Raw genomic sequence first — 120860 nt, 5'->3', positions numbered from 1 at the left:
AACATCTTCTTTATCCATCATCTGTTTATGGACACTTAGGTTGCTTCCATACCTTGGCAATTGTGAATAACGCTGCTGTGAACATTGAGGTGCATGTATCTTTATGAATCAATGATTTGGGGTTTTTTTGGATATATACCCAGGAGTGGAATTGTTGGATCATGTGGTAGTTCTATTTTCAGTTTTCTGAGAAACCTTCATACACATTGGCTGCACCAGTTTACATTCCCACCAACAGTGTATAAGGTTTCCCTTTTCTCCACATCCTCGCTAACATTTATTTGTGTTTTTGATGACAACCATTCTGACAGGTGTGAGGTGATGTCTCATTGTGGTTTTGATTGGCATTTCCCTGATGATTAGCAATGTTGAGCATCTTTACATGTGCCTGTTGGCCATCTGCATTTCCTCTTTGGAAAAATATCTTTTCAAGACTTCTGCCCATTTTTTAATTGGGTTGTTTGTTCTTTTGATGTTGAGTTGTATGAGCTGTTTATGTATGTTGGACATTAATCCTTTATCATATCATTTGCAAATATTTTCTCCTGTTCAGTAGGTTGTCTTTTCATTTTGTTGGTTTCCTTTGCTGTGCAAAAGCTTTTAAGTTTAATTAGGTCCCATTTGTTTATTTTTGCTTTTGTTTCCTTTACTTGAGGAGACTGATTCAGATTCTTTGTCCATTTATCAATTGGAATATAAATTTTATCAATTTATTTGAGTTTGTTTTATATACACACATACTTCTTTCTAGTTTTTGTAATGTGATTTTTTTTTTTACACTTCCCACTTTGGTATTATTAAATAATCCCAGATCCTTCCTTTCCCTACCTTTTATGTTAAATTATTATATATACTAGGTCTGTGTATGGTCTTTATCCGATTCTCATTGACCTGCTGTTACACTGTTTTAAATAACGTAGCTTTGTATTACCATCAGGACAATACATTTTTTTTTATTTAATTTTTGTTTTATATTGGAATATAGTTGATAGGATAATACATTTTAATATCTGGCAACAGTAGATCCTCATTATTCCTTTTTTCAAAATGTATTTGCCAATTTTTCAGCTTTTATTATTATTAATGCCAACCAGTGCTGTTCCTATAACACAACTATAAATGGTTTATATTGTTACCTTATTATCCTACTGTTAGCTATCTAATTAAGTAGTAATATCTTTTCTTTTCACTAGAGATAAGTTTTATAACTGCTGACAAGGTAATGCACTTCCTTTGATATCATTGTGATGCTATTAATATAGTAATATTCCCAAAAGATATTAAAGATTATTACTATGTAATATTTCTAGAAAGAGAAAATAATTTTAAATGGCCTAAAATTCAGCATCAAAACCAAGAAGTTAATTCAGAGTGGCCTAAATGCCAGAATTCTGCATAGATCTGGCTACAGAATGTCACCACTCTGACAAAAAGGAAGCTATGAAAAAGGAAGCTATGAAATAGGTAACTAGCAATGACTTTGAATACTGCTGCCAAAGTCCCACCATAATAACTTTTTTATTGAAGTGAAGGAAATTATTTTTAAACTTTATATGGCAAATGAAAAATCCAGAAAAACACAAAACCAGATAAATGTATTCCAAAAATTAACAGTCACTCTTGTTGCTTGAGCCAAAGGTCCCTATAAGTCAATCTAAATAGTTAATTTTCTTCTCAAAATCACTATTTCTTTGTTTTTAAGATGTTGGCAAATACTGAAAATTTCAAAAATATAGTAATATAATTTATAAATATGTCAACACAGAATACTAATAAATGTCTTGTAGAGAACATTTATAAAGCTGCTTCCCCAAATTTAGAATACCCAGAAAACACAACTTCTGAAGATGTAGCAACATTTACATGGTCCTTTTTCACAGTCTCAATATAAACAGCTCTCAGTTCTAATTTCAACTGGTTTGTCTTCAGTACATGATATTTGACGGCAAAGAACAGGATCTTTTAAGAGTTCTTGTGTAGTATTGATCTGTTTGAAAGTGCTGAATTGAACAAATGCAGCCCACAGAATTAAAAATTTGAACACTTGAATGTACAGGATCACGTAAAACAGGGAATTCTGAAGTTTTCTGCCAGGGGTTTTTTAATGGAGAATTGTCTTTCATAGGATTTTTTTCTTTATTCTCTTTTGAGGTGGTGCCTCTGTCTTCCAAAGCCCGAGCAAGCATGTAACTAACTTTTCTTTGATGAGCCAAAGCTTCTTCTTTATCATTTAACTGCATGCACAGAAATTAAAAACATACCAGTTAGTATATCACAGAGTACAGAGCTATAGTCAGAAGTATTTCATGAAAATGTTCAACCTCCAGTCTAAGCCAGTCAGTATGAATAAATCAATTAGGTATCCACTGATTCCTAAGCATTATGCTACATGGTATTGAGGATTTTTTTTTTAAAAGGAAAAATAGAAAACAGCGTTCTTTCTATCGAAAAAATTTTTAAGTCATCTGAAGAGAAAGGAGAAAGAAGTATATATTTACATGGTATGTGTGTATATGTGTATATATGTATATATAATACCAACATGTACTTACCTCTGAAAGAATGTTGAAGTTATTTATATAAAAATTGTTTTTATATTTTTTATATGCAAATAAACTTTAATACTCTTCTACAGATAAGTATGTTCATATAACATGAGTTTCTTTGTATAGTCATCTATGAAATTGAGGATAACAGGACCGATTTCAGGGTTGTGGTAATGATTAAAGGATATAATGCATGAGGAAGTTCGTTGAACACTTTAAAAATTCCTGAATATATAAGTCTTGTCATGAACTGTATATGTAACTGCAGATGATGGAGATGCCTGGACTTAATTACAGGGAGCCTCCTCTTTTCAGAGGTGGAGCTTTAAAGCTGCACAGGAAGAACATGGATGGGAGAAGTGGGAAGCATGTGTGGGGTGTTTAAGGAGATGAAGATCATAATTCTGGAAAATGGTACCTGAAATGGGAACAGAGCATAAAAGTCAAGTATAGAGGGATAAAGAGTTGAATTAATAGGAAGGAAAAAGATAAGCTCATCCACGGCCTCTAACAAAAAGCAAAGATACTAACCAAATCTGTTAGCGTCTTAAAGACTTCCTGAGGATCATGCTGGTCACCAGTACTCTTAGAACTGTTTTCCAAAGGGAGCATACCCAACAGTTTCTGCCCTAAGGTCTTCTTACTCCTTTGTGATGGTAACCCTAAAATGGAACATGAAAATCCAGCTGAGACACAAAAAGACACTCACTGAAGTACTTCCAGACAAAGAGGTAAGTGTGAACCAAGGCTAATTCATTACTAAATCAGCCAGGACCTTGTCCTCTTCAGGTGACCTCTAGCACGAGTGAGTCAGGCAGCACAGTGCAGTGGGAAAAGCAGACTTTAGAGCCAGGATTGCAAACGCAGGTGAGAGGCCACAGTGTGAGAACCCAGAGCAGCGCCCTCCCACTCTCATTGCTCAGCAGCTGCCCATGGGAGAATGCAGCCTGTGCTACCTGATAATCTCAGTCTTCCAAAGGAGCCAGCAATCCACATTTGCATGTGAAATCTCCCAGTGTAAAGGTTAGCCACCCGCCCACAATATTTGAGAACACTATTCACTCCCAACAAAACATGTCTGCAGACAGGTGGCCTCTGAACCATGCAAGCTCTGCTTGAGAGCCAGAAGCCAGAAAGACCTGGACTTGAATCCCCATTTAACCACTTCCTAATGGTATCATGTTGGACAAGTTCTCTGAGCTACATATCCTCACTTCCAGAATGAGAATAATAGTACCTATGCTCTATTGTTGGGTTGCTGTGCCATTGAATAATAGAGCACGGGCTGGGGGAAGGGAGTGGGCAGTTAGTATTGAATGGGGATACAGAGTTTGTTTGGGAAGATGAAAAAGTTCTGGAGATGGATGGTGGTGATGATTATACAACAATGAGAATGGACTTCTTGTCACTTAAAAATGGTTAAAATGGGGCTTCCCTGGTAGCGCAGTGGTTGAGAGTCTGCCTGCCGATGCAGGGGACGCGGGTTCGTGCCCCGGTCCAGGAAGATCCCACATGCCGCGGAGCAGCTAGGCCCGTGAGCCGTGGCCGCTGAGCCTGCACGTCCGGAGCCTGTGCTCTGCAACGGGAGAGGCCACAACAGTGAGAGGCCCACGTACCGCAAAAAAAAAAAAAAAAAAAAAAAGGTTAAAATGGTAAGTTTTAAAAAAATGGTTCTAAAGAACCTAGGAGCAGGACAGGAATAAAGACGCAGACGTAGAGAAGGGACCTGAGGATATGGGGAGGGGGAAGGGTAAGATGGGACAAAGTGAAAGAGAAGCATGGACATACATACACTACCAAACGTAAAATAGATAGCTAGTGGGAAGCAGCTGCATAGCACAGGGAGATCAGCTTGGTGCTTTGTGACCGCCTGGAGGGGTGGGATAGGGAGGGTGGGAGGGAGGGAGACGCAAGACGGAGGAGATATGGGGACATATGTATATGTATAGCTGATTCACTTTGTTATAAAGCAGAAACTAACACACCATTGTATAGCAATTATACTCCAATAAAGATGTTAAAAAAAAATGTACCTGCTTAAAAAAGAACGGTAAGTTTTATGCATATTTTATCACAATTAAAAAAAAAAACAATTGTGAAAGCACCTAGCCCAGCTACTGACATAATGCTTAAAAGTCCACATCCTGGAATACGTACACTGATATTCTTCTTCATCCATAGAAAGGATGCGATTTGTAGCAGAAAATACAAAATTTATAGATTTATACAAAGAAAGTTTCAAGAATGTTTTTAGAATGCTGTGCAAATGGTCTAATGATCAGATAAAGTCTAAAGGGACAATTCCCTTTCCACCCAATCCTGGTAAACCACAGTGACTGGGCCTCACACCTGACCTTTTTCAATAGCAGCTGTGGCAAGGGGGAAAAGCCAGACAAGTTGACCAGCTCACCAGTTCTGAGAGTGGATGAATCTGTCTCTATTTTCAATCTAAAAAAAAGGAAACATGCTTATAAGCTATCTCTCAGAACTTGTCTAAGCAGCCTTATCAAGAAGAAAAGTTAACACAGTGTTAACCACAAATAAGAAAATGACCTCTAACAGTCATCTTGTACCAGATTACTGAAGTATATTAAAATGAATCAAAGTCTTGTCACTAAGAAACAAAGAGCTACTAAACCTTTTATGGACTTGTAAAGGCTTTTCAGAGATAAACTAATTATTTTAAATTCTGCTTCCAGTCTCTCTCAGTACCTTAACGGAAAGCAAAGATTGGGAGCTGTACCTCTCAAATCGTATTTTCTATGGAGAAGTTCCTGAATTCTGTAAAAAGCTAAGAAAGGCAGGAATTCTGGAATATAAAATGAGTACAAGTGCTGAACTGAATATGAATCTACCGCTTCTATTCTTTCTCCCTACTCTTCTCTCTACCTTCCATCAAAACAAAATCAGATTTTCAAAGGGATTTGACTTCAGTTAACAACACAAAAAACACCTAGGCTGCCCTCTGAGAGTATACCTTCGAAAATTTTGCAATCCAGCTCCTATCAAGGGCCTCACTGAAAGAAGAGGTACTTGAGGAAGATCACCTACACATTTGTTGTTCACGGTAGAACTAGATATTCTTAATGTTTTCCACCAATTCCTCAAAGGCTAAGTACATTGGACTATGTTAGCTTATTTCCCTGGCAAATCACTTACCGTGACATTAAGGTTATACCTTTACCTTTTATCAAGGGATTATTATAGAAAACAGCCACGTAAATACTAATTTTTTATTTATTATAAGTGACTGTTGAGGACTTAGCCATTATATTTGCTCACTGGCCTCTGTCAGTCTCATATCAGAAAACACCTTTAGAAGTTAATTTCAGTACAATGTGGAATGCCTGATTAAGAACGAACAAGAGTGGAGGAACATTATTTCCCTCCTTTTGCCCTGACTTCCACCTGACTAAATACATAGCTTTTATAATCTGCTTTCACCATTCTTGTTTACTACTACTATTTTTATTATCCCTATAAGCTGTTTCTTAACACTTCAGCAGAGATGGGTAAAGTTTAGTTAATGAGCTAAAATTCACAACACTTGACCCCTATACTAATGCTAATATGCACTGTCTGAAAAGAGATATTTCAAACAAAATTAGGTATCTACTATTAAAAGTTTCATTTTTAATACTATAAGATTCTTATTGGTCCTAAATTCATCTGAAAATGAGAGATACTGGAACTAGGATTATGGATTTTGTCAAAAATTTAGAAACGGTCATGTCAGAATCTGAATACTAAAAATTTACACTTCTTAACTTCACTTTAATCTTTCTTGACTGATAAATGGTTTCAAATTGGAATTTTAAATTGAAGCAATATGAAGCCTACTGAATAATACTTACAAATGAAAATTGAGATTGACCATTTAGAGAAACTAAAATTTCTAAAAAATTACAGCTACTTCGTTTATATTGGACAGTCTACATACTTCAATGGCAATTTATTCTCTCATGCCATTCTTGTATATTTTGTTTACACTAATACCATGACTCCAAAATGGCCATGAACTTTTGATAGGCTTGTGAACCAAAACCTAAACCTTAACTTCTGTTTCACTTTTTATAAGAATATTTATTTGTCCAATTTAAGATTATTTCTCTACTGTTCAATGTCTCCTTCCAAAGTCACACATTTCAATAAAGTTTAATTAGATAGATAGATTTAATGTTGGGTTCCACTGTTGGGTTCTAGTGCTCTTATTATAAATTTTTTCCACTAAAAATCTCTACCAAAAAAGAGATTCTCCTGTTACTTTATGGTTTCATCTGCGTAAGTAACATCCAGTGACTCCTTTTTTCCCATGGTTGTTATATTTTTAGATAAATCATAACTATATGTGAAAATTATATTCACCATATTAACTGCTTAATCAACTATGATTATAACCAAAAACAACTGAAATTACCTTATACCTGATTATTACCATTATAATTCATATTTACCATCATCTTTAAGGTGCTTCCAATTTGTCCCTTTTGTTGCTTTCTTACACATTTTATCCATTTGTGTCAATCTTAGTGCCTGGTCATTTTTCCTCATTAATTGTTGCTCAAATGCAATTCTGAATGCATCTGCCATTATGTAGGCTTCTTCTTTACTCTTCTGCAGAAGTTCCAACTGGTTTTGAAAGAAAGTTTGAGAGGTATTAGAGGCAAAACCAGAACAATTCTTTCCTGAATGCGGAGTCAGATTAGCAAATGCAGTCTCCCTGCCTAGTAGGAGTTTTCTGCCTGCCCTTGATCTATTGCATCCGCTTAATCTAATTACTACATGCCATTCTCTTCTGCAGTAGCTGCCCACTCTGAACTAGATTACCAGGAGTTTCTCTTGTGCCTATCAGTTCCCTGGTAATACTACTCTTAGACCTCATTATCCTAGACGGGCCTCGTGTATGTCCTGCCCAACGAGGAAGAAGGGAGGATGCCAATGGCTGCATTTCAGTTCTGCCTTGGGCCATGCCAGAAAATACCACTGAAAACAATTATGAATACCATCTTTCAGATACCTCCCACAGCTGACTCTGATCTTTGTAATCTTATGCTTTTCCTGATGAATTGCTAATGTTTAGCTGTTTGCTTTCATATATACTCTGAAGACTAAATTCCAAACCTTCAATAAAAACGTTTTAAAAATTACGGTCCATACTGTATTTGTTGTGAAAGCCTAATTATAATGGCAGCTATCATTTGATTAAATGCCAGGCATGGCCCGGTGCTAAACACTGTATGTCTACCGTGTTTATTTTTGACAACAACCCTCCAAACTAGTTATTAGCCTCCATTTAACATACGTGTCCAAAGCCACAAAGCTGGAAAATGATGGAGCTGAGATTCAAACCTAGGTCTGGCTGGCACAAAGGTTCCTTCAACTGTACCTTGCAGCTTTTCTAATAAGCTTCATGTTTATCTCTCGGCTAATCGGTGTTGCACATCCTGGTGATTTTAAGCATGTGTGCCTTTTCCTCTAATATCTAGTAATTTTAGGGCCATGTATAAACAAAAGAAATATGAACTTAGGAAATATTAACTAAAACACAGGCAAACAACTTTTCATGGCTGCAATATCGTGCCAAGTAATGTAAATAAAATCCAGTTTATATGTTAATGTTATCATTTAAAACTAAGAATAAGTTCCACAGCCAAAGACTACCAAATTAAGCTAATTATTACATATACTTCCATTTATTCTACTTTGTGTTAACGGAGAAGCAAAACCAAAGCTTTTACTGTTTTGATAACACAATACCTCCTGTTTGACCTGAAGGAGCATTTTCCGAGTAGATGCTGCCAGTCTGGCACAGGTACAGGGGCTCCCTCTGGGACCGTGACAAAGGCAGGCTCCCAGGACTGCAAGCTTTAAATCCAAAAGAATTATCCGTTACTAAGTGTCACGTTGCTCAGCCGTACACAAACACGGGGCGCACACACAAACCCATGCACATTTTATTCAAGCACCTAATTCAAAGAAACTGCAAAGGAAAACAAAAATAGGAAGCTGAGACCATGATTTCAGGACCCAAGGGGAAATTTATAAATGAGGAGAGACTGTTATTACTTGGAACAAAAATACACAGGAATTCTGCATTCCTTCTGCTCACGCTCCAAAACCTTTCACTTGGTACCAGTTTCCTGTACTTCTGAGTTCTTGGCAGGAACTTGACCTAATGAAGTAAATCTAAACATCCACAATATGGATTTCCTGTGACTGGGTTTGGCCTTGCTACCCAGCATTCATTACTGTCAGGTCCTGCCAGGAGAGATGCATGCTCAGAAATGATGAGTGAATTCTAAGGAAAACAATCATCCTGCCACTCCTAAAAAAATGTTCTATGATCATGTAATAAATTCTTAATATATTTCTTGGCTCATCCACTGTTCTGGAATTGCATATGGCCCTGATCCTTCAAAACCTGTCTTTGGATCACAATGAAGAAACTAATCCATGTGGGTCACTCCTGGTTGACCACTGTAGCCAGAAGAAAAGTAAGAACTGTTGTACTTTTTTTTTTTTTTTGCGGTACGCGGGCCTCTCACTGTTGTGGCCTCTCCCGTTGTGGAGCACAGGCTCCGGACGCGCAGGCTCAGCAGCCATGGCTCACGGGCCCAGCCGCTCCGCGGCAATGTAGGATTTTCCCGGACCGGGGCACGAACCCGCGTCCCCTGCATTGGCAGGCGGACTCTCAACCACTGCGCCACCAGGGAAGCCCTGTTGTACTTTTTTTAAAAAAACCATTTTGGCAACTAACCACAAGTTGCTTTCCCAAAATATTCCAACAGCTTCCAATTTAATGGAGGCGGTCTATGTAACATATTGTGCCATATCTTTTAAAGTTTCATGTGGAACATACTACAAAATTATTGTCTAAGCTTCCTGCTGCTATAAATTTCACATGGACTGGCTTAAAACAGAATCTTATTTTAGAGACTGTTTAGAGAGGAAGATTCCACGGTCTCTCTTAGTGTAAAGGCTATTTCAGAAAATTCCTTCTTGCATTAATGATAACTGTGAAGTACACAGTGAGCTTTCAGTTGACTCAAGTGTACAAGTGGCGGCTATGTGGCAGATTGGTATCTTCCCTTTTCAACTTCCCGCTCCTGATAATTGTCCCTGCGAAAGTTGCCAAAAGCAACTTAAGACCTGGGTAGGGCCAATATAAAAATGCAAGGTTTCTGCAAGGACCTCTGCATCCTAATTCTATGTCCTTAGCTCAGTGCTCCTTCATCAACTGGCTCAGGGCCCATGTCCTTGCCTGCCATAAAGTTACTTAGAGCCTACTCAAGATTATAATAAAGCACGCTTTTTCTGAACTTTCTCTCCGCTCAGTTTCTTTTATTTTTCTTTTTTTTTGCTATTACACTAGTTTTCCACCCAGGCAGTAGAGCATGGTGATCAAAAGCACAGACTCTAAACTCTACCTGGGTGTAAATCCCAGCTCCACCACTTAGTAGCTTTCTGACTTTGGGCAAATCACTTAAACCTTCTGTGCCAAAATTAACTCATTTGTAAAACAGGGATTTAATTGTACTCACCTTATTTGGTAGTTGTGAGAATTAAATGTGTTAATCTATGTGAATCACTTAGAACAGTGTCTGGCACTTACTAAGGACTATATATTTGCTATTATTAGTACTAGTTGCTTTATTTGAAATTCTATAATAAGTGAATGGCTACCCCTTCTCACTCCACTGGTACGCTTATTTCTCATGAGTCCCCAGGACATTTGTAAGACATTTCACACCTCAGCAAGCAATTAGCAATGCATCAGCAGATCTTTGTCCTGGACCTGGTTCAACCCCAGAGTGACTGCATCACTTTGGGAAAGTAACCAAAACTATCTGAGCCTGAGTTTCCTCCTCTGTAAAATGGGGATAATACCTGCTTTGCAGCCCTCAAAAGACCATTACGAAGATCAGATTAAAAAATGTGTGGCAAAGTACTCTGATGCTGTAAGCCTCTACCCAGGGAAGATACTACTAACATACTTTCTGCTAAAGCTGTAGAAAAAGGAAGTAAAAGGGACAGGAAGTGGCTAGCACATCCCCTAATGTCCAAGAATGCTGTGCCTGAAAGGTATGGTACCAGCACGGCTGAAGAGTGGACCTGGGCCTCTCTCACCCTCGGTCTCAAATTGCTAGGTATGGTTCTATCCTAGAAGTGGAGCTGATGGTGACAGCAGAAAGAAAATGGAAGTGGAAAATTTCCCTCCTACTAAACTTTCATACCTGCTTACCTACCTCAAGACCTGAAACCTCTGTAAAGCCACTTGTGTCCTGGCATGTGTTTTCCTGAGCCATCTTCTGCTGTTTGATATCAAGCATGGCGAGGGCCTCCAAATACTGTTGATTCAAAACTAGGAAGGGCCATGTAAGAAAGTGTTAGGAGGTCTAACCCCAGCCTCACCTAATCCAGTTAAACCAACACCGCATACTTCTTCTAAGCAAGGGATATACAACTACCCACAAAATCTGTCTCCAACCAGAAAATTTGATAGACTAGTGGGTATCAAGTGAGTTAAAACTAGATAAAATGTTATTTTTAATGTGGAAATTATTTTGCAACCGAAGTCTGGTCTTCATTTGCTCAAAGAAACTTTGTAGGATTTTCAAAAGGAGAACATACAAAGGCTAATTATCCACACTGTGAGACGATCAGATGATGAAATCTCATATATTGTATTAAAGTCAACTCTACCAGCTCTCCAAACTCTATCAGACTTTTCTTTTAGTTAGTTTTCACAAGAGGCTCTCAACGCAAATATTTAGAACAAGAGGGGTCCTGCTACTTACTGGAAAGCAGAATAACAGTAACTTTCCCTCTCCTCTTATAGGGTGGAAGGATAGGGAGGAAGGGACAGGAGTAGTGGTTATGAGCAACTTCTGTCCTGGCACCAACTTAACATGGGGGAAATCACTATCTGCTCAAATCACTGGTGTGGAGAAGCGTATCTGTGTGTGCAGTTCTCACCCAGGGGACTGCCACAGTTCACTTACTACACTATGTAAAGTGCCGCTCTCGGGCCCATGACCTGACTGAGCACTCATTTTATGCCTTTCAAGCCACCACTTTAAAAGAGTTTCTGCTGGGAATTCCCTGGCGGTCCAGTGGTTAGGGCTCTGGGCTCTCACTGCCAGGGGCCCAGGTTTGATCCCTGGTCAGGGAACTAAGATCCCACATGCCACATGGTGTGGCCAAAAAGAAGATTTCTAAAAAGTTGGTACCACATTAATACTCTTTCATTAACTTTTGTCATATAGTGACTCATTATATAAAAGATATGCTCTGTGTGTGTGTGTGTATATACACATACATCTATATAATTTCAAGTCCTTAATGAGTCAAATAATATTTTGAAAAATATTTGTATTTGTAACAAAGTCACAGAAGACACTTTTATGAGAAAAAATTATGAATAACTATACAATTTTATACTTTTCCTACTAGATTCCCAATAAACATACACCTACTCAGGATCCTCAAACATCAGGTACTCTACCATTTTGTTTACACTGAGTATAAAAACTAAAGGATAAAGGGAGAATCAGGAGAAATTGCTTAATGGGTATAAGGTTTTATTTTGTAGTCATGGAAACGTTTTAGAACTAGATGTTTATAAGCGTTATGAATTGTTCACTTTTAAATGGTTTAAGTTAGGTGAATTTCACCTCAAATTTTTTTTTAATTCGAAAACCTAACTGATCAAACCCACAGCCAACATCGTTCTCAATGGTGAAAAACTGAAACCATTTCCTCTAAGATCAGGAAAAAGACAAGGTTGACCACTCTCACCACTATCATTCAACATAGTTTTGGAAGTTTTAGCCACAGCAATCAGAGAAGAAAAAGAAATAAAAGGAATCCAAATCAGAAAAGAAGAAGTAAAGCTGTCACTGTTTGCAGATGACATGATACTATACATAGAGAATCCTAAAGGTGCTACCAGAAAACTACTAGAGCTAATCAATGAATTGGTAGAGTAGCAAGATACAAAATTAATGCACAGAAACCTCTTGCATTCCTATACACTAATGATGAAAAATCTGAAAGAGAAATTAAGGAATAACTCCCATTTACCACTGCAACAAAAAGAATAAAATACCCAGGAATAAACCTACCTAAGGAGACAAAAGACCTGTATGCAGAAAACTATAAGACACTGATGAAAGAAATTAAAGATGATACAAACAGATGCAGAGATATACCATGTTCTTGGATTGGAAGAATCAACATTGTGAAAATGACTATACTACCCAAAGCACTCTACAGATTCAATGCAATCCCTAACAAACTAACAATGGCATTTTTCACAGAACTAGAACAAAAAATTGCAGAATTTGTATGGAAATACAAAAGACCCCAAATAGCCAAAGCAATCTTGAGAAACAAAAACAGAGCTGGGGGAATTAGGCTCCCTGACTTCAGACTATACTACAAAGCTACAGTAATCAAGACAGTATGGTATTAGCACAAAAACAGAAATATAGATCAATGGAATAAGAGAGAAAGCCCAGAGATAAACCCATGCACCTATGGTCACCTTATCTTTGATAAGGAGGCAAGAGTATACAATGGAGAAAAGACAGCCTCTTCAATAAGTGGTGCTGGGAAAACTGGACAGGTACATGTAAAAGGACGAATTAGAACACTTCCTAAAACCATACATAAAAATAAACTCAAAATGGATTAAAGACCTAAATGTAAGGCCAGACACTATAAAACTCTTAGAGGAAAACAGGCAGAACGCTCTGACATAAATCACAGCAAGATCCTTTTTGACCCACCTCCTAGAAAAATGGAAATAAAAATAAACAAATGGGGGCTTCCCTGGTGGTGCAGTGGTTGAGAGTCCGCCTGCCGTTGCAGGGGACACGGGTTCACGCCGCGGTCCGGGAAGATCCCACATGCCGCAGAGTGGCTGGGCCCGTGAGCCATGGCCACTGAGCCTGCGCGTCCAGAGCCTGTGCTCTGCAACGGGAGAGGCCACAACAGTGAGAGGCCCGCGTACCACAAAAACAAAAACAAAATAAACAAATGGGACCTAATGAAACTTAAAAGCTTTTGCACAGCAAAGGAAACCACAAACAAGACAAAAAGGCAACCCTCAGAATGGCAGAAAATATGTAAAAACAAAGCAACTGACAAAGGATTAATCTCCAAAAAAATATAGAAGCAGCTCATGCAGCTCAATATCAAAAAAACAAACAACCTGGACTTCCCTGGTAACACAGTGGTTAAGAATCCGCCTGCCAATGCAGAGGACACGGGTTTGATCCCTGGGCCAGGAAGATCCCACATGCCATGGAGCAACTAAGCCCGTGCACCACAAATACTGAGCCTGTGCTCTAGAGCCCATGAGCCACAACTACTGAGCCCACACGCCACAACTACTGAAGCCCAGGCGCCTAGAGCCCGTGCTCCGCAACAGGAGAAGCCACTGCAAGTGAGAAGCCCGCGCACTGCAACGAAGACGCAATGCAGCCAAATTAATTAATTAATTAATTAATTAAATTAAAAAAAAAAAAGATTCCAAAAATGGGCAGAAGACCTAGATAGACATTTCTCCAAAGAAGATATACAGATTGCCAACAAACACATGAAAGGATGCTCAACATCACTAATCATTAGAGAAATGCAAGTCAAAACTACAATGAGGTATCACCTCACACCAGTCAGAATCATCAAAAAATCTACAAACAATAAATGCTGAAGAGGGTGTAGAGAAAAGGGAACCGTTTTGCACTGCTGGTGAGAATGTAAATTGATACAGCCACTATGGAGAACAGTATGGAGGTTCCTTAAAAAACTAAAAGTAGAACTACCAGATGACCCAGCAATCCCACTACTGGGCATATACCCTGAGAAAACCATAATTCAAAAAGAGTCATGTATCACAATGTTCATTGCAGCTCTATTTACAACAGCCAGGACATGGAAGCAACCTAAGTGTCCATCGACAGATGAATGGATAAAGATATGGCACATATATACAATGGAATATTACTCAGCCATAAAAAGAAATGAAACTGAGTTATTTGTAGTGAGGTGGATGGACCTAGAGTCTGTCATACAGAGTGAAGTCAGTCAGAAAGAGAAAAACATATACCGATGCTAACACATATATATGGAATCTAAAAAAAAAAAAAATAGTTCTGATGAACCTAGGGGCAGGACAGGACACAGACGTAAAGAAGGGACTAGAGGACACGGGGAGTAGGACTGGTAAGCTGGGACGATGTAGAGAGTAACACTGACATATATACACTACCAAATGTAAAACAGATAGCTAGTGGGAAGCAGCTGCATAGCACAGGGAGATCAGCTCGGTGCTTTGCAACCACCTAGAGAGGTGGGATAAGGAGGGTGGGAGGGAGATGCAAGAGGGAGAGGATATGGGGATATATGTATACATATAGATGATTCACTTTGTTATACAGCAGAAACGAACACAACATTGTAAAGCAATTATACTCCAATAAAGATGTTAAAAAAAAAACTAACTGATGCATTTCTTCTCTTTTATCCTTAAAATGTTACTTCAAAATATTAGCACTTTGTCTATTGATATTTTGTTCTTAACATAGGACATTCTATATAAAACTGATCTTTTAACATAGTATTTTTAAAGAATTATCAAAATACCACTCTACTTACTTGTATTTTCAGACTTGAGCATTTTAATTTCTTCTGTTTTCAGTTTCAAAGTTTCTTTGAGGACTGCATTTTCACAATTTAGCCTGGAAAAAAGTACCCTCCAAGTAACTAAAACATTAATACTTTGTAGGTGAATGAGAATATTTAATCCCATAATTAGAACATGAAAACTCTAATATAATTTTTCTTACATCAAAACAGTCTAGAATTTATATATGTAATAAAATAAAAATTTAAAGGAGTGTGGTTAGACTTTCAACTTACTCTTAACCCTTCTGTATACTTAGCTGAGAAAGTATGAGAACCAGAAATACCTCTAAGTCATCTATTTTGAACATTCATTCTCTTTACTAAAGTTTCAATCAAGTTAATAACCATTTGAACACCAACTACATGCTTAGGTCACCTTCCAAAATTTGCATAAAAAGATACATAGGGAGGTACAAACTTCCAGCTGTAAAATAAATAAGTCCTGGGGATGCAATGTACAGCATGAAGCCTGTAGCTAACAATTATTGTACAGTATTTGAAAGCTCCTAAGAGAGTAGACCTTAAAAGTTCTCAACATAAGAAAAAAACTGTAATGATGTACGTCAATGAATATTAACTAGATTTATTGTGATGATCATTTTGCAACATATACAAATATCAAATCATTATATTGTACATCTGAAACTAATACAATATTATATGTCAATCATACCTCAATTTAAGAAAAAGATACATAGGGAGCTTTATCTATTGAATGAAAATTGGAATTACTTACAAGAGTTCCTAAATTGCCCACCATCAGGACTTCCCTGGTGGTGCAGTGGTTAAGAATCCGCCTGCCAATGCAGGGGACATGGGTTCGAGCCCTGGTCTGGGAAGATCTCACATGCGGCAGAGCAACTAAGCCCACAAGCCACAGCTACTGAGTCCACGTGCCACAACTAGTGAGCCCACGTGCCACAACTAGTGAGCCCACGTGCCACAACTACTGAAGCCCGCACACCTAGAGCCCATGCTCCGCAACAAGAAAAGCCACTGCAGTGAGAAGCCCATGCACCACAACGAATAGTCCCCACTCTCAGCAACTAGAGAAGGCCTGCACGCAGCAATGAAGACCCAACACAGCCAAAAATAAGTAAATAAATAAATAAATTTATAAAGGGAAAAAAAAAGGTGCTTTATTCCTCAAGGGCTATAGACATTGCTTGAGAAACTGATTTCAGGTTTTATTAATTTGTAGGTAATTCATGGAAAGGGAATGTCTTAGATTTACATTTTTTGTTTTTTAGATATAACTGACATATTACATTAGTTCAGGTGTACAACACAATGACTCAACACCTGTACATATCACAAAATGTTCACCACAATACAGTCAACATGCGTCACATACATGGATACAGAATTTTTTTTTTATGATGTGAACCATATTTCACTTTTCATTGAGAAACTTTAACTTCGTGACCACCGTTTTAATGATACGAGGCCTGTCCCAAGCACAGCATGTAATATTCCCTAGGAATATCACGTCTTGATAGGTATTTTATTTAAAGTTATAAATTAGACCAGATGATCTGGTGACCGTTTTTAATTACAATTCAGGCTAAATTTAATTCAGGCTAAAAACAAAACTGTAAACAAATATGGAACTCTAGTTAATGGGTTTGATTTTACAATGGTATGTATTAGCAATTCTAAAGTTACTTTCTGTATAGTCTATGATGGAACAAATAAGTAAACATACAGGGTAACTGGAGCCAGGTGTCTCCTTGTGGGACTTACAAATGCAGAGGGGGGCAAGGCTAAGATGAACCCTGTGGTGGTGGTCTGCAACTGGAGATATGAGTATGATCTCATTGATATGTGACAGATACATACATACATAAATGATAAAGAGACAGGTAGATAGATGATAAATCGATGACACAGAAAGACAGATAGATAGATGTATATATATGTGTGTCTGCATCTGTGTATTTTCCAGCTCTGTCCTCTGAGAGGAACTTCACGCAGTGAATCCTCAGTAGTAATGAGCACACCCAGCACTCAGATCTTGATTTCTAAACACCATTCCCCATTAAAAGGAATTGCTGCTCCTTGAAGAGATACCTAATATTGTAGGCATACTGGCCTAGAATATCTTGTACCAGGAAGCAAGAAAGTGCTCAAAGAAAAATAAACGTCAAAAAGTCACAGGAACACCTGTGCTTGATGGGGCTGCCACTGACCGAAGTTGGAAAATTTTAAGCATCAAAAGAAATTATGGTAGTAATAGCTTTTAACCCACTGAATAATGCAAGAATCCTTGAATCCGTATTGGTATAAACAAACAAATGAGAAGGAAAAACTCTTTTTTACAGTAAAGTGCCAACATACAAATGTAGAAGGAAGAAGGGAATTAGAAAATTACCATTTGGCAACATTGTAGTAATAATTGCTTCAGGTAGAATATCAGTGGATGCAAAAACGAGTGGGTGAAAAGTCTGCTGAGTCGCAGTATAGTTACATAATCTTCAAGTATCTCTCCACAAGATGCTTATTAATTACAAGGGGAAAAACAGTGACTTAATAGTGGAGAATGAGGGCAGACACCATACCTTAACCAAGTGATCAAGATTCACATCCTAGGAATAGGACAAATCAGCACCACATGCCTCCTGATGTGATGGACTAAGAATACACTGCTTCAGTGGTAATATTGCCCAAAATGCACAACCCAATTCAAGCCAGAAGCATCAGATACCCTCATTGTAGGATATTCTATAAAATAATGGGCCTGTCCGCCTCAAAATAATGTAAAGGTTATAAAAGATAAACACTGAAGAACTGTTTCAGATTAAAGGGGACTAAAATTTAGACATGACAATCAAATGCAACATGTGGTTCTGGACTGGTCCTGAACAGGGGAAATTGTTTTTTCTCTTTTGTTCTAAGAACATTATTAAGATAGTTGGTAATATAAAAAATAATATAACATTATTAAGATAGTTGGTAATATAGTTGGCACATTAAATAATAGTATTGGGTTAAGGTCTTGATTTTTATAACTGTATTACGTTATAAACGAGAACGTCACTTTTTTAAAAAAAATACAAACTGAAGTATTTAGAGTAATGGGACCCTATATATGCACAATCGTTCAGAAAATATTACCTCTATATTTATGTATTTAACTACAAAGAGAGCGAAAGAAAGGAAAAAAGAATGATAAAGTAAATGTGATAAAGAGTTAAAATTTGGAGAATCTCGGTGAAAGATATATAGGAGTTGTTCTATTTTTACAACTGTTCTGTAAGTCTTCAATTATCTCAAATTAAGAGTTAAGAAGTAATAAATTTTAAAATTAGGTACTAAAGCCATCTATAACCCCAGATACCAAATCAATTTCTCGGTGATTAAATTATAGCATATTCATAAGGTCAAAGTTATTAAATAAATTCACACTAATACAAGAGTTGCTCAAAAGACTGAAAAAACAGTGCAAGGCTAAAATAACTTGGGAAACATGGCTCTTAAACTGTATTTTAATATACAGTTTATACTAGTTTTTTTTTTTTTTAATTTATTTATTTATTTATGGCTGTGTTGGCTCTTCATTTCTGTGCGAGGCTTTCTCCAGTTGCGGCAAGTGGGGGCCACTCCTCATCGCGGTGCGCGGGCCGCTCACTATCGCGGCCTCTCTTGTTGCGGAGCACAGGCTCCAGACGCGCAGGCTCAGTAATTATGGCTCACGGGGCTAGTTGCTCCACGGTATGTGGGATCTTCCCAGACCAGGGCTCGAACCCGTGTCCCCTGCATTGGCAGGCAGATTCTCAACCACTGCGCCACCAGGGAAGCCCTATACTAGTTTTTAAAGAAAGAAAATTAACAGTAACAGTAAAATATGGAACTGGTAAGTGGGTAAGCAATATGAATCTTATTTTATTTTTTTTTGGCTGTGCCACGTGGCTTGCAGTATCTTAGTTCCCTGACCAGGGATTGAACCCAGGCCATGGCAATGAAAGCACCAAGTCCTAACCACTGGACAACCAGGGAATTCCCTGAATTTTATACTTAGTGTGCTCAAAAAAGAAGAAAGCCTAAGCTACATTTGAATTATACACAGTTTAAAAATTTCCAAAGAAAAATTATGGAATAATAATATACAAACCTGTCATATCTTTGGATCCAAGATTCCTCTATATTTTTAAATCTATTGCGATCAAATTCTATTTCCCACTGCAAGGCATTTATTTCCTATAGAAAAAAATAGCACTTTCAAGGAAATTACTACAAATAAATCATTTCATGACTTTTGAATATCTGAAATAAATCATTTAGTCACTTCACAGAAATAGGTTAAAGACAAAAAACTAATTACTGCTCAAAAAGAGTCTATGATGTTTATAAACACATATGACATGCCTCTTTAGCACTCAAGAAGCTTTGCTGAAGCTTACTTATTACAGGGAACATTTCAAATTTGTTGGCCTGAACCTAGATTTCTCATTGTCCCCAACCCATGCAGACCCCAACATATACTCCTGGAAGCCTGAGCCCAGGACACTCCCACCAAGGGAGAGTAAAACAGGAATAGGAAGATGACCATCTAGGGTGATTCCTAACTACCTTTTTAGTGAAGATGAGATGATCAGAAAGAGGCAGGCTCTGCAGGGCAAGCAGAAGAAGAAAAATAGGAAAAGAAGAAAAACAGGAAGTGTCGATTTGGCAGGCTTAGCCCATGTGACAATCTGTTTTGGATTATAAGCTCCAAAAGGGAAGGGACTGTATGAAGTTGAAGTACACCTAGCAGAGGGTATGCACAAATGACATATCCACTGGTACGGTGATTTTTAAGGGAATTCTATTTGAAAGCTTATTGAATTGAACAAGTCTACACTATACGCTATATGTGGTCAAATACCTTCTCCAAGGATCTCTTTTGTTCCACAGTTTTTTGAAGCACTGCCTGGGTATGACTTGTGGCTTTGCCAAATATTGCCTAAGAAAAATAAAGATTGTAACAGTATAAATTAAATTTCCAATCACCCTTATATGCAAGGTGAAGTTCACATTTTTATTTTAAGACAGTAGAAAAGTACCTTGAGATGAGATTCCCACAGAGACCTTTTGTATAGAGTTTGATAGTTCAAAAGTCAGAAGATCTTGGTTTGGTTCTTTCCCAATGAACGTGAGAATGAATGAATGGATTTCGCACACAAGGACATGTACATGAACATTCATAGCAGCATTATTCATAATAGCCCAAAATACCTATCAACTGGTAAATGGATAAACAAAATGTGGCATATCTATATAATGGAATATTATCTGGCAATAAAAAAGGAAGAAAGCACTGACACATGCTACAACATGCCTGAACCTTCAAAATACGCTAACTATAAGAATCAAGAGGCAAAAGAATCTAGACATATACTGTATGGTTCTATTTATGAAATAGAAAAGGCAAAGCTATAAAGCAGAAAGTAGATTAGTGGTGGCTGGGGATGGGAATGGGAATAACTGCTAATGGGTAAGAGGTTCCTTTTTTGGGGTAATGGAAATGTTCTAAATTACGTTGTGATGATAGTTACACAATTCTAAGTTTAGTAAAAATAAATTGCTTAAAACAAGTGAAATTCATGACGTTAAGTTATATCTTAATAAAGCTGTTTTAAAAATCTATAGCTCAAAAAAAAAACTATATTAAACACTGATGCTTTTATTTTAAAAGCTATAACCAGGGAGTTCCCTGGTGGTCTAGTGTTCAGGATTCGGCACTTTGACTGCCATGGCCCGGGTTCAATCCCTGGTTGGGGAACTGAGATCCGGCAAGCTGTGCAGCATGGCCAAAAATATAAAAATAAAGTTAAATTAAAAAAATAAAAGATAAAACCATACTACCTATCATTGGAATGTGTGCCTGATGAAAGTGTAAAAGTAACTTCTTACATTGCTTTGAAGAATTCTCAATGCTTCCTCTTTACCTTCAAGATGTCTTTGAGATGCCTCAAGTTCAGTTTTCAAAATTTCTACCTCCTGAGGAGAAAAATACAATTAGTCTTCCTATCTGTGAGATATGCAACCCCAAATGATCAATTTAGACAGTCTACATTTAAGCTCAACATTCACTTTGACTCAAAGTGCTCTGACCTTACAAAATGAGGTTGGAAATTCCTCCAGGCTTTATAAGTGGACCAGAGAGGCTAAAACTGAGATGCTCGCTGTCAGGTGCCAGTTATGACTAAAAGCCCAAATCTTTTGCTTTTACCCATCTAGGCCACACACAGTTAATAATTTGGAGAAAAAGCTTTAGACCACATAAAATAAGAACATGATCGGCTGGCTACACAGGCTACAGTAGCTATTACAGGTAGAACCGTACCCCCCATCCCAAAAGATATGCTCAAGTCCTAACCCCTGGTACCATAAATTCGACCTTATTTGGAAATAGGGTCTTTGCAGATGTAATTAATGTCATACTAGATTACAGTAGGCCTCAATCCAATGACTGGTGTGACGCAGCTACAAGCCAAAGGTTGTTGGCGGCAACCGCCAGAAGCTAGGAGGTGGTAAAGGATTCTCCTCTAGACCCTTCAGAGGGAACATGGCCCACCCACATCTTGATTTCAGACCTCTAGCCGCCATAGCTGAGAGAGAATCGATCTGCTCTTTTTTTTTTTTTTTTTTTTTTTTTTTTTGCGGTACGAGGGCCTCTCACTGTTGTGGCCTCTCCCGTTGCAGAGCAGAGGCTCCGGTTGTGCAGGCTCAGTGGCCATGGCTCACAGGCCCAGCCGCTCCGCGGCATGTGGGATCTTCCCGGACCGGGGCACGAACCCGTGTCCCCTGCATCGGCAGGCAGACTCTCAACCACTGCGCCACCAGGGAAGCCGCGATCTGCTCTTTTAAGACACCAGTTTGTCAGGGCAGCCCTAGGAAACCAGTAGAGTAGCGGTCACCAGAAGAGATACAAAGGCACAGTAAGGGAGTTCCCTGGCGTTCCAGCAGTTAAGACCCCATATGTCCACTGCAGGGGGCCTGAGGTTCGACCTCTGGTCGGGAAACTAACATCCCACATGCTACGGCCAAAACAAAACCCAAAAAAACAAACAAAAAAAACAAATGCACACTAAGACGGGCTTTCTGTTCCTGAAAGGACAAGCACCCTCATAGAAACTCCAACTCCCAGCAAGATGGATGGTCTCCTCAGACCCGCTGGGGTACTTTCTAGTCCTCTGACTTCAAAGAGGTTCAATTAAGTCAGGTTATTTCAAGTCACACATACTGGGAAGACAGATGGAAGGGAGTGATTATTTTCTCCAGGAGGAGATTAGAGAAATAAGTTGGAAAGGAGAACAGGAGGGCATGTTTATACGAACAGCCTTTCGGAGAGATGAGGCGACGAAGCCACTGAGATGCGGAGGCCAGTTGGAAGCTATGAGCTTGACAGTGTGGCCCGAGAATCTCTGGAAAGCCAACAGTTGACTTCCATACCATGTTAGTAATACTTACACAAAATATCTATCAGTGGACTTTATTCACATGAGAATTTGTATGTTAGCCAGAGGACCTACCTCTAAAGTTTCCTGAAGACGTTGCCTTAATTCCACATTTGACAACTCTGAATCAGAATCTACTAGAGGGAAAAAAAAATTAAATATTTTCTTTAGCTAGTTAAATACGGGACATTTGTTTACAAAATATCAAATACAGCCTTTCCCTAAATTGAAACGAGAAAATAACTGTAATAAACCCAATGATGATAAAAACAGATAGCTTAGAACATTCCACAAATGAAAAGACACATACTTTTGAATCGAAAGACTCTTAAAAAAAAAGGACTCTAAAATAAAACTGTTGTTAATGAATTGGTTACTTACTATATCCAAACACAGTATTAATGAATGTTGGTGAGTAAAGTAAATAAATTTTGGTGTTTGGCTTAAGCCTGATCAATATCGTGATATGAATATCTAAGAAATAACCTGAATTTAATTTCTTTCCAAGGAGAATCACTAGAAGTCTCCAGTAACTTCAATTATTCTCTCCTTAATGGGATCGATCAACTGAGACATTAATCTGGGCTTCCCAGGAACTTCATTTACATTGCAGTTTCACTGGCAATAGAAAAACATTGAAGTGATAAATTATAGCAAGAGAACAGGAAGTAAAAAGAAGCAAAAAAATTTAGAAAGAATATTTTGAAGGACATTAAAAATTTCTCAAAACAATTCTTTTCTTTGCTATTCTGAACTTTCATCAACATGACAGTAACCAAGGGAAAACCTAAGTCATGTTTTTACTCTGATAATTCAGGGTTCCAATGAAGGACAAAAGTGACATTGGGGAACTTCCCTGGCGGTCCAGTGCAGGGGGCATGGGTTCAATCCCTGGTCGGGGAACTAAGATCCTGCATGCAGCATGGTGTGGCCAAAAATAAAAAAATAAATTTTTTAAAAAGTAACACTGGGTTGACAATGACAAGTTCTATTCTATTAACACCTGTGGTAGGCAGAATAATGGCCCCCAAAGATGTCCACATCTTAATCCCAGAACCTGTGAATACCTAGCAAAAAGGATTTTGCAGGTGTGATTAAATACTTGGAGATAGAAGATTATTCTGGATTACCCAGGTCCTTATAAATGAAAGAAGGAGGCAGGGGAGTCAGTATCAGCATGAGGCAGCGGGAGAAGTGGCTGTGAAGACGGAGGAAGGGTACCACGGCCAGGGAAGGCAGCCTCTAGAAGGTGGAAAAGACAAGGGAGCGGGTTCTCCCCTAGAGCCTCCAGAAGGGAGGCAGCCATGCCAACACCGTGATTTTAGTCCAGTGAAACCTGTTTTGGATTTTTGACCTACAGAACTGTAAGAGAATAAAATTTATGTTGTTTTAAACCATTAAATTTCTGGTAATTTGGAAACTGCCTATTTGCAAGAGGAAACTAACACAATATTCTCACCTAGGATCAAGTCAACTTTGATAAAAAGACAAAAGTTGATAACTCAAAAAATATAGGAGCTCATACCATTACTATTACTTCTTGTTTATATCCCAGTAGTTTCCTCACATTTTTGTAAAGGCATCTTAGCATAATGTTCAATTTTCAACATCTTGCTTGCAAAACAGTATCCATCCTCTATGCATGATAAGGACTTGGAAGAAGAATATATAAATAATCCCATCCTAATTTCACGAAGGATTTTGAAGGACAGAGATCGATCCCCAGCTGCACCATGTTTTCGTAAATCTGAAATGTTTCTTAAATTATTTTCATGTTGTTCTAATTGTGTTTGTTCCACTTTGGTGGGGAAGTTTTACAATGTGGATTACAAAAGATTCAGCCACACCAGAGCTGTACCTCAGTGCAGGCTGGGACTCATCCACCAGTTCCGGGTCACTTCGCAGTTGTAACATTCTATCACAATATGATTCTGAATTTTATTCTCTCCTTAGTGTACAGCACAATTTATTTTTACTTATGATAAATTAATTTTGTTTTGAGAATTTTATGACATCCCTAAAATAACCTGAAGCCTGTGTGTTCTGCCTGTAACACTCCTTCCCCAGGTGAGCATCAGGCTTGCAGTGCTCCAATGTGACCTCTCTTTTTGTGGTATGCGGGCCTCTCACTGTTGTGGCCTCTCCCATTGAGGAACACAGGCTCCAGGCGCGCAGGCTCAGCGGCCATGGCTCACGGGCCCAGCCGCTCCGTGGCATGTGGGAATCTTCCCGGACCGGAGCACGAATCCGCGTCCCCTGCATCGGCAGGGGGACTCTCAACCACCGCGCCACCAGGGAAGCCCAATGTCACCTCTCTTGACCTGTGCCTCAAACAGCAGCGCCCTAGACCCTCCACTCACTCACTGTCTTTTCACGTACCACTGCCTGATGTTACATAGCTGTTGATTTGCAGGTTTATTTTCTGTCTGCTCTACCAGAATGTGAACTCCATGACATTAGGGCCTTTGACTATTTTATTTACTGATGTTATTCCCAGAGTTTGGTACTGTGCTGGGCACCTAACAGGTACCCAATAAATGTTTGTTGAATAAGACAAAAAAAGAACAAATGAAGTATACCACTACTTCACAAGAAAAGCAAGGTAAGTAATTACTTATTGATATAACTAACATATATGTATTGATGCAGAATAATTACTGTACTTCACAATTTGTATAATACGTGCAGACAGAAACATCACTTTTACCATCACCAATCAACCTCTAGAGGTGAATAAAGATAAATTTCTAAAATCCACGATGGTGACCCATCTTCATGTGTTGGGAGGCGGAGAGCATTGGTAAAATCCACAGGGCAGAAAAGAGAAGGAGAAAGAGGATGCTGGGCATTCTTACCAGTGCTACTTTGTCGGCCGTGATAGGGAATCTGGGGTCCTTCCGGGTATGTATCATGCAAGCTCTTATGCTTGGAATACTGAAAAATGGCACTGTTTCTTTCTTCCCCATTTCTTGAAAACGGGGGAGGACTAAAGGCCTTTCCATCTGATCTTTTTCTAGATGTAAATACATGTGAAACTTGCACTTCATAAATGCCGCCGGGCCTTCTTCTGAGGCCATACCCTAAATCGCCTTCTGCCATGTCATCGTCCTCTGCTTCCCAGGCCTGCCCCTCTGCCTCACTCGGCGGCCTCGCCTCCCTGCTCATCAGCCACGTGCCGCCTTTACCGTAGGGATAAACACGTTATCTGCAGTTAAGAGAAAACAGGAGTTAAAAAGCCGTCAGTATAATCCAGGTTGGGTTTGCCAGGGAAGAAAAGTTCCTTCCTGTATTTTGCAGGCACAGCCAGCAATGCACAAGCACACAGATGCCCCTTGCAATCCAACTGAAGCGGTTTGACATTTCAGGACTTTTCGGGTAAGAAAAGATCTGACTCCTTATTTCCAAGGAAACAGGAAAGACTTTTACTGAATCCAATAATCTACTGATCAGGATAAAGCAGATCAGGCTTTGCCAAGGAAAAAGAACGCCCCTGACAAACAAGCTTACAAAGGAAAGGGATCAGTTTTCACAAGCCGAAGGGCTGTATAAAATTCAGAAGAGTCTCTGAAAACCCAGCTTCCAATGACTAAGACCATCTTGCCTCTGTTCCTCACAACGCTTTACCTACTTCAGGTGCTCAGGGCCCTTACGCTCTCTCCTACGGCTCTACTTGGTTCATTTTCTATTTCTGTGCAGATACGATTAGGAGAGGTTTTGTCGGGACGGTGACAGATGGAGGGAAGAAGGTCCCCCCCATCGTCCCTCTCTTTCTCTAACCATGCCACACCTGTGTTCAAAACCCTCCAGTGTTTCTCAGCACAGAGTAAAAGTCAAAGCCCTTCCAATGGCGAGGGGCCCCAAGCTCACCTCTGCCCCGTACCCTCACCCTGCCCTCCCCAGCCTCCCTGGTATTACTGACCGAGCCAGGCATTCCTGCCCCAGAGCTTCGAGTTCCCTCTGCCTGGAACATTCTTCCCCCAGCCAGATGCACAGCTGGTTCCTCACCTCCTTGGGTCTTTCCTGCAGCGTCACCTTCTCAGCGTGGCATTTCCTGACACCCCACCTAAAACTGCCAACTCCTCTTCACTATCCCACTTCTCTGCTTGACTTTTCTTCTTGGCATTTATGACCTTCTAACATACCCCTCTATATTTTACTCATTTTTCAAAGCACACCATTCAAAGGGGGAAAGCAGTACACTTGGGAGCCTAGGGAAGCAGAAGGTGGCTCTGGCCTGCCTGTTACGCTTCTCAAAAGGTAGTGCGACCTGGACATTTCCTCTACCAGAGCCCAAACCCGCTCCCGAGGGCCCGAAGTGGAATGCAAGCTCCACAGGGTAGAGATTTTGGTCTGTTTGGATCACAATGCATGCCCAGTGCCTACACAGTTATCTAAGACGTGATCAGTGCGCAACAGTACTTTTAAATAAGTGGAGAAAGGGAGAAAGGAATAAACAAACAAACTGAGGGACTTCCCTGGCGGTCCAGTGGTTAAGACTCTGTGCTTCCACTGCAAAGGGCGCAGGTTTGATTCCTGGTAGGGGAACTAAGATCCTGCATGCCTCGAAGTGCAGCCAAAATAAATAGATAGATAGGTAGATAAATCAATTAATTAAATAAATAAAACCAATAAACTGAAATACTTGCCTGGGGTGAAAAACAAAACAGCTACCTCTGTAAGGCTCCACACCGGATAACCTGGGGCTAACTCTGGATAAAAATGCCCTACAGAGGGCTTCCCTGGTGGCGCAGTGGTTGAGAGTCCCCCTGCCGATGCAGGGGACACAGGTTCGTGCCCCAGTCCGGGAAGATCCCACATGCCGCGGAACGGCTGGACTCGTGAGCCATGGCCGCTGAGCCTGCACGTCTGGAGGCTGTGCTCCGCACCGGGAGAGGCCACAACAGTGAGAGGCCCGCGTACCGCAAAAAAAAAAAAAAAAAAAAAAAAGCCCTACAGAGAAATGCCCATCACTGAGCAACCCCCCCACCCCGTGTGGAGCCCACTGTGGGCACCTACCTGGTGACAGTGTCCACCTGTTGGCTGGAGAGCACCGGAAATGCTCAGCCTTGTCCCTCCAGTACAAGGGCAGTGAAGAGGGACTTTCACCACCAGCCATTTCAAAACAGCTGCTTTGCTGAAGGTATTTAGAAATATTTCATCCTTTTCTCAAGACTCATTTTTTTTTAAAAAAAAAAAAAGAAAATAAACACATCTGAAATCCTTTCTAAATATCCTGCTGTTTAAGTAATTGCTTACCAGGACATTCAAAAATAATTAAATCTCAGTCTTGTATTTTTGCTTAAGTCTCTCTCTTAGTCTCCCACTTTTAAAACCACACAAAGATGCCAAATAAATCTATCATGTTTGAAGGGGTTTCTGTTATTTTTAGGGTCAAGGTACCATACACTTTCAATGTTTAAAAACAAAGGCCCTTAAAGAATTAAAAAACAGGGGCTTCCTTGGTGGCGCAGTGGTTGAGAGTCCGCCTGCCGATGCAGGGGACACCGGTTCGTGCCCCGGTCCGGGAGGATCCCACATGCCGCAGAGCGGCTGGGCCCGTGAGCCATGGCCACTGAGCCTGCGCGTCCGGAGCCTGTGCTCCGCAACAGGAGAGGCCACAGCAGTGAGAGGCCTGCATACCAGTAAAAAATATATATATATATATACCAAAAAAAAAAAAAATTAAAAAACAAAACAAAACAAACAAAGGCCCTTAAAAATTTTAGAGAGATACATTATAAAAGAAGATACTTGGAGAGTTCCCCAGTGGCCTAGTGGTTAGGATTCCAGACTTTCACTGCCGGTGCCCGGGTTCAATCCCTGGTCGGGGAACTGAGATCCAGCCATAAAGCGCAGCCAAAAAAAAAGGAAGAAGAAGATACATAGATGGAAAGAGGCTCGATATCATTCATCAAGGAATTATAGATTACAATTACAAAAAACTACAATGAGATTCCACCACGTACCACTGTCAATTCCAGGTGTTGCCAAGGATGTGGACACCCAAATACACTGATGGCAGGAGTATAAGATGGTACAACCACTGTGAAAAAGTTTGACAGTTTCTTTCAAACAAGTGACCCAACAACTGCATTCTTAAGCTTTACCCATGAGAAATGAAAACATGTGTTCATACAAAGATGTGTGCATGAATGTTCGGAGTATTATTCAAATTAGCCAAAAAACTGAAAACAATCCAAATGTCCATCAACAAGAAAATGGACAAATTGTGGTAGTCCACACACAGAATATATTCAGTAATAAATAATACATTTCTGATACATGCAATAATGTGGATGAATCTTACATTATGCTAACAGAAGAACCATGTATTGTATGAAATCCAGGCAAAACAACAGATCAATGGTTACCTGGGGTGGGAAGGTTGGCTTCAAAGGGCATGAGGGAACTTTTCTGGGGTGATGAAAAAGTCTTGTATGTTGACTGGAATGATGGTCTGTCAAAACTCATTAAACCATATACTTACAATGGTACATTTTATTATATGTAAATTATACCTCAATAATATATTAAAATGTATTTTTAAAAACAGAAAAAAAATGAGACCTTTTAACTAGATTAGGGGAAAAGACGACAAGTGTGTTAATCAGCTGTGTCCTCCTAGAAAAGAAAATGATTAAACTGGATGCCTTAAATTGGCAACAACTTGGGCTTCCCTGGCGGCGCAGTGGTTGGGAATCCGCTTGCCAATGCAGGGGACACAGGTTCAAGTCCTGGTCTGGGAAGATCCCACATGCTGCGGAGCAACTAAGCCCGGATGCCACAACTACTGAGCCTGTGTTCTAGAGCCCGCGAGCCACAACTACTGAGCCCACACGCCTAGAGCCCGTGCTCCGCAACAAGAGAAGCCACCGCAATGAGAAGCCCGTGCACTGCAACGAAGAGCAGCCCCACTCACCACAACTAGAGAAAGCCCAAGTGCAACAAGGAAGACCCAACATGGCCAAAAATAAATAATAGATTAATTAATTAATTTAAAAAATTGGCAACAACTTTTAAGCCATGATCTAATAACAGCTAGCACTTGTTGCTTGCTTTCTGTGTGCGAGGCACTATTCTAAGTGCTCTACTTAGATTATTCTATTTAATCTTCACAAACACTTTACAAGACAATACTATTGTTAAGTCTAGACAATTACACTGAAGTACAGAGAGGTTAAATAACATAGCTAAAAAGAGAGAGAGCCAGATTCTGAATCTAGACCCCTCACGTCAGAGATACTGTTAGACTCTTAGCCACTGCTTTCTATCTTTCAGAGAACTTCAATGAGATTAACATCAGAGTAAACCAAGTTCCTATTATTTATGATATCAAGTAAAACTGAGAGTAAAAGTCTAAAACAGCTAGTTTGGCAACACTCAACAAAGTATATTGGACCCATTTTTTCCCAAAATTTTTATGAAATCATCTTGGTTCCTCTACAAGTTTATTTCCTAAATAAGTTTGTCTAGGGACTTCCCTGGTGGTCCAGTGGGTAGGACTCTGTGCTCGCAATACAGGGGGCCTGGGTTCGATCCCTGGTCGGGGAACTAGATCCCGCACATATGCTGCAACTAAGAGTTCGCATGCTGCAACTAAGAAGTCTGCGTGCCGCAACTAAGAAGCCCTCATGCCACAAGAAGATCCCACATGTTGCAACTAAGACCCGGCGCAGCCAAAATAAATAAATAAATAAATAAATAAATTTTTAAAAATGTTTGTCTATTTTTATTTGTCAAGGTAGATAGGATATTACTTACTGAATCAAAGACTAATCCCTAAGAGGCTGTATTTTACCTCTAGTGCAGCCTCCTGCCTCTGTTAAGAAGGGCCTGGTCAGGGTCTGGTAGCCAACAGTGAAGAAAACAGAATTGGTCAACGCAAAGGAAAAAAGCAATAAGAGGAAAGAGTAAGCAATCACAGGATCAGCTAAGAATATTTTTCAATGTGCCACATATATTCAGGCATCACAGGTACACCTTCCTACTGTTCAGAGGTGAACAAAATGAGCTTTCACATGGTCTAATGCTCTAGTGTTTTTTAAAATGTAACTTTGGGAATTGTTGGCTGTGTACTCTCCCACTGTTATATACTAATTATATAGTAATATTAATACGTAATGCAGTCGGGACTTCCCTGGTGGTCCAGTGGTTAAGACGTGACTTTTGGAACACATTTTTTCTAAGAAAGGGGAAAAAAGTTGAAGTTACTAACATTCCATTCAACCAGTTTTGGGTTTTTTTGGATTTTTTGCGGTACACGGGTCCCTCACTGTTGTGGCCTCTCCTGTTGCGGAGCACAGGCTCCGGACACGCAGGCTCAGCGGCCATGGCTCACAGGCCCAGCCGCTCCGCAGCATATGGGATCTTCCCGGACCGGGGCGCGAACCCGTGTCCCCTGCATCGGCAGGCGGACTCTCAACCACTGTGCCACACGGAAGCCCCATTCAACCAGTTTTAAATGCATTCAAGGCTGACAACCAAGGAGGCAGCAGGATGTGTGACAGAGAAGGGCCCTGACCCAGAAGGCCTGGGTTCAAATCTCACACCACCACTTGCTGCTCTGTGATCCTGGGCAAGTCATTTAATCTCTCAGAGTCTATTTTAGGATTTCCAAAATGGCTTTAAGCATAACTACTTTATAGGAGTATTTTGGACACTATCAATATATTTGAAATCAATGTTCATTAATATGAATTTGAGTATTAGTTTCTTCATTTGTCAAGTCAGGGGACTGGATAAGTTTCTTCCGTTCTTTAGACCTCTAAAATTCTGGCTCTATAGCAGCATTTTCCAAAGTGTGCCCCATGGAACCCTGGCTCTATGGACTATTAGGTGTTGCTAGAAATAAAAAGGTCCTTTTGGTCTTATTATGGGTGTCTTCTTATGCCAGCCCAAGCATACATGACTTGCCCAAAATTACACAGGCAGTGGCAGGGCCAGAACTAGAATCCATATCCCTGGCTCCTGGCCCACTTGGGAATGGCGACTGAATGAACAGACTACAGACCGTGAGCACACAATCTTCTACTCTTCCATTAAAACAATTCTGAAAGTGATGTGTATCTTCCTAATTGCTAATTCTAAGATCTAGCCTCATTCCTCAGGCTCCTGCGCTTCTGCAGAAGCTGTGATGCTACTGACACCATGTCCAAGTCCTCTGGCCCACCTTCATTCCTCAACCCCACAGGGATCCCTGACTGGCTCCTACCTGCCCACTCAGACTCCTTTGCCTCTTCCTGTCCCTTCTGTATGTTTGGCTTCCACTCCTGAAAACTCTTAAAATACACATCCCCAGCTCGATATCCTGCCAGCATTTCAAACACAGCTTGTTCAAAAACAAATGCATTACCCTCCCCACTGCCACCCCAGGTCTCCTGCTGAGTCCTCTGTTTCTGCAAACCCATCAATCATGCTCCAAAATATCCAGGGCCAAAACTTTGGGATTTGGGGTTTTTTCCTTTTTCTTCTTTTCAGTGCCTTCAGTTGCCAAGTCCTCTAGGTCCACAAAATCTCCCCAAACCATGTCCTTCTTTGCATATCAACTTCACAGCCCCGGATGAACTTCTTTTACTTCTCCTGGGCTAAACCAATACTTCCCTAACTGATCTACTCCAAGCCATTGCTGCCAACTCAGTCATCTGCAAGCACAGATCCAATGATGCCCCTCTCCTGCCCAAAAACATTCCATAGCTCCCATGATATATATGATTAAAGTAGGTGTCACCTTGTTTTCCACAACGTAACCAGTTTTCACTTCCTGTGCCATCTGCCAGTATTCCCTGGGCATGCTCTGTGCTTCCGTGGAAAAGGGATTGTACCTGCTCCCAGGCCCCCTCAGCCTGGTCTCGTTAAAGCCTCTGCCGGAGCCATTCTCCACCCAGAATGCTTTCTCCTCTCAGGCCCTCCTCAGGGTGACAGCCACTCCCTCCAGTAGCCCTCCTGACTCCCCTGGGCCAGATGTGCTTTCTTCTACCTCTGAGCCCTCCTAGCTCTGCGTTGTATCCTTCTAATAGTCCGTATTTCCTACCTGACTTGCTTTTTTATCACACACGGCCCTACTGTAGGGAATGAGTGTCTCTCATTTACTTGCGCATAACAGGTGCTCCAGAGACACTTAATGGATGGAATTGAAAAAGAAAACAGATTCCTGCCCGGAAAACTTGAACTAGAAGCATCCACACCCACTAGCCAGACAACTACTTCCTTAGCAAACAAGTTGATCAAACAGACACGTAATTCCTGTCAGGCTTGGCAAAAAAGGAACTGACTTCAGCCCTTTCTGTAAACAGTGATCTGCAGCATACCGCTGTAGGATTTTGTTTAAATTTTAATGTTAAAATAATTTTAGATTTACAGTAAGTTGCAAAGATAGTACAGTGAGCTCCTGTATGCTCTCTACCCAAATTCCTCTAATGCAATATTAGAGTACATTTATCAAAAATAAGAAATTAACATTGATACACGCACTTACCAAATACTTTATCAGGACTTCCCCAGTTTCTCTACTGATGTCCTTTTTCTGTTCTAGGATCCAATCCAGGATACCACATTGCATTTACTGCGCTGTAGTTTTAAGGCTCATAATTAGCAGAAAAATATAGAAAAAGTAATAATAAAGGAGGAGATGAGAGAGGTAGAAAGAGTCTTTCAAAATCTATTCCTTATTTCTACAATATAAGATGAGGACATTCAACTAGCAAGAGCGGAAAAAGGAGCCAGTTTACCAGCTTGTACATAACTTGCCGAGCTTCTCGAATTTGCGCAGCCCCGCCCGGGGGTCTGGCCCCGGACCCTCTCCACTGTCCTTGGCGGGTGAGGAACCGAGAGCAGGTCTAAGTGAGCTGAACCCCGGCCGCCTCGCGCCGCCCCCGTCCCTCCGCCCCCTGAGCGCGCTCACCTGAGGCCGAGTCTCCACGCTGCGCTGGCCACCGTTCCTCCAGCCACGTGACCGCGCTGCGCGGCCCCAACCGGAAAGGCGGGCGTGGCGGCCGGGGGCCCGACACCGGCCCCTGGCTCTGCGCCAGAGCCGGAGCTCACATGGTTAGGGGACGGCGCAGGTAGCTCTGTCCGACTTAGACCCCGGTAACGTGACCAGCTGTGCGCAACCGAGTTTTAAATAATAGCTCGAGACCTAGAAAAACAGGGCGAGGCAGTGCGTGCGTCAGTGAAGGTAAAGTTAGCTGGTTCAAATATTAAGCGTCTAGGAATCGAGTAAGAGAAAGATGGAGCTGAGCTGGAGCGGCGGCTCTTGAAAAGCAGGCTTTCAGAGCTAAGGAATGAGGGGGCCTTGTAGGCCAGAGGAGCTGCTGGGGCACAGGCCAGGCAGTGGGAAGGAGCCAGAGGGCAGGGCCTGGTGGGCCTGGAAAGCTGCTATACGGGCCACCCATTCCTGTGAATATACGGCGAAGGGCCCTATCTCCCTTTAACCCCTCCCAAAACGTGCTGGGTCATTAGCTTCACCTGGTGCAATGATTTTGGTATTATTCCCTAATACCCAACATCCTTGAAATAACTGAAGGAATTTTGTAGTGGTCAAAAACTTGACCAGATTTAATGATTACTCTGGATTAGAAATAAACTAATGCCATAGAAAATTCAGTTAACAATGACATTAAGAAGAAAAAAAGGATGACTCTACTACCCAAAGCAATCTATAGGTTCAATGCAATCCCTATCAAACTACCACTGGCATTTTTCACAGAACTAGAACAAAAAATTTTGCAATTTGTATGGAAACACAAAAGACCCCGAATAGCCAAAGCAATCTTGAGAACGAAAGAAGGAACTGGAGGAATCAGGCTCCCAGACTTCAGACTATACTACAAAGCTACAGTTATCAAGACGGTATGGTACTGGCACAAAAACAGAAAGATAGATCAATGGAACAGGATAGAAAGCCCAGAGATAAACCCACGCACATATGGTCACCTTATCTTTGACAAAGGAGGCAGAAATGTACAGTGGAGAAAGGACAGCCTATTCAATAAGTGGTGCTGGGAAAACTGGACAGCTACATGTAAAAGTATGAGATCAGATCACTCCCTAACACCATACACAAAAATAAGCTCAAAATGGATTAAAGACCTAAATGTAAGGCCAGAAACTATCAAACTCTTAGAGGAAAACATAGGCAGAACACTCTATGACATAAATCACAGCAAGGTCGTTTTTGACCCACCTCCTAGAGAAATGGAAATAAAAACAAAAGTAAACAAATGGGACCTAATGAAACTTAAAAGCTTTTGCGCAGCAAAGGAAACCATAAAGAAGACCAAAAGACAACCCTCAGAATGGGAGAAAATATTTGCAAATGAAGCAACGGACAAAGGATTAATCTCCAAAATTTATAAGCAGCTCATGCAGCTTAATAACAAAAAAACAAACAACCCAATCCAAAAATGGGCAGAAGACCTAAATAGACATTTCTCCAAAGAAGATATACAGAGTGCCAACAAACACATGAAAGAATGCTCAACATCACTAATCATTAGAGAAATGCAAATCAAAACTACAATGAGATATCATCTCACACCAGTCAGAATGGCCATCATCAAAAAATCTAGAAACAATAAATGCTGGAGAGGGTGTGGAGAAAAGGGAACCCTCTTACACTGTTGGTGGGAATGTAAATTGATACAGCCACTGTGGAGAACAGTATGGAGGTTCCTTAAAAAGCTACAAATAGAACTACCATATGACCCAGCAATCCCACTACTGGGCATATACCCTGAGAAAACCATAATTCAAAAAGAGTCATGTACCAAAATGTTCATTGCAGCTCTATTTACAATAGCCCAGAGATGGAAACAACCTAAGTGTCCAACATCGGATGAATGGATAAAGAAGATGTGGCACATATATACAATGGAATATTACTCAGCCATAAAAAGAGACGAAATTGAGCTATTTGTAATGAGGTGGATAGACCTAGAGTCTGTCATACAGAGTGAAGTAAGTCAGAAAGAGAGAGACAAATACCGTATGCTAACACATATATATGGAATTTAAAAAAAAAATGTCATGAAAAACCTAGGGGTGAAACAGGAATAAAGACACAGACTTACTAGAGAATGGACTTGAGGCTATGGGGAGGGGGAAGGGTAAACTGTGACAAAGCGATAAAGAGGCATGGACATATATACACTACCAAAAGTAAGGTAGTTAGCTGGTGGGAAGCAGCCTCATAGCACAGGGAGATCAGCTCGGTGCTTTGTGACCGCCTGGAGGGGTGGGATAGGGAGGGTGGGAGGGAGGGAGACGCAAGCGGGAAGAGATATGGGAATGTATGTGTATATATAACTGATTCATTTTGTTGTGAAGCTGAAACTAACATACCATTGTAAAGCAATTATACTCCAATAAAGATGTTAAAAAAAAAAAAAAAAGAAAAAAAGGGAATTTTATTAGGGCCAAACTGAGGATTATAACCCAGAAGACAGACCCTCAGAAAGCCCTGAGAACTGTTCCACCTGTTAGAAGTCTAAGACACAGTTATATCCGTTTTCAAGACGGAGAATCTTACGTGGAAATGACATACTGATATTTTACATAAGGTTCACCAAAGATACATAGCCCAGGTAAGCACGTGGAAAGCGAGCAACAAGGCACCATGACCCCCTACAGAGCTACGCTTCTTTTAGGAAGTTACATGGCTAGCATCAGAAGAAAGGGAAAAAATTGATTTCTACGGTGGAGCATGCGCTTGTATCTTTGGGGAGCTCTGGTTAATGTTTAATGCAGATGCACGTGCACATTAGGGAGGGAGGAGGCCCAGAGGGACACACAGAGAATTTTATGTTTAACTTTTCTTGTTCTGCCTTAAAGGATACATTTTATTTCATCACTAGTAAACCCTTTTCTCGCAGTAACAAGCTTCTTAATCTTCCTCTTCTGCAAATCCATAACCATCCATTTCCCCAAAGTAAAGATACCTAGATATGAAGAAAACGAGACTTAGAACTGAGGCATTAATTTCTCCTGATTATGAGCATACTAGAAGCTCAGGGATTTAGATTACCATAAAAGATCAATATGTTTATAACTTTAAAGCCAGTTCGCCTGCTGTCTTGTTTAGTGTGATGAGCATGTTCAGTAGCTTTACAAACCCCCAATAATTTTTCTTCACTTAAAACTGTGACTTAACTATTTAAAATAGCAGTCTTTAAAATTTTTCAAGTCTCTCCCCTAAAAAAAAAACTTAAATAACTCTGTTTTCTTTGTCAGAACTTCTCCAGAATGCAGAACTTTGATTGCATGCATATAAAATTTATTATGAAACATTTTGAAGTAATGTGGTATGCAGTTAAGTTTCTGGTTTATTTTTTTGTGTATGGAGGTACATCATTTGTTGAAAGATTATTATTTCCCCCATTGATTTGTCTTTGCACCTCCATCAAAAATTGCCCCTATATGCGTGGGTTTATTTCTGGACTCTATTCTGTTCCACTGATATGTGTTCATCCTTCCACCAATACCACACTGACTTAGTTTACTCTTTATAGCAAATCTTTAAATCAGTTACTGTAAGTCTTTTAACTTTGTTCTTTTTCATCATTGGTTATTCTGGTTCCTATATATTTCCATATAAATTTTAGAATCAGCTTATCAATTTTTACTTTAAAAGAGTATGCTGGAGGGCTTCCCTGGTGGCGCAGTGGTTGAGAATCCGCCTGCCAATGCAGGGGACACGGGTTCGTGCCCCGGTCCGTGAAGATCCCACGTGCCGCGGAGCGGCTGGGCCCGTGAGCCATGGCCGCTGAGCCTGCGCGTCCGGAGCCTGTGCTCCGCAACCGGAGAGGCCACAGCAGTGAGAGGCCCGCGTACCGCAAAAAAAAAAAACAAACAAAAAAAGAGTATGCTGGAACCTAAGTGTCCATCGATAGATGAATGGATAAAGAAGATGTGGCACATATATATGATGGAATATTACTCAGCCATAAAAAGAAATGAAATTGAGTTATTTGTAGCGAGGTGAATGGACCTAGAGTCTGTCATACAGCGTAAAGTAAGTCAGAAAGAGAAAAACAAATACCGTATGCTAACATATATATATATATATATATGGAATCTAAAAAAAAAATGGTTTTGAAGAACCTAGGGGCAGGATAGGAATAAAGATGCAGATGTAGAGAATGGACTTGAGGACACCGGGACGGGGAAGGGTAAGCTGGGACGAAGTGAGAGAGTGGCATGGACTTATAAATACTACCAAATGGAAAATAGCTAGTGGGAAGCAGCCGCATAGCACAGGGAGATCAGCTTGGTGCTTTGTGACCACCTAGAGGGGTGGGATAGGGAGAGTGGGAGGGAGACTCAAGAGGGAGGAGATATGGGTATATATGTATATGTATAGCTGATTCACTTTGTTATAAAGCAGAAACTAACACACCATTGTAGAGCAATTATACTCCAATAAAGATGTTTAAAAAAAAAGTATGCTGTGATTTTGCTTGGGATTGAATTTATAGATCAATTTGGAGAAAACTGACATGTTAATAATATTTATGAGTCTTGAAATTCATGAACATGGTATATCCATCCATTTGGATCTTTGATTTCTCTCATTTGATTTTCTGCATGCAGATCTTGCACATATTTTGTTAGATTTATACCTAAGTATGTAATGCTTTTTGGTTCTATTGTAAATGGTATTGTTTTAATTTCCAGTTGTTTTCACTACTATATGGAAATGCAGTTGATTTTTTTTTTTTTTGCAGTTGATTTTTGTGTATTGGTCTTGTATCCTGTGACCTTGCTAAGGTCAGTTATTCATGTAGCTTTTGTGTGGTTTCTCTTTGGAATTTCTGCATAAATAATCATGTTAATTGAGAATAGCTTATTTATTCCTTTCAGCTCTTTTATTTTCTTGCTTAATGCACTGGACAGGACTTCCAGGACGACCAATTTGCTTTTTATTTGCTAGTCTTGCTTAACAAATTATATTTTTCTAATCTCCCCTTCCATAAAAATAAACCTCTTAAAAAATAAACCTCTAGATGGATTTCAGGGGCCTGTGAATCTTTGAAAAATATAAGCAACATTTTATGTTAGTACGTATATCTGTATTTCCTTGGAGGAAGTGGGTTCATAGCTTACATCGGACTGCCAAAGGGATTTATGTCATCAAAAGGATTAAGGAATAAATTTTAAGTAAAAGCACAGGTATAATTTTCATGATCTTGTTTTTCACATATGCAGCAACCAAAGTTATTAAGAACAGTGTTTTTTGTTTTTGTTTTTACTTTGCCCTCTCCCCCGTTGATAGGAAAGAATAAATATTTCTCTGCAGTTTTGACCCCTATCACTTTTGTGTTAAAGATAAACACGAATTTAAATGTTGGTAGGGATTGGTGGTAGGACATGCTTAGAATGCAGAAGAAATACAGCTCAAGTAAGGCCAATACCTTATTTCAAAGCCCGCAAAAATAAAAATATAACAAGAAGGGCATGAGGGGAAAAAATGACTAGTTATCCACGTATCAAAGCTTATTATCTTAAGACACTCTTGAGAAACTGAATAAATCACGTTAAGAAGTCTCATTTAAAGAAATATAAAATGATTCAAAATTTGCCACACTTTTATCTCCTTCAGTTTGGTTTAAATCAGCCTATTTAAACAAAAAGTTAACAAGTAGGTTTGGATAAAACCAGAGACAAACAGTAAATAGGATTATTTTTAAGACCTTTTTCAAGCAACTATAAGATGTTAAAGCATTGTCACTAGTTTCACATGAAAACCTAGGGCTGAAATTAATAAGTATATTAATATTTTTAAGATTCTCATAATGTATTAGATTCCATTATTTCCTTTCTGTTGAAGGAAAATCTTTATTATTATGAGCCCATGTTAGTGTTAGGATGGATAATTATTAGCAATCAGTTGACAAGCAAGAGAATTTAGTGAATCCCTGTAGTGAAAAGAATATTGTCTTTTCAAAACAGCCATTAGTGGGAATTCCCTGGCGGTCCATTGGTTAGGACTCCATGCTTCCACTGCAGGGTGCGTGGGTTTGATCCATTGTCAGGAAACTAAGATCCCACAAGCCACGTGGCCAAAAAAAAAAAAAAAAAAACAGCAGCCTAATACTACTAAAAATAACAACAAACACATATATCGTGCTTAGTATGTGTAAAGCACTGTTTGTTTCGTCCTTATAGTAGTCCTCTGAAGTAGTAGTTGTCCTCATTCTATATTTGATTTGATCCCACGTAGTACTGGTAAAACCTTTGTGATAGTATCCTACTAGTCTGGGTAAGCTTTCTTCTCCATACCCATCCTTCAAGGACCTGCATCCTACGTCATGTATCCTTAATTTTTTTCTTTTATTCTCTCATTATGCTAGAACCTCCATAAGGGCACGTATCACAATCTACTATTTGTTTAAAGTGCCCATTTGAGTGTTTATCTTCTTTGTGTACTAGATTAAGATCATCTGGGGCTTCCCTGGTGGCGCAGTGGTTGAGAGTCCGCCTGCCGATGCAGGGGACACGGGTTCGTGCCCTGGTCCGGGAAGATCCCACGTGCCGCGGAGCGGCTGGGCCCGTGAGCCATGGCCGCTGAGCCTGCGCGTTCGGAGCCTGTGCTCCGCAATGGGAGAGGCCACAACAGTGAGAGGCCCGCGTACCGGTAAAAAAAAAAAAAAAAAAAAAGATCATCTGGAGGTCAAGAATTTATGTTAGGAGGACTTCTGCACCACAGTGATTTGCATGGAGTCTACATTACAGGTAATCTGTTTATTAAAATGAACCTTTTAAATGTTATACTTGCATACAATTTATCTTCCAGGAATTTACTTGATAAACCTGCTCATGTGCAAAGTTGCATACGCATTAGGCAGCACAGCTCAGTGGGTAAGAGCCTAAGATGGAATCCAAACTGGTAACTTTGCTGTGATCTTAAGTCACTTAATCCTTCTGTGCCTTGGTTCCATCACCTGTAATGACAATAATAATACCTACACCTCAGACAGTAGTCATGTGAATTAAGAGTTCACTTTTTGAAATGTGCTTAAAACAGTGCCTGCCACATAGTAATATATGTGCTATTCTCTTTTTTGTATTTTTTTATTGAAGTATAATTGATTTACAATGTTAATTTTTGCTGTACAGCAAAGTGATTCAGTTATACATATATATAGTTTTTTGTATTCTTTTCCATTATGGTTCATCACAAGATATTGAATATATAGTTCCCTATGCTATTCTTTCTTATTATTCTTGCACCATTTGCAATAGTAAAAAGCTGGAAACAACCTAAATGTCCATCAATAAGGGACTCAAACAATGCAAAGATGCTCAACATCATTAATCATTAGAGAAATGTAAATCAAAACCAAAATGAAATATGACTGTACATCTACAGGATGGCTATTAGATGAACAGTAGCAAGTGTTGTCAAGGATATGGAGAAATTAGATCCCTAATACATGGATGGTAAGAATATAAAGTAGTGGAACCACTCTGGAAAAGTTTGGCATTTCCTCAAAATGTTAAACTCAGTTGCAATATGACCCAGCAGTTTGCTTCTTAGCTATATCCAAGAGTTGAAAACATACGTCCACACAAAAACTTGAACACAAATGTTCATAATTCATAATAGCCAAAGTGGAGGCAACCCAACTCTGCCACTGATGGAATGGATAAACAAAATGTGGAATAGCCATACAGTGGAATATTATTCAGCCATACAAAGGAACGAGGTATTCGTAAAGCTTCAACATGGATGATCTTGAAAACACTATGCTAATTGAAAGAAGCCAGACACAAAAGATGACATATCGTATGATTCCATTTATATAAAATGTCCAGAATATGCAAATCTATAGCAACAAAGTAGATTAGTGATAGCAAGGGGCTAGAAGGGAAGAATGGGAAGTGACTGCTAATAGGTATGGGATGTCTTTTGGGTGGGGTGATGAAAGTGTTACAGCATGGGATAGTTGCACAGTCTTGTGAATACGATTTTAAAAATGGATTGTACACTTTAAAATGCTGAATTTTATGATATGTGAGTTCTACCTTAATAAAGTGAATGAAGAATTGGAAGGTCTGTATGTTCTAAGATAGTATAATATCCAAAATATATTAAATGAAAAAGAAATTACAGAAGTTTGCATGGTATGCTACCATATGCTTAAAAAAAAAGTACACACACACACATGCTTTGCAGGCATAAAATCTCTGAAAAGATACACAGGAAATGAGTAACAATATTTCCTAAAGGGAGGGAATCTAGTGATGACTGAAGAACAGGGTGGCCTGGAAGGGAAACCTACCTTTCCGGTACACATCTTCCTTGACTTACAACGGGGTTACTTCCCGATAAACGCATTATAAGTTGAAAATATCCTAAGTCAAAAATGCGTTCAATACACCTGACCTGCCAAACATCACAGCTTAGCCCAGCCTACTTTAAAATTTTTTTTTTTGGCTGCGCCGCGCAGCATGTGGGATCTTAGTTCCGAGACCAGGGATGGAACCCGCACCTCCTGCAGTAGAAGCGTGGAGTCCTAACAACTGGACCACCAGGGAGGTCCCCAGCCTAGCCTACCTTAAACATGCTCAGAATACTTTCATTAACTTACAACTGGGCAAAATCATCTTAACATAAAGCCTATTTTATAATAAAGGATTAACTATCTCTTGTAATTTGACTACTGTACTGAAAGTGAAAAACAGAATGGTTGTGTGTATCAGTTGTTTACTCTCACGACCACCTGGCTGACTGGGAGCTGCGGCTCCCTGCTGCTGCGCAGCGTCACAGGTATTGTGCTGCACGTTGCTAGCCCAGGAAAAGATCAAAATTCAAAGTACGGTTTCTAGTGAACACGTATCACTTTTGCACCATAGTAAAGTCGAAAAATCCTAAGTTGAACCACTGTAAATTGGGCGCCATCTGTATACACTTTCATACCTTTTGAATTTTATACAAAGTGCAAGTATTACCACTTCCATTTTACCTTTTGAATTTTATACAAAGTGCAAGTATTACTACTTCCATTTTTTTAATTTAAAGAAAGAAATAAAAATGGAAGACTGATACTTTACCTTTAGTCTAAGTTTTATTTTAAGAGATCATCTTCAGTTTCTTCTGTAATAAAAGATATCCAACCATTTGATCAGATTTATTCTTTAGCAACTGAAGCATTAAACAATTACAGTTTTAACTCTCAATCCTTAATAATACTATTCATTATACTTGAGATTGTTTAGCTTTCTCATGGAGAAAAAAAACTAAACATAAACCTTTATACTATCCACCTATGAGTCCAACAGCACAATTTCAATAAGAAAGTTGTACTGATACTGATAATTGAACAATTTATATGATGTCAGCAGAGAGGTATCAAGAGTGATTGTAAAGTGGCATTCTTGTTAAGTCAAGAGCTATGATCTTTGACCCACTGCTCTATCCATTTCAATATCTGATTGATATTATCCTCTAGATCTTCTGGTTTATTGCTCGGCAACTGATGCACTATTTCTTCCTTGTAGGATCCCAAGGCTTCTTCATAAAGAACTTGAAAAATTTCACACTGAATATTGTCTTTTAGTTTCTTCTGATTATAACCCCTAGAAGGCAAAGAGAAGATAAACAAACTGAATGGCATTAACTGGAGTTTTAGGAACAGACTAGAAACTGGACACTTTTGAACACATGAAAAATCACGCAAAAATACTTCTTGTAGGCTCTTTACCTAGAGAAAACAGATTGGCTTCTGTGACTATGAGAGACTTCTTTGACAAGAGAGAGGGTTAAACTAAGGACCAAAGTTTAGCTTTGTCTGAGACTTTTTTCCCTACAGTCTGTCAGCCACTCAATTAGCAAACATCTACCTACCTCAAGCCAGATGCCAAGCTATGAGATAAATAGTCTATAGCTATGGTCCTAAATTTCAAAAGAGTTAAGGAGTTAAGATATAGACACATAAAACAAATAGATGGCATATAATAAAATAAAATGCATATGATAAGGAATAGCATATACTGATTGGGTACTTGATCACACAGATGTATCTGTACTTTACCAATTCCAAAGACATTGAAAAAATTATATAATCTTTATGCGGATGTAAATTAGCCAACTCATTAGCTAGTGAAAAAAGATAAGGAAAATTCAAACTCAAATTAGTTAAACTTTGTAACAATCAAAATTAAATTGAAGTACTTAAAAGATGATTAACTTTATGAAAAAACCCACAGAATGGGAGAAAATTTCTGCAAATCTTATATCTGATAAGGGACTTACATCTAAAATACATAAAGAACTCTTGTAACTTAATAAATAAAGGACAAATAACCAAATTAAAAATTGGGCAAAAGATCCGAATAGATATTTCTCCAAAAAAGATATACAAATGGCCAATAAGCACATAAAAAGATGCTCAACATCATTAGCCATCAAGGAAATGCAAATGAAAACCACGATGCAATACTACTTCACATCCACTAGGATGGCTACAATCAAAAAGATAACAAGGATGTGAAAATACTGGCGGCTTCATACACTACTCTTGGGAATGTAAAGTGGTGCAGCCACTCTGGAAAATGGTCTGACAGTTCCCCAAAAGGTTACATAGTTAACATATGACCTAGCAATCCTAGTCCTAAAGAAATTCAATACCCAAGATAAATGAATGAACATGTAATGTTCACACAAAAACACGTGTATGAATGTTCATGGCAGCATTATTCGTAATTGCCAAAAATTGCAAACAATCCAAATGTCTATAATCTGATAACTGGATAAATAAAATATGGTATATCCATATAATGGAATATTTGGCAATAAAAAGAAATGAAGTACTGGTACATGCCATAACACAGATGAACCTTGAAAACGTTATGCTAAGTAAAAGAAGCCAGACACAAAAGATCACATTTTGTATGATTTCATTTATATAAGAAGTCCAAAACAGGCAAATCCACAGAGATAGAAGGTAAATTACTGGTTGCTTAGGACTAGGGACTGAGGGGAAATGGGGAGTGACTGCCAATGGGTATGGGTTTTTTGGTGGGGGAGGGGTGATGAACATTTTTAAAAATTAGTTATAGTAATGGATATAGAACTCTGTGAATATACTCAAAACCACTTAATTGTACACTTCAAATGGGTGTACAATTCACATGGTATGTGAATTTATCTCAATGAAGCTTTTTTTAAGGTGATTAACTTTGTAAGTTTTTTCAACGGTTAAAACAAGACTACTTTCTCATAGTTTTTTCATACTTTAGTCTTTAGTTATTTACATAAAATAGTAATTTTTAATAAAAATGTTAAATGGTCTTTTAGAAAACACATATGTACCGTATTGTCTCTATTACTGCTCTGTTCAAATATTTTTAATGATGAAAGTTTTAGGTATAGCCCCAACCTAACTTTCCCTATGTATTTGCCACTATACTTTTTTGTGCAAGAATTTGCGCGTATCCCATCCAATGGTGCTTAGTCAGAGCTGACTATAGTCAGTGAGAACCACAAATTCTGAACCTGAAGTTAGGCAAACTTCTGGAGTTTTCCTTCTGGAGACTGCTTTCTAAATTCCTGTAAAATCTCCTCTTTTCCACAGTTTGAATCAAAAGACAGTGGGAAAATGTCTTCCATAAAATTTTGCTTTTCTGGTTATTCTGGATTAAGTCTGATGCTCTCCTGAAGGGATGAACTCAAATATATTGTGAAATGTTAATTTATCTTGTTAAAGGTTGTAAAATGTTCATTTATCTTCAGCTTTTCATAAGCTTTCCCATTTCTGTTGTGAGGATGATTTGAGTAGGTAATGTTCATTCCATAGCAAAGAGTATGTTATTGGTTTGGCTGTTTTCCTATAAAAGTTTTACATTAAGGAAAAAGCATGACTAAGTAGGGTTGATATATAGTACATTTTACTGAATCAGACTGTCAGTTGAGGTATTCATTTACTCAGAAACTACTGCTTGCGTTTTACGAATGCACCTTTTTCCGTTAGTTTCAGAATGTTGGTACCGTACAGACTTGGTTTATAATAAGACCAAAATAAAGTAGTCACGTTTTCAAATAGAACCTTTTATGATGTTCATGTTGGCCAACTTCAGGAATCTGAGTAAAAGTTTACATAATACTTTAAGGATTCAGTGTTCTTCCTTCCTTACCTAGTTTCAAGTCTGTTGTACAAAACACTGTTATCTGTTTTCAGCACAAATACTATATGAAACCAGCGTTCAGGGAAGAAATCACAACCATGGTAATCAACAATAACTCCACCTTCACTCATTTGGTTTTCTAACTCATCAACTACCTGTAAGAAAGGGGAGGAAAAAAAAAAAGATGAATACTCTTTAAAAAAACTGAGGTCAACTTTCCTATAAATTTTAAATGTATACTGTATAAAAAAGATTGTACTTACTCTGTCTTCATCTAAAATGGGACAATCATACTCTTCATCATAGCCATCATATAACTGCCCTAAAAGAGATTCACATTGGCATATTAAAGTAGTATTTTCTAAGTAACTTTCAGTAATTTTCAATTACTCTTAGAGACAAGGGAGGGCACTAATACAATAGATGTCATATGGACAGCAAATATGAAGAGCAGTATTGATAAATTAGAATTTTGTCTAGAAGGAAACTTGGATAACAAAATACCTGAAAAAGAATGAATAATAGCCAACTTCAGAATTTGTGGGGCTATTAGTAGAGGAGAACTAGTTTCAGTGAGCTACAGATTGGTGCGAAGAGGGGACACATGGATACAAACACTCGTACACACATTAACAGGAGATTAAGTTCCAAATTTATTAGGCCAAGGATATGAAACTTATTAAAAGGAACAGCAGGTTCTTGATTCCAGAAATGAACCCTTTGTCACTAAGGTCACATCTTCATGGGGTTTGGGGAAGGAGAGTCAGTGCCCAGATGCTCCTTCACTTCTAGAATTCCAGCATCCCCAAAAGCCAAGGGTTGAATATCTTATTTCAGAAGGTAAAACAAGAATGATGGGGGCAGGCATAAAGAAGGCAGATTTAAATCTAACATAAGAATTTTTCAACAAATTAAAGCTTCCTTTCAAAGGAAGTGTGTCTTAAGGAGGTGAGACATACCAATCCCACCCTCACCCTGAATCCCTAGGAGGTATATACTCTACGGCAGGCTTAGATCATTCTTCTAGCCATCTCGAAGAGCATGCTATAGTCTTCCCACCTCTTTCCCCTTAATAGTTTGGCACAGGTTGAAATGAGCTTCAAAGGAGCGTGAGTTCTGAAGTGACGAAGGGGTGGTCCTGAGGGTTTGTGGAAGGCACAAAGGCAGTTTTAACTGTCTTCCTGGAGGGTCTGTGGGCTGATTCTGGGCACATGAACCATTTCTCTAGCATCCTAGTGTGGCCTCTGACTTCTTGGGTTACAGTTCAGCTACCAGAAACTCTTACCAGCTAAAAAGTTAAACTGTCTTGGTATGGGGAAAACTGGTTAACAATATAGAAACTAATCTAAACCCTTACTTTACATCACAAACCCTAGCTGAATTAAAGAGCTAATTTCTTTTTTTTTATTTCTTTTTTTTTTGCGGTACGCAGGCCTCTCACTGTTGTGGCCTCTCCCATTGAGGAGCACAGGCTCCGGACGCGCAGGCCCAGCGGCCATGGCTCACGGGCCCAGCTGCTCCACGGCATGTGGGATCCTTCCGGGCCGGGGCACGAACCTGCGTCCCCTGCATCGGCAGGCGGACCCCCAACCACTGCGCCACCAAGGAAGCCCCAAGAGCTAATTTCTTAATTCCAAAGATAACTAATGGAAAATTAAACCTATAAAGGTATGATACATTTGAGTTTGTGAAAAAAATAAAATAATTGATTGAAACATATAAAATGTTAAATCTCTGTTCGATGAAAAATAATATAATTAAAAAAAATGAAAAATGGCAGGGAGAAATACTAGGACAAAGGACTGAAATGTAGATTATATAAATACCTTAAATTCAAAATAACAATAAGTAGCTTAACAAAGAATAAGAAAAAAATTCACACAGGATGGAAAAGATAATTAGTAAACAATACATGAAAAAATACTGTACTTTCCCAGCTACTAAAGAGATGAAAATTTAAATGAGGCTTTTTATACCTGTTATAGTAGTTATACATGCATTTAGTAAACTGACTCTGGAAACGAATAATTTTTAAAAGTAAAACGTTATACCCGTTCAGAGATTTCTTTTGACCATTGAATTTCAAACCAGAAAAAAATTTAAAAAGATGCTGTAAAATGTTCCACAATAGCGAATTAGTTAAATCTTGTTTACTAACTTGCTAAAATATTATGTAATTAAACTTAAGTAAAATATCAGGTTGTTAAATTTCTGTTATTTTTACAATACTATATATGTGTGTGTATATATATATATATATATATATATATATTTTTTTTTTTTTTTTACAATGCCACAAAATCTAAGAATACCTACAGCTGATTTTGTACTATGTGGGAATCTGGAGTAGATAAATGTTCCTTCATATTTTAAATCCAGACTAGTTAAATCTTTAAAAATATATGCTGTCTAAAACACAGACAACTATAGCAGTATTAACTTTTAGAATTAAAGTCTTTATATACTGCAATGCTGAAATGCAGGATTTCTTAAGTCATGTGAATACATATTAATAAAATAGTGTAATCCAAGCTTTCCAACATTCATTTCAAAAAACATTTATCAAACACCATGTACCAGTAATTACAGAGGTAAGGAAGATATAATAGTGAACAAATTGAACAAGAAGACCAACTCAGTCCTTCCCTCGAAAAGTTGACAATAAAATGGGAGATGACAGACAAGTAACCTGGAAATTGTAATATTTAATGCTGTGGATCATGGTGCTCTGGGAGCAATAACATGGGGACCTTTTAGGTTAGGAACATAAACTTGGGATATTAGAGGAGGCTTCCTGAAGCAGGTAACTTCTAAGTGGAAACTTGAAGCAGTTAGCTCAGGAAAAAAAAGGTAGGTAAGACGATTCTTAACAGAGAAAACAAGATATTCAAAGGCAGAGAGACTAAGGAGGGCAAGCCTTTCAAGGGAGGAAAAGTCTTTCAGAATAGTTAGAAAATAAGTGATAAGGGGTCAGGGGGATTAAGGCCAGATTAAAAAGGGCCTTGAGGGACTTCCCTGGTGGCGCAGTGGATAAGAGTCCGCCTGCCAATGCAGGGAACACGGGTTTGAGCCCTGGTCTGGGAAGATCCACATGCCGTGGAGCAACTAAGCCCGTACGCCACAATTACTGAGCCTGCGCTCTTCAGCCCGCGAGCCACAACTACTGAGCCGGAGTGCCAGAACTACTGAAGCCCGCGAGCCTACAGCCCGTGCTCCACAACAAAGACAAGGCTCAGCAGTGAGAAGCCCACGCACCACAATGAAGAGTAGCCCCCGCTCACCGCGGGTAAAGAAAGCTGGCACGCAGCAATGAAGACCCAACACAGCCAAAAAAAAAATTAATTAAAAAAAAAAAAAAAGACCTTGAAGGCTGCACTGAGTTGTTTAGACTTTATCCCAAAGCAAAGGAAAATCATTAAAGCATTTTAAGCATGAAATGACATGATTAATTTCAAATTTTTAAAAATCATTTTGATTTCTGTGTGGAGTTGGAAGGAAGCAAGTCCAGAAGAAGCATGGATACCATATAAAAGCTACTGCAGAATTTTAGGTGGTAATTATAACCTGTACTCCAAGGAATGGAGAGAGATGAATTCTAAACTTTGTTTCAAATTTCCAAAAAGAGGAAAAATTTGTGCTACTTTAGAAACTTCAACTGGTAGTCACATTTATAATTGTCTATACAGTGGATCTTCATACGGCAAAGAGGAAAAAAAAGCTTGATTTCATCAAATTATCGAAACTTAAATCAGTTTCCTAAACAAAGTTTTATGATTTACTTAAATTACTTGCAGAAAAAAATTGATTGTGGAGCCGGTTAAAAGGCTTAAAATGACCTTCTTACCTTAAAAAGACCTTCCAAGCTGTCATTAGTCAAGCTATAAAAACATGACCTTTCCTTTAACTGCCATCCTATCATTTATACACTCAACGTGAAAGCCGTTCTTTAAAGCTAACCATATAGGGATGCTAGTCATCTATTTTGCATCTATACTAATGCAATTAGTATAAGAAGTTAATTGGTTTAGAAGGATTGGGAGCTTTGATACCTGGCCTTTTATGCAAAGAGAGCAATGAATTCTGCCAAGAGAAGTTAGCACCAAAAGATGCGGCATTGGAGTAGGGCCTTTTAAGGAACTGTTTATAAGACAGATGAGGAAGGGCATGTACAGGTAAAGGGAATAGCATGTATAAGGACATGGAGATGGAAGACTCCCCATGCGTGTGAAGAACAATAGTGCACTGTGGGTAGACTTAAGGGGACATAGGGCATAGTGGCTGCAGGGAAGGGCTGAAGGTAAACTGTGGCCAGTTCATTACTTCATTAAGGTGAGTGGCCTTTATCATTAAAAAGTTCAAGTAATTTCATCCCCTCTCCCCGCCCGCCCCCTTTTTAAAGGACATAATGATGGTGTACAGAAGAGGGAGGGAAGAGATACAGAAGAAGAGATTCAGCACGAATGGTCTTGAGAATGGTATAGCGGTACCAAAGGGACACAGCGTTAATGGTCTTAGGAATGGGATAGGGGTATCAAAGGGATTTTTTAAACTATCAAGATTAGGAGACAAGTGCATCTGTGTAGTGTGTAAATGCGTTTTTAATGTGTGGGTGACAGGAATCAGGAATGGGCAAGCAGTCACGGATGACTTCAGAACATGTGCTTTTTAAACATTAATTTGGAAATATGTGGGAACTATCCAGATGGTTAAATCTTGTAGATGTCTAGATGTTGGGCTAAGGTTTAATAATAAATTTAAGAGTTATAAGTAAAAAGGACTAACTAGTCCTGAGTCAATGAAATTACCAGAGGGAGGGGCAGGATTACAAGATGGCTGCAATGAGTTCACAGGGGAAAGAGGTATATATGGTGGGAAGGAGAGAATCAGATAAAAAGATTGGGAGAGCAGTGTTGGAGAGAGGACAACGGAGAAGTTAGTTTCAAAGGCTTCCAGTGGTAGTTGATTCAGGTGAGGGAAAAAAATGCGATACACATAGGTTAGAGCGGGAATGGCAAACTTCTTCTGTAAAGGGCCAGACAATAAATACTTCAGGATTTGCAGCCTAATCTAGCTAGTGGCTCCTACAAAAACAGCTGCAGCTTGCCAACCCCTGCCTTAGAAACACATCAAGATTTTAAGTGTTGAGGGCCAGATATTTGAAATGCATCCAATGTCTAGACATATGAGCATCCTGGGGTTAGGCATAGAGGCTGAAGACTGATAAAACTGGTGGCAGGAAAATTAAGGATGCTGGTAGAAGTTTAATTAAATGATTGCATATGGGCAAGGACATCAAGTGAGAAATGCGAGACTGGAAGAACAGGGGTAAGAGAAGCATTCTTAGTCACTCCACATTCAGGACTCTCCATAGTTTTATTAAGCTTAATTCCGCACCTAATTTTTCCTGCTTTAGTTCTAAATGTCATAAAGAAGGTCTCTTACAAATAATACAGCCATTCAACATGACTACTAGGATGGCAATAAACTCCATTTAGACACATTTGTTTAAAACCAGTTTTGTTTTTTGTCTCCTTACTTATAGCAGGGTTTCTAAACCTGAAATACTACTGACCTTTTGAGCTTGATAATTCTGTTATGGGGGTGGAGGGCTGTCCTGTGAGTTGTAGGATGTTCAGCAGAATCCCTAGACTCTACCCATTAGAGGTCAGTAGCAACCCCCCACTCCAGTTATGACTACCAAAATATCTCAGAAGGTGCCAAATGTCCCCTGGAGGGCAAAAATCACCCCCTGTTGAGAACCACACTGCTTTACAGAAGATTGCATGGTTTCCCTTACAACATATTACCATTTGGAAAAAAAGAGGAGGCTGAATGTCTCAGACTATTTCCTAGTAAGATTTTCAGATACACTCAGATGGCATCGGAGGGAAAAAATCTGGTACATTTTGAAATCACTATAAAGCACCTCATCTAACACATGTCAAATCAGATCAGAAATCCTTTATCTGGCATAATGGGAGGGAAAAAAAGCTCCACTTTTCCTTTAAGGCAGATTCTCATGAAATAATCTCAATAAAATACAAAGAGGATGGTCAGGACCATGCACCATCAAGTGTACACACATCTTTTGAGTACAAGGAGACTCAGTGAAGAGGAAAAGGAGTGTCTCACAGTGGAATATCCCTGGTCTGGTGTTACTGTTGCTCTCAGTGCTATTCACGACAGATTATATAGTAATTTCATTAAGTTTAGAAATATTGAGTGGGTGAGATGAGAACTGGAAGACATGACTGAAATTGACTGACGTATGTGACTCTGAAATCACTTGTCAAAAACAGTAAAGTTCAACAGGCAAAGGAACAAAACCAGATTTCATATAGGTATAAAATGGAGAATGTCAAGCTATGCACAGTAGCAAATAAAGACCTACGTTTTATTAACTATAATTTGAATGCCAAACCTGGATTAAAAATATAAGCATGATACTAGCTTATAGTATCAAGAATATGACAAGCAAAGATGCACAAAAATTGACCTGCAAAAAGGAATAATGGGAAAAAACTTCAAAAAAAATTTTTTTTTAAAGATGTTGGGGTAGGAGTTAATTAATTAATTTATTTTTGCTGTGTTGGGTCTTCGTTTCTGTGCGAGGGCTTTCTCTAGTTGTGGCAAGTGGGGGCGGCCTCTCTTGTTGCGGAACACAGGCTCCAGACGCGCAGGCTCAGTAGTTGTGGCTCACAGGCCCAGTTGTTCTGCGGCATGTGGGATCTTCCCAGACCAGGGCTCGAACCTGTGTCCCCTGCATTAGCAGGCAGACTCTCAACCACTGTGCCACCAGGGAAGCCCTAAAACTTCAAAAATTTTTAAGTGGTAAGATACTGGGAGCCACACCAAGGGTCCTTAAATATATCCAAAGGGATAGAAAAATGGGACCTAGGAAGAAGTCTGGCAATTGAGAAAGATAAGTCTAAATGGATGAGGATTCGCTATAAATAAAAATCCTGACCAAGTGGTCTCTCTAAAAAACAGACATGGTATACTTCAGCAATCTGAAAGAATGGCCCGTAAGAGTGACTTACACACCAGAGATCATACTATAACCTAAACACGTGAAGACACTAGAAGTGACTATTGGTAAGGAACAGACTGCAACAACTTCAAGCTTTTGCAACTGTTATTTCTGTTGGTGATAATGAGGCAGAAAATTGCATCTAAAAATGTAAAAACATTATCGCCAAAGTACCAACAATCAAATGGATGAATTACAACTTTATTTTTTACACTTAAAGGCTGATGAAAAACCATTACTAATCCTATTAAAGAAAATCCAACACAATATCGCAATTGAAAAGTATGGTAACCATATTTACTCATTCAATACTATTTTTCTAAAACACAACATGGAAACATCTAGCATGCATGTTTAATCTCAGTACAATGGATTCAAAACCAAGTATACATGTTACATGCATCAAGGCTAAATTACAAATTATCATAGTCATCATCATCATCGTCATCATCATCATCATCATCTTCACGTTTTCTTTTCAATGCATTTGATGCTTCACTGGCAGTATTCTGTGATGACACCATGTTAGTGGTAATAAGAATATTTTTGGACCCAATTAGTGATGGATTAATTAGAACATTCTGAACTGCTGATGTTGCAGGAATTGATGCTTTTACAGCTGGGGATTGTGAAGTGGGCATCTGTACTGTGAACCTTTGCCCTGTGAGGGACACTGGAGTCCCTACTTTAGTTGAAACAGACATGGTTTGTGGGGTTGGTGTGCCAAGCGTGGGAGTACTCGGTCTGCTAGTAACTGAACCAACACTTAACCGTGGAACTGTTATTCTTCCCGCAGAAGTAGATGCCTTTTTTTGTAAGGATTTAAGTCTATAATTTGGAGCAGTCAAGCAATATCTATCAGGTGGCAATCTAGGACCTGAATATGGCTTGATTAATGGCAAAGGGGTTTGATTCCTTTGCCTTGCAATATCTAATAAAAAATCTCTTGGGGGAGGAGAGGTAAAAGACTGGTCAGCACGACACTGGATGGCCAATCGCACATCATCTGCATCAACAGTAGCCTTCTTAGCATGACTTGAATAAATTTTTGCATCATCTAGAATTGTGGTCACATATCGGAAGGCAAACTCCAACATCTGATTTATAACTCTTGGTTCATATTCTGTAATCCCCATATCCTTCAGGATTTGTGCCATCATCTGTGCATCTTTCGGCATGCTCTTGGGAGAAGCCATCTTGCCAGACTCCATGATATCCGGTGATCAGACTTTAGATCATTTGAAAAAAATATGTACATTAGATCAAACCTGAAATAGTTACTTTAGTAGCAACTGTCAGGAACTTTAAAATTTCAAAATACATGTTAAATTTTAAAAAATATAAATTAAAAAATACGCTAAATCTTTTTAATTTTAATGAGGCACATTTAAAGTTCCCTTCACTTAAATTTATTTTCTACCCATTAGAGAATATAAAAAGATGAAGACACAAATAAGGGAGTGATAAAAGATTGGGGAAAAACAGGGTAAAATAACCAAAAACATACAACATTTTAAAATATGTGCAGTTGGGGCTTCCCTGGTGGCGCAGTGGTTGAGAGTCCGCCTGCTGATGCAGGGGACACAAGTTTGTGTCCCGGTCCGGGAAGATCCCACATGCTGCGGAGCAGCTGGGCCCGTGAGCCATGGCTGCTGAGCCTGCACACACTGTGCTCCGCAACGGGAGAGGCCACACCAGTGAGAGGCCCGCGTACCGCAAAAAAAAAACAAAAAAAAAACCGTGCAGTTGCTTACAGGCATGCACCTACAAACTAATCTAGGAAAAGACCATAGGACAGCCATGTCCTACTGCCTGAGTTCAAAATCATGTCCTTCCAGTGAACTCATATACTCACTGTCTCCATAGATATATATGCTTAGCACCACCCTGACCTTTACGTGTTTGCCCAACTCAAAAATACTCTCCCTCTTCCTCATATTCAAACTGTCCTAAGTCTAATCTTCCTGGCAGCTATCCCACTTATTACTGTCCACAAGAACTGCTAGCCAACTGCAGAGGGGATGTAGTGGTCAAAATAACTAGGACAAAGCATGAGACAATATGTTCTATTTCTATGGGTCCCCAACAGAGCATTAATTCCTTCATGGCAATTTTTCTCTGCTTTTTGTACCTTCTCACAAGTACAGTACTAATACTCCATTATTCCTTTCACTTTTTTAAACAAATCTAACACCAAAGTGCCCCTTACCTTCTCGTGCTAAATCACCCACATTAACGTATTTCAGTCCTGATCTTGATGCAAGTTCTTTACCTAGCGTGGTTTTTCCAACCCCTGGTGTACCTGCAAGACAAGCCACAGAAAAATACTGTTCATGAATACTTATTAGACTTTAGCCTCTAATCTGCCTTCTTAACAACTGAAAAGTTTCCTAATTAGCAATCCTATATAAAATTACACACACCATAATCTAATCAAAACTACCCAAAGCCTGCTGAATATCAGAATTTCATCCAGTGTATCTGATTTCACCAGGAGTGGGGCTTGGGAGAATCTGATGACAATTACAGACTGTCTGCCACCACCATGGAAATTCCCAGAATAAAACTAGCTACCTCAAATAAACTGTCATCATTTATTTGCTTTAGTTTAAAAAAATTAAATTGTTCATGGAAAAAAGTTAAGCAGTATGAAAGAATATCCACTATACTCTTCCCTAGAGACAACCAGTGTAAACCACTTTCTTATGTATCTCTCCAAAGAAGTCATATACATATGTTTGTGTATACATCCATATATATACTAATATATGGCAGCATACTACACGTGTACATATACACACATTGCGTGCATACATACATACACACACCATATATTTCCTTCTACATAAATGGCCATACTATACATTGTTCTTCACCTTCCCTTTTTTATATTTATTGTTTCAAGATAAATAATCAAACACTTAATTTTCAACTTGAACTAACGCCACTGAAATTACAACACCTGATCATTATAATTAAAGATAAAAGGAATTGGGCTTCCCTGGTGGCGCAGTGGTTGAGAGTCGGCTGGGCCCGTGAGCCATGGCCGCTGAGCCTGCGCGTCCGGAGCCTGTGCTCCGTAACGGGAGAGGCCACAACAGTGAGGCCCGCGTACGCAAAAAAAAAAAAAAAGGAAGGAATAAGTCAAGTCTACCTATAAGGGCAATAACATTTTTACCTCCAGTCCACTATAATACACCAAGTCTGAATCCTCAACTCACCATGTTTTCAATAAAACGCTCACATTTAGACTTTTGACGATATGGCTTAATAGTAAAAAACCAAGACACTGTCTGACCCAAACAAATCAGATACTGTAAAATCTTCCCCTTAAGGACGCTTAAAGGCTAAATAGTAACCTGTTGAGGTTAATCTGCTACTCTCAGACACAGACAGGACTTGTGCGCTGCCAATATGCTTACGTTTTGTTAAAGGATAAAACTTGGCTTTGATCCACAAACAGCACCTCAAATTTTATTGTGCTGCAACAGCATCTACACCCATTAGATTTTTCCAGGAATGCCCTATGTTGCTATTAAATACTACAATTTAGTAAACATTTTCAGAGTTAAACGACCAGAAATATTTCTTAAAGTCGTTATGCGGCATTTTACTACCCCTCACAGGTAACAAGCGCCCTGAGTATGGATCCAAAGACCCAGAAAAAAACCCACGATCAGCCCGGGAATTTTACAGCATCTCTACGAGAAACGACCAGAGATGCTTAGTAGATACCTTTACTTCTTAAAACACAAAGAAAAAGCCCCTGATGCTAACTCCGCAAGCGTATACAGCAAATTTATCACCCCACACCGCAAACATCCGAACCCCTTCATCGAAATCTCTCAGATACAAAGGGAAAATAAGAGACGGCCCTAGAGGCCTAAGGACTAAAACATCCACCATTAACGGATCTACTAAGGGCCAAATACTGCCTTACCTTATCTCGCTAACCACGCAGACACCCCGCCAAGTAAAGAAGCAACAGCCATTTTACAGACAAAAACCTTATTACGAAAGATTAGGCAGCTTGCCAAAAAAGGGAACTGTATATTATCTACCTCTCTCCGCCTCACCGAGTAGCCAACCTCTGAGCAAAAGAATTAACGTCCGTCGTCCCCTTCCCCCAGCCTCGTGCAAAACCGTCGCGAGGGCGGGGGGTACAGGCCCTGACAACTACAACTCCACGCGACCCTCGCCGAGCCTCGCAATAGAACGCTAAGCGACCCCACTTCGGGCTTTCCAGGCCCCAGGGCACTCCGCGCCCCGCGCCAGCCCCGCCGCCCACCACAACCCCTAGTGCGCCCCCTGACCGGTGAGCAGGATGTTCGGCAGCAACATGGTCCTCGCCGCACTGGCTCCCGACGCCTCCGCACAAGCGCCCTACACGCTACAGGGAGGGGCCGGAAGGGGAGGGTAACGGCAAGCGCCAGTGGCGCCGGGGTACTCGAGGCCTGGAGTGTCGCTCGCGACCCACCTCCGCCGCCCCGTCACCCACCATTGGTTACCTGGCTTTCTATGACACGCTTCCATCGCAGTGTACGAAGTACGAGCACACGTCGGGTCGGCGCTTCCGGTCAGGCAATGCGCTGGATGCCTAAGGCAGTAGCTCCTTAGGAGGCCCCGCCTTTCGGGCTGTGTCGCGGAAGCGCCGACCGACCTGGAAGGTCCCCGGGAGGCGGGACCTCCAAGAGGGTTCCGCGCTGAGCCCGCTTAGGGCTTGGTGGCTTCCCTTGCACCTGGAGCTGAGCCTGGGCTCCACCGCTCCTCTCGGCCCACGAGGGGATGCAGCTACCGGAAGGTAAGGCTGCCGCGGCTGGGGCTGCGGTGTATATATGTCGTAGAGACGCGAGTCCATCTCTGCCTTCTCGCCTTCCCAGACTCTGATGGCTCCTCCTCCCGACCTGCCCATCCCATCTGGGGATGAGACGGGTCGGGGTGCAGAGCTCTGGCCTGGAGCCGGGGCACGCGAGCTCATCTCGGCTTTACCTTGACTAGCAGTATTACGTTGGACGAATATGTGAGCTTAGTATCCCCAGTGCAGTGTGTAGGATGGTGGTGGGTTTGCTAGACATACTCTTCAGGTTCTCTTCTATCTCTGACGTCTCATTTCAGAAACCTAGTACCATCAAGGACAATTGCCTGCTTTTTCAAGGAGGTAACTGTCAGTCTTGCTTTCAAAGAGCGACTAGAGTCCTGACTATAACAACAGTCTGCGTCTTTTATTTCGAGCTGCCAACTCTGTGTTTTCCACCTATGTATCTCTTTGAAACCGCAAAGCAAAAACTTCTCTAGTCGTGAACAATTTGTGTGTGTGTGTGTGTATGATTTGTTTTCTAGGGTGTGGAAGTATTTACACATAAATTATGTGTGACTCCAAACTATAAAGCTCAGCTTACAGGTTTGTAGACCTTAAAAAACTTTCCTTCTGGCTAACTTAAAATTGGTGAGTTCACTAGTTTGTATAAACATTGAAGAACTATGAAAGTCAGAAGGCAGTGTTGCCAAAAAATTTCATAATAACGTATTCAGATAACAACAGTTATAGAAAAAGTTTACTGTAAGATATAAAGTCTTTGTCCAAAGTAAGTGATAAGTCTGAATTCATTGTATGGTGCTTTTTTTGTTATTATTTTTGAAATTTTGGAAAATTTTTTGAAATTTTATAATTTGAAATGTGGGGAATTTTAATTTTCAGTATGAAAACTACACAAATAAAATTGTTTAATTTTTCTTAATGACAAAAGATAGGTTCACAAATGTGTAGTTTTTCTGTTTTCTCTAATACATTATTGAGTTTGTAGGAAAAACGTTACATCACCACAGATAATTTGACAGTTATAGTCATTAAAAGTAAAATTTATTTTAGTATTTTGATTTCTTGCTGCATGTATGTTTGCTGTGTTCTCTTTCACTAGTTCTTGAGCCTTAACTTTATTATGTCGTTGATTTTTATCAATATATATTAATTATTTCTGTTTTACAGTTTATCTTAATTTGAGATTTTTTTTTTTTTCCCGTAGGTGAATTATACTTTAATGTACTACAGGTTGTATACTACGGATGGGAACTATTAAAGTTTATAATGTCAAAAACTTTTCTTAGACCAAAGGCATCTTCCACAAAGGTATGACGCTAAAATGGCCATGTGATAACTGCCCAAAAGGAGTTATAAATTTTTATATGTGTTCCCAATGACTTATTACTGCTATGAGAGTAATGGTGCCCAGTATTTGTTGTAATTAGTGATCTAAAAAGTTCAAAAATAAATTGTGAAACAACTGTACACTGAAAACACAACCTTAATTTTGAAAAAATGTTTATTTACAATCCTGGTCACAAAGAAAAGGCTGAAAACTCTTGAATGAAAGAGCAATAGAAGAAAAGAAAATACATGAGCTGTAGTTGGTGTTATAGCTTAACAACAAGCCCTGCTTCTTAGAAATTAGGTGGTTCAATGTGCCAGTTCTCAACAAGGCTAGCGGGTGGGTAGGATGGGTATCAGACAGTATACTGAAAGTTAGCTGTTTTCCTAGTGGTGGATCTGATTTTTCTCTTACTCTAAGTGAATTATTTAACTTTGCTGTTTCTCTTCCTCTTCCTCTTTTTTTTTAAAGTAAATGGAAATCCATATTTACGTAAGAAAACTGTAAAATGTATAAGTAACATGGAGATTGGAATCGCTAGATCAGAATTGCTATCAAGAGTTTTACTACTACTAATATTTTTATGTACTCTTAAAAATAGAGGAAAGGGGCCAAAATTGTAGTACCAGTAATAGTCTTTTTAAAGAGGAGGAAATAAATTGGGTAACTATGACTAAAATTTTTTTTCCAAAAAATCTTCATTTCTTTACCCACTGCTGATCATAATTCTAGATTCTGTTTATAAGAGGAATGAAGTTTGATTTCACACATAAAATACTTGAAAGTATTGCTTCTCCTGAGCCTACTTTCAGCTCCAGCCTCTGTTTTTTGTTTTGTTTGTCTCCCAGAAAGGAGCATTGTCAAATAAATGGTTCACAACTATGGCTGAGTATTCTTCAAGGAAAATATAATCTTGTTAGCCAGGCAGGGAATTACAAAGTCAGGTACTAAGCTAGATTTTTTTAGATTTATACTGTTGGAATGTTAAGAAAAAGTCCACTTTTAAAATTCTAATTATTAAAAAAAGAACGCTTTTTAATGCTCAAATATTTTTAGGTTAAAATTGCTTAATTTGACATTTCTCTGTGTGTATTCTTACAAAGGATTTTAAAGAAAAGGAAGTGTTGGAGGGAAACGTAGAGGGGTTAATAGTTTCTATAGACTAGAAGACCATGAAATAGAACTCACTGATTTTCCTGCTCTATTAAACTAGTACTCGTTTTCCTAAACAAATCTGACAACCCTCCCTGGAAAGCCTGCCTCCCTTTCATAAACATATTAGTTGCTTCATGAACTGAAGAAAAATATAATCAAGTCATAATTACAAACTATTCATAGTGTCAGTATTCTTAGACCTATCTTCACATATCTTAAAGCTGGTAGGGATTATTTGAATGTATAAAATGGTTCTTAGTTTGTGAATGTATTAACCTGGTCAAGGCAGAAGTGTTACTTTTCTTACTGCTCTACATGGTTAAAATAATGCCTTTTTTTCTTTATTCTGTTTTACTTCTTTTTTTGGTAGGTAATTTTAATATTTGTGTTTCAGAGCTACAAATGAGTTTTTAAAGTATCAGTCTAATCTTTATTCTGGGAAGATTATAATTAATAAAAAGAATTAAGTTTGTATTCTATATTCATTTATATGACATCCATCATTACCATGGTCAAGTAGATAAGTATACATCTATGCTTATTGTAAAGTAGAAAAATGACTAATACAGAGTCAATTTTATTTAAAGAGCTAATTTGTGAGATTTTTATTTTAAATGTTACAAGTGTAAGAATTTTTTTAATAGAGTTGTTTAGTTATATAGGGAATAGATGCAAAAAAAAATGTAATAGTGTTTACATGGTTTCTTTTTTCAGATAACAAACTGGGTAGACTCATCATTTGATGATTTTTCAGAGACTACAAGCATCTCTACTATTACTGCCACATCATTAGGTGTGAATAACTCAAGCCTTAGAAGAAAAAAGGTGCCTTCCACAGTAGAAAGTAGCAAATTTCCAGCTAGAAAAAGAGGAAACCTATCTTCCTCGAAGCAGATTTATGATCTAGAAAATTCAAAAGAATATCTGTCAGAAAATGAACCATGGGTGGATAAATACAAACCAGAAACGCAGGTAATAAATGGCATACAAACAAGTCTACGTGATTTACTTTCAGGAAGGAGAGGGATGTGCATTTTCAGATATTCATAAAAATCTTTCTGCCTAAATAAATTAGAAAAAAAATAATAATTTCTAGGTTTTTTATATTCCAAGTCTCAAATTTTCCCAACAGTTATTCAGAAGGTATACCATTGGTTATTTGTCTTCGATTTAATTTAACCCCCAACATAGACTTGATCCATTTAATGTTTTGCTAAATGTAATACCCCTCCCTATTTATTCCCTTCCCAAAATGTATAACAGGATTTTAAAATATTTTATAATTGCATATGTGCCTCAAATTTTCATATATTGGGGTCAGTTTAAGAATAGAATTTTTCCATATCAGTATAAAGAATTGAATTAAGTATAATCAAAAGGACCTTTTTATTACTATATCATGTTACTTGTTTCTAGTTTTTTTCATTAAAAATGTTTAGATTAACCTGTGCTGATGTATCAAAAAATTTTGAGTTAAAATGTTTTATTTTAAACTTGAAAATTTTAGCATGAACTTGCTGTGCATAAAAAGAAAATTGAAGAAGTTGAAACCTGGTTAAAAGCTGAAGTCTTAGAAAGGCAGCGCAAACAGGTAACTAAATAAGAAATGTGTTTAAAAATATTTGGCCTCAAATGTTTCTCTGGTTGGTTATAAGAAGTTAAAAACTTTCATGTTGACTTTCTCATAAGTCCAGATCACCTGCAGTAGAAAGCTGTCTGACCTTACTACTTCTTCGTCATTAAAAGACTCAAGAGACTTTGTGTTTTCCCCTTGACTTGTACCTCTTTTTCCCTCTTATATATAAAGCATAGTAAACCATTAGGGGGCTAATATATTTAGCATATCAGATTATCTCACACTAAAGCAAGCAGGCAAATTACATATTAGTTTTTGTATTAAATATAACCTAAAATAGTCATTCATCCTACACTTATGTTTTTTCTTTCACTTCCTAATTCCATAATTACCCTTGGCCCCCAAGCTAGAATATTCTCTCTCTCTCTTTTTAAACTTTTTTAATTTTGAGATTCTTGAAACATAAAAAATAGGATAGTAAGTGAATATTCATGTACCTGTAAAAATACTCATCATTTTCACCCATGAGTATTTTAATGTAAATTATAAATGTTTGGCATTTAATTCTCTAATGTTATCTAATGCTCTGTTCATATTCACATTTTTCCAGTTGTCTTTTATATCTGGTTTGTTACAACCAGTATCTAATCAAGGACCACCCATTACATTTGATTGTTCTATCTCTTAGGGCTTTTAAAATCTAGAACAGTTGCCTTCACCTTCACTGCACAGCATGACCAAAAAATAAATAAATAAATAATAAAATTAAAGTGTAACTGGCTCTTCTCTAGGTCCAAGTATACAGGCCCTTATTTACTGTAGTTAATAAAAGTAAACAAATGAGCAAGGATTGCAGCCCACCATTATACGTAGGGCATCTTCCCCTGATAATTTTTCAGTTTTAACTTTTTTTTATCAGATTTACTGAATGAGGGAATGTTACTGGGAGCTGCATCCTCTAGTCTGTCTTTAGAGTCCTGTTCCTGGTAATATGTTTCTTAATATACATTTCTTTCTTTTTTTTTAATTTTTGCGGTACGCGGTCCTCTCACTGTTGTGGCCTTTCCTGTTGCGGAGCACAGGCTCTGGACGCGCAGGCCCAGCGGCCATGGCTCATGGGCCCAGCCGCTCCGCGGCATGTGGGATCTTCCTGGACCGGGGCATGAACCCGTGTCCCCTGCATCGGCAGGCGGACTCTCAACCACTATGCCACCAGGGAAGCCCTTAATATACATTTCTTAAAGAATCTGATATCTAAACTGAGGTTTTTCCATAAGAATATTATACTTATATAATATTGAAGTATATAATCCAAAGAGAGGTCTGTATTAAGATTGAATTTTATGAGTTCAGGTAACCCCTAAAAATACTTGTTTTAGACATTACCTCTTTAATCTAGCTGAAATTGTTTTAATTTGGCTACTGAGTAGTCCTTGGGAGGAACATAATGCAAGAATTGAGGAATTATCAGAAACTATGCTTAGAAGTTCAGGAAATAAGATTCTCTTATCTAAAGCTGGTTTATTACAGCTAGCATCGTGAAATTTAGTCTGCTTATACCTGACATTCAGTAAATATCTGTAGAGGTAATAAATATTTAAAAAGAATATTCATACATAATATTCTAGCATTCCAATGATTTTGATTTTTTATTCATGTTTATATTTGGTTTTAGGGTGGATCTATTTTATTAATAACAGGACCCCCTGGATGTGGAAAAACAACAACTATAAAAATACTATCAAAGGAGCATGGTATTCAAGTACAAGAGTGGATTAATCCAGTTTTACCACAATTCCAAAAAGATGATTTCAAGGAGATATTTAACCCTGGTAAGGTTTACTCTGAAGGTAGTGGAAATACTGGGGAAAGTCTGGTTTACAGGAGGTTTGTAACAAGCCCCCCATCTATATCTTTAAGATTTCTAAGATCCTATTGGGTATATGGGTTCTTTTGTTTGTTTGTTTGTTTTTTAAATTTATTTATTTATATTTGGCTGCATTGGGTCTTCGTTGCTGTGCGCGGGCTTTCTCTAGTTGCAGCAAGCAGGGGCTACTCTTCGTTGCCATGCATGGGCTTCTCACTGCAGTGGCTTATCTTGTTGCAGAGCACGCGCTCTAGGCATGCGGGCTTCAGTAGTTGTGGCACGCAGGCTTCAGTAGTTGTGGCACACGGGCTTAGGTGCTCCGTGGCATGTGGGATCTTCCTGGACCAGGGCTCAAACCCATGTCCCCTGCATTGGCAGGTGGATTGTTAACCACTGTGCCACCAGGGAAGTCCCAGGGTATATGTTTTTGAGAGGAAGGTATATATTGCCACCTCTACACTAGACTGGCATTTGCCCACTACCAACTGCTTCACAAAGTCAGAGTAGCAATCAGATGAAACTATATGTGTGCATTTTCTCACATACTTCCTAGGTTCAGAGAGAAGTAATTTTAGGAGAAGGAAGGGTCCCTCCAGCAAAGGAGAGTGGGATGTTTTTAAGGATTAAATGTTTTAACTGTTTTGTTAGATAACAAGCTAATCAGTTTGCATTATTTATGTACTTTTTTCCCAGGCTCTGGCTGTATAAATGAACTCTTTGTTTAAGTGTAAATCAAGCCTTAAAATATATTAAAGTAACTTGCCTCCAAACAAGAGTTTAGATCAGACCTCTTAGAATCAAATCAAAGTATAAGGCAAAGATGGTCTTTGGAATTCAAAAAGGGGCGTTAAGACAAACATCCAAAAATAATGATAGTATCAATTTAAAGACATAGTATGATATAACTTCACATATATGCTCATAAACTCCAGCACGATCATTTTTAACTTTCATATCTGTCTTACTGCTGCTTTAGGTAACTAAGCTAGGGGTATCCAAATCTTCTAGGCCATTTTGAAGTGCAAGGGGTTCTGTAGAAGGATGATTATATTCTAATGTGCAGTATTCCTCAAAATTCTTTCTTCAGGCTCTTCTTTAATATTCTCTGTGCGTACTGTATCTTTAGTATGCATACCTGTAAGGAACGGCACCAAAAACGGAGGAGAGCTTAAACAAGCTTTATTTGGGAATGCTCCTGGGCGAGGTTCACTAGTCCGAGAGAAAGGGGCCAGAGAAGTCGCGCCTGGGTGTGGGCACGAACAAAATTTATAGGGGTGGACGCAGGGGAGGTGCTTGCTGTGTGAAGCAGCCCTTTTTTGGTAATCTCTCGGGTGCTGTGGCAATGTCAGGTGTCGGTTGCATCGGCCTCAGAGCCGTTGGTTCCGCCCCTCGGGGAGCGGGAAGACCGGGCCGAGTGGTGTGGCAATGTCAGGTGTTGGTTGCATCAGCCACTTTGGCGGGGGTTCCATCTGGCTCCCTGGGCCCTTCCCCGGACCTGCTGGCCTTACAATACCCTTATGCTCATAGTATCCCATACTCTTGGAAATTTTACTGCTTTCTAACAGTAACATTACTTTTGACAATCTTGGAAGTCGGGTTTTTTTTTTTTTTGGCTGCGTTGGGTCTTTATTGCAGTGCACAGTTTTCTCTAATTGTGGCACGTGGGCTCAGTAGTTGCAGCGTGCGGGCTTAGTTGCCCCGCGGCATGTGGGATCTTAGTTCCCCGACCAGGGATTGAACCCATGTCTGCTGCATTGGAAGGCAGATTCTTAACCACTGGACCACCAGGGAAGTCCCTAGGAAGTCTTGTTTTTTTTTTTTTTTTTTTTTTACCCTTCCCCCTCCCCATATCCTCAAGTCGTTCTCTAGTAGGTCTGTGTCTTTATTCCTGTCTTACCCCTAGGTTCTTCATGACATTTTTTTTTCTTAAATTCCATATATATGTGTTAGCATATGGTATTTGTCTTTCTCTTTCTGACTTACTTCACTCTGTATGACAGACTCTAGGTCTATCCACCTCATTACAAATAGCTCAATTTCGTTTCTTTTTATGGCTGAGTAATATTCCATTGTATGTATGTGCCACATCTTCTTTATCCATTCATCCGATGATGGACACTTAGGTTGTTTTCATCTCTGGGCTATTGTAAATAGAGCTGCAATGAACATTTTGGTACATGACTCTTTCTGAATTATGGTTTTCTCAGGGTATATGCCCAGTAGTGGTATTGCTGGGTCATATGGTAGTTCTACTTGTAGTTTTTTAAGGAACCTCCATACTGTTCTCCATAGTGGCTGTACCAATTCACATTCCCACCAGCAGTGCAAGAGTGTTCCCTTTTCTCCACACCCTCTCCAGCATTTATTATTTCTAGATTTTTTGATGATGGCCATTCTGACTGGTGTGAGTGAGATGATATCTCATTGTAGTTTTGATTTGCATTTCTCTAATGATTAATGAAGTTGAGCAATCTTTCATGTGTTTGTTGGCAGTCTGTATATCTTTGGAGAAATGTCTATTTAGGTCTTCTGCCCATTTTTGGATTGGGTTGTTTGTTTTTTTGTTATTGAGCTGCATGAGCTGCTTGTAAATTTTGGAGATTAATCCTTTGTCAGTTGCTTCATTTGCAAATATTTTCTCCCATTCTGAGGGTTGTCTTTTGGTCTTGTTTATGGTTTCCTTTGCTGTGCAAAAGCTTTGAAATTTCATTAGGTCCCATTTGTTTATTTTTGTTTTTATTTCCATTTCTCTAGGAGGTGGGTCAAAAAGCATCTTGCTGTGATTTATGTCATAGAGTGTTCTGCCTATGTTTTCCTCTAAGAGTTTGATAGTTTCTGGCCTTACATTTAGGTCTTTAATCCATTTTGAGCTTATTTTTGTGTATGGTGTTAGGGAGTGATCTAATCTCATACTTTTACATGTACCTGTCCAGTTTTCCCAGCACCACTTATTGAAGAGGCTGTCCTTTCTCCACTGTACATTCCTGCTTCCTTTATCAAAGATAAGGTGACCATATGTGCGTGGGTTTATCTCTGGGCTCTCTATCCTGTTAGGAAGTCTTTATTTACAGTCTTCTGTATAAAATATTTCTTCCCTTATTCCCAAATTCACTAATCAGTCATTCTCTTTTTGTCATTAAAACTTATTATTTTTTAAATAGATTTATTTATTTTATTTATTTTTTATTTTTGGCTGCATTGGGTCTTTGTTGCTGCGCATGGGCTTTCTCTAGTTGTGGAGAGTGGGGGCTACTCTTCATTGTGGTGCATGGGCTTCTCGTTGCGGTGGCTTCTCTTGCAGAGCGCAGGCTCTAGGCACTCAGACTTCAGTAGGTGCGGCTCACGGGCTTAGTTGCTCTGCGGCATGTGGGATCTCTTCCCGGACCAGGGCTCGAACCCGTGTCCCCTGCATTGGCAGGCGGATTCTTAACCACTGCCACCAGGGAAGCCCAAAACTTACGATTATTGAAAACAGCTCATTTATAGTCATGCACTAATTGGGAGAATCTTCAATGTGTAGGCAGAGTCATAAATATTTTTACCAATTGTATGACTTTTATACTAACAGCTGTGTTCTGAAATCAGTTAACTCCATATTACATTCATTGGTACAGAAAAGTTACTGTTGTTCATAGTGACTTTTGTCTTCTGAAATGAATATTTTAAATTTGAACTGTTTTGCCTAATTGAAAACGAGTCTACAATATTGTGTGCTCATTCATGTATATGTAAATGTATTCATTAATGTATATCTATATTACGTACATATGTATAATATTGATGTGTATATAATTGGTTGAAAATAAAAGTGTTAAATATGTTTCCTTTCAGAATCAAGCTTCCATGTATTTCCTTATCAGTCTCAGATAGCAGTTTTTAAAGAGTTTCTACTAAGAGCGACAAAATATAACAAACTACAAATGCTTGGAGATGATCTGAGAACTGATAAGAAGATAATTCTAGTTGAAGTAAGGACAGCTTTTGAAATTCTGCTATAACTATTGAGTAAACAATTGTAAGATATATTTTATGTGATAATGACATTTACTCTCTCCATAGTATTAGTACTGGTAAAATATAACATAAAGGCTTTGTGCAATAGAAGAAACCTAAAGTTTCTTGCAGTAAACTTGGATAGAGTAGCTATAGGTTAATGAACTTTAAAAATTTAATGGCCTACGTATAGAAAGGCAAAAAATATTTAGAAAGTGACGTCTTAGTAAAAATATTATAATCTGTAGTGATCCTAAGGAATTTGCTATCAAAATCCCATTGATGTGTATTACTATTTAGGACATCAGCTATTTGATGTCTCCCTTTCTACAACAGTTCTGGTTACAGTACATTGAATAGATAACATTTCTCCTGTTTTGGTAAATATAAATCTGAAAATAAATTTACATGGGAATAAAACTGAGCTAATGTTTCTCCTTTGTTTTTGGTAGGATTTACCTAACCAGTTTTATCGAGATTCTCATACATTACATGAAGTTCTGAGGTGAGTTTCAGTGAACTTTTTTAAAACTCCAGATTAAATGGCAGGTGGTTTAAATTTCAACCTTGCTTGCTGTCTTTTGTTATTTTAGGAAGTACGTGCAGATTGGTCGATGTCCTCTAATATTTATAATCTCTGACAGTCTCAGTGGAGGTAATAATCAAAGGTTACTGTTTCCCAAAGAAATTCAGGAAGAGTGTGCTATATCAAATATTAGGTAAGAATGAAATTTCTGCTTAAAATTTCATATACATACTGTATTTTTAAATTAATCACATAACCACTATCTTTCTTTGTAAAACTTTCACAGTTTCAACCCTGTGGCACCAACAATTATGATGAAGTTTCTTAATCGAATAGTGACAAAAGAAGCTAATAAGGTAAGTCTTTTAAGAACTGATTAATTTGAATCTTACATTGTAATTATAGAAAGCCAAACTTAAGTAGTATTATATAAACTTGAGGAGTTAGAGACACAAACTATTTCAGTTTTTAAAATTAAAAAATTTTAATTACACTCATAAAGCACGTCATTTTAGAAAATGTAGGAAATACTAATTTTAAAAATCCTTAACCTTTTTCTACTTTTAAACTTAGTTTTCTTTTTCACATTGAGGTAAATTTCCCTTTGCTTGGCTTAGTGTTTTAAATTGTATCTGTTATCAAGAAGCTGTTTTCTGGCATCTACATCCATTAGTCAGCAACAGTCCAACTCTACTTTTGTCTTGTCACTTTTTAAAGATTTAATATATTTTTTATTTTGATAAAAAAATATCATAAAATTTAACATCTTAACCATTTTATTCCAGCTTTATTGAGATATAACTGACATATAACATCATGTAAGTTTAAGTAAGTTTAAACTTAAGTAGGTTTATGACGCATTGATTTGATAAACTTATGTAATGAAAAATGATTACCACCATAGGTTATCTAACACCTCCATCATGTCATGTAATTACCATTTCTTTTTTGTGGTGAGAACATTTAAGATTTTTTTCTCTTAGCAACTTTCAAATATGTAATACAGTATTATTAGCTGTATTATGTATTAGAAATATCTTAACCATTTTTAACCATCCAGTTCAATAGTGTTAAGTATACTAACATTGTTCTGAAATAGCTGTTAGTTTTTTTTTTTCTTCTTTTTTTTAATTTGGTTGCGCAGGGTCTTAGTTACGGCAGGCAGGCTCCTTAGTTGTGGCATGTGAACTCTTAGTTGCGGCATGCATGTGGAATCTAGTTCCCTGACCAAGGATTGAACCCAGGCCCCCTGCATTGGGAGCACAGGGTCTTATCCACTATGCCATCAGCAAAGTCCCTGAAATAGCTGTTACTTTTTCCCCCATAAATTTTATTTATTTATTTATTTATTTATTTATTTATTTATTTATTTATTTGGCTGCTTTGGGTCTTCGTTGCTGCATGGAGGCTTTCTCTAATTGCGGCCAGCAGGGGTTACTCTTCGTTGCGGTGCATGGACCTCTCGTTGCGGTGGCCTCTCCTGTTGCAGAGCACGGGCTCTAGGCGCGCGGGCTTCAATAGTTGTGGCACGCGGGCTCAGTAGTTGTGGCTTGCGGGCTCTAGAGCACGGGCTCAGTAGTTGTGGTGCATGGGCTTAGTTGTTCCGCGGCATGTGGGATCTTCCCAGACCAGGGCTTGCACCTGTGTCCCCTGCATTGGCAGACAGATTCTTAACCACTGCGCCACAGGGAAGTCCCATAGCTGTTACTTTTAACGCATCATTTTTTTCTATCTCTTTTCTATCTTTCAAATCAAGATGATGTTAAAATAAATTGATGAAACTTCTACTCCAAGTAGCATGGTTCTACTGCTATAAATCAACTGGATCTTACATCATAATATATTTGGAATGCTGGATCGCAGGAACTGAGGGAAGTCTCCAAGGGAGAGGTTATTTTTGAGGATTAAACAGAATAATGTATGCATGTAGAGCACCTAGCTGAATAAGTACAAGTATTAATAGTGAAATATTAGAAACACCCTGAGTCCAGGAATAGAGGGAGCAGTTACTGTGGTGAACTATTATGTCATTAATTAGCGTTTTGAAAATATTCAGTGACATGGGGAAATACAATTTAATGTCAAGTTAAAAATAACAAGATGTGAAGTTATATGATAATTCTAACAATAGAAATGATGTTTCCAGCCCTTGATATATCTGTCAAGCCCTATGCAAAGTAATTTTACATACCTGATCTTATTAAACCCTCACCACAACCATATAGAATTATCCCCATTTTATAGGTAAGGAAGCTGAACTTTGGAGGGAAATAACTCGAATAATATTCCATGACTATTAAGTATCAGATGAGTTTAAGTTTTGTTCTGACTCCAATTCACTGTGCTAGAACAAAACATACAGTTGTCAATGACAACACAATGCACATATATACATAAACCTATACATACTAAAAGAAATACATAAAAATGCTGGGTGTTATTCTGGATGGTAGGATGACTTGTGATTTTTTTATTGTCTTTTTGAAAAAAAATCTCTGTTTTCTACTATAAGCATGATAATTATAAACTATATTTAAATATTTATTAAACATTGAAGAAATAAAAATAGTCAGCATCATACTACTGTATCACATTACTCACAACTTCTTTTTAGCTTAAGTCATTAAATTGCAAATGGCATTTACTCTAGCAAGTTAGTAAAAGGAGATACCATAACTTCTTTGTCATGTGGTTAATGTGCTTTACCTTAAATAGTTGACCAGCAAGAATTTTAGAACTAGTATACTTTTGATATCATCATTGATATGTTACATAAAAGGAGCAGCAACAAGCACAATATTTACATGTAAATATAAATCAAAAAGAAAATCAAATATTATGATACTGTCTGGAGTCTCCAAGGATGATAATGATAGTATAAGAAGATTTAAAGGAGAGTTTAATCTCTGGTATTCTGTAGCTTAGTTAATTATATTAGGGAAGAGTGTTGACGTCTTAAGTGAATGAGTTATAATAAGAAAGAGTGTTGAATATCTTAAGTGTTTTTCTTTAAGTCTAAATGTTTCTCTGTATTCATAGGAAGAAAGATCTTTAGTCTTTTCTGATATCATTAGGTATGTAAAGTGTGGAAGGAACTGCTGATCATACATCTTAGCCATATTTGCCATGTTCACAGTAATTAACATCCATAGTATTTTCTTCAGCTGCCAAGGATTATGATTTCAAATTATATTTCCTTACTGGCAAGTAATCCATATCTAGAATTTTTCAAAAACAAGTACTCCTCTCAAAACAATTTTTAAGGTAAACGTATTCCCAATAAAAATAAAGTTAATCTGGAAGAGAAGGCATGAGCAAGAAAATTTTGTAAAAGAGTGATGAAGAGAGACTTGCTGTCTAGGTATTGGAACATAATATGATGAAACTCTAGGAAGTACAGCAGTGTGGTATTAGCACAGTAATAGACAAATGGAAGAATAAAATGAGAAGACAGCACAGAAATAGATCAGTATGTGTAAATGGGAATTTTTTATATAATGGAAATGGCATTTTACATCACTGGGGAAGGAGAGTAGATTATTATGGCTAACAACTGGTGTTGGAACAATTGGATATTCATATAGGAAAACATAAGGTTGCCTCTTTAGTTCATACTATGCACAAAAATAATTTAAACCTTGATTAAAGATTTAAATACAAAAATTAGAAGAGTATTAGGAAAAAATACTTTGGGTTGGGGGAAAGTCTTCTAAGCAAGAAACAAAACCTAAAAGCCATGGATTTACTTCAAAAAAAATGGAAAACTTAGTAAATGACAGAAGGCATGGTAAAGATAAAAGACGAGCATGAGAATGAAAGAAAATATTTGCAGTTTTTTAACAGAAAGGCACTAATACCTGAATATATATTTTTATTTTTTATTCATTTTACTTTTGGCTGTGTTGGGTCTTCATTGCCATGTGCGGACTTTCTCTACTTGCGGCAAGTGGGAGCTACTGTTCATTGCGGTGCGTGGACTTATTGCAGTGGCTTCTCTTGTTGCGGAGCACAGGCTCTAGAGCACAGGCTTCAGTAGTTGTGGCTTGCAGGCTCTAGAGCTCAGGCTCAGTAGCTGCGGCGCACGGGCTTAGCTGTTCCGCAGCATGTGGGATCTTCCCAGACCAGGGCTCGCACCTGTGTCCCTGCACTGGCAGACGGATTCTTAACTAATGCGCCACCAGGGAAGCCCCACTGATACCTGAATACATAAAAATATGCCTACAAGAAAAAAAAGGCTAAGAACAGAAGCCAGTACACAAAGAAATACAAATGGATAGTAAACATGAGAGGTGTTCAGCCCTACATAGTAATCAGAGAAATTCATATTTAAACCAGGTAACATTTTTCACATATCAGAGCACAAAAAATTTAAGATTTATATACAGGGTTGCCAAAGATATGGAAAAATGAACACTCTCACTTACCATTGCTAGGAAAAATAAAACTGGTAAATGTTACAGACACTTTGAAGGGCCCTCTGCTTCTACAGAAATGTTCATGCATGTTGGCAAAGGTATACAGTTGACCCTTGAGCAACATGGGTTTGAGCTGCATGGGCCACATATATGTGCATTTCTTTCAGTAGTGAATACTGCAGTACTACCTGATCCATGATTGGTTGAATCCGAGGATGCAGAACCACGGCTACAGAGGGAAAACTATAAGTTACACTTGGATTTTTGACTGTGAGGGGAGGGCTGATGTCCCTAACCCCACATTATTCAAGGGTCAGCTGTATATATAGTATATATATAGGTCTGGAATAGTAAAAAAGTGGAAACAATGTAAATGTCCCTTCATTGGGGGAAATACTAGTTAAATTACTGTCTACCCATAACATTTTTTAAAAAATTATATAGACTTAAAGGTACTAACATAGAAAGATCACAAAGAATGGTATTAATTCATAGAATAATACATATGATATGATCCCACTTATATTTAAAAAACTAACTCTGAATATACTTACAGATACTATATTTACTTACAGATACGTGTGCACAAAAAGTGGTCTGGAAAGGCTCCTCCTAAAATGTTAACACATGTTAGAAAGTTGGGATCTGTAGAGCAAAAGGATAACTTTCATAAAGAACTTTTGAAACAGCTTTAGTTAATAAAGTTAAAAATATATTGAAGATCATAGCACAGTACTGTTTTTCTGTCAAGAGCTGAAATGGGATCATCTATGAACAATCACATGAATTCAGCTTAAGTTATGTTGTCAGTAAACTATTAGGAGTTTCTGAGGGGGAAGAGAGGATAAGTTTTTCTTGTCTTATACTTGATCTACCAAGGGTGTGATAGGTGATATATCGTATTTATGCATATGTGTGTGAGTGTGTGTGTTTATCTATATTTGTATATATGTATGTATATAGTAAAAGAGAGAGAACTTCAAAATATAACCTAGTCCAAGTAAAATGATATTTTATAACCTTGAAATTTTACCTTAAACTGTGATGTCATTGACACTTGTACCTTCATAAGCAGACTGTCGTTTAACATGTAGGCTTTTTAGCATTCAAATTGGAAAGATTCTATTATACTTCCATTAAGTTTAGAAAATAGGTGGTTTTGTTTGTTTTTTGCTTAGAAAATAGCTTTTTTAATTTTAATTTTTTCATTTTAGGATGGAGGAAAGATTGTTGTCCCTGATAAAACTTCTCTAGAATTGCTCTGTCAAGGATGTTCTGGTGATATCAGAAGTGCAATAAACAGCCTCCAGTTTTCTTCTTCAACAGGTAACTGGAAAATATACACTCTTATGGTGTTATATAGGTGACTAACTTCTTCTTAATTGTTCATGAAATGAAATTAAACTAAACATTTTAACTTAAAATTGGTATATACCTATCTCCACTTACGATTTTTTTATTGAGACAGTGTAATAAAATTATGTATGTACACATGCATACACACACCACTATGAATGTGTCACCATATATATTTATATATCTGAGACAAAAGCTGATTTATTTACGTGGTTTGCCACTTTACCTTTCAAAGTTAATTTGGAATGAGACTTCCTGAGAGAAAATCCTGGCTCTGCCACTTTTCAGTGACTGAATCTTGCAAGTTACTTAATCTTTCCATGCCTTTATTTTTTCACCTTTTATATGAGAACCTGTCTGATTGAGATGTGTGAAGAGTGAGGTAATCCTTGTAGAGTGTTTATTCCAGTGCTTGACACACATTCAGTGCTCAAATGGCCAGCTGTTAATGAATTTAATAATAGTTCATATATGATATGTTTAACAAATGCATTTCTACTTGTTAATATATAAAAGGGGTCCCTAGTCATGTTATAGTAAAGAGCCCCACTAATAGCAATGAGTTGATTTTTGCTCTTAATGATCATAGTTTACTGCATACAGTTTTCATCAGAAAACATTTAACAAGTGACCTACATGATGCTTAACATTGAGGAATTGACCTTAAAAAATTAAAAGCTCTTTGGAGCTCTCAAAATCCACGTGAAATCCTAGTTTCTACCCACAAGTGTAACCTGTTCATTTAGTTACATCTTTGTTTTTCAAAATAACTCTACAGAAATAGACATCTTAACACAACTGAAACCAGAATTCTGCTTCTTGCTGTAGAAACATAAATGTAAATTGTGCTTAGGTTCACTACTAGAATTAGGGATGGGTCAGTTTGGGATCCTAACTACCATTTATAACGTTATTGCTCTGAGCTTAGAAATTTCAGAGGGAAGAAAATAATAGTGGGTCAGGAACTGTATTAGCAATTATATTTTTTTTCATTTAATTCTCAGACCAGCCTAATGAGATAGACAATAGTAGGATTCAAACCTAGATCCTATGTTTTTCTAATACTCCAGGCTGGTTTTCTGAAGTCATGCATTCTGAGTTGTTTTTGTTTTGTTATAAATTTATTTATTTATTTATTTATTTCTGGTTGCATTGGGTCTTTGTTGCTGTGCACGGGCTTTCTCTAGTTGCTGCGAGCAGGGGCTACTCTTTGTTGCGGTGCGTAGGCTTCTCATTGTGGTGGCTTCTCTTGTTGCGGAGCATGGGCTCTAGGCACCCGGGCTTCAGTAGTTGTGGCACACGGGCTCAGTTCCTCCACAGCATATGAGGTCTTCCCAGACCAGGGATGGAACCCCTACATTGGCAGGCAGATTCTTAACCACTGCACCACCAGGGAGTCCCTGAGTTTTAAAAAGTAGATTTCCAAGTGAAATTTGAACACGGGCATATTCATAAATTGGAGACTGTCCAAATCAGTAAAGAAGTAATATAGCATCATTGTTAAGCATGGATTGCAGAACCCGACTGTCTGGATTCAAATCACTTACTAGCTGCTGACCTTTAGCCAGTTATTTAACCTCTTTACGTCTCATTTCTTTACTCTGTATAATAATAGTTCTCCTCTGATAGGGTTGTTATGAGGACTAAATTAGTTAGTACATACCATGCAGCAAGAATAGTACCTTGCCATTAACACCATGAGAAACCAAGGTGATATGACTATGTTAGAGTATGTCATTGTGTATGTGAAAATTTGAAATCTGTGTCATGACGTACTTTTAGATGACATTTTAGTTCGTTTTAATAGTTTAGTAACTGAAAGAGGACTCTGACTCTGTATACTTCATAATTATTTATTAGAAAAACATTTAAATTAAAATACCTAGTGTAACTATATCTGAAATGTTCTCAGTTTTAATTTTTATATTTTAATTTTATTTTAAACATTGTTTCTTGGGTGTATATTATTTAGGAAAGAACAATTTATGGCCAAGGAAAAAACGAACGTCTTCATTAAAATCAGATGCTGTGCTGTCAAAATCAAAAGGAAGACAAAAACCTGATAGGATATTTGAAAATCAAGAGGTCCAAGCTATTGGTGGCAAAGATGTTTCTCTTTTTCTCTTCAGAGCTTTGGGGAAAATACTATATTGTAAACGTAAGAAAACCTTATACATTTAAAAAAAATCTGTTATTATCTTATAATTGAAATAAAATACATTTTTTTAAATGTCATATATTTGGTTCAGTTACAAGAAAGAGCTAGGACTAGGTCAGATACTCTTTGGCAGGGCCTAAGAAAGACATAGCAGAAAAATATATTTAGATAGAGTATTTTTGGATTATGAGTGGGATTAAACATTAAAACCAACTGTTGAAAAATCTTCAAATGAGAGGTGCTATATAATTACATAAAGGTGGTGTTATTTTTAATAACTCCAGACATTTTTTTTAATAGGAGCATCTGTAACAGAATTAGGCTCACCTCGATTGCCTTCTCATTTATCAGAGTATGAGCGGGATACATTGCTTGTTCAACCTGAGGTAACACTTAGTACTATTTACAGGCTGTATACTATTAATATTAAATATGTGTCCATATAAATATGACCACTGAATTTTTACCAAAATTATATATACTTCTTTTTATAGGAAGTAGTAGAAATGTCACACATGCCAGGAGAATTATTTAATTTATATCTTCATCAGAACTACATAGATTTCTTCACAGAAGTGGATGATCTTGTGAGAGCCAGTGAATTTCTGAGTTTTGCAGATATCCTCAGTGGTGACTGGAATGTAAGACCATTTGACTTAAATGTTTTTGTTTATGACTATTTCCTCAGAATTGAGAAAGAAAGTTTACTTTTATTCATACTGATATGACTTTTTTTTTTTTTTTTTTTTTTTTTGCGGTACGCGGGCCTCTCACTGTTGTGGCCTCTCCCATTGCGGAGCACAGGCTCCGGACGCGCAGGCTCAGCGGCCATGGCTCACGGGCCCAGCCGCTCCACGGCATGTGGGATCTTCCAGGACTGGGGCACGAACCCGTGTCCCCTGCATCGGCAGGTGGACTCTCAACCACTGCGCCACCAGGGAAGCCCGATTTGACATTATTTTAAGTAACTTCTTAATAACTATGACAAAATTAATTCATCCAACCCAGTGAAACTTCAGCAGTGAATCTGATTTTTCTATGATAACATACACTAATTTTTTCTAAAGTTATTTTCTGATTATAAAACTAATACATAGTCGGAAAACTTGACAACCATTGAAAAGTAGACAGAAGGAAAGGAACTGTGCCTCTATCTTTTCTTCTTCTTCTTTTTTTTGGCCACGCTGCGTGGCATGTGCTCTTAGTTCCCTGACCAGGGATCAAACCCATGCTCCTTCCAGTGGAAGCGTGGAATCTTAATTACTGAACCTCCAGGGAAGTCCCCTGTGTTTCTTGCTATACTTTCTGATGGTTTTTAAATTTATTTATTTGCACATTTGAAATTATTCACTATAAAGTTTGTATTTTTTCTTAACAGTTTAACTCTGCTCTGACTGGTATAGTAGTTACTAGACACTTGGAGCTATTTAAATTAAATTAAAAATTCAGGGATTTCCCTGGTGGTCCAGTGGGTAAGACTCTGTGCTCCCAATACAGGGGGCCCCAGGTTCGATCCCTGGTCGGGGAACTAGATCCCACAGGCATGCCGCAACTAAGAAGCCCACATGCATGCCGCAACTAAGAAGCCTGCATGCTGCAACTAAAGATCCCACATGCCACAGCTAAAATGCAGCACAGCCAAAACAAAAATTAAAAAAAAAAATTCAGTTCCCTGGTCACACTAGCCATATTTCCATCATTTAAACAGTTATGATACAGTTTCTGTTATATATTTAGAGTTTCATTATTCAGCAGTTGCATTTGCTTAATTTTTTTATATTGCTTCTTTTTTATTTTGAAATTTTCCAACCTGTTGACAAATAGAAAGAATACACAATGAATACCTGAATACCTTTAGCTTTTGTTCACCAGTTTTTCACATTTTTCCACATTTGCTTAATTTGTATTGACACACTTGTTTTGGCTAAATAATTGGAAAGTAATTGTAGCATCACAACATTTAACACTTAAGCATGCATAAGGACATTGCTCTATTACAACCACAATAGCATTATCATACCTAAGAAAATAAACATAAATTCCATAATATACTGTCCTTATTCCTGTTTCCCCAGTTATCTCAAAAATGTATTTAAAGTTATTTCCACCACCTCCATCCAACATCCGGTTAATATTCACTCATAGCGTTTGATTATTATGTCGCAGTTGAATTTTCTTCAAAATTTTGTAGCACTATTATTTTTAGGGCGTGGTGAGGTTGAAAAACATGAACATACAGTAACTAAATATGATTAGCCTTTTTTTGGGGTCAGTAGTACCAATAAGTACTGTTTTATAAGTCTCTTATTTTCTTTATTTCACATCTTGTCTCCTTTTCTAGACGCGCTCTTTACTCAGGGAATATAGTACATCTATAGCTACGAGAGGTGTGATACATTCCAACAAAGCCCGAGGATTTGCTCATTGCCAAGGAGGAGGATCAAGTTTTCGACCCTTGCATAAACCCCAATGGTTTCTAATAAATAAAAAGGTAAAAAAAAGAATTGTACATTTTCAAAGAGTGAACTATTTATGGTATGTGAATTATATCTCAGTAAAGTTGGTTTTTTCTTTTAATTGAAAAAGAAAAATGGTCTTTCATTCTTAATGAGAAATAGTTGCTAAGGCCCACAGTTTTCTTAGAGCTATGATAAAACATAAAAAGGACAGTCGTCTTAAATGCTTAGTCATTTTTTTAAGGAAAAAGCGCTCAAAAATTGAAAGCATATACCTATTTTATTGGAATCAAAGTATACAGGCCTACCTCGTTTTATAGTACTTTACTTTATTAAAGCGTTTCACAGGTAATGCGTTTTTTACAAATTGAAGGTTTGTGTTAATCCTGCATCAAGCAAGTCTATCAGCACCGTTTTTCCAACAGCATTTGCTCACCTCGTGTCTCTGTGTCACATTTTGATAATTCTAGCAATATTTCAAACCCTCTACCAGCAAAAGAGTATGACTGGATGACGGCTCAGGTGATGGTTAGCATTTTTTAGCAATGAAGTATTTTTTAATTAAAGTATGTACATTGTTTTTTAGACATAATGCTATTGCACACTTAGGAGACTATAGTCTAGTGTGAGCATAACTTTTTTTTTTTTGGCCACGCCGAATGGCATGCAGGATCTTAGTTCCCTGACCAGGGATTGAACCTGTGCCCCCCTGCAGTGGGAGCGCAGTCTTAACCACTGGACCACCAGGGAAGTCCCAAGCATAACTTTTATATGCACTGGGAAACCACAAAATTTGTGTGACTTGCTTTATTGTGATACTCACTTTATTGCAGTGGTCTGGAACTTGAACCCACAATATCCCTGAGGTATGCCTATAGTTGTAATTATATTTTCGTTTCAGTTGAAAATAAATCCTGGCTTTACCTCTAACCATCTGCACAAGTTATTTCACTTAATATGCCATTATTTTCCACAGCTATAAATATGGAGGATTGAGTTATTTAGAGGTCAAAAACAGGTGGCTCACAAGTTGAATACAACCTACACACAGATTTTTTTAAATGAATTGCCAATCTTTGAAAACTAGTATAATAGTTAAAACTCAGATAAAGATTTCTGGCTTCAGAATTTCTGCAATCTCCTGAAAAAAAAAATTGGAAGTAAGGCAACACTGGTCCATATATTACATGGCAGTAGTCTACTCAAGCCAAGTATAATCTGCCCCTTGGTGATGGGAGTGGTCAGTACCACCTCCCCAAGCTGTTCCACTGCACTGATTTCTATTAACTGCCTGACTCCTATAGCATCTGAATTTGTGACCCCTGGACTAGGTCATCTCTAAGATGTCTTCCAGTTTTAAATTCATATGGCTACATATGAACCTATCATTCATTACCTAAGAAAATTTTCAGTGGATTTCTTGGAGAATTTCATTACTTTTAAGCAATTTATGTCCCTTATTGACTTGCTTTGCGCTTTATAGCATGTATATTAATTTCGCATTTGTTACATATAAATGATCTAAGACTGTGAGCACCTGAAAGGCAGAGATCATACTTCTCTTATCATCACTGTAACATAGTGCCTTCTCTTAACTGAAGAAAATACCTTCTTTCATTGAGAAACAATATCCTCACATAATTTGTGATATGTGTATGCTCATAAACAGAAGTCCTTTGATTTTTAAGTTTGTTTTTCTTCTACCTTAAGTCTTGTTCTTATTGCTGTTATATCAAGTGAAAAATAGTTGTGTAGATAAAATGCTTTGTTAGATAATGCTAGGACAGTTATAAAGGACTAATCAAGCTGCCCAGCGTGGCCAAAAAAAAAAAAGGGACTGATCAGGTAAACTCTTAGAGTATATTTGTAGCATATAAACCCACATACTTTGTGATATAATAAACTTAGTCTAGGGACAAATATCCATATTTAAATTTTTATTTTTCATTTCACCATGTTTTTCCTTCTCTGCAGTATCGGGAAAATTGCCTGGCAGCAAAAGCACTTTTTTCTGACTTCTGCTTACCAGCTTTATGCCTCCAAACTCAGCTGTTGCCATACCTTGCTTTGCTAACCATTCCAATGAGAAATCAAGGTAATAATATGGGTTTTCCTTATCCCCAAGAAGTAGTGTTTTATAACATTATGTTTTTGTGGATCAACTTATTCCTATGTACCAGTGACAGTAAGTTTCTTTCCCCTTTATTTTTTGAATCAGAATTAATACATGCTTTTTGATTAAAAAAGAAAGAAATTAAATAATAAAGAAGTACCTAAAGTAAAAATTGAAAGTCCCCTATAACCACGCGTAATTCCTTTTGACAGATTGGTGTAAATTCTTCTAGACTTTTTCCTGTGCGTATACAAATGTTAGATGTAAACTTTAATTTTTTTTGTCACTTATCATGCATAGTGCTCCATATTTTATAATTAGGGCAAAGGAGCTCTAGAGGCTGGGAAGTCCAAAATCAAGGTGCCAGCAGATCCAGTGTCTGGTGATGGCCTGCTTCCTAGTTTGCAGATGGCCATCTTCTCATTGTATTCTCACATGGTAAAGAGCAGAGTAAAAGAGAGCTCTCTCTGGGTTCTCTTATATAAAGGCACTAATCCCATTCATGAGGGCTCTACCCTCATGACCTAAGCACCTCCCAAGGCTCCATCTCCTAATAACATCACTTCAGGGGTTAGGATTTCAAAATATGAATTTGGGGTGACAGAAGCATTTAGTCTATAACAGCAGCAATGCAAAAGTATATTCAAATCTAACTCATATTTTTTCAAAATTTATAATTTTATTCAACCTTATTGATAGGTATTTTGGTTGATTTCAATATTACAAGCAGTATCTATTAATAGTATATTTACATTGTCTTTCCAAGTTTTGAAATTATAAATAATGCTAAAAAAAATTAGTATGTCTTTGGCGATACACACTTGCCCAGTTTATGTCTACTGAGGTTTGCCTTTTTTTGAACTTTACCAATTTTTTCCATCAGTTGTTTCTCTTTTTTAATGTGTGTCATAAGGGCCACATTTCATTAACAGTCCTAGGTCACATGTCTGTGGTGCTGATCTTCAAGGTAGAACAGAGAATTTGTGTAATATTGAAAGTATTACTAATCTACTACATAACTCATCAAACTTCTCAAGTGTTTTTTGAACTTTCAATTTTTTTTTTTTTAATTATTTTTGGCTGTGTTGGGTCTTCGTTGCTGCACGCGGGCTTTCTCTAGTTGCGGTGAGTGGAGGCTACTCTTCGTTGCTGTGGGCAGGCTTCTCATTGTGGTGGCTTCTCTTGTTGCGGAGCACATGCTCTAGGTGCGCGGGCTTCAGTAGTTGTGGCATGCTGGCTCAGTAGTTGTGGCTCATGGGCTTAGTTGCTCTGCGGCATGTGGGATCTTCCCAGACCAGGGCTCAAACCCATGTCCCCTGCACTGGCAGGTGGATTCTTAACCACTGCGCCACCAGGAAAGTCCAAAACTTCTCAAATTTTAAAGATAGGGTTTGCCTTATGAATTATCAGAAGAGAAGATTATAGAGTAAATGTCTGCCTTCATACAATGAGAGTCTCATCTTTTAAGAATATTGATACCTAAAGATTTAAAATATTCTGTATTTACAGGCAGAAGTGAGATGACTTTTGAGCAATGGGAATGATTAATCTGTGAGTCAGAATCCAGAGAGTTCCCTATCCTTGACTATTATTTTTAGATTATACTAGTTTTTATTTATTTATCGTTTTGGCTGTGCTGCATGGCTTGTGGGATCTTAGTTCCCCGACCAGGGATTGAACCCGGGTCCTCAGCAGTGAAAGTATGGAGTCCTAACCACTGGACCACCAGGGAAATCCCAAGTTATACTAGTTTTTAAACTTTATTTTGAAGTAATTTCAAACTTAGAAATTAGAAGAATGGTACAAAGAAGTTCTTGTATATCCTTCACCAAGATTCCTCAGTGTTTCATTTTTTACCATATTTGCCTTTTATTCTTTTTCTTTATACACACATGTACACAAATATATGTATTTTTTTCTGAACCATGTGTGAGTAAAGTGCAGACATTATGCCCATTATTCTTAAACACTTCAGCATGTACTTCCTGAAAACAAGGACATTCTCCTACATAACCACAGTATATACATCAAAATCAGGAAATTAACATTGATATATTACTGCTAATTTATAGTTTAATTATTAGACTCCATTTGTAATTTATAGACTCCATTCAAATTTTGCCAATTGTCCTAATAATGCCCTTTGTAAAATAACAACAAAAACTTGTTCTCTCTTGTCTAGAAATCCAATGCAAGATCACATGATACATTTAGTTACTTACTTGCTATCTCTTTAGTCTTCTTTGATTTAGAATAGTACTGTGGTCTTTCTTCATCCATTACATTTCTGAAGCAGATTGTTATAACATGGACTGCCCCTCAATTTGGGTTTATCTGAGGATTCCTCATGAGTGGATTTAGGATATATATTTTGTGCAGGAACACCACAGAAGTGATGCTGTGTTCTTCTCAGTGCATCACATCAGGGGAATATGATGTCTATTTAAACCATGCTGGTGAAGTTAACTTTTATTATTTGGTAAGATAACATCTCTCAGGTTCTTCAATGTAAAGTTATTAAGTGTTTTGTGGGGAGACACTTTGAGACTATATAAATATCCTATTTCTCATTAAAATTTCACCCACTAGTTATAGCATCTTTTGATAATTATTTCCTGAATCCGTCATGGTTGGCAAGTGATTTTCTAATGGCATTATTCCTTCTGTATTTGTGTTAATAAATTCTGCTGTAAGGTATTGCTTCGCCTTCTTCCCCATTTGTTTGTTTGTTTGTTTGTTTATATTTGTATAGACTCTGGAGCTTTTTCAGCTGTTGTTTCTATCATTATTTATTTTGGACTTAAATTGTCCAGATTTGGCCAGTGCAAGCTGCTTTAAGGTAACTCTGTGCCTTTACTCTTAGTGTACTTTCTTTCCGATACAAAGTGTTCCCGGATTATTTCATACTCTCCCTACATGGACTTAGAAATCTCAATGAGTCCTGGTTCCTTTTAGTAGATATGGACCCATCTCCCACTTTGCTAAATATATTTACTTGTTTACTTAATTCCTATGTCTATAACCTATCTCCTGACAATGCAGGCTGCTCCTTCAGTCCCAGCACTACTGCCACCAACTTACATTGGCACAGCCATTCACATTCTTTGTCCCACTCCTAGCTGTGCGACAATGAATCGGTTTGATTAGTAAGAGTCTCCTTGGACCAGAATCATCAGCATCACCTGGAAGCTTGAGAAAAATGCAGAATCTCAGGCCTCAACCAAGACTTACTGAATTGATCTGCAAGATCAATTAGCAAGATTCTCCAGGTGATTCTTTTTTTTTTTTTGGCGGTACGTGGGCCGCTCACTGTTGTGGCCTCTCCCGTTGTGGAGCACAGGCTCCAGATGCGCAGGCTCAGCAGCCGTGGCTCACGGACCTAGCTGCTCTGCGGCATGTGGGATCTTCCCAGACTGGGGCACGAACCCGTGTCCCCCGCATTGGCAGGCGGACTCTCAACCACTGTGCCACCAGGGAAGCCCTCCAGGTGATTCTTATGCAGGAGATGTTTGAGGAGTTTGAGAAGTATTGGTTTGGATTACTCACATTGGAATCACCTAGAGAATCATTATATCCACTAGAAAGTTCAGATTCCAGGATCACAACCCTTAAGTTTTCCATATCAAAAAGCTGTTTTTTAAAAATCCTAGTCATATTGTGTAGTGGATTTTTAAAAAGGTAAGGTAGTGTTTGATTTGCAGACTTTTGAAGGTTTATAAAATTTAGTCAAAAATAGGATGTTCTGGCTTTTTTTTTTTTGTCTTGTGGTCTGACTTTTTTTTTTTTTTAATTTATTTTTGGCTGTGTTGGGTCTTTGGTGCACACAAGCTTTCTCTAGTTGTGGTGAGCAGTGGCTACTCTTCCTTGCGGTGTGCGGGCTTCTCATTGCGGTGGCTTCTCTTGTTGTGGAACACGGGCTCTAGGCGCGCGGGCTTCAGTAGTTGTGGCATGCGGGCTCAGTAGTTGTGGCTCACGGGTTCTAGAGCGCAGGCTCAGTAGTTGTGGCACATGGGCTTGGTTGCTCCGAGGCATGTGGGATCTTCCCTGACCAGGGCTCGAACCTGTGTCCCCTGCATTGGCAGGCGGACTCTCAACCACTGTGCCACCAGGAAAGCCCTTGGCTTTTCTTTTTATTCATCAATTTTTATCCCATTTCTTTCACTTTACTATGTCATTTCAGACATTTTATGTTTCTTCTGCTCATTTCTCTGTCCTCTTTTCTAGTCCTCCATTAGTGTTTGTTAGAATACTTACAGGTATCTCACGTTTCATTCTGTTTTCTCTTTGATTGCATAATCTCTATCAGTCTATGTTCCAGGTTACTGATTATTTCTTCTCCCAGTTCAAATCTACTATTGAGCCCCTGCAGTGGACTTTTCATTTTGGTTATTGTACTTTCCAAGTCCAGAATTTCCATTTGGTTCTTTTTTGCAATTTCCTTCTCTTTACTGATATTCCCTATTTGATGAGTCATTGTCATTATAGCTCCCTTTACTTCTTTTTATTTTATTTTATTTTTAAAATGTATTTATTTCATTTATTTATTTTTGACTGTGTTTGGTCTTCGTTGCTGCACACGGGATTTCTCTAGTTGCGGCGAGCAGGGGCTACTCTTTGTTGTGATGCGTGGGCTTCTCATTGTGGTGGCTTCTCTTGTTGTGGAGCACAGGCTCTAGGCACATGGACTTCAGTAGTTGTGGCACATGGGCTCAGTAGTTGTGGCTCACGGGCTCTAGAGCACAGGCTCAGTAGTTGTGGCACACAGGCTTAGTTGCTCCGTGGCATGTGGGATCTTCCCAGACCAGGGCTCGAACCTGTGTCCTCTGCATTGGCAGATGGATTCTTAACCACTGTGCCACCAGGGAAGTCGAACACTACCTACTTTCTATCTATGAATTTGACCACCGTAGGTACCCACTTAAGTGCAACCATACAATATTTGTCTTCTTGTGACTGGCTTATTTCATTTAGCATGTCATCAGGGTTTATCCATGTTATAGCATGTGTCAGAACTTCCTTCCTTTTTAAGGCTGGATAATATTACATTGTATATATTTACCACATTTTGTTTATCCATTCATCTGTTTTTGGACACAAGTTTCTTCCACTTTTTTTTTTTAACACCATTATTGGAGTATAATTGCTTTACAATGGTGTGTTAGTTTCTGCTGTATAACAAAGTGAATCAGCTATACATATATATATATATGCTTCCACGTTTTGACTGTTATGAATAATGTTGTTATAAGTATGGATATACAGATGTTTCTTCGAGATCTTGCTTTCAATTCTTTTGGGTGTATACCCAGAAGTGGAATTGATTATATAGTAATTCTGTTTTCAGTTTTTTGAGGAACTACCTTACCATTTTCCACAGCAGCTACACCATTTTGTATTTCTACAGCTTTCTCCACGTCCTTGTCAAACCTTGTTGTTTTATGGGGTGTTTTGATAATACCCATCCTAAGGGGTGTGAAATAGTATCTCATGGTTTTGGTTTGCATTTTCCTAACAATTTGTGACTTTAAGCATCTTTTCATGTGCTTTTTGGCCATTCTTCTTTGGAGAAATGTCTATTTAAAGCTTTTTAAAAATCTCTTTTAGCTCAGATTTCTTTTATCCAGGATATCGGAAGACTTCCTCTGAAGCGACACTTTGGAAGGTAAGCTGATCATTTTAATTTTCAAAGAGCTGTTACTGAAATAACCACCAAATACCTTATGTATTTATTCATTATACAGTCAATAAATGTTATCTGTAAAGGCCAAGAAATACATGTTGTACTAGTGATCAGAGACCATATGATTGCATTGTAGACCCATCTATTATATATATTACATGTAACAGCTATTTTCACCATCTCAGAATGGACTATTAGGCTAAATAGAATCATTGAATCACAGAGGCAGAGAAATCTTTAAAATCCTTGAGTTCAACAAATTTTGCATAGCTGAAAACCCCTTTTCAGCTTTCATGCCAAGAGGTGTTCTTAGCCTATATTTGGAGACTGCAATAATCAGGAACTACCTCAAAAGAGCACTGTCTTTTTTATTTCTTTATCACAGAAAATTCAGACAAGTAAAAAAATATATAGAGAGATAAATCTACATCTATACTGTTCATTCCATTGCAAAATGGCTTCTGGCCTAATATCAGTGATTAACACAGTGCTTGTAGTTCATTTCTACTTGGCTTATTTGTAAGGTTAAATTATGCACTCAGGTATTCTAAAAAAGGTTAAAAAGTGCTTGCTTCCTGGTTGCAAGGATAAAAGTAAATGATAGAAATGGCATCTATTACCCCTTCTACTAGTTCTCCTATTCCTGGTCCCAAATGGAAAACTAGCTTATCTGGGCTTTTTTTCCCTCTGCCTTCATAGATTCAGTAAAGGCCTTTGTAGTGTTAATGGTTTCTTCCTTATAATGACTTAGCTATTGGGAGCCCATCTTTCCTTTTACGGAAATACAGTGATGGATGGATCTTACAGCATCATCCCACTGGGATGTGATCAGGGCTCAAACCTTTTATAAACTTCCCTTTTCTCCTCACTTCCCTCTGAATCAAAGAAGGACCAGCTGTTTTCACTGGCTCCTTTCCCCACAAGATTATGACATCAAAATCAAGGGAAGACCATTGTCTTCTATTGTCTTTTTCCTCCTAAGATGTAATTAAAAGAATGGGAGTCAGTGTTTTATTACTGGTTCAGCTACTTGATCTGAATTGGGAGGCAGGATTTGTCAGTGCTACTTATTACAATGACTAGTACTGTTGTCTTTCATTTATAGTGACCATTTTAACATTAGTGACCATTTTAACATTATCTTTGATTTATATTGATAATATTGAATATTAATACTTAAACTTAACATTTAATATTGCTATTTAATAGCTGCATAATTTCCTATAATTGAACCTACACCTTGTTTTGTTTTATTTATTATTTTTGGCTGCATTGGGTCTTAGTTGTGGCACATAGGATCTTTCGTTACAGCGCGAGGGCTTCTCTCTAGTTGTGGCACATAGGCTTCTCTCTAGTTGTGGCGCACAGGCTTAGTTGCCCCGTGGCATGTGGGATCTTAGTTCCCCGACCAGGGTTCAAACCCGCATCCCCTGTATTGGAAGGCTGATTCTTAACCACTGGACCACAAGGGAAGTCCTCCTACACCTTGGTTTTGTACATTTAGCTTGTTTCCAGCTTTTGTTGTCACAGCCTTCCTTGAAGCTAAATCATCATGCATATCAAATACTATTTATGTAGGATGAATTCCTAGAAATAAAATTGCTGGATCAATGGATATACACCTTTGCTCTATATTGCCAGATTGCTTCCAAGAATATTTTGCCAATCTTATGCCCACTTAACAGTGTTTCAGCATGTTCTTTTCTCCTCGTACCATCACTGGGTTTTATTATTTTAAAAGGTCTTTACCAGTTTGAAAGATGACAATATTAATTTCCATTTTAAAATTACAAATTAGGTTGAGCAATTTATTTAGTAACCATTCTTCTGTAAGCTATCTGTACATGTTTTATGTCTGTTTTCCTATTCCATTTAATTCTTTCTTTTTGTAAGAAATCTTTACTAAAGATATTAATTAACTTGGTTGTGTTATAAGTTGTAATGATTTATTCAGTTTGTCATTTACTTTTTAGTTTTGTTTATATTGTTAAATAAACCGGTCCACCTGGCTAAACAGCACAAGGAAGGTAAATGAGAGACTACAGGAGAGGGCTTCATAATCACCACACTCATGGTGTAATTTAAAGGAATCCCCTCCTTTGATTATTATTAATGCCTGTGTTATGCATCTGGCAGATTGAAAATGGAAGCCCTGACTGACAGGGAGCATGGAATGACAGACCTGGACAGTGGAGATGAAGCCCAGCTTGGTGGAGGGCAACCTGCAGAGGAAGCGCTGGGTGAACGCACTCAGACAGCTGAACCTGAAACCTGGTCTCTTCCTTTGAGTCAGGATAGTGGGAGTGAACTGCCTGCCAGCCAGCCTCAGCCCTTTTCAGCCCAGAGAGACATGGAAGAGGAAGACATGATAATAGAAGACTATGAGAGTGATGAGACATAGAAAGCAGCCTGCCCATGAGATTGTTACTTGACAGATTCATATTCGTTTTATTCAGTGGTACTTGAACAGAGATAATAGACTTTTCAGGTGAATTAGTTTGTTAATTCTTCACTCTTGTAGTATTTCAGCACAGAGAACTGATTTCTGTCATGTTGAAGTAAATAGAAGATCAAACCTTCAAATAATCTCTTAATCTTTTTCTCTAGTATTTATTTAGCCTTGTGAGTGGTGTTGGGAGAGGTCAGTGTGTATGAAATGTGTTTGAACATTATGCCAAATATCAGAAAATGTGAAGGAATAATTCAGAATACAGAAACTCTGTGGGTTGTAAATAAGAATTATAAAACAGTTTAGGATGCAATTAAGAGTGTAAATAAACTTTGTGCCTTATTCACAATTTCTCTCTGGTCTCTAGCTTCTTCCGATACCATTTTTATATGTTGTACAGTGGAATATTTTAGATACTTTCTGGAAACTATTTACATAATTTATATCAAAATTAAAATGTTGAATTTGTTCTGTTTTGTTTCTCCTGTCCTTCAATGATTCTTAACACGCACGGTCTGCCATGTGTCACTGGTCATAGTACGCAAGTCTCCTTCATCCAGTGCCAAACTTTTTCAAAAATAGAAAGGAGGGGGATTGCAACCTTGCGAAGAAAACTTTCCGGAGGGTTTGCTCTCACCTTTAACAACCTTTCCAGAGCTCTCCTAGCTGTTGCCTTGAGGTGCGGTGGGGGTGAGGGCACCGACCCGCCCGAGCCCCAGGCGACAGTCCGGGCCTGACAAAGCCAGGCGGGGCGAAGTTCAGTTCGGCCCGGCCCCGCCCCCGGCGCCCAATCCCAGTTTCAGAGCCGCGGGCGGCGGGCACTCACTTCCCGGCGGCTGCGCAGGTGAGCTGGGCGCCAGGGGTGGGGCCCACGTGACCGGGGCGTGGGCGGGGAGGGGCCGGCGGACCCCAGGGAGGGACCGGCGGACCCCGGGCAGGCGCGCGGCGTCTGGGGTAGCCCTCGGCGTCCCTCGGCCCCTAGGAACGGCGCGCTCGCTGCGCTGCCGGCCACTACCTGCGCCCGAGGCCGGAGGCCGACGCGGTAAGGGGTGCGGGGCCCCGGGGAGAGCGGGGCGCCTGGGAGGCTGGAGGGCCCCTCGGCCGGCCAGGTTTCATTCGGCGGACACAGGTGCCGCGCGAGACGCGCCCACCCCCGGCCGCGAAGCCCCGGTCCTTCCGGGCGCGGGGTTATCCCGAGCTGGGCACGTCCGGCCCGATTTAGTTCCGGCCACTTTGGGGACAATTTCGGGAGACGAAGAGTGTATTTTCCCTCTGACGTGGAGACGCGCACCTGGGTGGGCAGAGCTGAGTACTGAGTGAAGTTGGTGGGTCGGGGACGTAGCGCCGAGCCGCGGCCTGGGGAGGGACCCCGGACGAGGATGCTCTGTATTCCCGGGCACTCGCTCGAGGGTTCAGTTCAGAGCGCAGGGGATTTCCCATCCCCCTGGAAACCCAGAAACGTCTGAAATCGGCCCCTTTCTCGGGGCCAGCAAAACTTTAAAGCCAGCTTAGTGGTGATTCTGTTGGTGTAAAGGTGACCAACTGGATTCCTGTAACACTTCGCTGGGGAGAACCATTTCTCCTCCCACAGCTTTGACTTTCGGAGATTTGTGTGTCAACAGAATGGAGTCGGGCCCCGGGGGCTGGAACAAAACAAAGACCAGCTCTGCCTCAGCGTGCTGATTCTAAGTGGACTCTCAGTGACACCCTGAGAGATGCTAGGGGTATCCAGACATTGAACTGTGGTAAAATACAACTGACCATTATTCCCTTCCAAAATCACATAATTTGCTATTCCACAATTCTTCAAATTTGTAATTTTGGCTTTTTATATAAACACTGATAAGGTGATCTAATTCAAATAAGTCACATTTCACAGGTGAGCATGAATTAAATCCATTATAGTGAAGCATACTTTTGCCAGTGAGTTTAAGCAACCGGTGTCCTTTAAATGCCTGTATATCAAAGATATTGAAGGATATGTAAAACTTGCTAAAGTTATTTGTTGTGCTTTTGCCTCTACTATTTTTAGGAAAACATATTTCAAGAATTATAGTAGTACTATGCATTCCTAGAATTTAAATGTTTTTAGACAACAGATAAAGCGATGAAAGACAAAAAAGTAACTTTTAATTGCTATCATTATAGAAATTTTTTTCTGTACTAAATTTTTTTCTCCTGCTTTGCATTGGGCACCATGCTGGGACTCACAGTTATTTCTCTAAAATTGGAGTGGCCCATTAGAAGACCCTAGAATTTAGACCTCTTCTCCATCTCCACCCCCAGGTGATTGTATTTAGTCTGTGGTAGTATATACACTTCTGTGGGTAGACTGCCTACTTGATATCTTTACCTGGACTTCTAACAGGTATCTCAGACTCTCTTCAGGCTGCTTCTCCCAGGACTAAGCTGGAGGGTTGGAGAAATGTTGCAGATGAAATGATCTGGTGTCTGGGATTTGCTTTAAAGTAATCTATTGACAAAAGGAATAGACGAAACAAGATTGGTCATAAATTGATAATTGAAAGTGGTTGATGGGCACATAAGGGCTCATAATACTGTTCTTTCCACTTTTTACTGTGTTTGGAAATTTCTAAAATAAAAATGTTTAATTCCCTGAACATAGAGTGTAACCTCTTCTTGCTATCTTCGTTGCTACCACCATGGTCCATTGGATTACAGTTGGACAACACAGGTTTGAACTGCAGGGGTCCGCTTATATGCGTTTTGGGGTTTTTTTTTCAATAAATATGTACTGCGGTGCTGTGTGGTCTGCAGTTGGTTGAATCCGTGGATTCGGGACCACAGCTACATATTACCAACTATAAAGTTACACTTGGGTTTTTGACTGCGAAGAGAGTTGGTGCCCCTAACCCCTGTGTTGGTCAAGCGTCAACTGTATTTCAGTGGCCTCCTAGCCAGTCTCCCTCTTTTCACCCTTTTCTCCTGGAAGGTACTCTTAACAGAGCACCCAGAGTGATCTGGTTAAAATACGTCATATCATGTCAGACCTTTATTGAAAATTTTCCAGTGGCTTCTCACTCCCAGTAGAAGCCTAAATCTTTCTAATGATTTTTATTTATTTTTAAAATTTATTTTATTTATTTGTTTATCTTTGGCTGCATTGGGTCTTCATTGCTGCACGCGGGCTTTCTCTAGTTGTGGCGAGCAGAAGCTACTCTTCATTGCAGTGCGCAGGCTTCTTATTGTGGTGTCTTCCCTTGTTGCAGACCACGGGCTCTAGGTGTGTGGGCTTCAGTAGTTGTGGCACGTAGGCTCAGGAGTTGTGGCTCAAGGGCTCTAGAGCACAGGCTCAGTAGTTGTGGCGCAGGGGCTTAGTTGCTCCGCGCATGTGGTATCTTCCCGGACCAGGGCTCAAACCCGTGTCCCCTGCATTGGCAGGTGGATTCTTAACCACTGCACCACCAGGTAAGTCCCTCTAATGATTTTTAAGCCCTAATGTTTCAGATGGCCTCAATTCTACTACTCACCCTCTCACTCACCCTGCTGCTGCCTCCATTCCTTAACAGTTCTCGAACATGCCAGGCACTCCCACTTTAAGGCTTTTACACAAGCTGTTCCATCTGTGTGGAACACTTACCCCTTATACCTGCCTGGCTTCCTCCCTCATTTCCTTCATTTCTATAATCAGATGTCATGTTCTCTCTGAAGACTTCCCTCGTCACTCTGTTTAAAATTATAACACCCTGTCCATACTGTACTTCTTATCCTCTTTCTTAACTTTATTCCTTGGCATCTGATATATTTCACTTGCTTTATCTATCATTTGTCACCCCCGCTCCCCCACTGGAATTTAAGCTCCATGAAGGCAAGGATTTCCATTGGCTTTGTTCACTGATACATCTTCAGCATGCCTGGTGCATGGCAGGCACTCGGTAAATACTTGTTGAGTGATAGATCTCCATTTTACAAAGTAAAACAAAACAAAGCCTTAGGAATTTCTAAATTGTTCAACACCGTAAAGGTGGGATTACCAGCTTTAATTTTGAGACCTTTATAGTGCCAAGTACAATGCCATGTGTCCAGCGAGTCTTCAGTAAATACTCATGAGCAGTTTGAGGGAGAAAATCATTGTGCCTTAAACATAGTAGTTATATTAGCAAATAGTTTCCTTTTTACATACATGTCCAGGTTATTGATTTCATGAAGGAAATCAACAGGTTTGATAAAAAGTGCTTTTTCTATGCTTTATTTTTCAGGTGGATTGAATACCCTGTAAGATACTTTTTGAGTCTTTCCATGGCAACAGCAAGTCACCTTTAAATAATTGGTCTGGAAAGAGTGATGTCCATGGCCATTGCTGTGGCTCTGTGCTGTACTTTCAGGGAATCTTACTTAGCCTTTGGTGATTTTTTTTTTCTGAGATTTCAATTTTTTTATATCTAGTATCAAGTGTTATACTATTAGAGTGGAAGAAGCAACTCCCGTAACGTGACTTCCCGAGTTAGAAAAGAAAGGGACTCTCCACTCCATGTGTTTATCACACTGCTTCTCCTGGGCCATTCCAAAGCAGACTTGAGTTAATGAAAGTGAAGAGTATTTGCTGACCCATCACATTTTGGTATGTCGACCCTTAAATATGTTGATTTAGATATTTGAGGACAGGACTCTTCCTTGGAGTGTGTTAGCATCCTGTATTGTTAAAATTTAGTCTCATTTTTTGGTTTTTTGCATTTTGTTGTTATAGGGCTCATAGGTAAATTCAACTTATGTTTTAATCAAGAGCGAAGGTTTAAAAGTTTGATTGCCCTTAAAATCTCATAGAATGATTAGTAGATCCCTGGCTAACATAATTGTTACCCATGTTTAAAGTGTACATAATTTATGTTGTCATTTTTATATATCATAATAATTAGATATGATCATGTTGGTTTCCTGAATGTGATCATTTGCTACTAAGTGAATAAAACCAGCATCATTGAAAGGATAAATAACTAAGCATAAGTGATAACTTTAATCTCGGCCCCAGGTGTGAACATCACAAATGTTGTCAAATGACGGAAGATCCAGGAATCGGGACAGGCACTACGATGAGGTCCCAAGGGACTCAGACTATCAAGATGGCACCGTAAGAACCTTCCAGACTCTTCACGACAGTGAGCTGGCTGTGAGCGCTGATCCGTTGCCACCACCCCCTCTCCCATTACAGCCACCATTCGGCCCAGAATTCTACTCAGGTGACACAGAGGAACCGGCCGTAGCACCAGATCTCAAGCCTGTAAGGCGCTTTGTCCCTGAGTCCTGGAAGAACTTCTTCAGAGGGAAGAAAAAGGACCCAGAGTGGGATAAGCGGGTGTCAGACATCAGATACATCTCCGATGGAGTGGAGTGTTCACCTCCAGCCTCTCCTGCAAGACCAAACCACTGTTCACCCCCCAACTCCTGCGAAGATCCTCAGGGCGGGTCAGAAGGCAGCTTTCGTTCCCGGAAGGAGGCCGAGGCAATGTTTCCCCACGATCCCTACGGATCCCTAAGCCGACGCACACACACAGCCCGAACCTACAGCGAGAAGGTGGAGGAGTATCACCTGAGGTATTCCTACATGAAGTCCTGGGCAGGCCTGCTGCGGATTCTGGGCGTGGTGGAGCTGCTTCTGGGGGCCGGTGTCTTCGCTTGTGTCACGGCATACATTCACAAGGACAGCGAGTGGTATAACCTGTTCGGATATTCACAGCCCTATGGCATGGGAGGCGTTGGTGGCCTGGGCAGCATGTATGGGGGCTATTACTATAGTGGCCCCAAAACCGCTTTTGTGCTTGTGGTTGCTGGATTGGCTTGGGTCACCACCATCATTATTCTGGTGCTTGGCATGTCCATGTATTATCGGACCATTCTTTTGGACTCAAATTGGTGGCCCCTAACTGAATTTGGAATTAACATCTCCTTGTTTATCTTGTACATGGCCGCAGCCATAGTCTATGTGAATGATACCAACCGAGGTGGACTCTGCTACTATCCATTATTTAACACGCCAGTGAATGCAGCGTTGTGCCGGGTGGAAGGAGGACAGATAGCAGCAATGATCTTCCTCTTTGTCACCATGATTGTTTATCTCATTGGAGCTTTGGTTTGCCTAAAGTTATGGAGGCACGAGGTGGCTAGAAGACGTAGGGAATTCATGGAGCAACAGGAGGTAAGGGATTTCGTGATCTTTGTTCTTTCTTTCTGTTACTCCTTAAATATGTATAGTTGTCAAAACAAAGCTGTTGTTGTTTTTAAGGGTCTGAAGTTCAAAAGGCCCCACTCAGCATCTGACATGCTCTGACCAGGATAACCCACTCTGGTGTGTCATTTGTAGAATGTTGCAGGTAGACCCCAGATGTGTAATACAATATATAGTTTGTCGGTTGCAGTATTGTCTGTCTGATACTTAAGGGGAAAACAACTACTGAATTTCTGCAAAGAAGAAATGATGATAATACCTGCATAAGATTATATAAAAGCCCTATTAAAAATATTTTTTTTGGAATGGTAGCAAAAATGTTAGAGTATGTTCTGCTAACATCATTATTCCCTGAAATAAGTTGATGTTTTGCTTTCTTCTAAGGAGGAGGAGTGTGTAGTAGAATTTCCTGTGCCTCTGAAAATGTCAGTATTACCTTAAATATTTTCTTAATTTTAAGTCAACTATACCGTGCATTTTTTTCCCCACTTTTCCAAAGACTTCCTAGGTACAATGGCAGATGGTGTATATTGGGCAAAACTATAGCTAAAAATAAAATCCTTCCTTATATACTCAATAACCTACGTATTTACTCACTGACCTATGTATTTTTTTAATCATATTCATAACAGCAAAAAACTTGACTAACTTTATAATAGGTACCTTATGTGTTCTGTACAGAACCCCATACTCTAGTGTCATAAAATATATTTATCTTACTAGAATTTGACATAGATTCAAGTTGTTTCTAAAAATTTGTCTCAGCACTTTAAGCATTTTTTAAAAATTTATTTATTTAATTAATTTATTTTTGGCTGCATTGGGTCTTCGTTGCTGCGTGCAGGCTTTCTCTAGTTGAGTTGAGCGGGGGCTACCCTTCGTTGCGGTACGTGCGTGGGCTTCTCATTGCGGTGGCTTCTCTTGTTGTGGCGTGTGGGCTCAGTAGTTGTGGCTCGTGGGCTCTAGAGCGCAGGCTCAGTAGTTGTGGTGCATGGGCTTAGTTGCTCCACGGCATGTGGGATCTTCCCGGACCAGGGCTCAAAGCTGTGTCCCCTGCATTGGCAGGCGGATTCTTAACCATTGCACCACCTATTTTTTTAATTTACATCTGTGTATACAAAGTAAGGAACTTTAAATTCTAATCAGTGTGAAATCCAGATAGTGAAGCACACACTTCCTTATAATTTTATGTAAGTTTAATAACAATGGAGTTCTTAATATCATTTCAAATTCTACATGAATATGACTGTTATAAACAGTACTTTTATTTCTTTTCCTTTTCTCAACAAAAATTTGTTTTTATAAGACTTCACATAATGGTTAATTAAACTTGAGTCACCTATGATTCCTGTTTGTGTGTTGCTGTAACTTCCTAAATGTTAAAATACACAATGGCATATAGCTTTTTTCTATTAATTTTATAATTTAACCATCCCAAACTCTTTAATTGTGCAAGGTAATAGGAACCAAGAATAAATAAAATCTAGGTAATTCAGAACAACTCACATAAGAGTCACCACTATCTCCATATTTCCAACTCTGCTTTCTGCTCCTGATTGACAGGGAATCACAGTTATCCCTCCTCCTCTGGTTCTCCACTGGCCCATGAAAACGTGGCCAAAAGAGTAGGAGGATCATGTGTACGGTAGAGAATCAACATCTGTAAAGTTGAGATTGGGCTATAGATGCAAATGGACAAAAATATTTGCAAAGTAGCTTCACACACCTCTGAAAAGTCATTTTAACTCTTTTTGTTCCAGATAAATGAGCAGTCATTGCCATCGAAAAGGAAAATGGTAAGAGTAAAGCTCACGTTATATTTTATCTCTAGATTTGTTAAATAATTTTCTCTCTTACCTGTTTATCTATAGAGTAGACCATCTGTCTGTAAAAGTGTATCTGTTGCATTAAGTTCATAATACGACTTTCAGCTTTCTTTTCTTTTTTTTTTTATTCTTTTTAAAATTTTATTTATTTACATTTTGGCTGTGTTGGGTCTTCGTTGCTTGCGTGGGCTTTCTCTAGTTGCGGCGAGTGGGGGCTACTCTTCATGGCGGTATGCAGGCTTCTCATTGCGGTGGCTTCTCTTGTTGTGCAGCACGGGCTCTAGGCACGCTGGCTTCAATAGTTGTGGTGCGCGGGCTCAGTAGTTCTGGCTCGTGGGCTCTAGAGCGCAGGCTCAGTAGTTGTGGCGCACAGGCTTAGATGCTCCGCAGCATGTGGGATCCTCCCAGCCCAGGGATCGAACCCATGTCCCCTGCATTGGTAGGTGGATTCTTAATCACTGCACCGCCAGGGAAGTTCCTCAGCTTTTTTCTAATACTAAGAGGACCAAATCAGACAAGGCTATTTGAAGCATCTTTTAATTGTGTTAAATGAAGCTTCTACAGTGAACCTAGTTGGTTCTCCTTACATATTTAAATTTAATTTTTAAAAAAATTTTATTATTTATTTATTTATTTTTGGCTGCGTTGGGTCTTCGTTGCTGCACACGGGCTTTCTCTAGTTGCGGCGAGCCGGGTTTACTCTTCATTGTGGTGCACGGGCTTCTCATTGCGGTGGCTTCTCTTGTTGCAAAGCACAGGCTCTAGGCACGCGGGCTTCAGTAGTTGTGGCACGTGGGTCTAGAGCACAGGCTCAGTAGTTGTGGTGCATGGGCTTAGTTGCTCCGCAGCATGTGGGATCTTCCCAGACCAGGGTTCAAACCCGTGTCCCCTGAATTGGCAGGCAGATTCTTAACCACTGCGCCACCAGGGAAGTCCCTAATTTATTTATTTATTTATTTATTTTATTTTTTGTGGTACGTGGGCCTCACTGTTGTGGCCTCTCCTGTTGCGGAGCACAGGCTCCGGACGCGCAAGCTCAGCGGCCACGGCTCACGGGGCCCAGCCGCTCCGCGGCATGTGGGATCTTCCCGGACCGGGGCACGAAACTGTGTCCCCTGCATCGGCAGGCGGACTCTCAACCACTGCGCCACCAGGGAAGCCCTATTTATTTATTTTTTAATAAAGGTGATTCTCCCAAATTTTCTTCAGTCTCTTTAAAGTTCTTCCCCATTATTTCCTATTCTTCTCACCTTGCTTTCAGATGCCAAATTTTGTTGTGTCGGGAAAGAAATCCCTATTCCACAATTTACTTAACTGCGTGACAGTAGACAAGGTACTTAACCTTCCCAGGCCTTGGTTCCTTCATCCGTAAAATTGGAATAATAATAATTTCTACCTCACAAGATTGCTTGAGAAGATTAACTAAGATGCTGTGGTTATAATTATTTACATATATGTAATAATTTAATGTATTTTAATAATCATAATTTTACCTCATTGAAAAGTTCTTTTTTAAGATATTGGGCATTATTTGTAAGCAAGAAGTTAAGAATCCAGCCTTTGGGTTTGTTTGTTTCTCTGAAAACGGAGTATATTCCCTTGGATCAAAATTCAAAAAGGTCTCTCACACAGAGTCTTCTTTCATCCTGTACCATGGCTTCCCAGTTCTCCTGTGGAGGCAACCAGTGTTACCAGTATCCTGTGTGAGAGATATGTACATATATATATACACACACATATATATATTTGCTTTCCTTCCTCTTTTACACAAATGGTAGCATACCATACATGCTGTTATGTCCCTTATTTTTTTCACTTAATATATTTCTAAGGTAGTACATAGAAAATTTCTGCATTTTGGTTTACAACTATGTAAGTGTTGCATTTTATGGATGTACCATAATTTATCGTATGTTAACATGTTTCCAATCTCTCACTATTAAAAACAGTGCCACAGTGAATAACCTTATACATATGAATAAATACTTCCTTCTGTATATGTATTGGGTTGGCCAAAAAGTTTGTTTGGGTTTTTCCGTAAGATGATACAGAAAAACACAAACGAACTTTTTCACCAACCCAGTACAAGTACACCTGAAATGTAAATTCTGAGAAGTGAATTTCTGGATGAAAAGCGGTGTACATTTTTGTTTTGACTGCTAGATTGCCCAATAGAAATTCTACCAATTCCCACCCCCAACAACACTACAGGCTTCCTCACACCCTGACCAACACAGTGTCAGGAAATTTGTTAGCATCTATCAACCTGATAGGTGAAAAACGGTACTAATGTAGTTATAATTTGCATGTCTCTTATCAGGAGTGAGGTTGAGCATTTTTCATATATATATGTTTGCATTTTCTTCCTATTAACTGTCTGTTCATATCCTGTCCAGGTTTTTTATTGGGTTGCTGATTTGTATAAGTTCTTTTTGGTTAAGTGCATTCGTTTTGAAAATACGTTTGATGAGGTTCTTTTTAACTTTATTCTCTATGTTGTAACATACAAATATTACTTGAAAATGTTTTGTTCATGCTGAAATATGGAATTTATTAAGTGGATGAACGGCAGCCTATCCAAGCGATCATAATTAATACATTGCTGTCATCATTCATTCATTCATTGAACAAACATGTCACAGGCTGTGGGCTAGTGATATGGATACAACAATGGCATTATCTCCATTTTCCAGGGGCTTACAAATCTGGTGAAAAAGAAAAACACAGATGAAAGATTAGTAGAGTATGAGAGAGAGGAAGCCAGCAGGAAGTACAAAATTAAACTAACTTGCTTAGAGATTTGTGTTTCTATGACATCTCAGGAGATCAATTTATGAATGATAATGTCTCAAATTCAGCATTATTAAATGCTGAATTTAACAGTGGTTTTTATTTTTTATTTTTTTATTTTGCGGTACGCGGGCCTCTCACTGTTGTGGCCTCTCCCGTTGCGGAGCACAGGCTCTGGACGCGCAGGCTCAGCGGCCATGGCTCACGGGCCCAGCCGCTCCACAGCATGTGGGATCTTCCCGGACCGGGGCACGAACCCGTGTCGCCTGCACCGGCAGGCGGACTCCCAACCACTGCACCACCAGGGAAGCCCTTTTTTTTTTTCTTTTTTGGCTATGTTGGGTCTTCATTGCTGTGCTTGGGCTTTCTCCACTTGCGGCGAGCAGGGGTTTAGCGGTGCACGGGCTTCTCATTGCAGTGGCTTCTCTTGTTGCGGAGCATGGGCTCTAGGCACACAGGCTTCAGTAGTTGTGGCACACAGGCTCAGTAATTGTGGCTCACAGGCTCTAGAGCGCAGACCCAGTAGTTGTGACACACAGGCTTAGTTGTTCCATGGCATGTGGGATTTTCCTGGACCAGGGCTCAAACCCGTGTCTCCTGCATTGGCAAGCAGATTCTTAACCACTGCGCCACCGGGGAAGTCCTTAAATGATTTCTGACACGTATGTAAAGTCATCTGAATTACAGTTGAGCTCTACTGTGGTTTTCTTGGATATCCATAAATCCTTAGAAATCAAGAGATATCTGACCAGTTCTGACTGACCAGGCGTGGGATGAGTGAGGCTGGGATTAGCTGGTCTACAGAATACTGAAGAGTCTCTCTCTCACAGTGCAGTGTGGACCTAACGTTACAAACCTCTACAATTTACACACTGTTCATAGCATTAGAGCAATGCTGCTTTGTGTGGGGGGGGGGGCATTTTGTTTGTTTGTGGGGTTTTTTGGCTGCACCTTGTGTCATATGGAGCTTCCCTGACCAGGGGTCAAATCCGAGCCCCTGCAGTGGAACCACGGAGTCTTAACCACTGGACTGCCAAGGAAGCCCTTGTTTATTTTTTTATTGTACTTTGTTTTAACTTCCTGATTCCCTTGTGTTTAATTTGTTTTAAATGTTCATTTATTTATTCAACATTTTTTGCTTCAAGATACACATTTCAATTAGACTCAGTGACACTAACAATCAGTAAGCTAAATAGATGATCAGTTTTAAGCTGTCTGAAATATACATATCAGGGGACTTCCCTGGTGGCACAGTGGTTAAGAATCTGCCTGCCAATGCAGGGGACATGGGTTCGAGCCCTGGTCCGGGAAGATCCCACATGCTACAGAGCAACTAAGCCCGAGCACCACAACTACTGAGCCCGTGTTCCAGAGCCCACGTGCCACAACTACTGAAGCCCGCGCACCTAGAGCCCGTGCTCCGCAACAAGAGAAGCCAGCACAATGAGAAGCCTGCGCACCACAACGAAGAGTAGCCCCCACTCGCCGCAACTACAGAAAGCCTGTGTGCAGCAACAAAGACCCAAGGCAGCCATAAATAAGTAAATAAACAAACAAACAAATCAGATATACTTGAAACTGATAAATAGTAGTTGCCTTTAGGAGGGTAACTGGCTAACTGTGAGGGGACAGGTAAAGAGGGAGACTTACTTTCCATTATGTATCCTTTTGGACCTTTTGAATTATACGTTATGTCTATACATTACCTATTCAAATTTTTTTAAGTTTTAAAAAAGTTAAGTTAGTAAATGCTCATTTCAAATATTGAGATAAGCAATATAAGGCTGATATTTAAATAACTAATAACACTGCCCTTTGTTTGAAATCTAAGTGCAAATTCCCTAACCTGTGGCTGACTTCCAGTGTTAGTACAGAGACGTAAGTGAGTTTGACCAAATGGAGAGGGCAGTCTTCTAAACTCGGAGTCATCGTTAAGAATGGCTTTGGCAGGGCTTCCCTGGTGGCGCAGTGGTTGAGAGTCCGCCTGCCGATGCAGGGGACACGGGTTCGTGCCCCGGTCCGGGAAGATCCCACATGCCACGGAGTGGCTGGGCCTGTGAGCCATGGCCGCTGAGCCTGCGCGTCCGGAGCCTGTGCTCCACAACGGGAGAGGCCACAATAGTGAGAGGCCCGTGTAAAAAAAAAAAAAAAAAAAAAAAAAAGAATGGCTTTGGCAGATCATTGCCAATACTCTCATTCAAGATTGCCATATTGCTATAACCCACTGGTAAATCCTACTCCCTCAGAGGGACTGACTAGGAAACTTACAAATTTTAGCCTGACCTGGAACGATAACCTTTGCTACATCACAGCCCAGTAAGAGTTCTAAAATAAAATTCACTGCAGGGAAAAGATCAAACTTAATCAGACTTTGGTTTAGAAAATGGATCTGGATTAGAAGTATTGCTCAGAATGGAAAAGAGGCCTAAAAACATATAAGAAAAAATATATAAGGAGACTCACTTTCTAAAAGTTGACACTCTTGTTAACAGATGATATCAAAATCTGAAGTCAGAATGTTCACATCAGGAAGTATGTTTCGGAACATCTCCAGGGGCACAAGAGAAGAATCTCTTTGCTTGGTGGGGGTTAAAGGTGGTATGCCTTTTGCGGATGTTGACTGCACAGCACCAGGCTGGGTGGGACTGTCTCACTAAGCTGCAGCGTGGCAGTGACACAGCAATGGTGGTCATTCTTGGTCAGGATGGATCTTATGGGCCTTCTGAGCAGTCGCTGAGGTGCTGGGACTTACCAAGGGGATTAAGTGCAGGGTAGAGTCAACCTGAAGGGCTTGGCTGAGCTGGAGGAAGTTGCCCCAAATGATGGGGTAGTCTGCTGCGGCTTCTGCAGGTGGTACGGGATTAGGAAGATCTGCTGGAGAGTTCTAGGTAGGTCTTTTCAGCTGCCCTGGAAGGCTGGTGCCTAGTATGTCCAGGGTGTGTTGCAGCATCTCAGATCCTGAGAGGTCCTGGAATAATCAGGAATAACCTTAGCGGAGTTAGAATCCCCATTCCTAAGACTCTTTGAGAATCGTATCAGTCCAGTTAACGTCTGCTCGTTCAAGATATGGGAGCAGAATGCAAAGAGCATCCTTTCAAAGGCCTCTTTTCCTGGGAGATGGGTCACTGTGGATCAACGTATTTAAATGTATTCAGAGACAGAGGCAATCTCATGACTTAATTGAGGAACCTCTGTTGGACTTACCAATGGGAACCTTATAGGAAAGGTTGAATCTCCAGCTTCTCATTGGGTATGATTTTCCCCTGCTTCCTTCCCAGTTCTTGGTAGGGAAGAATTTGCAGATGACCACAGGAGGGGCAGTGTAGTGTGGTGAAGAGAAGATAAACTTTGGAATCAGGCAAATTTGAATTTGAGTACTACTAACTCTGTGATTCAGGGGAAATTACTTACCCTCCCTGAACTTAGTTTCCTGTCCCTTGTCTGGAACTATCAGCTAGGCTGTCCCTTCTTGTATTGTATTTTCACGAACACAATTTTTAAAAAGCAAATAAGGTCATTTAAAAAATAAATAATATATATAAAGTAAGATCAAACAGAGAAAGAAACAAATTCTAATAAGTCCCTACATGTTGAGTAGATTGCTTTTCTAAACTAGAAAAGTCAAAATCTAATCTGGGTATCAAAAGTAATAGTGTGGGTTTGGGATTGGGGTCTATGCATCATTACATCTATACGCTCAAAGGGAAGGAGAATCAGAAATTGGACAAAAGCACCCTGAAACACATGTCTGGCTCTCCCTGTTTCTAACTTGACAGCGTATTCATTCAGCCCATTTTGTAAAAATTAATTAATTTTATTTTTGGCTGCGTAGGGTCTTCGTTGCTGCGCATGGGCTTTCTCTAGTTGCAGTGAGCAGGGGCTACTCTTCCTTGCAGTGCGTGGGCTTCTCATTGCAGTGGCTTCTCTTGTTGCAGAGCACGGGCTCTAGGTGCACGGGCTTCAGTAGTTGTAGCACATGAGCTCAATAGTTGTGGCACACAGGCTCTAGGGCGCAGGCTCAGTAGTTGTGGCACACGGGCTTAGTTGCTGTGCGGCATGTGGGATCTTCCTGGACCAGAGCTTGAACCCGTGTCCCCTGCATTGACAGGGGGATTCTTAACCACTGCACCACCAGGGAAGTCCCATTCAGCCCATTTTTAATTTGAAAACTTAGTAATTATATCCATAGCAGTACTTACCCCATGGCTTAATTACTTTCTCTTGCTTCATAGTAAAGCTTTTCTTATATGTGCTGACAAGGCTGGTTTTTGCTAGGTGCAAAGAAAGGTCATGAAATCTGGGGCCGTTTGTTTGTAATCAGGAGTACTGTTTGAAAGTGGTGTGTCCCAGGGCTGGAGCCCAACTACCTCCTTCCCATGAAGGACCGAAGAGATTTTAATTTTTTGAGTCATATCTAGTTCTAGATATTTTTTCCCCAGTAGGGTTTTCTGCACTGGTGGTCAGTGAGGTTCACCCAAAAAGAGTGAAAGAAAATTTTAAGAGCATAATAACAGAAAAAAAAAAAAAAAGTAAAGCAGGTGAAATAGTCTGTGTGGAAATATTCTGACTTCTTAGAACTCTCCTTTTATATTAAAAGGTGAATCTTGGAATTAGAGATGGGCAAGTAAGGAAAATGAATAGTTTATGCTTCAAAAAACTTTACCTGAGGGGGGAGAAAACTCATATGGACTCTCCTCCACAACGTGACTACCTGGGTAGAATTCGTGATTTTGACCAGGAAAACCGAGCCTGACACCTGGGGCTGCTGACTAGGGAGTCAGTGTGCTCCCTGGCCACTCCTCAGGCAGCCGTGGGAGAAATGGATGGTTAAATACTTAGAAGCTAAAAAGGGATGCCATGAAATGGAAATCCACTTATTTAAGCCAAAAAAGTTTCCCCTAATTTTAATACCATGATGGATTTTTAAGATTAAACATAAAAGAATTCATGAGGATGAAGAAATGGCATCCCGACCAGCGAGGAACAAAGTGGGATAGATAACTGACCTCAGAATATGTTTCCTAAAATACTCTTGTTTGATCTCCTTTCCTCTGGGTTTTTTGCTCCCCACTCATGTTCTTGCTGTTTGGGGCCGATGGCTGGGCGTCCTTTCTGGCCGAGGGGACCTGGTTCCCCTTTCACCCAGCGCCTCGGGTGCAAACTTCCCCTCTTGGTAGCCCTACCCCATGGCAGGTCAGCAGCCTCCACGTCTAATCCGACTAATCCACTGATCTGTGGGCTGCGCTATTTGGTGAGTTAACAGCTGGTTGTTTCTAGAATGAGCTAATGTTAAACCAGAACTCAAAGGCAGCCTCAGAGATAGAGGAATCAGGAAACAAAGGATTTTAAAAGCTGCCTGACAAGGTAAAGAGCAAGGTTTTTTAAAATCTTGTTTTATATTTTGTTTTCAATGGAGTCAGGTCCCTCTCAAGCAGCTCAGTTATTAGCTCAGTGAGTTTAACTCAGCGAGCATGGACTGAAGCCCCAAGGGGTGAGTGGAGGGAGCTTTCTTCTGTGTCATAGGATCAACATGCTCAAGCAGGATGGCTTTGCCCGCCCCCTCCCCATCACAAACTCATTTCTAGCTTTAGGATTGAGCGGTATACGTTTAAGTAAACTGTTTCCTCGTGTTGCTCATTTAAAGAATCAACAAGCCAAAAAAGTGCTGGCTTGTTTGGTTGGTTGGTTGGTTGGGCTTTGGTTTTTAGGTGGTTTTTTTTGGCTGTGCCATGCAGCTTATAGGACCCAGTCCCTCGGCCGTAAGAGCGAGGAGCTGTAACCGCTGGACTGCCAGGGAATTCCCAGAAAAGTGCTGGGTTTTCATTGTGGCTTTTCCACTCAGAGCCTTGAGACCTTGGAGAATTTACTGAACCTCTCTGAACCTTGCTCCTTTATGTGTAACATGGAAACCCCTCTCCTGACATCCACCAGCCTCACCAATTTGGTTGGTGTTCTGGGTGCTGCCTAGTGGGGCCCCCAAGCACTCTTTTCCCAACCCCAAAGCTGCACATCCACCTCGCCCTGCCCGTTCTGGAGTGGGCTCCCCTGGGTCTTCCACTTCCGCGTCCCTCCTGTTGGCTATTTTAGCTCTTTTCTTAAAAAAAAAAAAAAAATTATTTATTTATTTATTTGGCTGCATTGGGTCTTCATTGCTGTGCGCCAGCTTTCTCTAGTTGCAGTGAGCGGGGGCTGTTCTTCTTTGTGGTGCGCAGGCTTCTCATTGCGGTGGCTTCTCTTGCTGCGGAGCACAGGCTCTAGACACGTGGGCTTCAGTAGTTGTGGCATGCGGGCTCAGTAGTTGTGGCACGTGGGCTCAGTAGTTGTGGTACGTGGGCTCTAGAGCGTGGGCTTCAGTAGTTGCGGCACGCAGGCTCAGTAGTTGTGGCTCGTGGGCTCTAGAGCGCAGGCTCAGTTGCTGTGGCACACGGGCCCAGTTGCTTCGCACATGTGGGGTCTTCCCGGACCAGGGCTCAAACCTGTGTCCCCTGCATTGACAGGTGGATGCTTATTAACCACTGCACCACCAGGGAAGCCCTATTTTAGCTCTTAAGGTCTGTCCCCATGCTTCCTCCTTGGGCATTTCTGTCTCATGTTCTTTCCCCCTCTTTGAAGGATCCTTTTCCTACAGAGACCTCTAGGAGCTCTCCAGTGTAGAAGCCAGGTGACTTAAACCACTGTCTCCAGCATTCCCGTAGACCTCTTCAAGGAACCGCAGGTTAAGAACACCTGGGAAAGTAAAGCCATCCACCGCCCTTCCCTTGGTTTTGCTTGCTGTCTTTTTCAGATGATGAAACAATGTGACTCGTCCCCCATTCTGACCTATTCAGTGGCTACTTGTAATTGATTCATCTCAAGTTGCTGGTGTCATTTTTTTCTCTTTCCATTTAAGTTGACTTGTTCCTTTTTTTTTTTTTTTTTTCTTTTTTGGGGTATGCGGGCCTCTCACTGTTGTGGCCTCTCCCTCTGCGGAGCACAGGCTCCAGACGCACAGGCTCAGCGGCCATGGCTCACAGGCCCAGCCGCACGTGGGATCATCCCGGACCGGGGCATGAACCCGTGTCCCCTGCATCGGCAGGCGGACTCTCAACCACTGCGCCACCAGGGAAGCCCGACTTGTTCCATTTTTATCGCTGAATTTCTTATTTTGAACTACATTTTCTGTTCTTTTACAGTTAGTTGGGGTATACGTCTTAAATGTACTTAAGACATATTTACCATTTCATCATCCACCTTTGATGATCCCACAACTGGGATTAGAGGGTGTTTAATCTATTATATACTCTCGTAGCTCACTGTTTCCCTTAACTGTTCCAGAAGTGTTCTGAACAACTCTGTGACTATAAAACACGTAATTCTGAAGGGAAATTGTTGATTGCTGTCTCTACTCTTCTTCCTCCTGCTCTCACCCCCCAGGTTTCTTCTAAGAATAAAGTTGGGATTTTTGTTTGTTCTTCTGCCTTCATTTATAAATAAATCCTCTTTTTCTCTCTAACTGTAGTGTGACATGGCCACCGGTTGTGACAGACAGAGAGACCAAGAAGTTAATTTTAAAGAACTGAGAGCAAAAAAAATGAAACCTGAGCTACTGAGTGGACATATCCCCGCTGGCCACATCCCGAAACCAATCGTGATGCCAGACTATGTGGCGTGAGTATCTACCTAAGTCCTTCTTCAAGGTAAAAATAGAGAGGTTCCATTTGGGTTTTCTCTTTTCTGTTTGTCTACAAGTTAATACTCTGCTTAAAGTCAATTATATTTGAACAGTTGTTTGTTTCCTGGGAGGTAGTATATTGAATTGAAGGTACAGTATGGTCGTTGAGGAATAAGCTAATAAGCTGATTTCCTGTTCCTCTTGTTTTAGTGAAAAAGTTATCACTTCAGTTTATTTTTTTCTTCCAGTTTTATTGAGATATAATTGACCTATAGCAGTGTATAAGTTTGAAATGTACAGCATAATGATTTGACTTACATGCATCCTGAAATGATTATCACAGTAGGTTTAGTGGCCATCCATCATCTCATATAGATAAAAAATTAAAGAAATAGAAAAAAAAATTTTTCCTTGTGATGAGAACTCTTAGGATTTACTCTCTTAACTTTCATATGTAACATACAGCAGTGTTAATTATATTTATCATGTTGTACATTATATCGCTAATACTTATTTATCTTATAACTGGAAGTTTATAGGTTTTGACTACCTTCATCCAATTCCCTCTCCCCCTACTTCCTCCCCCCGCCTCTGGTAACCACACATCTGATCTCTTTTTCTATGAGTTTGTCTGTTTGTTTTTGAAGTATAATTGACCTACAGCACTGTTAGTTCCTGGTGCACAACATAGTGAAATGTATATTTCTATACATTTCAAAATCATCCCCAGGATAACTCTGGTTATTATCTGTCACCGTACAAAGATATTACGTAGTTATTGACTATATTCCCCATACTGTACATGTTGTACCTGTGACTCATTTATTTTGCATCTGAAAGTTTTTACCTCTTAATCTCCCTCACCTATTGCTTCACTTCCCCCACCCCCCACCCCTCTGGCAACCACCTGTTTGTTCTCTGTACCTATGAGTCTGTTTCTGTTTGGTTATGTTTGTTCAGTTATTTTGTTTTCTAGATTCCACATGTAAGTGAAATCATACAGTATTTGTCTTTCTCTGTTTGACTTATTTCAGCAAGCATGATACCCTCTAGGTCCATCCATGTTGTTGCAAATGGCAAGATTTCATTCCTTTTTTTTTTTTAACTTTTTATTTTGTTTTGGAGTATAGCCGATTAACAATGTTGTGATAGTTTCAGGTGCACAGCAAAGGGACTCAGCCATACATATGCATGTATCCATTCTCCCCCAAACTCCCCTCCCATCCAGCCTGCCACATAACATTCATTCTTTTTTATGGCTCAGTAATACTCCTTTCAAACATTCTGTGTCTTTTGATTGGAGCATTTAGTCCATTTACATTTAAAATAATTATTCATAGGTGTGTACATATTGACATTTTGTTAATTGTTTGGGAGTTGTTTTTATGGTTCTTTTTTGTTCCTTTCTTCTTCTTTTGCTCTCTTCCCTTATGATTTGATGACTATCATTAGTGTTATGTTTGGATTTCTTGCTCTTTTTTGTGTGTGTATCTATTATAGATTTTTTTTTTAATATTTATCTATTTATTTGGCCACACCGGGTCTTAGTTGCGGCATGTGGTATCTCCATTGTGGCATGCGGGATCTTTAGTTGCCACATGAACTCTTAGTTGCGGTATGCATGTGGGATCTAGTTCCAGGACCAGAGATTGAACCTGGGCCTCCTGCATTGGGAGTGTGGAGTCTTAGCCACTGGACCACCAGGGAAGTCCCATCAATTACAGATTTTTGGTTTGGGTTACCATGAGGTTTATACATAGCAAACTGTATATATATATGTATCTATCTGTGATTATTTTAAGTTGCTGATGTCTTAAGTTTGAACACATTTTAACAACCCTATACTTTTGCTCTCCATCCCCAGCGTTTACTGTTTTTGACATCAAATTTTACATCTTTTTGTTTTGTGTCTCCCTTAACTACTTATTGGGGATATAGATGACTTTATGACTTCTGTCTTTTAACATTCCTACTAGCTTTATAACAGTGCTGATTTACTACCTTTACTGTATATTTGCCTTTGCCAATAAGATTTTTCCTTTTGTAATTTTCAGATTTCTAGCTGTGGCCTTTTCTTTTCTACTTAAAGAAGTTCCTTTAACATTTCTTGTAAAGCTGGTTTGGTGGTACTGACTCTTTTATCTTTTGCTTGTCTGTAAAACTTTTGATCTCTCCAACAAGTCTGAACAAAAGCCTTGTCAGGTAGAGCAGGGGTCCCCAACCCCAGGGCCGCGGGCTGGTACCAGTCCCTGTTAGGAACTGGGCCGCACAGCAGGTGAGGGGTAGGCAAGCGAGCGAAGCTTCATCTGCGGCTCCGCGTTGCTCCCCATCACTCACAATCCACCTGACCCATCCCACACCCCCACCCCGTCCATGGAAAAACTGTCTTCCATGAAACTGGTCCCTAGAGCCAAAAAGGGTGGGGACCACTGAGGTAGAGTGTTCTTGGTTGTAGGTGTTTCCTTATCATCACTTTAAATATATTATGTCACTTCTTTCTGGCATGCAGAGTTTCTACTGAAAAGTCATGTGATAGCCTTATGCCAGTTCCCTTGTAGTAAATTGTTGCTTTTCCCTTGCTGCCCAGGTTAAGGAAGTTTTCAGCTATTATGTCTCCAAATATGTTCTCTGCCCCTTTCTCTCTCTATTCGCCTTCTGGGACCCCTATAATGTGAATGTTAGTATGCATGATGTTGTCCCAGAGTTCTCTTAAACTGTTCTCATTTTTTTTTTCTTTTCTTTTTTCTGTTCCGCTTGAGTCATTTCCACTGCTCTGTCTTCCAGTTAGCTGATCCACTGCTCTGTATCATCGAATCTACTGTTGATTCCTTTTAGTATATTTTTCATTTTAGTTACTGTATTCTTCAGCTCTGCTTAATATGTCTTTTTATTTTTTCACTCTTTGTTTAAAACTTTTAACTTCTCACTCTGTTCATCCATTCTTCTCCCAAGTTCTTTGAACGTCTTTACAAGTATTATTGGGTAGTTTGCCTATTTCCACTTTACTTGGTTTTTCTGGAGTTTTATCGTATTGCTTCACTTGGAACATAATTGCCTGTAGCCTAATTTTGCCTAATGTGCTGTTTTATTTCTGTGTGTTTGGTAGGTTGGTTTTGTTTCTCGACCTTGGAGAAGTGGCCTTTTGTAGAAGACGTCCTGTGTGTCCCAGCAGCGCACTCCCTTCTGGTCACCAGGGCTATATGCTCTAAGGGTGTCCCCTATGTGGGCTGCGTGGGTCCTTCTGTTGTGGCAGGCTGACTACTGTGGGTGGTCTGATGGGCATGGCCAGCCCCCAGTCCTGTTGGTTGCCAGGCCCTGCCTTGTGTGGAGGCTACCAGCCACTGGTGGGTGGAGTTGGGTCGTAAGGTTGCTGTCTATGGAGTCCTGAGGGGTCCCAGGGCTAGTGCTGGTCCATGGATGGGCAGAGCTGGTTTCCAGGGTTGGTGGTTGCAGGCCTGGGGATCCCATATCTAGTGTCAGCCTGCTTGAGTGAGACCGGTTCCTGACATGGCTGGCTGTGTGGGGTCCAGGTGTCTCAAAGCTGGTGTCAGATCCCAGGGCAGCTGGCTTAGGGGCCCAGAGTGTCTCAGTGCTGACGTTGGCCTTCTGGTGGGTGTGCTGGCGTCTGGGGGTCCCGTGACTTCAGCCTGCTGGTAGACAGGGCTGGGACCCAGGGGATCCTGGGGCTAGTACCAGCCCGCTCGTCGATGGGGCCAGGTCCTGGGGTCCTGGAGCTAGTGCTGGCCCACTGGTGGGCAGAGCTGGGTCCTGGGGTCTCTGGCTGCAGGGCCCAGGCATCCCAGAGCTGGTGTTGGTCCTCTGGTGGATGGGATCCTGGCCCCATCCACCAGGGGGATCAGGAGATCTTAAGACAGCTGGCCTCTTGGTGGGTGGCACTGTGTCCCCACCTGGCTAGCTGCTTGGCCTGAGGCATCCCAGTACTGGTGCTGACAGGCTGGTGGGCAGGGCCCAGTCCCTTTGCCAGCAAGCTAGAGGGAGGATTACCAAATGGCGCCTGCCAGCACCAGTGTCCTCGTGGTAGAATGAGCTCCCCAACATAGCTACTGTCAGTGTCTGTGTCTCCAGGGTGAGCTCCAGTGGCCTCCTGCCTCTGCAGGAGGCTCTCCAGGATCAGCAGGTGGGTCTGACCCAGGCTCCTTTCAGATCACTGCTTCTGCTTTGGGTCCTGGAGCGTGTGAGATTTTGTGTGCGCCCTGTAAGGATGGAGTCTCTATTTCCCACAGCCCTCAGAGTCCCGAAAGTCAGCCCTGATGACCTTCAAAACCAAACATTCTCGGGACTTGTCTTCCCAATGCTGGGGAGCCCAGTGTGGGGCTTAGACACCTCATTGGGAAGACCCTCTGCACTTGCAATTATCCTCCCATTTGTGGGTCACCCACCCAAGGGTATGGGTCTTGACTATACCATGTCTCTACTCTCCTATCCATCTGGTGGTGCCTACTTTATATCTTTAATTGTAGAAGATATCTTCTGCTAGTCGTCCAGTCTTTCTCATCAGTAGTTGCTCTGTAGATAGTTGTAACTTGGGCATGCCCGTGGGAGAAGGTGGGCTCAGGGTCTTCCTCCTCTGCCATCTTGGCCACACCTCAACTTTGGTTTATTTTTTTTCCTCAGGAAATACCCTATGATTCAGACGGATGATGAACGAGAACGCTATAAAGCTGTGTTCCAGGACCAGTTTTCAGAGTACAAAGAGCTCTCTGCAGAAGTTCAAGCCGTCTTGAAGAAGTTTGATGAGCTGGATGCAGTGATGAGCAGATTGCCGCATCGTTCAGAAAACCAGCAGGTGAGTGCCTGCAGCTGCTGGCGAGGAGTTCTGATGGCGGAAGGATGAACTCTGACTTCGTCTGAAGTGGAGAGAAGGCATAACCATCTGCATCTGCTGTCTAGGAAGCTCACTGGCAGGGTGACAGTTCAAAATATATAATTTAATGTCTTTTGCCTTCAATTATTAAACAGTATTTTATTTTCTTACTTAAGTAAAGTATAAATTTGCCTAACATACATACCGGGTCAATCAGGCTCCCAAAGGAGACAGATAGCACACTCTAAGGTAATTTGAGGTAATTTGAGGAAGGTTTATTCACAAATGGTGGACGTGGGTGTAGAGGAGCTGCCAGTGGCCATGCATTCTCCAGGGTAAGTCACAGCCAAGCAGTTAGCACCCCAAGCCCAGAGAACACAGTGGGTAGGGACGGAGAGTGGATCTAAGGCTGCATACATGAGCTACAGGGCTCATGCTTCAGACCAATAACCGTGATTATGGCAGAGAGGAAAACGAGGGTGGAGATGGCAGTCATAGGGGACTGAAGTGTTTTCTCTAATGTTCTGTCTTTTTTTTTCTTCACATTTTAATATCTGGGAAATCAGGATGCCCTCATAATCAATGGCATTTTTTACCTGACATATATTTTTTCATTGAGAAATAATTCGCATACCATAAAATTCACTGCTTTTAAGTGTACAATTCAGTGGGTTTTAGTATTTTCACAAAGGGGTATAACCGTTACCACTGTAATTCCAGAACATTTTCATCACCCCCCAAGAAATAACCCATACCCATTAGCACTTTTTCCCCATTTCCCCTCTCTCCAACCACTGACAACTACTAATGTACTTTCTCTCTGTATGGGTAAATGCAGTGATATAATATGTGGCCTCATGTCTGGCTTCTTTTGCTTAGCATCATGTTTTCAAGGTTCATCTATGTGTCAAGAATCAATATTTCATTATTTTTTGTGGTGAAATAATATTCCATTGTATGAATATACCACATTTTTTAATCCATTTATCAGATGATGGACAGTGGGTTGTTTCCACTTTTTTTTTGTTTGTTTCCACTTTTTGGCTATTATAAATAATGCTGCTATGAACATTTGTGTGTAATATCCTATCCTTTTTAAAGAGAATGTATTCATCTAATCTGTTTGTGTAATTGAAATTTTAAAAACATACAGCATTTTTTAGTAAATGTCAAATGTATGTATATATAATATATACACACATTTTTTATATAGATAGATAGATAGATTCTTCTCCTGAGACCTGCATTAGTTGGGCATCTTTGTTTTGACCAGACCTTTAAGTGTACATTTAAATGAGTTGTAATTCCAAGTCCTCTAAGCCAAATGTATAGAGTAGTGACATTTTCCCAGTCTTGGAGTGATGGAAGGGTGTTGGCTAAGAGATGCCAGTACCAGGAAGCAGGAGAAATCCAGCACATACTGCAGGTTCAGGGTCAGTTAGTTCCATTTGGAGAACAGGCAAGGTGCACAGGTCCAAGAAGGGTGACCAAGTTTAGATGCCCTCAAAGGAGTGCAGGAAAGAAGGAGCAGGCACCAAGCGTCGGGATCACCGCAGGTTGGGAAGAGCAAGCTGGTTAACAGACATAACGCTGAGAAACCTGAGCGTGACGTGTGGCCTTTGAGCCCAGGCCCAGAGGCGTCGGGTGTGTAGGCTGTGTATGCGTGGGCAAGGGCTCAGGCTGTGGTGTGCGATTGGGGGTGGGAGGGTCCTGCTTACAGCAGGTGCTGAGAAACTGAGTCCTCCCACAGTCCTCCCACACAATCTCACAATAGTCATTTCCTTTGGTTTTCAGCATGGCTTGGCAAGTAAGTAGCCAAATGACAGCCAAATGTAGTGAGTCTCGGTGTCTCCTCCAGGCCTTATCTAAAGTGGAGATATCAAGTGTATCACAAAAATGAACTTCTTCACAGGCTGAGCTTTGCGGTGGGCAAGAGTCTGCCGGCAAGGCTCACTCGTCCCCTAGCGCATCCCCAGGGAAGTGTCTCTGTGCCCAGCGGGCCTGCTGGGGGCATGGGTTCTCACACACACCTGCTCATGCACCCGTGAAAAATTAAACCATCACATGACTTTTCTAAGCCCATCCAATAGGAGTTTTGCTCAAAATAATCTCTCCGGTCCTCACCCTCCTAATTCAGTCTCTGACTGACTCTAGGATAGATTTTTACAGCTCTCATCTCTGCTTGCGTCTCCAGCACAGCACCCCTGCCCCCAGGCAGCTAGTTCACTCCCAGGCCAGGACCTGTTAATGTAGATGACAACTGAATAACCAGGTTCATCTCACTGATGGCAAGCAGTCAAAACACAAACAATACTCATGATCTTAGTATGTGAAAAACATTGAAGAGTTAAAATATATTGGGAAAAGGATGTGGATTTGTGATGGACAATGTTCTCAGGGGAAGCTTTTAGAACATAAATTATTACATTTTATTTTGTATTTATTAGGTGTACAGTGCTTCGCAATCTCCAAAGCATAGGTTTACCTGGATAAATGAGGGCATTGCTCTAGTAACCTATTTCCTTTGGATAGACTATTCAACCCTTTAACAAATTTCATATTTATTATTAAACTTAGAATAAAGTTGGAAGGAGCCTCATATTAGCTATTTTCAAAAGTTGAATAGTGTCAACTTGCCAAAGGGGATGAAAATGCTACCTAATTATAGCTAATGTGGTTATTATGTGCCAAGCACTTTAGAAGGATCATTTCAAATAAATGAACCTTCTCACAACACTATGAGACAGTTATGGTTATTATTCCCATTTTACTGATAAGGAAACCAAGCCTTACGGTAAAGAGCTTGCCCAAGTCACACCGCCGGCAAGCAGTGGCACTGGAACTCAGTCCAGGTTTTACACGAGCAGGGGCCTCGCCCTACTGTTCATCCCTGGATCTCAGGGCCTGGCAAAGAGTAAGCCCTCAAATATTTATCCAGTGAGTTGAATTTGTTCGTGTATGAATATTTTCATTATAGTCTTAGGTAAAAATTGTTTTCTGTTCTTATGCCCACTGTACTCTTGAGACATTCTTGAGATATGATGTGAGTAACTGCAAGTATTTTCGTTCACATATACAGTATATTATTTTTAGGAACATGAGAGAATTTCAAGAGTCCATGAAGAGTTTAAGAAAAAAAGGAATGTGAGTAAAACCATTTTCTTCTTTAAAGTGTATTCTTATCCAGGTACAGTGGTGACTTTAGATTCTTGCAGCTAAAGTAGTTCTTTTTTTGTATTTCTTAAGATGCTACTTGTTAGGGACCATGGGTGGCTGCTGGGTGCCTTTTTTTTTTTTAATTTACCTTTTGGCTGCGTTGGGTGTTCGTTGCTCTGCGCGCAGGCTTCCTCTAGTTGCAGCGAGTGGGGTCTACTCTTCGTTGCAGTGCACGGGCTTCTCATTGTGGTGGCTTTTCTTATTGCAGAGTGCAGGCTTCAGTAGTTGCAGCACACGGGCTCAGTAGTTATGACACGTGGGCCCTAGAGCACACAGGTTTCAGTAGTTACAGCGTGTGGGCTCAGTAGTTGTGGCGCACAGGCTTAGTTGCTCTGCGGCATGTGGGATCTTCCCGGACCAGGGCCGAACCCATGTCCTCTGCACTGACAGGCAGATTCTTAAACACTGAACCACCAGGGAAGCCCCTGGGTGCCTTTTCTTCTCGTCTCTGTCCTGAATACATTCTGCTGTGTCCTGATTTAGGAACCCAGGGAAATGAGCACCCATATAGAGCTCTTCACCCACATTTCATTCACAAAGATTAAGTTCTTTTACAGGTTTCTAATTCCATCCTTAACTTAATTGCACAAATTAGTAGAGGATGGAGGGAGCTTTTATTAATCCATTAATTACTTTTTAATGTATTTTAATACTCAAGAGCGCCTCAGCTCTCTACTTCGACTCAATTTCGCGTGAACCAAAAGCTTCTAAAAAATAAAATCCACTGAAAAAAATGTAGAGAGCTTACCTGTTATTCTTGTTAGGCAGATTTTGAAATCTGCCGCAGGAAAATCTGCTATGAAAGGTCATTTTCTGGGTGATAATGTGTGTTTCTGTGTTTTTTGCTCAGGAAGCCAGAGGCTGAGATAATAGCTATGTTTCTTTTCTAGGATCCTACATTTCTGGAAAAAAAAGAACGCTGTGATTATCTGAAGAATAAACTTTCTCACATAAAGCAAAGGATTCAAGAATATGATAAAGTAATGAATTGGGATGTACAGGGTTATTCTTAAAACTTATTTGAAACCACTTTTTTATATCAAGCTTCATATTTATTTACTGTCTTTTTTTATGCTCGTCTCTGTGATAGAGAAGCAAATGCCTCCTGAATCAGCTTGTAGTTGGTTTAGCTGGTATGTCAAGTTAAAACAGTATGTGATTGCATTTCAGACATTTCAAAACAAATTCAAATTTACTAAGGGCCTTTACTAAGAGTGGAAGAAATTCTGGATTCATCTGTGTACAATTTATATTTATCTTGTTAAAATTGATTTAAGCATTGTGTCCTTGTGGTTGATGATCAAGTGGAGTGTCAATTCTGGTGCTGCTTTTTCCTTTCTTACTTAGGCCAGTTCCTGGGATTCTTTTAGGACAAATTTCTCTTCCTAGCCAAAGATGTCATTTCTGCCCTTGAAAGGGGTTTGAATTCACCATTTGAAGCCTTATGATCTTGGGCGAGTTGTTTAATCTGCCTGTGCCTATTTCCTCATCTGTAAAATGGGGCTCATCATAGGACCTACCTCCTAGGGTTGTTATGAGGATTAAATGAGTCAATATTCGTAAAGCACTTAGAGCCTGGCACATTTGTAAGCACTGCATTAGTGTTTGTGAACTATATATAGACGTTGTTTGTGGAATGAATAAACTACATAGAATAAGTCTCAAGGAAAGGACCTTAAAGAGCAAGTCCAGCCAGCTAACCCAAGGCCATGGCCTTATGACTTTCTTTTTTGTGTGCTGTAAATAAATCTTACACACGTCGCCTTAAGCAGATGCTTCCCTGTGGCCCTGTGCCTACTGGGGTCCAGTGCAGCCTTCTTATCTTTAATAGCATCACCGTGCACATCTCTCAACGTCCCCACAGCCCAGCCCTTCCTGTAAACCTCGAATACAAGGATTGTGTGAATATTGTTGCCATTTCTGTCCTGTTTAGATGTCCATCCTAAGGCCCCATGATGTTGCATCTGCTTAGAATCTCCCTTTGATTTATTGGAATGCTTCATTGTCCCAAGAATTATCTTGGCTTTGAGGCTTTATTCATGAGAAATGTTTTATTTTTATTAATGTGAACAAGAGACTGCTTTAAAAATGTTTAAAAAAATCATTGTTATTGGTTCCCTATTCAGCAGCATCTATCTTGTAGATAATTTCCCAGGTGTAGAAATACAATTTCTGCTTCATATAGTTGCCATTCAAACAATTAATACTGGAGGAATTTTCGAAGTGATGAAACCAAAGAAAAGAATGTGGAAAAGCGAAGGCGGACCAAGTATTGGATACTGAATAAACTTCCTACTTCTTCTTTGTCAATGATATCTTATTTAGTGTATATTGTTACTATTTTCAATCCATGGTTCTCAGACTATGCTTAGGGTGCTGAGAGTCTTAAGAGGTGATACTGTGGAAAGTGTGAGGCTAGGCTCCCTCTGGACCGCCCCCCAAACTAGAACAGCTGCACATTCTGTTTTACATATTGGGACCCCATGTTAACATTTTGCATAAGAAGAGCACCCATGCTTTAATAAAAAAAGAAAGATGAGGGGCTTCCCTGGTGGCGCAGTGGTTGAGAGTCCACCTGCCGATGCAGGGGACACGGGTTCGTGCCCCGGCCTGGGAAGATCCCACATGCCGCGGTGCGGCTGGGCCCGTGAGCCATGGCCGCTGAGCCTGTGCGTCCGGAGCCTGTGCTCCACAACGGGAGAGGCCACAACAGTGAGAGGCCCGCATACCGCAAAAAAAAAAAAAAAAGAAAGAAAGATGAAATAATACCAACTTGATGAACTGTAAAGAGATTAATATTGAAATGAAGTGTTAAGGAAATTTGACTTTGTGAAACTTTATTTTACTACAGTTGTAAATGTTAATCTTTGAAGACCAATGTTGTAATGCTGATTTTTACAGTTTTTATGTGAATACCTAGGCATATTAAAATTTCAGTCACCTGTTGTTTTGTGTGTATCCTTTATTGTTTACTTTTCTGGCGTTCCTGAGTTGACTGGGCATATTCTCCATTATCAGAAAATAAACCGGAAAGTCATTGAAAACTTGTAGATCATGATGCTCAGGTGACTATTTCCTCCTCCCCCATTATTTGCAAGAATTCAAAGTTAAGGCCACTGTTGGTTTCCTCGGGCTGCCTGCCTTAACCAAGTACCACAAGCTTAAAACAACAGAAATGTATTGTCTCACAGTTCTGCAGGCTTGAAGTCTGAAATCAAGGTGTCAGCAGGGCCAACCTCCCTTGAAGCCTGTAGGGGAATCCTTCCCAGCTTCTGGTGGTTCGGGCTGGCAGTCTTCGACATTCCTTAGCTTGTATACATATCGCCCCAATCCTCTGTCTTCATGTGGCCTTCTCCCTGTGCCTCTGTCTTAACAAGGCTATGTTCTTATAAGGACACCAGTCATATTGGATCAGGGACCCACCCTCTCTAGTATGACCTCACCTTAACTAATTACACCTGCAAAGACCCTATGTCCAAATAATGTCACATTCTGAGGTCCCAGAGGTTAGGACTTCAACCCATCTTCTTTGGAGAGGACACAGTTCAACCCATAACAGCCACCTTTAGCAAGTTGTGAGATTCAGAAAAAGATAGTTCCCTGTACATTTTTTTTCTCACCTGACTTTTAACATGTATTCTATTTTGAAACTTAATATGAGAAGATATCAGCATATCTAAAACTTGAAAAGAGAAAAGTATATATCCTTCACTCATTCATTTGTCAGTTATGTGCCAAATGCTTTCATTGGCCAGATGTTCTAGCACTGAAGATACGGTAGTCAGTAAAACAGGTAGAGACCCTGAGGTTACTGTCTAACAGGAGGATCTGAATGAGAAGATAAAGGATTGGTGATGAAGTATGCATTTTTCTTATGTGCTTTTCTATAAATGGTTTGTGTAGAGACCCTGATACTGAGATGCACCAATGTTCAAAAGATAGACAATATAGGAAAAATCTATAATTTTTTCTGACTCAATTTTTTTAAAAAACAAAAATTTTTTGAAGAAAAATACTGAATAGATACAAAAGCATAGAAAATGGAAGTCCTGCCACCCTGGTGATATATACTGTTTGGAGCATATACTTCCAGTCTTTTTATTTTTTTATTTTTATTTTATTTTATGTATTTATTTATTTTTGACTGTGTTGGGTCTTCATTGCAGCACACGGGCTTTCTCTAGTTGCGGCGAGCAGGAGCTACTCTTCGTTGCGGTGTGCGGGCTTCTCATTGCGGTGGCTTCTCTTGTTGCGGAGCACGGGCTCTAGGCACACGGGCTCAGTAGTTGTGGCTCACGGGCTTAGTTGCTCAGCTACATGTAGGATCTTCCTGGAACAGGGCTCGAACCTGTGTCCCCTGCATTGGCAGGCGGATTCTTAACCACTGCGCCACCAGGGAAGTCCCTTCCAGTCTTTTTATAATACATGTAATCAGTTTTAAATGGTCTACTTTAATACCATAAGTGTTTTCAAAGAAGAGTATCTGGGAGGCTGCACCAGCATGTGGTAGAGCGGCTCTCCTACATTAGACAAGCCAGGCTTAGAAGGAAGGTAGGAGGAGCCCAGCAGAAGGGCAAGGTGGACTTCAAACTCACCACAACAAAGACTCCTTTATTTCCTGTGTGATCTTGAACCTAAGCATCAGCCTCCTTATCTGTGACGGGATAATATTACTACCTGATGAAACTGTTATCAAAATTAAGTGGAATAATGTTTGTAAAATATCAGGAAGATGCTTGCTCGATTAGTGGTGGCTAGATATTCAATTCAAACTGTACTTTTCACTAAGTTAGATAATGAATTGGCTGTTTTAAAGGTAGACTATCAAAATGACTTTGATAATAATAAAGGGCTGTTTTTGAAAGTGTGTAGGTAATGCATTTATTGCAGAAAAATTTAGAAAATGAACTCTTCCTAGCTCACACAAATAAAATTGCCCATAATTCTGCCCTTGGAGATAGTCGCTGTTAACATTTGAGATCATATCCTTCCATTCTCATCTTACACAGGTATGTATTTGTATAAGCATATTATATACAGAAAGTTTTGGTATTTACAAAATGAGTATTATATAGTACGTTGTGTTTTGTGTTTCAATAAAACTAGACTAATTTTTCTGAGTTTCTAGTTTTCATGTTTTCTATTTATTTCATTTTAATGCAGTTATATTATCATTGTTTTAGTTACTGATGTTCATGTTGTATGGCGGAAAAAGCAAGGAATGGGAGTTAGGTCTAGATTCAAGCTGTGTGGCCTCAGGCGCCTAAGTCACTTAACTCCTTTGAGCAATGGGATTAGATGAGGTAAAAGTACCTAAGGTGGGAACTTCCCTGGCCCTCCAGTGGTTAAGACTCCGAGCTTCCAGTGCTTCAGTCCCTGGTGGGGGAACTAAGATCCCACAGGCGTGTGGCACAGCAAAACAAACAAAAATTACCTGAAATTTCATAAACCATAAATCTCTGAAAAATCCTTACATTTATTTATATTTTTGTTCTGATAATGTTATCAATAAGAAATTTTCTTTAGTTCATTATTAATAACTTGATAATAATAAATATAATAAAATATAATATAAAACAGCATATTTATAAAATAAAATATAAAAATAGCATATTTACTATATAATCAGGGCTTCTTCGGAGGTCTGTATAT

At 39.6% G+C, this 120860-nt stretch overlaps 5 protein-coding genes and 1 non-coding gene across 24 annotated transcripts; 3 read left to right on the top strand and 3 right to left on the bottom strand.

Moving 5' to 3' along the window:
- Positions 1-1499: 1499 nt before the first annotated feature.
- On the bottom strand, positions 1500-34234 carry CCDC125 (coiled-coil domain containing 125). Of its 8 annotated transcripts, none has more exons than XM_049707930.1 (13): positions 33576-34234; positions 25531-25880; positions 22751-22812; positions 21129-21215; positions 20101-20178; positions 19806-19844; positions 19348-19433; positions 15207-15289; positions 10793-10908; positions 8304-8411; positions 7001-7175; positions 3078-3208; positions 1500-2234 (listed from the first exon to the last, which is right to left on the bottom strand). In XM_049707930.1, the coding sequence occupies exons 2-13, from the start codon at positions 25838-25840 to the stop codon at positions 1926-1928; spliced, it is 1584 nt and encodes a 527-aa protein (XP_049563887.1). In that variant the 5' UTR covers positions 25841-25880; positions 33576-34234; the 3' UTR covers positions 1500-1925. The 8 variants fall into 8 exon arrangements, with proteins under 8 accessions (XP_049563887.1, XP_049563885.1, XP_049563888.1 ...); XM_049707928.1 differs by lacking the exon at positions 33576-34234 and adding an exon at positions 33150-33544; XM_049707931.1 differs by lacking the exon at positions 33576-34234 and adding an exon at positions 33150-33544 and having other exon boundaries at positions 22751-22809.
- On the top strand, positions 30154-30226 carry TRNAA-CGC (transfer RNA alanine (anticodon CGC)). Its single transcript has one exon. It is a non-coding gene; the product is annotated as a tRNA-Ala (tRNA).
- An 8484-nt stretch (positions 34235-42718) lies between the features above and the next one.
- Positions 42719-57251, bottom strand: AK6 (adenylate kinase 6). Its single transcript, NM_001286166.1, has 5 exons — positions 57140-57251; positions 55036-55128; positions 46060-46118; positions 45806-45951; positions 42719-43249 (listed from the first exon to the last, which is right to left on the bottom strand). Exons 1-5 carry the CDS (start codon positions 57165-57167, stop codon positions 43057-43059), a joined length of 519 nt encoding a protein of 172 aa, NP_001273095.1. The 5' UTR covers positions 57168-57251; the 3' UTR covers positions 42719-43056.
- Positions 52998-57251, bottom strand: TAF9 (TATA-box binding protein associated factor 9). Its single transcript, NM_001286165.1, has 3 exons — positions 57140-57251; positions 55036-55128; positions 52998-54054 (listed from the first exon to the last, which is right to left on the bottom strand). Exon 3 carries the CDS (start codon positions 54035-54037, stop codon positions 53240-53242), a length of 798 nt encoding a protein of 265 aa, NP_001273094.1. The 5' UTR covers positions 54038-54054; positions 55036-55128; positions 57140-57251; the 3' UTR covers positions 52998-53239.
- A 237-nt stretch (positions 57252-57488) lies between these two features.
- On the top strand, positions 57489-89189 carry RAD17 (RAD17 checkpoint clamp loader component). 6 transcript variants are annotated; one of them, XM_033429948.2, is made up of 18 exons: positions 57508-57627; positions 57942-57984; positions 58850-58953; positions 60842-61099; positions 61635-61718; positions 63379-63535; positions 67402-67538; positions 68016-68068; positions 68157-68282; positions 68376-68445; positions 73719-73830; positions 75833-76018; positions 76319-76404; positions 76513-76659; positions 78360-78509; positions 80449-80569; positions 86192-86249; positions 88404-89189. In XM_033429948.2, exons 3-18 carry the CDS (start codon positions 58912-58914, stop codon positions 88666-88668), a joined length of 2052 nt encoding a protein of 683 aa, XP_033285839.1. In that variant the 5' UTR covers positions 57508-57627; positions 57942-57984; positions 58850-58911; the 3' UTR covers positions 88669-89189. The 6 variants fall into 6 exon arrangements, with proteins under 6 accessions (XP_033285838.1, XP_004270827.1, XP_033285841.1 ...); XM_033429947.2 differs by lacking the exon at positions 57942-57984 and having other exon boundaries at positions 57489-57627; positions 76570-76659; XM_004270779.3 differs by lacking the exon at positions 57942-57984 and having other exon boundaries at positions 57489-57627.
- Positions 89190-89506: 317 nt separating this feature from the next.
- On the top strand, positions 89507-118154 carry MARVELD2 (MARVEL domain containing 2). 7 transcript variants are annotated; one of them, XM_033429955.2, is made up of 8 exons: positions 89629-89758; positions 93124-93298; positions 93707-94870; positions 96661-96696; positions 107015-107163; positions 111803-111974; positions 115086-115136; positions 116099-118154. In XM_033429955.2, the coding sequence occupies exons 3-8, from the start codon at positions 93722-93724 to the stop codon at positions 116219-116221; spliced, it is 1680 nt and encodes a 559-aa protein (XP_033285846.1). In that variant the 5' UTR covers positions 89629-89758; positions 93124-93298; positions 93707-93721; the 3' UTR covers positions 116222-118154. The 7 variants fall into 7 exon arrangements, with proteins under 7 accessions (XP_049563654.1, XP_049563655.1, XP_033285846.1 ...); XM_033429953.2 differs by having other exon boundaries at positions 89635-89758; positions 92937-93298; XM_049707697.1 differs by lacking the exons at positions 89629-89758; positions 93124-93298 and adding an exon at positions 89507-89560.
- Positions 118155-120860: the final 2706 nt, after the last annotated feature.

The sequence above is a fragment of the Orcinus orca genome, chromosome 3, assembly GCF_937001465.1.
Source record: "Orcinus orca chromosome 3, mOrcOrc1.1, whole genome shotgun sequence".
Classification (NCBI taxonomy): Eukaryota; Metazoa; Chordata; class Mammalia; order Artiodactyla; family Delphinidae; genus Orcinus; species Orcinus orca.
Note: the sequence above shows the minus strand (reverse complement) of the source record. Positions and strands in the feature narration are given on the sequence as shown.

What these genes read in the sequence shown, in the direction of transcription:
- MARVELD2 (XM_049707697.1), top strand. Translation starts at nt 93,722, where the DNA reads ATGTTGTCAAATGACGGAAGATCCAGGAATCGGGACAGGCACTACGAT. An exon ending in AATTCATGGAGCAACAGGAG is followed by an intron (nt 94,871 to 96,660) that starts GTAAGGGATTTC and finishes TTTTTGTTCCAG; the next exon opens with ATAAATGAGCAGTCATTGCC. An exon ending in AGTTTAAGAAAAAAAGGAAT is followed by an intron (nt 115,137 to 116,098) that starts GTGAGTAAAACC and finishes TTTCTTTTCTAG; the next exon opens with GATCCTACATTTCTGGAAAA.
- CCDC125 (XM_049707930.1), bottom strand. Translation starts at nt 25,840, where the DNA reads ATGAGCAGGGAGGCGAGGCCGCCGAGTGAGGCAGAGGGGCAGGCCTGG. An exon ending in ATCTCATCTTCACTAAAAAG is followed by an intron (nt 19,434 to 19,805) that starts GTAGTTAGGAAT and finishes TTTTTTCTATAG; the next exon opens with GAAATAAATGCCTTGCAGTG. An exon ending in CAGAGGTTTCAGGTCTTGAG is followed by an intron (nt 8,412 to 10,792) that starts GTAGGTAAGCAG and finishes TTGGATTTAAAG; the next exon opens with CTTGCAGTCCTGGGAGCCTG.
- TAF9 (NM_001286165.1), bottom strand. Translation starts at nt 54,037, where the DNA reads ATGGAGTCTGGCAAGATGGCTTCTCCCAAGAGCATGCCGAAAGATGCA.
- AK6 (NM_001286166.1), bottom strand. Translation starts at nt 57,167, where the DNA reads ATGTTGCTGCCGAACATCCTGCTCACCG. An exon ending in GGGTGATTTAGCACGAGAAG is followed by an intron (nt 46,119 to 55,035) that starts GTAAGGGGCACT and finishes AATCTCTTTTAG; the next exon opens with GGCAGTTATATGATGGCTAT. An exon ending in CCATTTTAGATGAAGACAGA is followed by an intron (nt 45,952 to 46,059) that starts GTAAGTACAATC and finishes CCTTTCTTACAG; the next exon opens with GTAGTTGATGAGTTAGAAAA.
- RAD17 (XM_004270779.3), top strand. An exon ending in ACATTACATGAAGTTCTGAG is followed by an intron (nt 68,069 to 68,156) that starts GTGAGTTTCAGT and finishes TTGTTATTTTAG; the next exon opens with GAAGTACGTGCAGATTGGTC. An exon ending in TCCTCAGTGGTGACTGGAAT is followed by an intron (nt 76,660 to 78,359) that starts GTAAGACCATTT and finishes CTCCTTTTCTAG; the next exon opens with ACGCGCTCTTTACTCAGGGA.